The 144179-nt window shown below is 42.0% G+C and overlaps 2 protein-coding genes across 17 annotated transcripts in view; one reads left to right on the top strand and one right to left on the bottom strand.

Moving 5' to 3' along the window:
• The window catches only part of PPHLN1 (periphilin 1), a 95453-nt gene extending 77967 nt beyond the window's left edge, over positions 1–17486 (top strand). For all 8 annotated transcript variants that reach the window (XM_081129404.1, XM_081129400.1, XM_081129399.1 and 5 more), the window contains one exon: positions 15149–17486. In XM_081129404.1, coding sequence (XP_080985530.1) covers positions 15149–15343 — 195 coding nt within the window. In that variant the 3' untranslated portion in view covers positions 15344–17486. The remainder of the gene's footprint in view (positions 1–15148) is intronic.
• Positions 17487–29253: 11767 nt separating this feature from the next.
• On the bottom strand, positions 29254–125163 carry PRICKLE1 (prickle planar cell polarity protein 1). Of its 9 annotated transcripts, XM_081127147.1 has the most exons (9): positions 124930–125156; positions 50891–50961; positions 39550–39733; positions 37791–37904; positions 36977–37114; positions 36166–36369; positions 34663–34849; positions 32997–33860; positions 29254–31160 (listed from the first exon to the last, which is right to left on the bottom strand). In XM_081127147.1, exons 3-9 carry the CDS (start codon positions 39679–39681, stop codon positions 30292–30294), a joined length of 2508 nt encoding a protein of 835 aa, XP_080983273.1. In that variant the 5' UTR covers positions 39682–39733; positions 50891–50961; positions 124930–125156; the 3' UTR covers positions 29254–30291. The 9 variants fall into 9 exon arrangements, with proteins under 9 accessions (XP_080983273.1, XP_080983276.1, XP_080983279.1 ...); XM_081127150.1 differs by lacking the exon at positions 50891–50961 and having other exon boundaries at positions 124930–125163; XM_081127153.1 differs by lacking the exon at positions 50891–50961 and having other exon boundaries at positions 39550–39730; positions 124930–125163.
• Between the last annotated feature and the right edge of the window lie 19016 nt (positions 125164–144179).

Below are 144179 nucleotides of genomic sequence, written 5' to 3'. Positions count from 1 at the left end.
GAACAGGAAAAATGCAAAAAAATACATGATGGATGGCATTTTGGTGGGTGATAAGAATATTTTAGTAGCTCAGATTTTGTTGAAGAATTTAATTGTGTCAGATGTTGGAAGCCAGAGCAGCAGTGTTCTCTGAGAAGGGTTTTTCCATCTTTAGGATGATGGCATCTATGAATAGGAAAGTTTAGAATATAAAGACTAGAAGCTAAACAATTAGGAACAGGGTTGTATTGTTAGTTCCACACTGGTATTGTGACTATAGAAATAGCAATAAGGAGGTGTACAGCAGAGTCAGATTTCAGCCCTGTGATACCTCTGAAAGCATGTAAATAGTCCCTTTAAAAGTAGAATAATTTAGTAATTAATTTTTTACAAATGATTTCATGACTGCCCAGGAAATAAGTCCTAGTCATAAATATTAATTCCTGGACTTTTAAACACTATAACAATGAAGCACACTGAACTCTCAGAGAATGAAGCCACATTTTGATATTTCTGCTTTTTTATGACATAGACACTGAAAATATATATGAGGAGAGGAATGGTTTAATGCATTTTTCCAGGATGTGTTTGTATGAAAAAATTCTGCCTATGTTGTATCTATGTGAGCACATGGTAATTTTGCACGAAGTAAGGTTAAAGGGGAAGCCACAGTCTACTGTTTCTTTTGGCTCTTGTAGTAAGGTGGTCAGCCTTTTGACCCTTACTTTATCTGAACCAATTCAATGTCCAGTGCTGCTAATCCAAACAAAGATTTTTTTCCTGGTTTTCTCTGTTATTCTTACCTAAAATATACCAATCATTCTGGTCTTAGTGATTTTGTCAACAAAAAAGTTAGCAATTTAGAAGTACTTTTAAACCAATAAGCCAAATTTTAAAACACCATTTTAATGAATGTACTACCTATTGAACATACCTATGGTAAGTTTCATTAGACCTTCAGGATTCTCTAGAATTCATAGTTATATAATTTTTTGCCTTCATAATTCAAATAAATAGAAATACTTAGTTGTATTAGTAATACCAGCTTACCCAAAATTATCTGCAAACATTACCAAAAAATTTAATTTGACTGGATTCCTGCCTCAAGTCCTTAGCTGTAGGAAATTCCGTCTTCAAAAAGGCTTTTTGAGGACCAGATTTAGATCTTCACTTACTAAAATTTAATAATACAGTCCTTAGTGATCAACATCCGGTGCTTATCTTGGGAATAAAATGGAAGTAGCAGCATAACTGACGGATGGAATGATGACAGCATGTGATTCTAGCGTGTGTCTGTTCACTTGTGTGCACAGTATTGTTACAAGTATTTCTCTGATTCTTGGAAGGAACTTCAGTATCATTTGAGACGACATTAATATTAATAGTTTTATTTGTAATGTTAAGTGGACAGATCAAGATTCATTTAGATCATATACCAATTACTCTACATATTTTGCTATTAAAAGTATAGACTAGAAAAATATCTGCAAATAGATCTTGAAAATACGTTTTCATTTATAGCTAATGGAATTTATGGACTTTACCCAGTGTATATAATGCCTTCAGAGATAAAAGTAAAATAATGAATTATTTTAAATATTAATTAATTTAACCTACTTTTAATATACCTGATCAGCAATTCCTATTTTTAAAATAAAGCTGTGCTATTTGTGTCAGTTATGAATCATTCCTTTCTTGTGGAAAGAGAAAACACATCTTAGAAGTATTCAGAGTGGTATATGTTATCTAATTGAAAAGCCTCGCTCTGGTAGAAGTATGATTAAGTAGACTGATAATATTCTATTTCTTTCATTTGCATATGATGAGCTGAAAGCAGATACATTGCATTTTTTTCATTAGGAGTAACAAAAGCTGTATTTTCAGTGGAAATTCAAAGGATTGGTAATTGTTTAGCTTTCACCACGTAAAAGTGTAGCCTATCTCTAACTATGTTGGATAAAGCCTGTGAAGCACCCTTGATGGGTTTGCAATTGCATTGAAGAGAAAATAGATGTATACCATCACCTTGGCATCCCTGCCAGTGTGAAAGCACTGTGACAGGCAGATATGCTGCAGTGCAGGTGTAATCTCACAGGCCTCTGCTGCTTCCAGAAGGCCAGGTCAGATTCATGTATCAGGCTATCAACCAAAAGTTCCTTTTGGTTACAAGTTATAAAATGCACTCAAACTACCTTTAGCAAGTAAAAGGAAAATATTGAAGGCTTCTGGGAATTTCTTATGAAACACAGGCAGAAACTAGGTTTAGAGCCAGGAACTGGAAGACCATCAGGCAGTTTCTCATTTTAACTTCCCTTCTTTCTCCCCATGCCTCTCTACGCAACCACTATCCCATTTTCCTGTATTCCTTGGCAGTGTCAGTGTCATAAACCCAATTCATAATCTTGTTAACCCTGGGATTCATATTCCTCACCAAAATCCCTTAAACTCTATCTTCTATAACTACATAGTTTTCAATTGGAATATAATATAAATATACCTGGCAGAGAGGCCTCTCTCAGATGTGGGGTGGAGGTGGGAAGGGACCTGCAGAAACTGCAGAAGCTGCCTCTGTACTGGAGTTACAATTAATCCTAACCACAATTAGTGTGTCCTACCCCTTCACTGGCACCTTTGGGTGCAGTGACCTCTTAACCCCCACTGCCATCACCTTTACTAAAAAAGAGACTATAGCAAACATTTTAAGTCTCCCATAACTATTGTATTGGCAAGGACTTCTTTATTTTGAGCTGAAAATTCACAATACCTTGAATACTGTAACAAAATGAAAGTTTTTCTAAACTATAGTACATATAAAATATTTAAACTGATATCATGGAAAACAGAAAAAGAAAAGGTAGCACAACAGCACGTGTGTGCTGAAACTGTAACTTAATTTGTCAGAGTTAGACATGGAGAAATTTCATAGTAGGAAAGTGATTTCCCCTAACATCTACTTTATATTATAAATATAATTTTAATGGTGAAAGGAATGGGGTGATAGAGTAAATGTACCTGGTTCACTGAATCACCTGGCAAAAAAAGCTAAAGAACTACCCTCCCCTGCAGAATACACTGAAAATGTCCTATTTCAACCATAAAATACTCTTTAACCCAGCATACGTAGTTTATAGAACAGTAGTACTTTCCCCAGCATGGTGAAGATGGCAGATCCGACCTATTTGTTTTTCATAAATTTATCTCAGTGGCATCCCTGAAGCTGTACGGAAAAATAATCCAAGTTTCAGATTTTACTAGGGACATGACAAAGTATTAGACATAAAGCACACACACAAATAATGTCTCATTGTCTCACGGTAGGAATCATGGTCAGCCGACCTGCCTTCCAGGCCCCTCCAAGCTACTTGCTTTACACCATTCTTCAAAACCAAGCAGATTAATTTATTCCAAGGATTTAGTCTCAGGGCTTTATTTCTGTTTATATAATTCTCATGAGTTAAAGCAGCAGTATGGTAAGGGGTAAATTAGAAACCTAGGCTGTGAATGTTAATTGTACTTCTTGAAACTAACTCCCTTTACTCTCTCTGCTTGTTTTTATAAAATGAGGATAGCAATTTCAGGGTACTTGTGAGGATTTCTGGTACATAAAAGAATGTAAAAGCCTGTATGAAAATATTGTTTGTGACTTAATGTTTCTAATATGTCAATAATTTCTAAATGTTATTTGGTTTAAACAAACAAAAGCTCTTTAAAATTGTAACCCATAACCATTTCTAGTTATAAAGACCTTTGCCTAGGTAGGGTTCCTCTCCATTCTCCTCGAATCCTTCCATACTTTCTTTAGCTTTAGTCAAATCTAAAACATGACTTTTTTGTACAGTCAGGGGCTTTGTACTTCCCTGATTATTAATGTTAAATCATTTGAGGACTGGGCTAGACCAGGAGCAATTTAAAATGTATTAATTTCTAAAAAGATTTATTTGGACATAATCTTAAATAAAATAAATTTTTTTGGACAACTGTAACTTAAACTGTGTATTATGTTCTTCTTTTACTTGTATACTCCTCAGCTTCATTTAATTTCTCAACCCAACATAATAATTTCTTTTATAGCAATTAGCTGTTTGTAAAAAAAATCAATTCAAATATACATATACGTTCTAAGTAACAAATATCTTGCCATTTTAACCTGTGATCTCTTTCATTGTGATGAATGTTTTAGACATTAACTTGGGAAAATGTCTAAATTAAGTCTTCCCCTCCCTGCCTTTATTAAAGAATTTTTATTGTTCTCAGGAAATTAAAAGTCACATGGCCCTGGCTGGTATAGCTCAGTGGTTGGAGGGTCAAGGGCACGTGCCTGGGTTGCAGGTTTGATCCCTGGGGCACATGCAGGAGGCAATTGATCGATGTCTCTCTCTCACATTGATATTTCTCTCTCTTTCTCTCCTTCTCTTTCTCCCTCCTTCCCTCTCTCTTTCCCTTCCCTCTTCCTTCTACTCTCTCTGAAAACCAATGGAAAAAATATTAGGTGAGGATTAACCAAAAATATATATATATTTTAAAAAGCATATGAAAAATTTTGTCATTTTACAAAATATTTGTTAACCATTTTCTCAGCAATTAGAATTTTTAAACCTATTTTACTATGCATTTAATTGTCTTTTCATATGTTTTGAATCTTTGAAGTTTTTTTTTCAAACCAGTTAACTGACTTGAAACACAAAATTACTTTTCCTGGACTACTGAATCAGATTTGAAGGAAATATTGAGTAATGAATACATTAATTTTCTTCTAATCAACAGGTTTTTAAAAATATATCTTTATTGATTTCAGAGAGAGGAAGGGAGAGGGAGAGCAATAGAAACATCAATGATGAGAGATAGGCTGCCTCCTGCACACCCCCTGCTAAGGATCGAGCCCCCAACCCAGGCATCAAACCGTGATCTCCTGGATCCTAGGTCGATGCTCACCTGCTGAGCCATGCCTGCCCGGGCTAATCAACAACTTTCAGTGGCTTCTTGTCTAAAGAATAAGAAAAAAAATGTCTACAGTGTAACATAAGTTATTTTAAGTCCAAGGAAGAGTTAAACCATAAGTCCAACCATAAGTTATTTAAAATCTAATCTAGTTATGTATCTATCTCCAATTTTACTTAGGTCTATCCATTAGCCATCTTTTCCAAAACTTTCTTCTATTCCAAGGCTCATTCTTCTTTAAACATACTATGCTTTTTTGTTTACAAGCTTCCAAGTTGCCCAGAATACCCAACATTCTCAGTGCTTTTAATCCTCTCCCATTCCACCCATTATTTTTTCTTTGGAATTATTAGTAATAATTAATTATTATGAGTCACTACTAATACTTTGTATTTCTCTCATGACATTTACTGTATTCTGCCTTGTCTTATGGTTATCTTAAATGTATTACTCTTTTTACTAGAATCTAAGCACACTGAGCAAGGTGTGCTATATTGCTGACCAAATCCAGTGCCTTGCACATGCAAATTCTAGCTGTGAGGCAGGCACAGCTGCTTTTCATTCAAATATATATCTGCATTTAGAGTCATTAATATCAATAATAATATTTGTAATTCTCAACCCACATTGAGAAGACACAAAGTTCATCGTCCAGGGTCTAAGCACAACAGAGAGCCATTTTCATTGTAAGCTGAGATGATCAAGATACATATACCCACCATTGTACTTTATTTTGCTTTCCATCTCTTCCCTTAGCATTTTATTATGAAAATTTTCAAACATTAGGAATTATACACACCCATTAATGCACACCCATATATTCACCTAGATTCTATAATTAACATTTTGTTTTATATGCTTTGTCATGTATCTATTCCTTAACTCATCCATTCATTCATCTTATTTTTGATGCATGTCAAAGTATATTGCAACTCTCATTATACTTCACTCCTAATTCAGCATGTATGCCATTAACTAGAGATCAATATTTGTAGCTTCTTAAAGAAATAAAATATTACAGATATAGATAAAACCCCTCTCAGATACCTGCTGGCTCCCTCCCTTCTCAGAGCTGTTATTCTTATGTATATTTTTGTATTTTTATATGTGTGTATTCCTAAACTAATAAAATAAAAAAACATACATACATAAATGGTATCTCTATTTCCTTTGCAACTTTTTTTACTCGGTATCAATTTGAGATTTGTTTAGTTCCTGTATTTAATTTCTGTGGGACCTGCTATTGGCATCAGTGAAAGATTCTGTAGACTCTTTGAAATTACTTCATTTATTTTGGTTTATTTAGTGTATTATGATTGAAAGAACTAGTAAGCTGGAAAGGGTAAAAAGAATTATTTATGTATTAATTTTTGAATCATGTTTATAAATTGATCTGCATTTATAGATGAGAATTCTGTAAACATTTGTTGCTACTTTTTTTTTTTTTTTTTTTTTTTTTTAGCATTTATCCACTTTATCATTAACTTTGGGCTTTTTTATGTGGCTGTACTAATTGTACCCATCTATTGAATGTAGGCAGTTGAGATTGAATCCACGTGTTTATAATGCATTTCTTAGCAACTACCAGTGTTCTTTTTAGCATCTGTGCTCTAAGAGCCAATGGGGCTGCAGCTTTGAGGAGGACATTTCAAAGATTTTTTTTCTATTAATATAGCACAAGGAGCAACATAATTATAATAGCTTTGACGCCTTCTGCATTACTCTACACCCAAAATTAAAGGGCCTAAATTTGTCTCCAGTATTTAACTTCAGTATGCTGTCACGTTTTACCCAACCTCTTCAACACATGAGACATTTTGAATGTTTCCTTGTATATTAAGTCTCAATTGGAGTTACTTATTTTAACTTACATTTTTTATATGCATTTCATCAAAAGATTGTAGAACATTTCACAGATACTAATTGTATTTCACAATGCTCCTTTAAAAGTGGTAAGCTTTTATTTCCACTCCGATGGTAAAATAGTTGCAGATATATACATTATTTAATTCGCCAGGTCAACACCTCTCACTACACCTTCCCCTTTTACTCCCTAGTCCTCCTTAACTGCAGTGCTTGATAGAATTCTCTGTGATGACGCAAGTGTTTTATATTTGCAGTCCAGTATGGAAGCCTCTAGTGTTTGAATAGGGCTAGTGTGGCTGAGGGAGTTAATTTTTAATTTATTTTATTAAAATTAAAATTTATTTAGTTACATAGGGCTAGTGGCTATATTAGACAGCACAGCTCTTTCATCTCCATCATCCCAGTAAATTCTTGCAGTTAACAAGTTTCCCTCTGATACTCAAAATAAATTAATATATTTTCATCAGCTTCTTTGATCTTTCTCTGGCATTTGACTGTACCCTTATTCTACAAACGTTCCTTGGCACCTGGGCTTTCACTGTCTCCTTGGTTTAGTCTCCTGTTGTCTCGTGGTTGATAGTGATGTTTTTAGATGTCTGCTCCTGGCTGCCTGTTGATCTTACATTATTACCATTCTCTTAGAGCTGACTTTAGCTGTTCATTCAGCATCTACTGATTACCTAGTGTGTACCAAATACTGGGGCTAGAAAGAACTTACCCGTTTCTTTAAGGAATTCCCATGGCTTCCACTGGCATCAGTATAAAAATGATATCTCTTTCTCCCCAACCCCTCCCTCCCTCCCTTCCTCCTTTCCTCTCTCCTCTGTTTCCTTCTTCTGAAGTCTAGACTTAATACTCAACTTCCTATTGACGGGTACCTCAGGTACTGAACTTACCTCCCATTCCCAGTACCCTTCCCCTTGAAATAAATTAAAAACCTTCCAGCCATCATTCTTTACATTAACATATCCATATTGCTTCTTAATTACTTGCATAGCCTCTGATCTCATCCTTTAACACATCATGTCACATTCATTGTCCCCACTCTCAGGAGCCCATAGCATTGAGTTGTAAGCATTCTCTCTCCCTGATACATTGAAAGGATCCACGTCTTCCTTGTAGCTCTTTGCCCATTTGCTAATTGCTAATTTACAGATTGAGGTTTAAACTCTTTGAAAGAAAGCTCTTCGTGATCCACTTTGCTGGGGAACACACCCTGTGCTTTAGCTATGCCAAACCAATTGAATTCCCCATAATGCCATTTCCTTTTCCTCCTCCATGTTTCTCTAGAGTGAACTTCTCATGTTTAAATAATTAGTTCTTGAGATGGCAAATATGGCCATCATGTTAATTTTTAAATACGTATATGATTAATATCGGCAGAAAGTGAAGGACAACTTGAGGTAAAACTAAAAACTAAAACCAAAATAAAAGCACTAAGGATAAAACAAACAATAGTCTTCAATGTCAAAATTAGATGTTAAACATTTTAAAAAGAATTAGTCCTAACACCATTTTCTAATGCTCCCTTCTCTAGACAAAGTCAGAAGGGAAGGGGAAGGAAGGAGGAACAGAGAGAGAGAGAGACAGACAGACATTGATGTGAGAGAGACACATTGACTGGTTGCCTTCCAAATGTGCCTTACCAGGGCCAGAGATTGAACCTGCCACCGAGGTACATGCCCTTGACCAGGAATCGAACCTGTGACCCTTCTGCTCAGTCTGACTCTGTAACCACTAAGCAACACCAGCCAGGGCCTCCATATCATTTTTTATAGGTTGATAGTTTACTCCTTTTTATCACCAAAAGCTATTCTGTTGTATGGATATACAACAGTATCTATTCACTTACTAAAGTACATCTTGGATGCTCCCAGTTTGGGGCAATTATGAATAAAGCTGCTATAAAGACTTGTGTGCAAGTTTCCATGTGCATAGAGTTTTCCAGTCATGAGAGCATGACTGGGAGAATATGCTAGGACTCTGCTTAGCTTTTTAGAAAATTTAAGTTGTCTACCAAAGTGGCTCAGTATCATTTTGCATTCCCAGCTTCACGTTCTCACCAGAAGTAGGAGTTGCCATTGTTTTGGATTTTAACATCTTTAATAGGTGCGTAGTGGTATCTCATCATTGTTTTAGTAGTACCCTGATGACATATGATGTTGAACATCTTTTTCATGTGCTTATTTGCCGTCTAGATGGCTTTGGTGAGGTGTCTGTTCAGATCTTTTGCCCATTTTTAAAATCAAATTGTTTTCTTATTTGTAAGAGTTCTTTGTATATTTTGGATACCAGTACTTTGTCAGATATATGTTTTGCAAAGATTTCCCTCAGTCTGTAACTTGTCTTCTCTTAAGAGTGACTTTTGCAGAGCTGAAGTTTTAATGAAATCCAGCTTAGTGATTTTTTTTTTTTTTTGGAATGTGCTTTTGGTGGTGTCACCTAGATATTTCCTGTTATTTTCTAGACATATTATAGTTTTATATTTTACCTTTGGGTCTGTAATGCAATTTGATTTAATTTTTGTGAAAGGTGTAAGATCAATGTCTAGATTATATTGAACATGGATATCCAGTTCTTCTAGCACCACTTGTTGAAGACTCTCCTTTCTTCATTGAGCTGCCTTTGCTCTTTTGTTTTTTGGTTTTTTAAAAATATATCTTTATTGACTTCAGAGAGAGGAAAGGAGAGGGGGGAGAGAGAGAGAGAGAGAGAAACATCAATGATGAGAGAGTCGTTGACTGGCTACCCCCTACACGCCCCCTCCTGGGGATCGAGCCCACAACCTGGGCATGTGCCCTGACCGGGAATTGAACCCTGATTGCCTGGATCCTAGGTCGATGCTCAACCGCTGAGCCACACCTGGCCAGGCTGCTCCTTTGTTAAAGAGCATTTGATTATATTTGTCTGTGTCTATTTCTGGGCTCTTTATTCTGCACCACTGATCTCTCTGTCTGTTCTTTTGACATTACCATACAGTCTTGATTACTGTGGCTTTATGGCACACTGAGTAGTATCAGCCCTCTGACTTTGTTCTTATTCTTTAATGTTGTGTTGACTATCTTGGATCTTTTGCCTTTCCTTATAAAATATAGAATCAGTTTGTCAGTGTCCACAAAATGACTTGCTGAGATTTTCTAGTCTATTGATGTGATGGATTCTAGTAATTCATTTTCAAATGTTGAACAAGCCTTGTATACCTGGAATAAATCCTACTTGGGTGTGTTGTATAATTCTATTACATTGTTGGATTCACTAATATTTTTTGAGAATTTTTTGACATCTATGTTTATGAGAGATACTGGTCTTGTAAATTTCTTTCCTTATAATGTCTTTGTCTGATTTTGGTAATACGGTAATGTTGGCCTCATAGAATGTTAGGAAATGTTCCCTTTGCTTCTCTTTACTGGAAGTGATTGTAGAGAATTGGTATAATTTCTTCCTTAAATGTTTGGCAGAATTCACCAGTGAAATAATTTGAACGTAGTGATTTTTATTTTGGAAGTTTATTAATTATTGATTCAATTTCTTTCATAGATATAGGCCTGTTCAGACGATCTATTTCTCCTTGAGTTTTGGACACTGTGTCCTTCAAGGAATTGGTGCATTTCATCTAAGCTATCAAATTATCAGGCAGAGAGTTATTAATAATATTCCTCTCTAATCCTTTTAATGTCCATGAGGTCAGTAGCAATGGCCCCTGTTTCAATTTTGATATTAATAATTTGTATCTTCTCTCTTTTTTTTTTTGGTTAGCCTAGCCAAAGTTTTATCACTTTTTTTTTAAATCTTTTCAAAGATCCAGCTTTTGGTTTAGTGATTTTCTAATTTCGTGTTTTCAATTTCATTGCTTACTTTGCATTTAATTTGCTCTTTTTCTAGTTTAGAGTATTAACTTTATATCTTTATTTTTTCTAACATGTGCATTTAATGCTATAAATTGCTAAGCACTGCTTTTGCTACATCTCACAGATCTTGATAAGTTGTATTTTCATTTAGTTAAAAATATTTTAGCCCAGCCGGTGTTGCTCAGTGGTTTGAGCGTCGACCCATGAATCAGGTCTAGGTCAGGCCACATGTCTGGGTTGCGGGCTTAGTCCCCAGTAAGGGGTGTGCAGGAGGCAGCCAATCAATGTTTCTCTCTCATATCAGTGTTTCTGTCTCTCTATCCCTCTCCCTTCCTTCTTCTCTCTAAAATCAATAAAAACATATTTTTAAAAAAGAAAGAACTCTTGTGTTTAAAAATATATATATATTTAAATATCTCTTGAGATGTCTTTTTAAGCTGTGTCTTATTTGGAAGTGTGTTGTTTAATCGCAAATATTTTGAGATTTTTCTAGCTATCTTTCTGTTGATTTCTAATTTAATTCCACTGTGGTTTGAGAGCATGTTTTTTATGATTTCTGTTTTTTCAATTTGTTAAGGTGTGTTTTTATGGTGCAGGATGTTGTCTATTCTGGTGAATATTCCATGTGAGCTTGAAAAAAACGGGTGAAGTTCAAAATGGGTTTCACCAGGCTCAAACCAGGGTGTCTGCAGGGCTGCACTTCTCTTCGGAGGTGCTAGGGGAGAATCGTTTCCTTGCCTTGTTCATTCTCTAGAGGCCACCTTATTCCTTGGCTGGTAGCTCCTTCCTCCATCTTTAAAGCTCATCACTCCACCTCTATTTCTGTGGTCACATTTCCTTTTTTTTTTCTTTTTTCTTTTTCTCTGACCCTCCTGCATTCCTATTTATCAGGATTCTTGGGATTACATTTTTCCCACCTGGATATTCCAAGATAATCTCCCCATCTCAAAATCCTTAATGTAAGCATATCTGCAAAGTCCCTTATACCATGTAAGGTAACATAGTCATGGGTTGCAGAGTTTAGGATACGGACGTCTTGGGTATGGGGGTAGAGGGCATTATTCAGCCTACCGAAGTAGTGGAGTCAGGATTTGAACTCAATAAGCCTGCTCATGGAACCACTTCTCTGCTCTTTCCAGCTTCCACACCACCTTCTACATCTAAATGTCTCCTTTAAGCTTTGTTTTGATTGTCTGTATTTACCTTTCCAACTACGATGGTCATAGGATCAAGGAAATTATATGGAATGATGAGGTATCAACAATAGACAAAATAACTGTTCTTACTTGTTTCCCCAGCTTTTGAAGACTGTGTGCATGTCTCGCTTTTGTAGTTAAGCACTTACCTCCTAATACTAATATAAATATAAAATAAATATTGATAAGTATATGCATATATGTTTAAAGATCATAGCCTCCTGTGGCTAGTTGGCTACTGTATTAGATAGCACAGCTCTGTGACCTCTTACGTTCCACCAGACTGCTCTTTACAGCTCTGTAATGCTAATGCTAAAGAAAGTTAATCTGAAATGAAAATTCTAACAAATCATGTGGCCTTAATTTTTGGTTTCTCTATTTGTGATACCAGAGTTAAGGCCTAAAATAATATACATTTTAGAGGCGTTTTATGTCATTACAGGTATTTTAGATAGAACAAACTTGCCATTGAGTTTGTTTGGCCAGATACTCTTCTTCCAGTCACCAGCAGCATAATTAATAGTAAAAAGCCTTGGTAGTTTATTTTATCATATTCCTTTATTGCTAGAAGTACTTTGTGAGAATTTAACTATTAATGCAGGCTGCTATAATAAAGGACCGTGTGAAACCACGTTTGGGTAGTGTTTTTATTATAATGGCAAATTTAACTACATTTTTTTGCAGTTTATGTGAACCCCACCCAAACTTTAACCTGTTTCCCATTTTGATGAGGTTCAATCAGGGGGAAAAGCAACAGAAAAATAATCTTCCTGTGTGGCCTGTAGATATAAAATCTGAAGATTAGAATGCATTTCCAGCTAGGAATCATAAGCAAACAAACTCTTCTACAGATAACTACACCCTTCCTGTTTGGGACTGAGTTTACTGTGGAACAGATTTCGGAAATAGGTTTCTGACAGTGGTGAATTTATTTATAAAATGTTGGAGGGTGTGGTTCTTCCTTTAACAAAAAACTAATTATTTCCTGTCTAATGCCCTACTAGTGCATTTTAAGCAGTCTTTTTAGAGAAATTACCCTTTAGTAGAGAAATACATTGCTTCAGGCAGTTCTGATTGTTCTTGTCAACTAATGTACAAAATTTGTCTATTTCAGTGATTAATTTAAAAAGGACTTAAAATTAAAAAATAAAACACTATCTTTAAATACCTGTATTACCTTGTCTCCAGAGTGATAGTAGTTTACAATTTAAATAAGTGTATGAAAACATTTTAATATGATTTTACTTTTGATATGCAAATCTATAGCACATTTATGTTCTGGAAATATGCTAAACAAAGAGTTATAGTTTAGGTAAAACAGCAGATTTACATTAAAGAATTTGCAGGTTAACTCACAGTGTAACATTATCCTCATCTAGTACATCTGTTATAAAGAAGCCTATAAAATTTAGGCCACCCACAAAGTGGTCTGCTGAGGCCTGTGGTTGGCGTTAGAATGCTGTTATTATGTGGGCTGACTGGTCTGGTAAGGAATTTACCTCCACTAAAACTGAAACATCATGGTTCTGACTTTCCCCCATGGGGGCTGCATTGGCTTGACTTGGGTACTATGTGTTTGTTAGACCAGTTAATGTGCTCTGTTGCCTTGACATCACATATAATATGTTTTCTTTCCTTTTTTTTTTAAAAAATCCTCACCTGAGGATATTTTTTCCATTGCTTTTCAGAGAGAATGGAAGGGAGAGAGAGACACAGAGACATCAATGTGAGAGAGACGCATCGATTGGTTGCCTCCTGCACGTGCCCCAACTGGGTCGGGGATCAAGCCTGCAACTGAGATATGTGCCCTTGGCTGGAATCGAACCCGAGACCCTTCAGTCCATGGGCTGATGCTCTAACCGCTGAGCCAAACTGGCCAGGGGCGAATGGTATACTGTTTTCTGTGTTGGTTTATTAGGGTAATATTATCAACTCTGGGTCATGTAAATCTTAGGATAAACTGGAATAAATGGTTGATTTAAACAGCTGAATTAAAATTATTTGCTATTATAAGTAAATTTGGTCATCATTTAGCAAACGTGTGTGTGCGAGTACATACGCTAAGGTAAAGAAGGTAGCTAAGGGCTTTATATATTTTAATTTCTCTATCATTTGAAGAACTTATCCTTTTAATTTCCTTGAGGCTTATCAATGGTTTTTAAGAGCAAGGACAGGAATTTAGTATAATTTAGCAACCTATTAGAATCAAAATTAAATATTATTCTTTTATAGCAAATATTGCAGACATTTAAAAAATACAGCAGCAACCACCACATCTAGCAGTGATCATGTGAGGAGTAAACACTATCACAAGCCAAGCAATATCTCAGTTTACATTTTCCTAAAGTTTTCTAAACAAAATCCTTTTTCAGAGAATAAACATGTTATGGTAATTGTTTTTGTTAAATTTTTAAAAGTCAAAATTAATAGTTCTTTCAAATAAGATAATTTGTATTTCACTTAATTTTCATGGAGATTTATCAGTAATTTTTCTTCAAATACATGCATTACAAAGTATGAAAAATAGCATAGAAATCTAAAATTCATTTTGTGACTACAAATTAAAGAAATGTCATTTCCTTAGTAGTAGAGGAGACAGCAATTTTTAGATAGAAAATAACATCTAATTGCCACTAATAAAAATTATATATACATATTATAGTAAAATATAAACTGAGGTAGAAAATATATACACGTGTATATATGTAATGTGTGTGGATTTATATATACATGTGTGCGCACACATGCACAACCATGTGCTTGTGTAACATTGTCTTGATCTTAACTCTGCCTTGGTGACTTTATAGTTAAATCTTTATAACTTGAAAAGTATTTTCAAATAGACACTTTTGGCATTCTTATAGTTGTTTGTTGTATACTAAACAGAATTTTGAATTTGTCATCTGATCATGGTTCAAACAAATAGTTTCAAGTAAGGGGCTCAGAAGCTTTTTTCCTCCGAACAAGTAAATGAGTAAAGCCATTAATGTGCCTCACTCCGCTAGTCTTCGTTTCTAGTTCTTCTCACCTCTAGTCTTATGTCCTTTTTGTAGATGCGGTATGCTGACGAATGTCATGCCTAACTTCTATGGTCAGTGATGGGGTGTAGCAGTATTTTTCTACTCATTGAAGTTGTCAGCAAACCCCAGAGATAGAGGTTTAAGTGGCCTTTGGCAATAGTGACTACTCAGGGCCCACAGGGTTCAGCTGTATTACTGTGTCTCTCTTTTAAACTTCAGCATCATAGTTCTGCCAACTGAAGCATCTCAATCTTTAATTGTTTTCACTTTTAGCTAATCGCATTGTATTTCATCTTTCTAGGTTTACCGACAAGACTGTGAAACTTTCGGAATGGTTGTGAAAATGCTGATTGAAAAAGATCCTTCATTAGAAAAGTCCATCCAGTTTGCACTGAGGCAGAATTTACATGAAATAGGAGAGCGGTGTGTGGAAGAGCTCAAGCGTTTCATTGCAGAGTATGACCGCTCTGCTCAAGACTTCGGAGAGCCTTTTTAGAAATTTCTTGCTCAAGCAGAAAAAACGGTACTAGATTTCCCCCCCAGGATTGTGTAAATCCTTAGTATATGGATTTTTGTGATGCAGAGAAGTACTTTATGATAGTTGACCACTGTTCCAATATCAAATAAACATCTAAAATAGTCTTGATATTTTAATTAGAATTTATCTACATGTAGAGCCTTCTAATCCATTACTTATCTTTTTCCCCCTCTAAAATGATGGGTCAAGTAATGTTTCAAGTCCTGGAGAAAAGCTTTCTGTTCGTATTCATATTCTGTAGTCTTCCATAGTATGTGATCATTTGTTCGGTCACACTAGTGTTATTTTTAGAGATCATTCCACTTAAAGATTTATAATCTTTTTGCATTTCATAGTCAATGATACCATGTGAAAGTGTTAGAATTCTAAGTTGTTGTCTTATTGACTTGTTGCTTGCTTATCTTAGGCTTTATAAGTTTTAATATGTTTAAGTATAGATCCAAATAAACTGAATACCTTGGTATCTTAGAGAAAGTTTGCTTTGGGTATAAATTCTCATTGTGGTAACTAGAGCACTTAAATCTCCTAAAAGACACCTCACAATAAAATCCTGTTTTCCCAGTAAATGAACCTAAATTAATATCTTCTATTAAAATAATCCTGTAATTCTTGTGTGTGTTAAACAATACCACATATAGGTAATTTGAGGTGAAAGATGAGGGCTATTTTAAAGCTGCGATTTCTTTTAAAATTTCTAATTGAAAGAAAAATTTAGAATCTGAGGGAGTAGTAGAGTTTCATTTTTTCCATTGGCCTATATTCCCCCTCTCAAGAAAGATGACTGATAACACATCCATGATTAAACCATTTACTGATTGTGCCTTTGTTAATCTCTTTCTGGTCTAACAAGTTCTTTGTTCTACTGCCCTTCTAGGGTTCTTAGCCCATCAAAAGTGTTCTTGGAAGAAACAAAAGCACAGTAGGTAGTAAGCTTAGCACGGCTACCTTTCACCAAGCAGTCTGTGTAAACCATCCTTCATGAGCTAGCCATCCAAATAATAGGTTAGTTAAAAATCTAACGGGTGATTAGGATATTCCACTCATTTCCTGGTCACTTCCAGCTGCCCAGTGGCATTTAGCCAAAATATATAATTTTGTGGCATTAGTTAGGAAACCTTAAAAAATTATGTTTGTTATTACTGTCCAGTGTCCTTATCCCCCATCCTCTTGCCGTTTCCACTCTCTTCTCACTTGAGCTCTGGCCTCATTTTTGGTGGCCTTTATTGATATTATCTTAATAGCTACCCCAGAGTAGATAAAAATTTTATTAAATGTGGAAATAGCAGTATAAATAATTTTAGCAGATCCTATAATAGGTACCAAAATATGTATTATGCCATTCCACAAATTTAAAATTGAATTGAAAGCAACAATTATTTTCTTAAGTTTTCTATATAAGACCACCTTGAATTTCTTTGTCATTTAGATGTTGTACATAAGTCGAAACTCAACCCTATGTATCATCTCTGGTATTCTTCCTCAACATGAACAATGATTTTGTTTGTTACAACCACCTTGGAAAAGACTGCTTTTGTTTCTCCCCTGTTCCCATGTTTTTCTCCTTATATGTTCTAGTTCCAGGATCCATTTTCTTTAGTCAAGATGTCACAGATTAAAAGAAAACAAAAAACTTGAGAAACTACTACAAAAGAGTTGTTCACTATTTTGAAGTTCACGAAATCATAGAACTTTTACTCACAGATGCATTTAAATGTAGATTCAACAGATAATATTTTCTTCTCCTCTTCCCCCAAATTACACTCAACATTTAAAGCTGTTTATAATAAGGTTGCCACCAGCATTATTCTGGTAGGCTTGTCAGTGTTAAATCTGTCTGTGTGTGGTTTTTTTTTTAAAGCTTTAAAGTCTAATTTTAGGATAGATTGATTCAGATGTGTACCAGAGTGTGTATTTAGCAAAATGTTCTTTGTTTAAAAAAATTTGTTTGTAAATTATCCATTGTTTTTGAGTATGCCCAATTGATGTGATAAAGTTTTCATTGTCTCATAAAGCCTTGATGATCAAAAGGGGAAAGCAGATATTGTGAAGCTTTTTGTGAATTTTAAAAGTGCAAAATAAAGCAACCAGGTTTAAATAATTAGATCGTCTTTTTTCTCTTTAACAGGCTTAAAGTGTTTTGCTGAAATGTAGATTTTTATTCCTTTCCACTGCAAGATTATTCCTTAGTGTTCAGTTCACCTACTCAGCAGGATGGAGGAAGTTTGAGAATTGAGAAACTATTACCTTTGTGTCATAGGGAGTCTTGATATCTGAGAAAGCAGTTAAACATAAGATCGAGCACACAGTAGTGCTCAGTAAGTGTGTAATTATGAGCCTACATTTCAGAGAATTGCAGGATTAAAATCCTACATCTCTGTAGTAACCTTTGGAGGGCTCAGGAACCATGTTGCCTTTGTGACCCCAGTTCGTAGCATAGTTTAGAATGTTTTAGGGACTCTGATATGTTGAAGCTTCACAAAGGAAGTGAAATTTGACCCCTGGGTCTTGGAGGAATAGGATTTATTCAAGCAGAGAAAGGGAAGTAGAAGTCTAGGAGGAAGAAGCAGTATAGGGACAAGCTGGTTGGGGATTTGGTAGGGGACGAATGTAGAAAAGGGTAGATTGACAGCAGAATGTGAAGGATTTAGAATACTTACAACTTTATCCTTTCTCTCCTCTTTTTAAATTTATCTTTATTGTTGAAAGTATTACAGGTGTCCCAATTTTTCCCCCCCAATTGACCCCCTCCACCTCGTCCCACCCCCTCCCCAGGCCTTCACCCCGTTATTGACTGTGTCCATGGGTTATGCATATATACATATAACTTCTTTGGTTAATCTCTTCCCACCCTCCACCCCCCCTTCCCTTTTCCCTCTGAAATATGATCATCTGTTGCATGCATCAATGTCTCTGGATCTATTTAGTTCATCAGATTCTTTTGTTCATTAGCTTCTTGTTCAAGAAGACCCTTCAACATTTCCTATAGTGCTGGTTTGGTGGTGATGAACTCCTTTAGCTTTTCTTTACCTGTGAAGCTCTTTAACTGACCTTCAATTCTGAATGATAGCTTTGCTGGGTAGAGTAATCTTGGTTGTAGTTCCATGTTTTTCATCACTTTGAATATTTCTTGCCACTCCCTTCTAGCCTGAAAAGTTTCTGTTGAGAAATCAGCTGACAGTCCTATGGGTGCTTCCTTATAGGTAACTAATTGTTTTTCTCATGCTGCTTTTAAGATTCTCTCTTTGTCTTTAACCTTTGGCATTTTAATTATGATGTGTCTTGCTGTGATCCTCTTTGGGTTCCTCTTGTTTGGGACCCTCTGTGCTTCCTGGACTTGTAAGTCTATTTCTTTCCCCAGGTGGGGGAAGTTTTCTGTAATAATTTTTTCAAATAGGTTTTCAATTTCTTACTCTTTCCTCCCCTGGTACCCCAATAATATGAATGTTGGCCCTCTTGAAGTTGTCTCAGAGGCTCCTTATGCTATCTTCATATTTCTGGATTCTTTTTTCTTTTTGTTATTCTGGTTGGGTGTTTTTTGTTTCTTCATGTTCTAAATTGCTGATTTGATTCTCAGCGTCCTCTGCTGTTGATTCCCTGTAAATTATTCTTCATTTCACTTCGTGTAGCCTTCATTTCAAATTGGTACTTTATTATGTCATTGATTTTCTCAATTATTTTCATCATACTCTTAGTAATATCCTCGAGCATCCTTATAACCATTATTCTGAACTCTGTATCTGTTAGCTTGCTTGGATCTATTTCATTTAGTTCCTTGTCTAGAGATTTCTTCTGTTCTTTCCTTTGTGACATGTTTCTTTGCCTCCGCATTTTGGCTGCTTCCAGGTGTTTGTTTCTATGTATTAGGTAGAGCTGCTATGTCTCCTGGCATTTGTAGAGTGGCTTTGTGTAGTAGGTGTCCTGTAGGGTCCAGTGGCTTAGCCTCCCCAGTCACCTGAGCTGGGCCTTCTAGGTGCTCCCCTGTGTGGGCTGTGTGCACTGTCCTGTTGTAGTTGAGCCTTGGTTGCTGTTGGCGTCCCTGGGAGGAACTGACCCCCAGACCAATCGGCTGTGAGGACCAGCTGCAACTATAGCCAGAGAGCTGCTGTGCTGGAGACACCCCTATGGAGCAGGATTTACTTCAGTGGTGCTTTGGTGTTCACCAAGTGTGCCCCTTGAGTGTGTCACTCATGGATGTGGTAGGGTTGTAATCCAGTGTGGTCGAGTCTGACCACCAGGTGCACTGTCTCTGGGGCCTCCCGGGAGGTGCAAAGTCAGCCTGTGCCAGTGCCTTGCCCAGGGCAGCCCAGCATGAGCTACACAGCAAACCGTAGATGGCTGCTACTTGTGCTGGGCTTGGAGGTGTCCAAGAGAGGCCAAGCTATGAGCCAATGCAGCTGCCGCTAGTGCCAGGCCAGGGGCCCCTTATCAAGCCGTATGGGCCCGCTGCTGCTTGTTTGAGAGATTTCAGGAAAGTCCTAAGCCTGAGGCTCGAGAGGCCACTTGCACAGAAAAGCCCCTGGAAATGTTCCGGATGAGCTGCAGGTGGGGAGGGGAGGGGCCTCTGGGAATCACGGGGCGGGGCCAAAGGCGTGAGTCAGGTGCTGGCGATTCAAACATGGTGCCTGCCTGCCGGCTGTGTGCGGGGAGGACTCGCCAAAGGAGCCATGGCCTCCGCCAGCCCTTCTGCCTGGGAGGAAGCCGCCCCTCCACCTCTCGCCCGGATTTCAGGCAGGTTAGTTCCTCCCCGAGTGTCCCGGGTCCTTTCAGGCTGCTGCCCGGCGCTGGGCTCAGAGGGAGCGTCCGAGTGAGTCCGTGGCGGGTCCTTTAAGAGGAGCTGCTGGGGCTCCCGCACCCTCTGTGTCCCTCAGCGACGGTCCCCACTGGTTTTACAGCCTGGAGTTGTGGGGACGTCTCTTCCAGCCCTGGAGCCCTGGGCTGGGGGCCTGCTGTGGGACTGGGACGCCTCACTCCTCCGGGAAACCCCCACCGCTGAGATTCCCTCCCGGGTTTCAACCTCGGCACTGGGTGTGGGCCCGCGGCCGCGTCTCTGTGATTCAGCCCCGATCCACCCGCATCTCCGCCCCTCCTCCCGGTCTCAGTGCTTCTTCAGTTCCCTGGCTGTAGGGCTTCTGTTCAGCTGGATTTCAGGAGGCTCTGAGTGATGGTGGTTCCGTATTTTAGTTGTAATTGTGATGTGGTTGCGGGAGGCGACGGTTACAGCTGTTACCTATGCCGCCATCTTGTTTCCTCCCTCTTTTCTCTCCAACTTTTGAAAATATTACTTTTGTATTTTTTTTATGATTCAGAATTATTGTTAAATTTTTTAAAAGTAGGTTTAAACTTTATTGTTGGAAGTATTACAGATGTCCCCTTTTTTGCCCCCTTGGCTCCCTCCACCCTGCTCCGGCCCCTTCCCCAGGCCTTCACCACACTATTGTTTGCCCATGGGCTATGCATATGTGCATCTAAGTTCTTTGATTAATCTCTTCCCTCCCTTCCTTCTGAAATACATCAGTCTGTTGCATGTTTCCATTTCTCTGGATCTGTTTTGTTCATCAGTTTATTTTTTTCATTAGACTTTTGAATTTATGCTCGCCAAAAATGTTGACTTCTCACACACCCTCAGCCACTTCCTAGCCCTGAGCCAGTTTGTAGACCCAGATCCTCTTGAAGGAAAGGGAGGCCAGATCCCCTTAAGAAAGGACTCTGCTACACAGCCAAAATATGTAATGGTTTCAGCTTCATTTCAGTTACCTGCCAGAGATCCTAAACTCCAAGACTCTGACAGTTCTTTGGCAAAGACTTTGGAGACAGTGGTCTGGTCATCCCTAAAGTATTCCCTGTGGACAGTCTTCAGTGTTGCGGGCCACCAGCCACTCAGGTGGCTGTGCGGCTGTGACACCGCTGAGGCTGGCACCTGGAGCCACTCTCTGCTTGCCACACCAAGGTTTGTGGGTTATGCACAGTACATTTATCATCTCCTTCCTGTCAGTTCTCTTGAGATCACTACTGATGTTACCCAAATCAATGATACAAAAAAAGGGGGACTAGTAACTAAGGTATTAGAATATATTCTCTCCTTTTTCCATGGTAATGGAGTCAAAATTGAGTCACGTAACTGCCTCATTAGGAACATTTACTATGTTCCCTTTACAGTTAGACTGAGGTGTGACCAAGTTAGACTTAAGTTCTTTCGTATGGAATTTGAGTGGAAGTACTGCTACTTCTGGTCTGGGACCCTTAGGACAATGGATATGCCTCCTCTATGCTCTCTTTTATCCCTTCCCAAAATGGTAGCAGTAGCAACCAAGCCTTGATTGGAGAGTATAAGATGGGAGGATCCTATGTGTGACCGCATGGTGTATTGAACTGTTGCATGAAAGATCAATGTCTTTATTGTTTAGGCTACATGATTGGTTTCTTGTTGGCAGCTCACTTTTACTCAAATTCATATAAATGATAGGGTTAGCTTCACTGGGGTTGCCCTTGGATGGCTGTGCCAGTCCCACATTTCCATTGTAATACCTGATCTTGCAGTAATGGGGATTGAGTATATAAAAGGCTTTGCCAGTCCACTGAGTGGCTTTCAAGTTGTATTTGAAATGTCACTTGATGAGAGATATCATTAAAGCCTCATGAACATCTGCATAGCAGTAGCGACAGCTTGATTCTATAGCATGCTGTTTTTGAGCTCCGCTCCCACAGATTAATGGTTTTCTAATGATAGAACATTATCACTAAAATTGTATAAGGTTTTAAACTGTCTTTCTGATTTATGTGTGTGTGTATATGTGAAACGGTAGAGGTTTTTTGAAATATAAACACTCAAGAACATGCAAAATAAGCGCAGCATATAGAGATACTTGCTGCAGGAGAATGTCTGAGGTATCCCTCCACTGCCTAGGTTACCCATGTGCTATCATGTGTTTCCTGGTTATGACACATACAAGGTGGGGAGGAGGGGGCAGAGCTGCCCTGGCCAACTGGCCATGTGACTGTCAGGACTGCATCCTAAGGGAAAGCTCCCCTTGGCCCAGGGCCCCGTTTCTGGGGTCACCTGCTGGCATTCCCACTCACGAGCGCTCTGGCTGAGACCCTGCCACTGTCTTTGAGGACTGAGGGTTCCCTGAGAGGATGAGGCTGGGCAAGCTACCTGGAGAAACGAAGAGGACCCAATGACTGTCCCTGCATCCTCCAAGTGCAGGGTCCATCCTTCGTGATCAGACTCCTGAGAAAGACACTGGCTGGTGTCTGCCACACCTTCAAGTCAGCCAAGCTCCAGCCCACTGCGCTCCTCCCTGGCACCAGATCCCAGATGCCCTTCACTGCCCACAGCCTGAGCTTGTCTGGTGGGGAAGGTGGGGAAGGCTTCTGAAGCCAGGAGAGGGGATGGGGCTGTAGGGATGAGGGGCCAGGCCAGGGAAGGAGCGGAAGATGACGCAGTCCCTCAGCACAGCCAAGTCGTCTCCCACCACTACAGGCCAAGGATGTCACGGTGGGTGGTAGGATCACTGCAGGGCTTACTCAATTGAGAGGTGGTCTTGTGTAAGAATCACCTTTTCTTTACAACAGGAGCAACCTGATCCACCCCAGGGTCGAAGAGGAGAGACGGAGCTCTCTCAGCATCTCATGCCCTGGGGCAGCTTGATGGCTGTGGCCTCCATGCCCTGCCTCTGTCCTGAGGTGGGAATGCTGGTGAAGGGAAGACATCCTTAACTGCTAAGGTGGGGGTAGGGGTGTGGGACTAGTCCCACTTTGGCAGAAATTTCCCATTTTTAAAACTTTGTATTCTACTTCTAGAGTAGAATCTAGTGTACTCTATTGGATGTAGCTTAACATGTATTTCAAGTTTAAGACACTAAATATAGGATTCTGAGAAGCACCATGTTTTTCAGTTATTTCACTATCTGAACAAGGTTAGGACCACATTCTAGTGTTTTCTGATTCACAAACATTTTCCCATGTAATAAGCTGATGGGGATTTTATTCTCATTTTACATTCAAGGGCAAGAGAAGTTATAACTTGCCTAAGGTCAGACAGCTGGAAGTGGCAGAGCCAGAAATGGACTCAAATCTTTCAGCTCTAAACTCAGTGTTCTTGGAAAAGGCGGAAAAACTTGGTCACTTTATCTTCAGTTGCTACTACCTTCCGTATTGGTTCCTATGACTTCTTTGGCGCTGTTTTAGAAAACACCTTTGAGGTTCATAAGGGGTAGTTGTTAAGGGGCAAGTAGCATGTGGGGTCACAGCCCCATGGCCAGTGCAGCTCAGGACTCAGCCCTTTGGGTGCTGCACCTGGACCCCTGGTGGTGTTTGAGAAGAGCCATTTAAGTGGAATGAACCTGGTAATTCAACTCTCCTATTCTAGGAACCAACATTAATTAAATATAGTTAACACCTTTTCAGCTTTGCTTACATGTTCAGAGATTCCAAACTAAGGTTGCTGCCACTAGCAGTCCTCTGAGATGTAGAAAAAAAAATCTTTTCATCCCGGTAACTAGGGAGAAATAACATGAGGGAGGACAGTATGTTACCTTTCACACAATTCTGCAATCTTCAGACCGTCTAATTAAGCAAAGCCAGCCTGAGCATATACATCCTGCGGGAGATAATCTCCAAACTTGCTCACGATGTCATGTAACCTCTTGCTCACTCAGAATCCCAAGCATTAATATCAGAAAGCACTCTCTTTAGAGTTTCCAGCTCCCATTAGCCATGGTCTTTGGAGGGATCATGTTGTCTGGAATCCTGGCCAGACAGATATGTTGGTAAATGAGAGTCAAAAAAGGGAAGCGACACCATGCTGAGTGGGAAGGCTTTTCTGACCTGAAAATTTCAGTCCAGTCTCCACAGAATACTGAAGCTGGAAGGAAGCCTTGGAGATGGTCTGGCACTCTCACTTTACAGAAGTGGAAACTGGGTCAGAGCACTTAACCTGCTCGTTAATGAGAGGTGAGTCTCCTAACCCAGATCTCCTGACTCCTGGAGTCCAGTATGCTTCACAGCACTCCAAGATCAACTTTGTGGTGGGTTTATATTAGCCTGATAACCATTTTTTCCAATGTCATTTGCTTGGTTTATTTATATGAAAATGCTGGAACAAGTTATTAGCATTTAAGAGAACTGGTTTCATATTCTTAATGGTACTAAGTTGTCTGGAATCAAACGCTCCCAGAAAATGTGCTGCAAGTGACTTCCAACGTCGGCATAACAGCACCAACTCTCCTGTGAAATTTCCTTTGCAAAAAGAAAAGTTGAGGCTAAAATTGATCCCTAAAATGGGAATTCTAACAGGTCTGTTCCAAAAGAATAAATTGGCTCTAAGCCTGTCACCAAGTCTGTATTTACCGAGTATCTTTTCCTCCACACTTTTGTGAAAACCACCCTTAAACTTTAGTCCTCCAGAAAAGTTCAGGATTTTATGACCTTGGCAACATGTGAGCTCAGAGGTGCACAACTGTTTGCTCCTGCTTATTTCTCCTTGGCCCAGTTTACCTGGAAGCCTTCCTAATGCGTGTGAGAGACTGCAGGCTGCCCTGTGGACTGGACAGGAGCATGCCTTCTGCTTTTAAACAGGTCCAAAGAATAGCTGGAAAATCCAACCAGGCAATTGGCAATTTCCTCATTTGACGAATTAAAATAGATTTTTATAACTGTTACATTAAATTGATCAGATTAAGTGTAATTTTTTTTATCCCATTAATTTTTCTTGTGTCCAAAAAGGTCCTATGTATTTCTATAAATAATAATTAGGCCCTGGCTGGTGTGGCTCAACTGGTTAAGCATCACCCGTGCACTGAAAGGTCACCAGTTCAATTCCCAGTCAAGGCATATACCTAGGTTGCAGGTTCAATCCTCGGTCTAGGTGCATATGAGAGGCAACTGACCGATGTTTCTCTCTCTCCCTTTCCCTTCCTCTCTAAAAATCAATAAAAACATATTTTTAAAAATAAGAGTAATTAGTTGTGCCTCCCCTAGACAGCTCTAAGGTTTAGGGGAATCAGCTTCAGGCCACTGAATTTATAACCCATGCGTTGGAGTCTTGCTGATGGCAGGCTCATTTTGTTCGGTGTTTCAAAAATGTTTGAATTAGTTGCAAGTATTTTAAAGCTGGGATATTTCACGAAAATTCAAATCCCCAATTTCTCTTAAACAATCTGAAGGTCTAGCCACCTGGTCCTCCTTTCCATGGCAGTAGTCAAGTGTCTATTAGAAAAGAAGCTCAGTTAACCGAAGTGTGCCCACAGTATGTCAGTAATGCCTGTACTGAAGTTTTCTGGGCACTCCTGAAATAGGTCCACACCAACACTTCCACGTCCCATCACCCAAAGACCAAGGTGGGCAGGGATGTGTGCCACACGTGTAAACCTAGCAGTCATGGGTGCCCATTCCACCACTACTACCCTTTTAAGAAGGCCCAAGATTCATGTGTAAAGTGAAAGTGTTAGACAGCAAATAATATCACCTTTCACTTCTGGAACTTATTACTTAACTCGGGAATGAGAACAGCAAATGCAAACACAAAATGAATCATTACCTTTTAATGAGAGCTAAAAGGAGTGCTCCAAAGAATGTGAAGTTAGTCTGTATTTCATAGACTACGGTAAAGCCTTTGACTGTCGATCATGCAAAGCTGTGGATGGCACTGAGGAGCCGGTGTACCTCAGCAGGACTGTCCTGGTGTGTGCTCTCTACTGTGGACAGGAAGCCACTGTCAGGACAGAATATGGAAAGACAGATGGTTTCCTAGAAGCAAAAGTGTCAGATAAGGGAGCATTTTACTTCCCTACTTGTTTAACCTCCACACAGAACGTATCAAACGAAAAACTGGGCTAGATTCGGAGGAGAAAGTGAAAATTGGTGGAAGAAATATAAACAATATATGCAGATGACAGCACTTACTGGCAGAAAGTAGCAATAATTTGAAACTTTTGATAAAAATGAAAAAAAGTACCAAAGCAGGACTGCATTTGAACAGCAAGAAGATAAAAATCATGACTACAGAAGAAACACACAACTTTAACACGGACGATGAGGACACTGGAATTGTTAAAGATGTTGCTTATCTTGGCTCAGTCATTACTTCACATGGAGGCTGCAGCTGAGAAATCACGAGAAGGCTGAGTCTCCAAAGGGCAGTGGAAGGATTAGGAAAGACCACTAAGAACAAAGATGCGCTATTAGAGACCAAGCCTATGGTCATCCACACCCTCACAGTTTCAATGACCACGTACGGATGCGAGAGTTGGACAGTGAAGGAAAAAAGATGGATGCATTTGGAATTTAGTGTTAGATGTCTGTGCATACCCTAAACTGCCACAAAGACAAACAAGTGGGTCCTACAGCAAATTAAGCGTGAAACATCGCTGGAGGCAAAAATGGCAAAACTGAAGCTGTCCTACTTCGGGCACATCATGAGAAGGCAGGGTTCTTTGTAAGAGACAATAATGCTGAGAAAAATAGAAAGCAGCAGGAAAAGACCAATATGAGATGGACTGACTCCATAAAAGAAGCCAGAGGCACGAGTCTACAGAGCTGGGCAGGCTGTTGCGGACAGGACCTTGTAGACATCACCCATTCGTAGGGTCCCCAGGAGTCAGAGCCAACTCACTGGCAGGAAGCACACACCAGTTTTCCTGTTGTCATTTTATTGGCATCTCCCGTGGGTCTTAAGCAAAATGTTCTCCAGTTTGGTCTGGAGTGAGGAGAATGCAACCATTAGGATTCTGCTTCACCCACAGAGTTTGGAGGTGGTGTTTTAACACCTGGTATTTATCTTGGGACCAAATTTTAGCGTTTACTGACTGACCACATTTTTTGCACTCTTGTTAACTAAATCTATGTACATCTTTTAGCAACTATGCTTTATTTTCTTGCCAATTCTTTAAAGAACTGCAAGGCAGTGGCTTCCCTTTCTTCCTTGGTAGATAAGCTTTAAAGGTTAAATTATTGTGAGTCAACATTTCTGCATTTCCTTGAGCCTTTGGCAATCTCACCCTTAAAAAAGCAAAGGAAAAGATGAGTAGGGTGAGAAGCAGCAAAAGCAACTAATCTTTTGAGACTGATTTGAAAACCACTGAGGGCAGTGACCTCAGTTTATACCTGCATTTCCCCGGGCTAAGAATCACCTGTTTATGATGTTATCTATCCTTTATAAGCAACAGATAGCAATATTCTTTTCTAAAAGGATGCCTACGCCCTAGCCGGTTTGGCTCAGTGGTTAGAGCGCCAGCCTGTGGATGGAAGGGTCCTGAGTTCGAGTCCAGCCAAGGGCAAGTACCTGGGCTGCAGGCTCGGCCCCCATGAAGGGGCATTCGAAAGACAACCAATTGGGGTTTCTCTCTCTCCCCCTCCCACTCTTTCTAAAAAAAAACAATGGGAAAAAATATCCTCAGGTGAGGATTATTTAAAAAAAAGATGCTCACTCTTTGCATCATTAGGTTCCAAATAGGTTTTCAAAATCAAGGAAGTTATTACTATGCCATGTGAGATTGTGATGGAATAAGGACTCTCATACACTGAGAGTATAAATGTAAACCAGGATAATTTCTTTTGGAGGAAAATTGTTGCTATCCATCAAAAATTTTAAATGTATAACCTCTGTCCCAGTAACTATGCTGTTCAGAATTGATGAGCACATGAGTCAGTGCAGGGCAAGGTGTCGAAGAAATTCAATTCATCACCAAGGTTAAGTGAGTTACAGTATATCTAAAAGTGGAATATTATGCAGTCATTGAAAGAATGAGGTAGACCTACATGCACCAATTTGAAATGTCCACATATAAAGTGAAAAAAGCAAATATCAGTGTGTATAGTTTGCTAGTGTTTTAAAAGAGGTATAGTTGTGTAAATACGCTTAAACAGCTGAAGGATACACTGGAAATAATAACTGGTTACTTTTGGGGACAGGAACTGAGAAACTACTCTTTTCAAAGATTAGGGGAAACTTTGCTTGATGTTTGAATTTCTTTTGCCAAGTACATGCATTTCCTTTTCATTGCTGATGTTTTTAAATTAGTCAGACCAGGGAGCTGACAGAGTTACTGAGTAAAGAGCTCTCACTGTGGTGTGTTTCTGAAGGGGCTCTGTCTAGCCCAGATACAAGACCCTGCTGAAACCAGGGGATGTGTCCAGGGGATGCTATCGACCACCGGTATGCCTACTGGATTCATGTCACTTCTTCCCAAGGCCTAGCAGCTTTTTCCCATTCCAGTAAATATGAACAGCTGTGCCTCTGCGCCACAAGTCCTATTTCCCACCTACTAACGGGCCGCGGACGTGCAAGACTCAGATGCTGATCTGCTAATGGGAGAGGAACAGCAGCATGACCCATGCCTGAACACAGGAGCAAAGTGGAAGTTGCCTGGATATGTCTGCAAACATTTGTGTTCAGAAAGGTAGGTAGTTTATTATTTATTGTTTGTTAAATACCTTCCGAAAGGTCGAAAATACCACTAGGACCTTAGTTAGGACGGAAACGTATGTGCAAGAATGGCACATACCAGAAGATCAGCTCATTAGTTCAAACCCAAGATAATTTTCCCTGGAAATAGAACCTCATATTAAGCTGAAGTAGTCAGTGGTACAACATCCTCTAATTTAAAGATTTTAAAAGAAAAACATAATCAGAAGGCCCGGTTTTCAAAATTGCTGCTAAAAGCCAACAAATTAGCTGGAAGGGAGGGATGAAAAGGAATAACCTCTCTCCAAATAATAAATCTACAAAGTCCTCTGCCACAAAAAAGCAGATCCTTGTAGTTACGGTCTCTTCCCATGAGATAATCACCACCCTGCTAAAAATGGGAAAGTCCCCCACCTCCCCCCGCACACACCATCCCCAAGTGGGGAAAAAAAAACATCCACCCAAACAGTTCCTACTTGTTTTTACCATATATTCCAGGGGTCTATATGGGTTTTTTGTTTGTTTTTACATTTATACAGTTTACATTGCTTGACCCATAAATAACACTTGTAAGATTAATAGGGCCATAGTTTCAGAGAGTATTTACATAGCCCCACCATGCATACAGAGCCTTTTGAATATTGGGAAGAAAAAAAAAATGGAACTTTTCATCACTAGGCAATATAAATTTGACCATCTAAACTTATAAACCCTGACTAAAATACAAGCAATCATTTCATCCATAAATGCTGTTTCTGGTTCCCTAACAAATCTAGCACTGCAGTGTAACAAACATCTTGCAATTCAGGGATATAAAAATATCAGCTTTAAAATCTGAACTGTACATTATGTACATTAATATTTGCACCGTTAAATTAGGGATACACTTAAAGTCTATGAAATACTACATTATAAATAGCAAAGTTGTTTTTTTGTTTTGTTTTTTTTGTTTTCAATCTGTAGCTGGAGCTAATACAATAGTACAATGTTTACCTGGCTAAAGAGGGGCTGCAAGGGGGAGGGGGCCTGGTGGGATGGGGGGCACAGTGCTGGCTGGGTCAGTGTGACTCCGAGCCCTCCGCGCGCCAAGACGCACCGCTCGGGGCGGGGCCCACCTGGCGCAGACGACCAACCACCAACGCTATTGCTTTACAGAGGCGGCCACAGTCCTCCGCTGTCTAAAATCAACACCCACCCCAGCCCCCATCCAATCTCCTCGCGACAGTTTCTCACGGCTTCTCCTGCGGCCTGGAGACCCGAGCAGCTATGGAGAACCGCAATGCACCCGACCGGCACCATCCGAGGAGGGTGCACGGGAGCAATCCCACCTTCTGAATGTTAATCGGACACTGTAAACAGCAGTGTGTGGGGTGGCGGGGAGGGGGAGAGGCTCATTTACATGGGCAAAGCACTTTTAAACTATTTTAAGCAACTTCCCTATGAAAGAAAAAAAGGATTCCAGGTGGTTCATGGCGGAAACCGAAACATGATCACAGCTACCGCGTTAAGAAATAATACAGTTTTTGCCCTTGTGTCCCTTTTTCTTCTTGGATTTGGCTGTCCCCGGACCGAACGGAGGCGTGGGGAGCGCAGAGGCCGGGCTGGAGACCAGGTCGTCCGCGTAGTAGGCGTACCTCTGCGGCCGCGGCTGAGGAATGGGCTGTCCGAGAAAATAGCCCTCTTCTTCCGAGTCGGAGGAGGAGGAGGAGGAGGACGAGGAGCACCAGGAGTCGCCGTCGTCGGCGAAGAGGCCGAGGAAGCGCGGCAGGCCCGGGCTCGGCTGGCGCGCGTAGCCGGCGGCGCGCGCGCAGCGCCCGGGGAGCTCGGCGCCCTGCACGTACGCCCGGATCTCGCGCGCGCTCTGGCTCTGGATGAACTTCTCGTAGGTCTCGGGCGCGTAGAGCCGCAGCCGGTCGTGCGGCGCGTGCTTCCTCTCGGCCACGAGGTTCAGGGCGTTGTCGGAGCGGGACTTCCTGCTGCGGCGGCGCCGGTGGTGGTGCGGCCGCGACCCCCGCTCGTCCGCGGGGTACGCCCGTCTGCGCGTCCTCTCGCTCAGGGGCGGCTGCCGGACCTCCAGCGGGTCGTGGCTGCCGCGGTCGATGACGTCATCCGAAAACTTGACCTGCTGGGGTCTGGACTGGGACTTGGACCTCCGGAGCGCGGGCAGGTGCGCCGGCTTCTCCTCGGCCATGGTCTTCTCCGGGCACAGCTCGGAGCTGAGGCTCTTGAGGGACTCCGCGCTCCGGTGCAGCATGGACGAGTTCAGGGTCCCCATGTTGCTCATTTTCTCACAGTCCTCCGCCTCCATCTCCTCGAAGTTTTGCAGACAATACAAGGACGGCCTCGGCTTGCTTTCTCCATCCACCGAAGCCCCTGCAAGAAAACCCAAGGCGAGGTGTGATTCTCAATAACCTCGGTGTTCTGACAATCACCGCAAACAAGCTACTGAAAGGAAGCATTCCAAAGGAGAGCCTCCTAAATTTCGGTATCTGATTAACACCCACGAAGGAAAAGCCACAGGCCGAGAGAGAGAGGGAGAGGGGAGGTATGAATGTCATTACCGACCCAAGGGGCCTAACCTCTCCTAGGAGTCCGGTGGTTCCGGAGCCAAACACGACAGCACATGGCATGAACATGGGCAACTGAACAGCGCTTCATGAAAGTCTCACCATTAATTCATTCACGTTAGAATCCTGCCTCTCTATCCGTTTAAGCCAGACGGCCTCGCTGGGGCATCTCTCCCAGCAGTCCCTTCCTTTGCATCCTCATGGCCACGGTTACTGTCCTCTTGCCCCGAGACCGTGGTCAGCAGAGCACCGCCCCAGGGCCACAGCCGCCCGCAGCCTACTGGGCACAGGCTTTCACTGCAGCAGGGCCACACCTACTCGCTGACCCATTACCTACGGTGCTTTCTACAGTGGCAGAGCTGAGGAGCTGCAGCAGAGATGGTGTGGCCCCCGAAGCCCCATCTAGCCCCTTAAAGAAGTCTGCCAACCCCTAACCAGTCTTCTTACCCTTCAACCCATAAAATAGCACGCTGCTTCCAGATCAATCTTACTCTGAAACTTTTCCCCAGACTGATACTGTCCTCCCGTTCTTAACAGGGCCCAGGCAAGTGAGGCTAAATGCCTACAGCCCGGCGACAGGAAGCACTGGTGTGGACTGTTGTCCAGCGGGTTCCCCCCTTCTTCCTACTTGCTAAAGGGAGCCTGCTTTCCAGCCTGCACTGTCAAGGAACGTCCAGCCCTGACACTGTGTACCCAATGATGCCTATTTTTTTGATAAATGTTCAACGCCTAACATAGGACCTAGAAAACAGGAGGGGATCAATAATTTAGTCTCACCTACCATTCCTCAACTCCCCTTTGAAAAGTCCCACAGAGACCAGGAGGGACACTGTCCTACATCCCCCCCCCCTTGCCGCAGCAGCAGGTGAGGGTCGGCCCTGCAGCAGGCAACCGCTAAAGGCTTTCCTGTCTATGTGACAGAAACATCACCTCTATGAAAGGACTGGATGTCATGAGTTTGACGATTAAAACCAGCCGTGTAACAGCAATATTTTTGCATGCAAAGACAATTATTGCAAATATTTGCCTTTAAAAACCCCTAAAGTTAGGCATTTAGCCTCTGGTAATTCAAGTTTCCTCATTTAGAAAATGCAGTAATATCCACTCTATACAGCTCAGGGTCATTTTAAGGATAAAAATGTGAATAACTGATATGAATGTGCTTTGAAAATATTACATATTACTTTATAACCTGGGTAAAAAGTATTCAGCTATTTTTGAGCTATCTGTTGCCACAGGGCAATGCAGGTAAATACAAAAATATGTCATGAGCTTAACAAGTATGCAGGCTGATTTTAATAACTTGAAATTCATACACCACAATCAAGTACAGTATCTTTCAGACACAGATGCAGACTCCATTATCGAAATACACCAACTTCTTCCTCTTTAAGGGCAATAATACCTATTCAAAAAGATCATATTAAGAATATGTTATATATGTATACATACACACACACACATGCACACACATTTGCACAGTTGTTTTGCTATACAGTGTTTGGCACTGGACAAAAACTCCTTCCTTCCCTGGTCTATGGTTTTAATTAGCACAGCCCCTACCAGTGTTGAACTGTAATTTTCAGAGCAGACTTTTTAGTGGCTCTTTTTTCAAATACCACATAATCCCTAGATTACATACCTGTGATGTTAGACAAAGCCAGAGAATCCATAGAATCCCGAACGCTCTGCTCTGGTTTCAAGTCTGACAAACACTCTAGGGAATCTTCATACCACTGTGTTTGATCATGATTGTATCCCGAAGCCCCATGGTCCAGGTCCAGCTCCTGGAGCCTCCTGCTGCTTGCCGGGCCTGGGTGGCTGCCATACGCAGAATCTCCCAGTCCATCTTGTGACTGTGCCCAATACATATCAGATTGGTATTTTTTACTTGCGAGGCTCTGGTTATTTTGCTTTAATTCGGTCTTATTTTTAACCATGTTATCAGATATCCAATGCTCACTGGCTCGAATATCTATCTCATTGGGCTGCTGCTGAAAGAGGCTTTTATCACCAAACTTGAGGAGGAGCTGTGTCATATAATCTTCATGCTCGGCCCACTCTTCAGGGTCTTCTGGGGTTTCGTGCTCTACTCGGCCCTTCCAAAAGTCTTCATTGACAAAACCTGCTCCCTGCCTGGAGAGACTCAGATCATCCAATTTCCGAGAAAGGGTATCGTCGGCATTGCCTGAAAGGCCCGGAAACTTGTAGTTTAGAGCAGGGGACAAGAGGAGAGACTGTCTACACTGATCTGCTGACCGGCTGCTTTTGCCCATCCGGACACTTCTTCTGGAGTCTCTGGAGCGAGCAGACTGAAACGCGGAGTCTGAGGAATCAGAGGCATGGACGTCTTCACCAAGGCTGCATGTTTTCGAGCAGTAAATCTGACCTTGTTTGGGAAGGAAGGGACACCCTAGCAGAGAGGCTTTGCACTGGGCACAAGAGAAGCAGGCTTCTGTCGCGTGCCAGTGCTGCCCATCATAGGTCATCTGGGCATGGTCGACACCTGTTTTAAAAAGGGATAGAACAGGCTATAGTTCAACCTCGAAACAAAGGGAAAGGAAATGGAAAAAGGGGTGATGGAAATGGTTCTTGATAGGGTTGTATATCACACAAAATCTATATTTACAAATTTGCCTACCTGCTAAAATTTATTTGAAACCCCCAAATCAATACTTGGCAGGGTTTTCAAGGTCACTTGCAGACATGTGCAGAGTGGTAAAAAATGTGAGTTGACAGACACACATGTTCCCAGGTGAAGTCAAACAAGGTGACACTGCCTTTTGTTCCAGCTCTCGTGCTTTCAACAAGTGGCAGAATTGTGGTCTATTTAGTACCCTGTTTTCCTTAGATTTTTGTGCTTTTTGCTGCTTTTGCTATTTAAATGACCCCCAAACATAGTGCTGTCTAGTGATCCTAAGTGCAAGGGGGCTGTGATGTGCCTTACAGAAAAAATACATGTATCAGATAACCTTTACTCAGGCCAAGTTACAGCTCATTAACTGTGAGTTCAATGTTAATGAACCAACAATATATGTGCCCGGGGGCTGGTAGGAACCTATCCCTGTATATCCCCTAGGAGCAACAGCTTGGTCTTCGATAAGTCAGAGACTTTGGAGAATACAAATCCCTCATATAATGAGAATTAACTACATACTGATTTGTCAAAACTCATCAAATTGAAATACTTAAGATCTGTACATTTCCCTGTATGTAAAACTATACCTCAATTTAAAAGATGACTGTGGGCAAACATAAACAGACTTATGGGAACATGGCCGAGCAGCCAGGCCAGGCTATGGACTCACCGATATGCTCCCCACAGGTCTCGCAGTACTCCGCATACAGAGACTCGAAGCAGCCACAGCAGAAGGGGCGGCCATCCTTCATGATGTACCTCTGCCCTCCCAGGACCGTCTCACACTCCAGGCAGCAGAAGTGCTTCATGTGCCAGTGGCGGCCCTCGGCTTCCGTGCACTCATCAGCAAAAATTATCTTTAAAAGCAATATGAAACCAGAGGATGACAGAAAATCATTGTGAGCTATTTCAAAGGCCAAGTCGCTTAGATAGCTAACCTTGTTTCTTACAGCCTCAAGCTTTCATCTAACGTTCTTTAGTCATAAAACAAGAACGGTAATTGGAAACGTGAAAAAAGAGAGACTAAGTGCTTGTTTAAACGTTATAAATGTTGAACCACTATGCTGTACACCTGAAACTAATATAATACTGAATGTCAACTGTAATTGGAAAAAAAAAAAATCGAAACAGATTTCTTCATTGGAGATAATTAATTTGGTCATTATTTTGCTCCCGATCGAATTTTATTGGCATAATCTGGCAAAGAAGACATTAACATAGAAATAATTTAGTGGTCTGTGTTTTAATAGAAAACTCGTAAAAATGTCTGTGGAGTCAACAGGTAGAGCAATCTAGACGCTGGACTGTGCGAGCAACACTTGTACAGCCACTGCTTCGTCTGACCTGCTGGCTATCTCCAGCTTAAAGACTTAAGTTTAAAAAATTTTTGGATTCAAAAAAATTTTTGAATACCACACATCACTGAAAAAAACTTTAAAAAAATAAACAAATGTATAAAAGTAAAAACTGAACAGTCACTGTCACGGAGTAAAGGAGACTCAGGAGGAAAAAATAATAAATGCAATGAAGTACCCTGGACTGGATCTTAGAATAGAAAAGACACATTAGTAGAAAAACCGGAAAACTAAATGAAGTGTAGAGTTTAGTTAATGGTATAACAGCAATGTTAACTTCTCTTAGTTATCTTAGTTTCGATGCATATACTGACTTGTAAGATGTTAACAACAGGGAAATCTGGGAGAAGGGTGTATAGGAACTCTAACACCTCCTACTCTTCTGTCAATCTAACATTACTTTTTTAAGACAAAAAGCTTAAGAAAAAATATTCCGTTCACACCACCATCCCTTCCCACTTGCCCAAAGGTAACCGCTGTTCACTTAGTGTATGTCTTTCCATCTGTTTCTGGATGTCAACAAATATGCATACAACCCTGGTTTGTTCCCTTAACAAAAATACGATCACCTGCTGTGTACCCTTCTTGCAATTTGTTTTTTTCCCTTACCATGCATCGAGAACCTCCCACTTAGACACCTGTGGTCCACCCTCTATTAGCTACAACTTCTTCCATTGCATGAATGTACAGCGTTATCTTAAAAATACACAAAACAAAGCAAGAGCAGGAGATATTTCTATTTTGCTTAGATGTGAACAGTGGAATATTGGCTTACGGGAAGCTCATTTTTTCCAGTGTGAAGGGACGAACTTTTTTACCTCATCACATGCTGAACACCGTGGTTTGAGCAGTTCAGCATGGTGCCTGCCACAGTGAATTTTTCCATCCTGATAAAAATAGATGAGGTCGACCAGCAGCTCGTTACACGTGAAGCAGACAAAACAGGATGGGTGCCAGCACACGCCAGGGCCCGCCCGTGAGGCAAACACCGCGATCTCACCTCCGTTTATCTTCAACCCACACTGAAAACAGAAAGAACGATCCTTCTCCAACAACTGGATTCTCGGCCTCTGCCACTTGCCGCTAAGCCCCAAATTTGTCAGGAAAGCTTTCCTTTTGCCCCCTCCCGTGAATAAGTAGCTTCTTAATGCTGGATTACGTGTGAGTCTCAGCTGAAATGAACGTGCCTCAGATAGACTTCCACACTAGACTGTTTCTAAGAATGGGTTCGTCTGACCCACATTAGGAGTGGTTTTCCTGAGCCAGCCTCCTGCTGGATGCGTTTCCTACACCACAAGCGGCCAGTAAGGACCCGAATGTCTTCAATATGTCTGCCTTTTTCTAACACTAGGCTTACCCTAGCACCTCCCAACATGCCAGGATCCTAAGAAGAGCAGGATTTCACCCGATGCCCACCTAAGGGCAGACGGGCTCCCCCATCATACCTGGCAATGTAGCCAGTTATAAACCTGAATCCCCATTTAATAAAAAGCTAGGCTGCCTTTCTTTCGCTTATGTTTTTGGAGGCCTTCAGGGCCCACACATGTGCTAGCCCTGCCACCCCCTCCCCCCACCCCCCGTCACTCCTCCCACATCACCACCACGGCCGCTCAATCTAGAAAGGGCTACCTGCTCGCACACGGCGTGCATGACCGCTCTGGACAGCAGCTTAATCGTTCCTCGCCCCAGGGCTTCCTTCTTCCGCTGGGCGCTGAACACCTGCAGTTCCTTCTTCTCCTCTTCGCTCAGAGACTGGCAATACCGCACCTTTGAGGGGAAGGGGACAGGAGCACCACACTGAGCACAGTGCCCGCACCAACGCTTAACTCCCAGGCTCAGAGTTTCAGGAAACAAAGAGCACGCTTAGATGGCCTGCCCCCACGAAGCCCCGGTTGAGAAATAACACCATACTTTTCACTGACACCAAACCTTACAGCCTCTAGCAAAAGGGAAAAGCAATTTAAAAGAACACTTTTTTTTTTTTAATATGAAATGTTTAATTTAAACTATCAGCAGAGACTCTAAAAATATGTGAGACATTAACCTTTCTAACAAAAGGTTTAAACTTGTTAATTGCCACTTCTGCTCTACATTCTACAGGCACTCGACTCAATGACTCAACTGCGGGCCTGAACTACCACAAAGCATTGAGTCGGGATGAAGGGGCGGGGCGATCTCAGCAACCTGCAGGCTCCTGATCATCAGTGGGTGGCTGCAAACACTATAAAAACCAACTTGTGTTAAGTTTATTGCACTGACACCCTTTTCTCTCTCAAAGAATGGAAAGCTGTATTCTCTGGCCAAATTTTAACTGAAGAAAGGCAGAAGACAGCTGCAGCCAGTGAGGAGCTGGGGTTTATGGGGGACATCTCAATGCTTAGTGTTTATTTTCTTAGCTCTCTTCCTGTTGTTGTGTGTGTTGTGGTGTTGTTGTTTTTTTTACCTCATTATCATGTGGTGGCAACTGGTACAAAAGCTGTTTAATTCGATGTTTCTCTCCAGGGCTGTTAACATATGGAACCTTCTCCTCTGGTAAGCAAGCAAAATAGAGCTGGATCTAAGAGATGGAGAGAGAAGAACATGAGCATACAGAAAGTGAACATCTTTAACTTATATCCGTGTTAAAAAGTTACCTTTCCCTATGGGTACAAGGCTTGGCCTCTTGTGTTAATGAGAAGACCAGCTGAGCCAACTCAGCAGAACTGCAAACCTTCAGATAGCTGGCATCCAGCTGCTAGATTGCTCTTCAGGAATGTAATTTGTAGTGACAATTAGGGCCATCATAAATTACACACCATAAAATATGCACATTTAACGCCAGGATCCCTCAGCCAAACTCCCCAGGGTCAGCCAAGAGAGTCGTGGGTGAATGCTGCAAACAGCCACACAGGCTGTGTGACACTGTCCCCAGGCCAGCCAGTACACAAACACACGGAATTTGATCTCTGAATTTTACACGTTACAAAGACAAAAGCTGTTTTGTTACACTCTGTAAACTCTCCCTTATCAGGTTCTCTCCAAGCGTCGGCTTTCTTTGCTTCTCTGGGTGTTCTTTTCTAAATACCTGGAGTCAATTTCCCCAAAGAAACTGGAGGGGAGCCACACTGAGCTATGCCTGGTTCATTCGGGAAAGGAGAACTCTTTTTTTTTTTTTCCTGTTATATTTAAAGGAGCATCCCTTAACGAGTACTGTTGTGCTGAGAAACAATGAAAAAGACTCAAGAAAGAAAGATAGGAGACTGGGAATTGGGGGCCTGTCCAATGCAATATCTTAGTATCTCACAAAACCTACCCACTCTAAGCTGCTAGAAGGGGTTCTTTATTAATAAGCAGTTTGTCAAAACATTGTTTTTCTAACTGGCGCTCCAGCACTCCACCCTCTCCCCACTGTATCAGCTACAGCAGGTTTTACAGTGATAAATACCGGATACACGTGTGCAAGGTACAATGCTAGGCCCCAGAAGGATAAGGAGCCCCGATTCTCAAGAGAGCTCCCATCATACTGGAAACAACCATAACTCAAGCAACTGCACACCCAGGGGGCACCTGTTATTTCAAACTATGCCTCAGCCCTTATAATAATATTTATCTCCCGCAATTTTTAACAAGTTCATCATTATAAGGACATTGGGAAAATAAGGCATATGGAATGTTCTTCTCCTCCTTAAAACAACAATACTAACAAAGCACAACATTAGCTCTTCAGTTTTAATGTTCAATGCACACTGTGCGGTGGCAGGTTTTTACGTGAAATGTCTGCGCAGTGACGCTGCAGATGGTTTCTCACAGCTCTGCACTGCCTCTCTTCCAAAGCAGAACCTGGCTGAGAGCTGGCATGGAAACTTTCCTCTTTTATTACCTTTCTGTTGTTACTGAGTTTTTCAAAAGGTTAAATTCCTCTCATTTTCTGCAAAGGGACTCATCAGAAATACACGTAATGAGTGCATATGCAGTGCTCTGGATTTCATTCATTAGAGCATCCTTTTAGGGCTTCTGGACCCAAGAGTCCAAGAGGGACAGAAAACTTCCATTGAGAAACTAAGTATGACCTTAAAAAGCAAAACCGTAAGACCATCCAAAGGAGAGTGAGGACTGGGGAGCGTGGTATGTCAGTGTGGCAGTGATGTTCTATACATTTCTAAAACTCCTTTAAAAATCTTAAATCTCACTGAAAAACACAACGCGGATGACTAGGTTCCTACCTGCTCTGGTCGAAGTCCAGGGGGAACCCAGGCATACTCCTCCAAGGCACAGCCAGAGTCATCATCCGATGTGGAACTTCTCTGGCACCCAAAGGCGAGCTTGCTCATTTTGGGCTCCATCTCCAAAGGCATAATAAAGTTTCAAGGCTGATTTTCTCAGTCACAGGACATCAAACGATGCCTGCTGTGGACAATATAAGGAAAAACAAATTAAGAACCTGAAGGCATTGCTCTTACCCTCCAAGAGCTTTTATTGGATGCTTGTTTACACACAGCTGGGCCCTCAGAAAGTTCCCAATTTACTAGTTCACCAGCCCCAGCCCCCCGGCCCCCAGAAACTTAAGATCAGGGCCCCATAATTCAGAAATTGCCCCCTTTCCAGCTCAGCATTTCAGAAGATGCCACCAAAATTAGTTTAGTTCCCTTTGCCCTTAAAAGGTGCTTCTCTACACAATTACTCATTGGAAAGGGTCAAGAAAATTGCCTTGCCTGACACATCAGATTAAATTTCCCATAAATGAAATCCCCGTGAAGTCCCATGAGGTGAAGTGTGGGGATTGCACCTCCTCCTGCCTTGCCCACTAAGTGCCACAAAAAATGGCTCCAGAGACCCCACTGGACTCCCCACATTTCCTCATCTATTCTCCCCACAGAGGCACCGTTCGCTGCATGCAGCGTGGGTCCTCTGGGCCAAACTGCTTAGGTTTCAGGTTTCTAATAAAGTTCTGAGAGACCCTAAACTTAGTTTACTCACTGACTAGAAATAGCACAGTTAAATCCTTATATAGCACGTTAAATCCGCAAGCCCTTACTATCCATGAGCTGAAGTCAGCCAGACATTCATTAATGAGTTCCTTCAAAAAAAGTAATTGAATTAGAAAAAGTAATTGAATTGAATCCAAGCATGAGGTTAAAATAAACCCCCCTGGTGACTATAGTGTTGAACTGCATCATTAGCACTATTAGAGCTGAACTGCGTTATTAGCAGGCATCCACGGAAACGTCGCGCGGCACCTACTGTGGGTGGCATGCTATCCGCCTGCTATTGGGCAAAGGAAGAAAGACATCCAGGTCTGAACGAAGTCCCCTCAGATGAAGGCCTATGAAGGTGTCAAGGTAGCAGTCCCTGCCCTACAACCCGGGAACTCTGTCTTCACCATTTAGGTGCCTTATAAGTGTCTTCTGATTTTTAAAAATCATTCCTCATCCCAAGGCCCTGAGAAGAAACAAAGGTGCAAGACTTTCAGAATCAGACGTAGCTTTTTATACTTGCCCCTTTCCCTCTACCAAAAAAAAAAAGAAAGAAAATTATAATTAGCCCAACCCAAATTTTAGAGAAAACAAGGCCCAGGGGAGTTAAGTGACCTGCCCAAGGTCACATGGCTAAAATAAAAACCAGAGTCTAGGCACACTACGTGCCTGCCATATCAGACTTCCAAAAACTACACTGCCTTAAAAAATTCCCGTTTGCTTAAACAAGTAGGAAAAACCTAAACCCTTCCAGCCTGAGGCAGTCATTTTCCAAGACAGTCACTATCTCAATGCAACTCTAAATACTCATCATGTTAGAAAAGGTCACCTACTAAAACCTATGATTATTAAAACTTATGGTTTTTCTTTTACACATCAAAGGACATACAAAAATTAAAGTAGTAACAGTTCACAAGTGGCAGGCCAGACGTCCAATGGCTGTGATCTTTACACAGCAGCAGGAGCGATACCACACAGTAGATATTATTCCAACTAATAAATTTAACTTTCATTCACCCTGAACAAAAAGTAAAGATGACCTCATTTCCTACACGACCACTGGGAGGTTATGACCTTTTAAAAAAGTCATCATTTCACACAGGTGCAACTCATTCACGTCTTGACTTCGGGAAGGCTTTCTAAACACAGGCGCATTGCTCTTACCCCTCAATAAAAAAGAATGTGTTAATGACAGAGCATTTCTTGGATTTAGTCTTTCGCTTTTGTTTTTTTAAAAAAACACACCCACAACTCCCATATGTCGAAGGAAGAGAGCTAGAGGTTAAGAATTTAATTAGTAGCTCAAAATCCTCCACCAGGGAAAGGCGTGTCTTCAGTGCAATTTAACCCGAATCATGAAACACACGTACCTGCCCCTTGACAAATCTGGCTGAGGAGGGAGACATTAAGGTACCTACCTACTCCGCACAAACCTACTAAGAACCCAAGTACTAAGAAGAACTTAAAAATTAAATGGCACGATCTTATAAAACAAGAGTAAACGCCACAAATTAAGGCAAACCATGGATTTTCCTAGGTGCAGACTGCCGAAGACCTGAGTTCCTTTGGCTGTACTCCTTGATTAGCCTTTTGTGAAAAAGGTTCAGTCAATGACTCACCTAATCAAGGTAAAACAACTTTAGCACCAAAGGCCACAACCGCCCACCTCCCAATCATCTGGATCTGGTGACCACATGACACCTCAAGCCTCCAACTCCCACACATCCCTTCCAGCCTCTCCACAACCCACACTGAGGACTTCATTCCTCGACAGTGTGGAGGGAACTGAAAGACCTGAGTGACAGTCATTTTATCATAGGCATGGCTTTCAGTTTCATCTGGTGGCACTCTGACAGCTAGCATAGTCGTCTGGGCCTCACCTGTGTTATGGCATTTAATCAACATATCAAGCAACCCAATCAGGGTGTATCTTGTTTAACAGAGAGGAGACAGCCTCAGAGTGATTTGCCAGGTCGGCTGTCCAAGGTCAGTCAGGTAACACGCAGTGCCCTTAGAACTGCGCCTGTGATCTTAAGCCCCCAACAGCCCCACACTGCCTCCTGGAGGTGGGACCTGATTGCACCAATTCCCTTTGCTTTGGTCAACGAGCCATGTGACTGACTGCAGGCCATGCAAAAGAACAAAACTGAGTGGGAGACGGTCCACTTTGCCCAGAGAAGGCATTTTTAAGGAGAAGAAAGCTAAGAGGATTATAAAAATTCAATGGCTTCATGAGTTGTTGCTTCAGAGTTGATTCTTTGGAGAAAGCCTCTCTCTCTTTTTCCTTTGCATCAGAGAATAGTTACATACAATGACAAAACATTACATTTATTAGCAAGTTCTCAAAGTTGACCAAAAAATAAACATTAAAAAAATAAGTTATATAGCATGACCTCTACTTTCCTGGTGGTAAGAGATACATTTGACTACTAGCTACTGTTTTTCTTTACCTAATAACAAAAAAACTTGAATTGGGGTTCTTACTTTTTTTCTTTTTTTAAATTACTTGAACCTGTCAGCAGACCCAGAGAGTATATTCTCAATATCACTGTCTGATATTGCATCATACGAAAGCAGCTAACTGCTGAGCATGGTTCTTGCGCTTGCAAAAGGTTAAAATAATACGAGTGATTAGTAAAAATATGATCTCACAAATATCCCTACGTAGGCATTTACATTACTATATGGTACTTGCTTTGAGAGCACAAAAGGGAAAGAGGAGCCTGACCATTCCTTATGCTCTGGGTCACAATGAGGGCTTCCTTCCCTAATGACACGCAAACATGACTGTGTTTGGTCTGCCCAAACACCTTTTAGGCCAAACATGAAACCACGGGTAAATTAAAAATCTGATAGAAAAATTCCATTAATTTCTTTCCCAGGTGTTGTTTCTTAATGTTAGGTTAATCACGTGAAAGGAGGACACAAATCAGGTTTACAAATGGGGTTATGATAAAGGGTAAAACATTTTTTCAAGGTTAGTGTGTGTGTGTGTTGCAGAACCGCTTAGATGGCCCTGTCCTGTACCTATCCTTTGTTTTGTATTTTATATATTTTTGTAAATAATTTTTATTTCAATGTCATTTCAAACTTCAGAAAAGCTACAAGGAGAGTGAGCGACGCCCATCCAGCCTTCACCCAGATGCATCCACTGCGTCCACTCTGCTTCGTTGCCTTACCATTCGCTTCCGCCTGCTCTCTCATGAACACACACACACCATTTGAAAGTGTGTATTTTTTACATTCTCTTACCCAACCACAGCTCAATTAGACATAGCTGGTTAGAAAGTGTTTATTTAAAGAACAAACAAACAACATGCAAGGCATCATGTTGGGTGCTGGAGCTAAATAGAAGAAAAAGCCCCAATGGTTCACACTATCAATGTTCTGCGATTATGGGGAGGCAGGTTTATTGTCCTGGTCTTGACATGCTGTGCTAAGCTAAATGAGCTTAATCACACGTGAGTGACAATTACGAGTTAACCAATTCTGTACCAGGTCTGCCCCTGTTAAGGAAATGAATCGGGAGGAGCCCCACCTCTCCACCACCTCTTTGTAACTGTGGATGTAAACAAGACTTGTAATGCAGGGGAAAGAAGTAAAAAAGTTTTCAGGGTTGGGTTTGTTCACGTTCCAAACAGAGTCTGACCCGAGGACTCCACCATCAAGGACGGCACTCAGGTCAAGCACAAGAGCAGGCAACTGCATTAGATTTGAGCAGGTTATGATGTCTGCAGACACTGTGTTAAAGGGAAGACTGAAAGCCAACTTCAGGAGTCAAGGAGAAACGAATAACAAACAGAATTGCAGGGTGAGGACACACCAGGGAGGGAAGGAAGCCCAAGGCTGGGTAGAGAGAGACCAGATGTTTATTCTGAGAAAGACAAGGATGATCCTAGGAGTAACCTCATGCCAGTCTCACAGCAGAGTGGAACCATTGCCCTCCTTTGCCCTTTTTCTCCCTTCTCCCTTCAAAATAGAGCCACTTCTTTCCACTTAAAAAGACTCAAAGACAAACAGCCCTCAGATGGATGACTTCTCCATCGTCATAATTGTCAAGAGAGCATGTGACCCAAGGGCTAGAGCCATGCTTAGGGACGGAATCCAGTGCTCTCAGCATTCAGTCGATGCAGCCCTGAAGTCTCTGTGCCTTTGACAGGCCACCCAACATCTTGGGGCCTGGCTCTTCCAAAGTGGAAACTATTTTCTTTCCAAAGGTGGTCTAAGGACATGAAAGAGTTTTAAAGAAGAAAAAACTATATGAATATAAAGAATTAAAGTTACTATTGATATGTACCAACTGGCATTGTTACTCCCACTGTGACTACACAGATTTCCTTGAAGCTGACCAGTGACATCTGGAATAAGAACAACATGTTAATAAAAGACTGAATGTTGACATGTGAACATGTGAGTTTCATCATTTTTTTTTTTTTTTGAGTTCAGGAGGACTCTAGCTTCCTGTGGAGCAATTTTGCCCAAGTATTGGCCACCATTCCCAGCTCCCTTGAAGTCAGCTTCTAACCAATCTCTACATAAAATCTCTAACACAGTACACACAGCACATGTGTGAGCACGCACACGCGTATACACACACACACAAAGTATAATGGTCTACAGAGCATGCCAGAGGTCTTTCCAGTTGTCTTAGGAAGAGCAACAACTCTAAGCACCCAGTATATGCTTGGCTGTGAAGCAGCGCTTGTTACCCAAATTAAGAGTATGGCTTTGTTCATCCAACAGGGTGATGTAATGAGAGGTTTCTCATGAAATTTACTGCCTAGATGCATTCGCTCCATTCATTCATTCATCAGTTTTTAAAGGCCCTTATTGAATGGTTCTGGGAACTGTAAGAAGGCAACTGACATCTATTCCATTAAAAGCCAGAACTTAAAAAACAAAAATGTACCCATTGTGATGAGAATGTTTCCAAATTCCATTATACCTTCTCCTGCTTTCTTTAATGATGGTAAGTGTGTAAATTATATGTGATTTAGCCTTTGGCTGATTTTTTTTTTTTTCACTTTGAGTAGAAAATGAACAAGAGAAAGAATACTGGCTTCAGGATTCAAGACACAGGAGTTCCAACCAGCCACCAGCTGGGTGTGACCTGAGAACCTAGTTCGTTCCTCCACTAGAATACATGGCAGGTCCAAGGGCTATCTCACAATGTAGAGCTGACGTCCAGAAGTGCACAGCCCACTAAGATGGTTGACAAATTTTTATAGGTTGTTCTCCTCTCCCTGCTCTCATGATGTTGGATCTCTGCTACTTGAGTCTCTTCTTAAGTAAGTAACCTTTTCCATTTGCCCACAACCAACAACCTCCAAATCTTTTAAAATTTATTGTTTTCAATATTCTGTAAATTAGGCAATTATTCTGTGAAAAAGTATGTCTAAAGGTATACAGAATAATTACACTGTGGACAAGGGCTTAGGCATTCCTCCCATAAGCCCAGTAATCACTGGTTAAATGAGATTACATACAGTAGTGAAGGTGCTATTCGAATTAAAAAGTAGCCTTATTATTTTATGATGCTATTTTGGTCATTTGGAGACCATTTATTTTCTAATGAGCTATATGCTGCATCCGGACTAGCTAAGGATTATTATTTTGATTGACCTTGACATAAATATATATAATTGAGCCTTTACTATTTTTCCCTAAAAAGCGTAATAAGTCAGCACAGTCTAAGAAGGTCCAGAGGCAGTCAAGAGTTGACAGATTCTCTGGAAGACAGATTCTTCCAAAGTAACAATAGGTGGCGATGGCAGCACTGAATAACATTTTCACAAGTAGTACCTACTGGGCGGAAGACTTGGCACTTAACCCTCCAGGCAATGGGAAGGGACAAAAGGCATGTGAGCAGGAGGGTGCCACTCCCGGTCTTAAGGAAAGTTAACTGGATCGTGATGGTCGGGAAAGAGAAAGGGAAGCTGGAGGGGCCTGTTAGCCCATTACCACCAAGAGAGCCTACACATGGCTTGGGGAGAGAGTAAAAGGAACCAATAGGAAAGGGAGACACAGGGTCAAGGACAGTTTTGAGTCTTAGGTGACTGACGTACCAATATGGAAACAGTACACAGGCAAGTCAGACAGCGAGTGCGGGTTTGCGGGGGTTGCGGAGAATGAATTCAAGCAGGCACAGATTGAGGTGGTAACTGTACATCAGTTCTGGTCTGGTTGCTGTATCATTCATCATTTTCTTGCACCAAGTCACCAAATCAAAATCACGTGACCAGAACACAAAATAATTTTCAGTGTCTGCCACGATGAAGTCTAAGGTCATACCCCTAATTGCAAATACTTTTCCCAATGTAATCCCCCTCTAGTTCCTATGTGAAGACTGCCCTGGCACGGTAAGATCCCTATGAATAAGTATTTCTCAAGTGAACAAGCCCAGGGGAGTGAGAAATCCTTTGATCACCACAAACCAGAACAGATACTGATTTGTGAAGTCAGTAGGGCTAACATTCCCTAGGTGTCCCCTGCTGCGAAGTGCCATCCAGTGGACCACAAACTACTTAACAACTTCTTTGTTAAACTGCTTGTTAACAAGAAGGTGCAGATCACACATACCCAATCAAGCTCTACGTCTAGGCTAAATATGCAGGTGAATTAAATTTAACTACAGACTAATTTGGTAGAGCAGAACCTGTAACACTTCCACTCTTCTCAATACACAAAATGTAACCCTTATGGAGACACATATTTCCTTGTTTATGATGTCCTTAACTTAAAAACAAACAAACCAGAGACCTATAAAAGCCATAGGTTAGCAAAATGATTACAACCAGGATTTAGATTTCATAGTAAAGAGACACTAAACAAGTTTCACACACCCTGCAGCCTACTAAAGACAAAAGTGATTGCCAGCAGAGCCTCATCCAATTTTACTTATATTGCAATGAACTGTACAGATAATCAAAATAAGAAGTAAATATATTTCCATATAAAAATTAAAAATAAAAACATAACGAAGGTATCTGAAGATACTGCTTACGGAACATTCCTTTACCAAAACCACTTTGTACTAGCAATTAGTGGCATGAGGCCATGTGCCCTTTGGCATTTTCTGTATTTTCCAGGTAAACTTCCATCCAACCTGCACATTTTTCCAACAACTGAGTGGCCTGTCATGCACTATCCAATTGCCAAGAAGCTATCCATTTTTCCAAGAGGAAACGTGGGCCCTGCAGGGTTTCCAAGCATTCTAATTTCATGCACAAATACATTCCACGACAGTAAGACAGGCTGCTTAACAAAAGGAGGAAACATGATGACAAAGCGCGGTCCTTTGCCAGGGCGACGCTTTTGGGGTCAGGTTATTTGGCTGGAGAAGCCTGTGCATAAAGACAAAAGACAAAAAGCGCGCTGTGGTGCGAGCGCACCACGCAAGGCACTGTTCCAACCAACTCGTTCTTTTTCCATAATGGGGGACGCAGGTCTTTTCTCAAAACCGTGCTCCAGTCTCCTATTGATTTTCTGAATTTCTATTTTCAACCGCGGCCCAAGGAAACGGCAGCCAGACTTGACTCCAATGTACACAGAGACTCAGGTTTCACCCTGTCACCTGTTGGCTTCTGAACAACACTCTCCTTTGTGAAACTTACAGCGCTCATTTGAAACAAGGTTCCAGAGAAAACACTTCAAGAAAGTGTTTGAGAAGTCACAAGACTCGAGTTGTAAAAACAAATTCCACACATAGCCTGGTTTATACTGACATAGATTAATGTGAACACCCGAGCTTCTGAAAGAGGGGGTCGGGAGTGGAGCCGGAGGGAAAGGATGTCACCCTTCTTCGGGAAAATTCAGCCGCGGCTGCGGCGGATCCGCGGGGCCAACCCCACGCCCGCAGCAGCGGGCACTTTAGAGCGGGCGTCAGCGCCCCCTGCGCCCCGCAACCCCTACGGTCCGCGCGGCGGTGGCGGCTCCAACCGCCAGGGGGCGCGCGGGGCCGCGGGTCGCATCCATCCCCCGGCCCGCTCGCGGTTCCTCGGGTCTCCGCACCCAGAGGCCGCCCGCAAGACCCAGCGCATGAGAGCCGACCCCTCCCTGGCGCCGACGCGAGACCCACCAAGAAGTCCCCCGGTCTCCGGGGATAGAGTCACCCCCGAACCCGTCTTACCCATCTCCAGAAGAAAGCCTTGCGCAGCCTCTCGGCGCAGCGTCACCTCCAACAGAGGAAGGGGCTCTGCTGGAACGGGCCCCGCCGTCCGCGGCTGGACGGCGACACCGAGTGCCCGAGGGGCCCCACGTCTGTCCGCCAACTTCCGACGAGAAGCCCCCTCCCCGTGGGCGCGCACTGACGCGCGCACCCCTGCAGCCCTGGGCGCTCAGTCCCCGCCGCCCGACTGCCATCAAGTCCGGGACTCAAGGCAGCGGCTCCCACCTGCGGGCGCGGGCAGCGGGGTCGAGCGCGGCCCGCAGCCCCTCGGGGCTCCCCCCTCGGCCCGCGGGTCCCCGAGCCCCCCGGCGCGCACTCGCCGCCCACCCGCTCTGCGACTGGCCGAGGCCGGCGGCCGGAGCGCGGCTCCTCGCGAAGGAAAACGGGGCTGGGCGCCCTCCAGGTCACCCTCGCCCACCCATTTCCGGAGGAGACCCCGGCAGGGCGGGGACCGCGGAGAGGGCGCGGCGAGCGCAGGGCCCCCCTTAAGCCGCGGCGGGCCGCGCCCCCTGTCTGGGCGCTGCGCGGGCCCCGCCCGGCGGGCGAGGGGGTCGCCCCCGCCCCCAGTGACGCACTCTCCCCCGCTCGTCCTCGCCGAGCCAGGCTCCGTGCAACGCGGCGATTCTCACCCCTGCAGCCGCCAACCAACCGTGGGGGGTCAGCAAAAGGTCCTCCTGCTCCCCGGAGACCCTGTCCCCGCTGGTGTCGCTGACTGTGCTCCCCGTGTTAGAGTCGCCTCGTCCGGGCCACCGCATCCCCCACGCCCCAGCTCTCCGTCTCCCCAGGACCCTCCACCGCGGAGAGAAAAACCCCGGTCTCTGCTCGACTCTGGGAGACCGCCTGGGACCGATCTTCAAAAGTAATCAGAGCCCGCATTAAAAAAAAAAAAAAAAAAAAAGTAACCATTTCGCTTCCTGCCGGTCCCACCCTCGGCCGAGCGCAGGGCGCGCCGCCCAGAGCGCGATGCCAGCCGGGCGGGTCCCGCGCTCCGCTCCGCTCCGGTCCGCAGGAGGCGCCTGCCCAGCCCGAGCTCACCGCCGCGCTCTTTCCAGGAACTGTCACTGCTGACCGTGCCCCTGGCAGGTCTCCACGAGGTCCCGGGAGCACGTTATTCCTCGAAAAGCTCCCCACCCGCTCGGGCAGCCGCGCGGCTCCAGCACCTACCCCGTCCGCGCGCTCCATGGCCGCGAGCCCGGGCGAGTGGAGCGGCCGAGCGGCAGACACCCCGAGACGCTTATGTAAACTCCCCCCTCCCGCAGGTGCACGCGCGGGCCACAGGGCGCCGGGGGAATATGCAAAACCACCTCTTAAAGACGTCGCCTCCTCTCCGCCCATAACAATGATGTCAGCAAATGGCACGTCGAGCCGAGCTCTGCCTCAGAAGGGCTCATTAACATATGAATTCTCCCCGCAGGACTTTTCTTGCATTTCGAAGTGATTCCTACAGCTCAGCGCAGGAGATTTATTTTTATCAGTAAACAACAACAAAAGAAAAGGAGCGGGGTCGGGGGGAATGCACTTAATCCAGTACTGAATAAGAGCTTTTATAAGTAGGTTAAGTGAATATCCTTATTAGAACCCGAGAACGCGCCCCGTACTTCAGGCTAATCTTGCTGCTGAGCTATTTCTAGGTACACTAAGAGAAAGTGAAGCTTGGCATTAGGTGTCCACGGAAGGGGCCAAGAAAAGCAAAAACAGAACCTCAAAGCAAGCTCAGAAAGAAATGACAGATTAGTATCTGCAGCAGAGGTCTGAATCTCTTCTTAACTACAAATTTTAACTTCTGCAACAGCCTCCTTATCACATGGTGATAAAATGCCAAGGGAATGGAGAAACAAGGAGGCAATATTTAAGAGCTTTGCCATTTTATAAAGGCTAGCAAAAAAAAAAAAAAGCACCTTAAAATGGTCAAATTCCTTCCGTATCCTACTTTTTTTTGGTTAGGTAAAATAAATCCTTGTACTACCAGGATTCCTTGGGAGTGGTTTGCAACATATATGTTTCTACAGTATACAAGTGAACAATAGCCCATTGTAACTGTGATTTAAAAATACACAAACAAGTTGCCATAAACAGAGCAGTCAAGTAAATAACTCTGGCCAATTTCTGTTATCTCTGCTGCCAAGCAAGGCAGCCCAGAAGTTGTTTTGTTGTTTTGTTACTTTTTTAAAGTGGCAGAGACCAAAAAAAAAAAAAAAGTTGTGGCTCTGCTGGTAGGCTAGTTTGGAGACACTGAATGAGACAACAGGATTTGAAATTCAGATTGACTCTCTGTTGGCCAGTCTAGATTCTAGTTTTGAAGACAGCTCCCGAACAGCTCTAAGATAGAGCTCCTCGAGCCTTCCGGTTGTGTGCCGATTTGTGGGAGGGCAGGGAGCGGACTTCAAAGGCCCTTTGTGGAGCTGTGAAATTAACCATGAATACCTGGGTTTGATTTCCTTTTTCCTATTTCATTCTGTTTGGGCTTCCTCGGGGAAGTCATCAACTGGCAGTATCTGCTGGACAAACGGGCAATCAGTTGCTGATTTAAATCAAACCCTAAACTGTCATGTCATTATGATAAAGGAAGGATCAGCCAGGCAATGCTTTAAGCCAGGTGGATCCTGTTTGAAACAGCTTTTAAAGGAGAACTACGCACAGGAGCCAAGGCCAAGGAGTCTTCCCAACTACAAACCATAGCAACACTTAGCACTATTAAATGCCAGCCATTGCAAGTGTGCTTCCTCTAACTCACTTACAAACACTGTTTGTTACATTTTCAACAACCACTGTCAGCTTTATTGCTTTTGTAACTATTTTTAGTGATGAAGCAGCTGGGAGACAGTTAAAAGCTTCCAACTAATGTTCAATCTGAATGCAACAGCCTATATAGTCTGGTCGGAGAGGCATTGTTTTTTCAAGGGTGAATTTACAGGATGGACAGCAAGGACCCCCACCAGTGCCTTTTTGTTTCAGCCAGGTGGGAATATTCATTGCTTGCAGATCACACTTGAAGGGAGGCTGGGAAAGGAAGCCCAGAAATTCACAGGACTTGGTTCCCTCACCCCATCCTGGACTCTGCTCTACTGTCCCCTCCTCAGAGAGGCTTTCTCCAATCCCCTCAATCCCAAATATCACCCCTCCCTCTTGTCCTTATTTATCTTCATAGAATTTAGCTTTGCTTGCTGTCTCTCTCCTCTGCTGGAAGGTGGGGACTTTGAAGACTCACTCCTGTACTCTCAGCACCTAAAATCATGCCGGGCACGTAGCAGACAAGTTCAATTAACATGAGTTAAATGAATGATTTTTGGACATACTGCTCAGGCCCTCACTGCTATCCCACACCTGTACAAGTAACTCAGTTTCTAATCTAAACCCAGACTGAACTGCAACGTCCTATGGAAGGAGACTGTGATAGAAAAACAGAAAAATGCCAAGGGCGTTTGTTTGTCAAATGCCAGCCAGCTCTATTGGGTCTGGAAGAAAGAGATAAAGTACAAAATATAGAGCAAACCTCGGTGCTATTCATTCCTTGGTTCTCCTGTGATTCTGTATGTAGTGACCTTGAGGTCCTTTCTACTCCATGCCTGTTTTTTCATGTGCAAAACAGACCTGCTTTTTAGTTTTAAGAGTCAGAGTTGCTCTTGGTCTTGGACATTTGGAAAGATTTGTAACTAACTACCAGAAATCTAGAGTCTATTTAAATGATTGGATGTCATTAAGTTTCTTAATAGCAAAGAGAGATCAAGGGCTCTAATGTTCATCGAATGGCATCTCACTCCCTATGTCTGAGAGGGAATCAGCATATATAAATGGCAAGAAGGGTGACAGCTTTAGTGTTCTGTGAGGCCATAGTCTAGGACAGCAGTCTGGTTGTCCTGACCTTGGGCCGTTCTCACTATGTAGAGACAAGTGACTAAGAAGTGCAAATCACACCTGTATGTAGGATGTAATTTCTAATTAAAATGGCTTTAAAAAAAATGTTTTTAAATCACAAAATCATACAACTTTAGAGTTACCAACAACCTACATCTTGTCCAGATAAAAAAATGAGATCCAGAGGACTAATCGTAATAATTTTCATGCTTGTTACCGAATTTGTTACCACTGACAGTTTATGTAAATACTTTTCTTTTTTTGTTAAGTTTAAACATTTCTGTTGTACCTCAGATTGGGCCCTACACCCTGCGGGTTGCTGAACATTTGCAATTTCTAGTTACCATTATCCGAGAGTCTGTATGCACCCCCAGGGATGGGCCCTCAGGCAGGTATCTGCTCTTCCAGGAGTTAACAGGCATTATGGTGTTTTATAATAGGTTGCTGTTGCTCTAGGTCTCCAATTACTTTCTTTCCCCTTTGATTATATTTAAAGCAATGTGATTAGAGAGTACTGGTTCTTGAGCATTTTCTACACCCAATCCCTCTTTAGATTTACTGCTCCAATCCTCCCAGCCAATGTCCCCTCCCCCCACTCCCACCTCCTCCGAGTGAGGCAAATCTTCCCTTTAGAGTCCCCTGATGCACTGGATTTAGAGTTAGGAGACTTAAATGTCTATTTTCTGTCAATTACTAGCTCTGTGACACTGGGAGAAATAACTCCTCTAAGGTATTAGTGGTTTGGGGTGGGTTTGTTTTTTGTGTGTTTTTTTTTCATTTCTAAAACTGAAATGGGCTAGGTCAATGGTTAGAACTTCTGAGGAGGAAACACAATCCGTATCTCAACTGAAATAGTAGTAATCTTAATACAGAAACAGATGAAAGTGAGACTGCTCTGTTGAAGCTCTGGGTTGGTTTCTGGAAGGCCCTTCCCACAGCTACCTTCTCCTCCCATCCCCCATTCTTCCAAGTGGCCTTCAGGCTCTTCCACCGGAAACTGGATGCTGCCAGAGGCTGCACCAGTTCTAATATTTTCTGAGTCTTAAAACTCAATAGCTGGTTATGACACTGATGTCACGTAGGTGTTTGTGGCCGTGCTGTGTTTAGTCTACAGCCCAAGCCGGGTGGGAGAATATGGGATCAGGTCCTTTCACCTGACACTTGTTCAGGGTTATAACTTCTACTATCAGTCAACAGCCATCTCCGCTCACCTCACACCCCTGTCCCAACTATTTCGATATACCCTGTCCCCATCCATGAACTGTTTTTACTTCTCATGGGCAGATAATTAAATGTTCCAGCATCCTGACCTTGAGTTCTTTAACTTTCTCAACTCCTGTAGAGGTCAGTGGCTTAACACAAACATTCTTAAGACTACACTACTGAAAAACTGCCAGAACGTTAAGAAATGAAGAATAAAGTCTTCCAATAAACATTGGGAAATCTATACATGAAAAGATATCCAAGCTATATTAAGATGCAAAATATATAGTATGATCACATTGTTATAACTAATAACATACAGGCTAGTATACATATAGGAAAACTATTTAGGGGAATATAAATTGTAAACTATTAATATGGTTTCTAGGGGAAGGCAGATTATAGGAAACTATTACTTTTGAATTTATATTTACAAAATAAATGCATTTTCATATTTTCACATCATTTATAACCTTTTTTAAAATAAATATATCTTTACTAATTTCAGAGAGTGGAAGGGAGAGGGAGAGAGAGACAAACATCAATGAGGAGAGAGTCATTGATCGGCTGCCTCCTGCACGCCCCCTGTGTGTGCCCTGACTGGGAATTGAACCTCGATCTCCTGGATCACAGGTTGATGCTCAACCCCTGAGCCACGCAAGCCAGCCTAACCTTTTTATTTTATAATGATCATATAAGACTTTTATAAATAGTTTTCAAAACAGTAAACTATAACATTAATATAGGGAAGAAAAGTTAGGAAGAATGACATTCCTGATTTAAGTATTAGTTGATATGGGAAAATACGTAAGTACACAATTCCTCTCCCTGCTACCTTCATCCCCGTTTCAAACTTGAAGAGCGACATCTCTGCCGCATTTATTTACAATACTTGAGAAGGGGGTGGTGTCACCAGTCCCACATCTCATGGAGCCAGAGAGACTGGAACAGAAGCTGCTCCAACTGATGCTTCATGTACCCATCCATTGGTTCATTACTAGATTCTTCAGTTGAGTCAAAAGATATCTGTTGGAGGACAGCACTGTTACACCGACACCCTCCCCTTAACTAAGGACTTCCTATTCTAAATTTCATGTTCTACTTATATCTTGATTTATTCCAAAAAGAAAGCTTAGAAAAATATACAAGATGAGTGCTCGCTTGGGCAGCACATATACTAAAATTAGAACAATACAGAGAAGATTAGCATGGCCCCTGTGCATGGATGACAGGCAAATTCGTGAAGCGTTCCATACTTTTGAGCTTCACAGATAAGGAAAAGCTAAAGGAGTTCACCACCACCAGACCAGCGCTACAGGAAATGTTAAAGGGTCTTCTTTAAGAAGCTAATGAACAAAAGAACCTGATGAACTAAATAGGTCCAGAGACACTGACGCAGGCAACAGTCGACCATATTTCAGAGGGAAAGGGAAGGGGGGGAGGGTGGGAAGAGATTAACCGAAGAAGTTATATGCATATATGCATAACCCATGGACACAGTCAATAACGGGGTGAAGGCCTGGGGAGGGGGTGGGAGCCAGGTGGAGGGGGTCAATGGGGGGAAAATGGGACACCTGTGATACTTTCAACAATAAAAATAAATTAAAAAAAAAAAAAATATATATATATATATATGCAAAATGAGTGGAGAAGTAAGTGATTTTATTTTCCAAAATGCATAACAATGATACCCTGAGATTATACAGCAGTTGAGGTGCGGCTAAAGTTCTAATACAGGAATAATGGGAAGTGTCGATCAATCAGTTCTGGTTAGAAGGTGAAGGTCAAGGAAGTGTGAAGGAGGGGTGACATTTAAGCTGGAACCTCTCTAGATTAGAAATAGGTGATATGGGAAATTAAGGGAGTTGGGATAGAAAACAGGGCTTCGTCCAGGTGGAGCCAATCGAAGCCTGATGGCGAAGAGAGTGACAGCTGTCAGCAAACCCACGGCCGTGTGATGAGGGGACTGGGAGACAGGACGGAGCAACCAGAGACAGTGCCCAGAGGAGGGCAGTGCCAGGCTGTGGATGGCTGCACATGCCAGGACCTCTAAACTCTCCTACGGGCTGTGGGGAGCCACAGAAGTTTAAGCAAAGAGTGACATGACTGTATCTATGCCCTAATTAGAGGGAGGTGAACAGTGCAGGGCAACCAGATGGAAGAGCCGAGATGACAAGGGCAGAAAAGACAAGTCAGTGTGTCTGAGGGCAAATAAACCTGACTCGTGGAGCCCAGTGTGTACGGTGGGGGGTGGGGAGTGGCAGATGGGGTGCTGACGTTCCTCAATGAGTCATCATCATTCCCATAGTTTCCTTGAAAGACAACCAACAGCTCGGCCCCGATGTGAGCTCTCGCTTGAAACCGCAAATATTTTTCACTGTCCACAGGAGACAAACTCAAGGTAATCTGAAGGGTTTTCATTTCTAAGCTCAAGTCCACTTCCCTGTTGATATTTAAAATCAGTATTTAAAACAAAGTTTTTACGTTCTCTAGTGTAAAAGAGCTCAGGGTCCATCATTATACAAGAAACAGGCGCATGACTTTCAGGTTGGAAGGTGACCTACGTGGAAGAACCCGAGAGAGATCAAAATGGCATTGGAAAGCTACCATGTCAGGTAAGAGTCTACAATCTAGCAGTTAGTGTTTTATACAAAACATTAAATAATAAATATTGCTCTGTCTTAAGTTTTAAAATCATACAGTATTCGCTACTTCATGATCTACATGTTCAGAGCTATTTTGCTCACCTCTACTTTGTTATGCTCCTTCGACTCTCCACCACCTACGATGGTTGATTCCCCACTCGGGAAAATCTGTGCCCACGAAGGCACGCCAGCTTTTAACGCTGTTACTGTGTGCTGTAACTAATCAAGGTGCTCTTAGAGAGGTGTCAGCCAAGAATTATGTCAGGCAGCCAAAAGCCTCCTGCCAGAAAGAAAAAGGCCAGCAAAGCTTTCCATAACATTTCTTTATCTTATCTAAGATCCCAAGTCCCTTTCTGCGACCGTGGGAACTTCAAGGAGGTGATTTTTGTAGTGGAGACTGGTTTACAAGCTTTAATTAGATTGTGTCAGGGCCAAGATTTGGAATTCAAATTGTTCTGTCGGCCTTGAGTCACATAATTCTAGATGAGTAACAGTCTTTTGATATGTCAGTCTTCCTATCTCCTCTCCCCTTCATGCTTGCAGCTCTCATCTCTTCAACACTGAGTGTCACTGAATTATAGAGGGGCTAAGGGCAGGGATCATGTCTGCTTTGTTTTGTGATCTACCCCAAGTGCAGAGACACACAGGCCAGGTGCATTAGGCACTCTGCCTGGTACATAGTGCATTCTCAGTAAATACTTGTTGAGTGGTGAAGATGGTTTTTGGTCCCATTTGATCTTCCCCAGAACCTGTCTCAGACCTCACACAAACTAAGCACTCCTATTTATATCTTCATTATAAGTCCATTGATTGTTTTTTTCCTTTATTTTTATTTGGATTTTTTTAAAAAGTGAGTCAACTAACTTGAGGGTCAATTTCCCAGTTTTCATATTTAAAGGAATCTCATCAAATTTATCACTTAGGTGACCTGTTCTTTTTGGCTGATAAGATCTGCTGTGAACTCACACTAATTGGCTAACTGGAACCCTCTTTAGAAGGCTCACATTTCTAAATCATGCTCTCCACCCACCTCCAAACCAATATTCTCCTTCCTCCTCTATTCCCAGTCTGTTCGTGGTACCACCCAGTATGCCAGACAATTATCATCACAGATGTTTCCTTCACTCAAGGTGCCCTCCTTGTCTACCCTCATTCAGTTACTTATCAGATCTTTGCACCCTATGACTTTTCTCTGTTGACTCTGTATCTCCCCTCCCTACCCCAATGACTGCAGCCACCTGTCTTCCCCACCCTGGGGTGCTACAGCAGCCTAACTCGTCTCCTTGGGTCTTCTCATCTCTACATTCTTTCTCCTTCACTTGACCACCACACATCTGACTATGCCGTCCTCCCAATTTAAAATCCCTTTTTCACAGTCTTCCCAACACCTCCATGGGATAAAATTAAGGCTCTGCAGTGAAGGCCCTCCATTTCAGGCCCCTACTGGTCTCTCCAGCTCCAGCTCCATCCCTTGTCATGCGTCACTTTTGGCTCTGGAACTGGTGGTTTCCAACCATATCACACTGTTTCATCACCACTTTGCCTTATTGTGCTGTTTCATCTACGTGGAGCTGTCAAACCACTCACTTTATTTTGCCGGGCTAACTCTTACTTCAAGACTTAATTCAGGATGGGTCCAGGAAATGTCTCCTGAAGCCCTATTATAGACTGAGGGCTTCTATGCTGCACCATCCACTTCGCCAGGACCCTCCACTAGTCCCAAGACTCCAGTTTAACTCAGGCTAGTCCCTCCACCAAAACGATTGCTTATTTTCTTTTCCAACCAGAAATCCTATTAACTGGAGTCAATGGGATTCTCTTCCTCTGTGCACACAGCTTTGGGACAACCCCAGGGCTCAACTTTTACATTCAGCAGCTACACCAAGAAGGATGGGCTAAAGTCCTCTATTTTGGTTACTAAGAGTGTAGAGAAGAGATACACTCTTAAGAAATAGGCTCCTTGTGTTTCTAGCTCCCTCAAAGAGCTTTCCCAGATGCTTCCATGCTCCTTCTGCCAAGCCCATCCCAAATAGTTCAGAATCTAGCTATTCTGGGTGAAAACAGTGATGCTGAACTGCTGGGTTGACAGAGCCCACAACAAATATGATACCCTCTCTTGAGGGGTCAGCTCATAATTTCAAGTATGTTATCCTTGTCTCTAGATTGGATGCTTCTTGAGAGCAACAACTGTCCCCTTCTGTTAATCACAGCACTGAGCATAATAAAGATGACTTGATGGAGAAGACTGTTTAAATCTGGTTAATTTTGGTAAGTAAGGTGCAGAGGCCAGGATTATAGGAGTGGACTCTCCTCCAGTCGGCCACATAAGTACCACACCCTGAAGTGGCATGAGCTGTAACAGTTCCATATGCAGAACTGTTCGATCCAGCACCCACTTATACTGCTATAACCCAGACCTGTAAGACACAGCCAAGTCTTTAATGGCCTGTTGTAGACCACCCTGAAGAATACTTTTCAAGATGAACATAAATGAAAGTAATAGGAGATGTATAACATCAGCCTTAGAGTGGGTGCAATAGTGAAACTGGAAGTTCGGTTAGTCAGAGACAAAATAGAATCTCTGGGCAAAGGAGGAAGGGGCTGGTATAGAAAGAGAAGGAAACAAGGGTTTTCAAAGCAAAACCTGGGTGTGCTTCCTCTGAAAAGGGCCCTGGGGATGTAGCTCTCAGAGATAAAAGGAGTCTGAGTGGGTCTGGAGAACATCCTTAGCACCCTTTAGGGAAAGAAAGCACTCCCTTAGGGCATTCCTTGAGTACCTGGTAAAGGGTCTTCCTTTCAAGGCATCTGCACTGACAGAAGGACAGTGGGGGAATCAGTACAGAAGGGGGAGTCAAGTGAGTATTAGAATTGTGTGTCTTTTTGGATATGTAGTGTGATGTTTCTTCATTTTCTTTGGTGCTATATACTAAGAACACAATAACACCAAATGAACCTCTTTTATTATTATTATAGCAGATATAACTTATGAATCACTTGTATGCTAGGCATTATGCTAAATCCTGTACATATTTTAAAAATTCTTATATAACAACATAAGGTAGATCTTATATGAGAAAAGTAAGGTAAGTTGTTCAACCATGTAATCATGAGCTAATTAGTGTAAGAGCCTGGATTCAAAACCTGGGCTGACATCAAAGCCTAAAGTTCTAAACCACTGTCATCTGCTTTTAAAGCAGAGCTTCTTACAAGTGGCAAAACAAAATGCTTTGCTTTCCCCAGCTTGTCCCTCAGCAACATCAACAGGAAATAGCATAATCCTAGAAGTTCTAAATACCATATTATTTTAGGTGGAAGTGAAGTCTCCCTTAGGGGATTAACGACAATATTTTGTTCTCTAGGACTAAAGAGCAGGGCAGCTCCAAGGAGCTGGACACCCCCCACCCCCAACCCTGGGGACCCTCAGACGAATGAGACACTGAGCTAAAAAGCAGTTCACTGAAACATTTTAAATTCTATAGCTGCAAAATCATTTTATTGTCCAAATACAACAAAAACCAGCCTGTATCTGGGGATCATTTATATATAATAGTTGCTCTGTGGCCTGTTAAGTCATTAACAGTATCAGGGCGTACTAAGCTCTTACTCAAATATGGTGTCACTCTCGGATGGGTTCAGCAGCCCAACCATCACCTCCTCAACTTAAAGGCTGAATGTGCTGAATGAAGGACAAATCATGAGAATGGTTCCGCTTATAGTCTGTGGGCAACCTATTCTACCAAACACATCTCACATGACATCCTGAAGGCAAAGGCACTGAAGTAATGCAGCCATTAATAAACTTGTCAGACAAAATTGATTACAGCTAAACTCCCAGAGCCATAATATGTTATTATTATATATTTTTTATATATTATATATATTTATATATTATATATATGATATGTATTATTACTATAATATATACATTATATAATATATAATAAATATATATATTATTATATATATTTTTAACTAAGGTCCTTCAGTTGAATTGCAGCAGATGAAAAAAGAAGACAATAGAACTAATAATCTGTCTGGCAGCATTTCTGAGCCATTCTAATGGCCAGTATGTCCCCTAACAAAAATTTCTGGCAGATGAGCTCAAATGATTAGGGCAGTCATATTATGTCACATCAGCTTGTGAAGACAATCTGCTTCCTACTGAAGGACAAACGTTTTTACTCAACACCAACCCTAGTTCCAATTTAAGACCACCGACTGCATTGTTGCTGACACCACAAACCACACATTTCCATGAGCAACCAGTTCTGAAGGTTTTAGCTTCTCTTTCAATAGGTTCTAACAAGATTCCAGGAATCTCTGAAACGCTTCAGCTACCTTTTGGGAAAGTATGTTTCGGTTGGGGGAGAAATTTAGTGAAGGCTGAAAGTATCATTAGGAAACAGTTTTATGACACATCATGCTTTCAGGATCTGAAGAGTTAAAGTTTTTTTGTGTTTTTTTTTACAGAATCCAATGATATGGTTAGACATAGTCTTCCAATGGAGCCACCACTCAGAAGATAAAAGAGGAAGACAAACTGACACAGGCAACACGCATGACCATTACCTTGTCCTTCCAAGAACCTTTAAAATGACTTTCTCAAGCATGCAGGTGTCTACTCCCTGAGAATACCTTTCATGAAGTGCAGCTTTTATTTTTTTCCAGAATTAAAATCTACAAAAATAAAAAAAATTTTTAAATGCTGGTCACTGTTTCTTACGCCTAATTAAAAGAGTTCTTAGCGAGAATAAATGTGATGATCACACATAAGTATTTGGGATCCTTGAAAGCCTATGATAGGAACATCTAGGCATTATTACGCTGATGCTACGTAGCAACAAATTTAATTTGTATTAGGATAAGGGGGAAGAGAATTGAAGATGACCACTAGAGTGCTGTCTAGACTGCAGATCTTCTGTGCACTGTGAGGAAAATCATCACTGCCCCATCACCGGTGACGTTTCCAGGAGAAATTAGGAGAAAACGGGCTGGGGTCTCTGCCACGTTACTCCTAGAAGCCTGCCAACAGGTATGGCAGCTTGGCCCTCAGTGGGTAGATGCCTGCGGCAATTTTTATTTGGAGTAGAGGAGGAACCCACAGTAAATTTACAGAATGGCCTGGGAATGAGTGGGCATTTACAGTTTAGTTTTGTTCCAGAAGGTTCTATGTTTTAGATGTTCTTAAAGGGGAAATATAGAGACTACTTAACCAAGATGCTTAATAGATATGATTTTTTAAAAATTATTTGCTTTTCTGCTCCTTTCTCCTTCCAACTATCAAGGACCCACATTTACACTGCAATGTATTTGTAGGGCAGATGGGGAAAAGGGGCCAAGTTTCAGATGTCTCTTTTTTTCTATTTCTTTCCTTTGCCGTAAGGCTTTCTTTATGGAGCTTTCAGTCTTAGGTTTCCATAACCTCCTAATGCAAAACAGGCTAAGAAGAGCAATGAATGTAACAAACCACATGCTGCTTTGCTTTTCTTTTTTTTTGAGGAGGAAAAATCCAGCTTACATGAACAGTATGCAAACTTAGCAGGTCAGTGGAATTAAAGATATTTTAAAGGTCTCTTAACTCCAGTCCTAGCTCTCTTGTAATATTTTTAAATATGAACGGAAACATACGATTATGATAAACTCTGACTTTACTTAAAAGCAAAGTGAAGTTGTTAAGACCACGGACAACAGTTTACAAAATTTACTTGGAAATCTGAATATTTTTCACCGAGGCCAAAGATAAGAGACACAATAAAAAAAAATTAAGGATTTCATTGTGAAATCAATACTAGTACATTCTGAACCTTGGATTAACAATCTATATCTGGGCTTCCACAGACTTGCATAAATTACTCAGAAATTTTATGGCTCAATTCAGCTGTCAAACAGAAGAGCCCTTAGACAACACTTCACACCTGTTACTTATCTAGTAAAGTCCTGGGCTTAGTGACTCCCACCTGGGATGAGCATGTCCAGACTTCCCTCACACTCATTTGACACAAGGGGATGGATTCTTTGGAGTGCTGGGTAGTAAAGAAATTAAGACACACTAAAATCCTTGGAATTTTCCCAAAATAGATTATCACAATACAGATCTTACAAAACCATCGCAAGAGATGCCCCATTTCTAGCTCTTTAACGCAACACGTACACACAAAACAGTTAAGAGCCGATGACTTCAGTATCTGTTCTAAGGAAAGCACTACACCAGCCAAAATAAGTAAAAAGTAACAGAAATTATGCAAGCTAATCTTTCTTCTGGGTCTCATGGTCGTAGGAAATGGAAATGGGGGCTATAGTGACTCCATTTTCTTTCTTTATGCCTCACCCCAAATCAATACACATGAGAATATTCCCAGCTGCTGGGGTAATTCTTAGCTGTGGGAATCTGATTTATCCCCACACCCTCTTCCTCCCCTAAGGCTGGGTCAAGTGTGAGATTTCTGCAACCTCCACAAATCACCTCCCTTGGGTCCTCCCATCATCAATCTGCATTTAATTCAAAAGGGGGTTCTGATTATTTAATTATATGACAAACAGGATTCTTGGTAAAAAGAAGTTTTAGACAAACATCTATTTTAACTTCTGAGTCTGTGACAAAAAAACAACAAAGAAAAAACAGAAACAAAAACCCACTTCCTTACAAAAATTATACGCAGATTTTAGGAATTCTACATAATAATCACCCTGAAGTATCCATTCTGCTGACAGCTTACTGAAAAGGGAAATGAGATGCGAAGAAAAGTGGGGTCCTAGGAAAAGCCTACATAATAAGATACAAGGGCACTTAAAAAGCAGAGGGTGGTGAAAGTTGAACACAGATTTCTGCAAACACAGCCGAGTCAGCTCAGAGGCGCCTCTCCTGGACAGGAGTCCCGGGAGTGGTGCCAGGAAAGGAAACTCCTTGTTCAGGGAAATTTGGTGGGCAGAGTACAGGAAAATTGCTTAGTTATAATTCAAGTGTCTTTAAGGAGAATATTCTGGCAGGGAACAAAAGGGCACCTGCCTCCAAAAAAAGCACACTTAGTGGGCAGAAAATCTGAATGGAATGAGAGTCACTCACACTGATTCCACAGACGGGCTGCTTCTCTCTTTTGGTGGCATCCAAGCGCGGTAGGGACTTCAGGGAGCTATTTTGATGCAAGCTCGGCTGTGTTGGAAATACTGAATGAGGTCTGTATTAGTTAGGGCTCCATGGCTGTAAGTAACAGAAACCAAACTAATTTAAGGAGAAAAAGAGTGGGAAGTGATCATTTACTGGAAGGATTCAGAGGTGTCTCAGGCAACACAGGGCAGGAATGTAGCTGAGCTTCAGAAAGTGACTTTGACTGAGAAGAGGTAGCCTTCTGAAGTCCAGGCAGCATTCTCCGCTCTTTCTGTTTGTGCTTTGTCCTGGTTAACCCTTGATGTTTCTTTCCTTGTGGCTCCTCAAGTCTGTGAGGTTAAAAAAATGACCACCTCCCAGTTTGGTGGTTAGGACCCAACACGGCCGCCAAGGGCCGGCCCTGCCCATGTCTCCACGAAGACAGATGGATTTATTTGGGTGTGTGTGTTTTGTGGGCTGCAGGCCAGTAGCTCCCAGTGAAGGTGGAATTGTTTGGTCTCGCACGGATACTCCAAAAATGACTACTGAACAGATTTTTAAAATTCTACTTGTAGCACGGGGCAAGAGTATCTGCTATTAGATATGGATGGGAATTAGGTTTTCTATATAAATGGTGATGAAAGGCAATTAACACTGAGCTGACTGGATATCACCTAGAAAGCTTTCAACTATGCGGATGCCTGGATGGTAGCCCTAGAGATTTTGATTTCAGGTAGGACCCAGGAATTTGCATGTCATACTGTCTCCCCAGGTGACTGCAATTTGTAACTGGGTTTAGGATACCATTCTCTTTAGTAACCAGTTTTCCTAAGACAATGGTAAATTTGTGGAATGAGAAAGTGGAGATACTTAAAGTTTTCACTGAGTAGTTGAGTCAATGCAAAGCTCTACCTGCACAGTGCAAATCTTCAGTCTTGCTCAGAAAGCAGTCACCGACGAGGGAATCTCAGGTCTCTTTCATGAAATGTCCTAAGAGACTAAATGTCATTTTAGGGATTTAACCCACCTTAGTAAAGGTGTCTTTCTCAAGTGTTAGGTGAAACTTCTTTTGGTGTGGCTTGTGGTGCTGGTTTTAATCCACAAAACCTTTGAAAACTATGGTTTCTCATAGATATTTGTAGAATGGTTTAAAAAAACATGAAATGAGAAATTTAGAAATGAAAGCCAATTCATATCTAATGTTTAAACCCATTATTTGAGGGTATGCAATGCCTGATTTTAATTATGCACAACTCCTGCAATTTCGACCCCCCCCCCCCCCATGCACACACTGCACATTCGGGAGGCTTTCGAGGCCAGTGCCGCTCCCACTGATGCCCATGAACTGCTGCCCTCCTGTGGAAACTTCAAGGCTGCTGGGCGGCTGCTGTCTCCTGAGTTTTGAATGTTCATTAGTGTCCCAGCACATGGACACAGAGCAGGCAGATCACATGTCCTTTGGGGGGACAGGGGGGTATCTACTGAAAATACATAAGCAGATCACGTTGTGTAGACAAAGCAGGAAAACAATAAATGACACGGTCCTTGCAGCCACAAGATGAGGTGTTTGAACCTTTTTGAACGGAACAAACTCTAATTCACTGGGAGAGTCATGTCTTGGCAGCGGATAGAAAAGATTTCCCCTATCCTACAGCTTGCTATTTGCCCCAAAGGGACAACCAGCAAATTGGTTCCCAACTGTACCCCTGGCTGTTCTGTGCGGCAGTATTTTTCCTTGCTTCTTGCACCCGTCTTCTAGCTCTTCTCTTGCTCAGACCTCTGACTTGCTTCATTGCATGCGGGAACTTTTCTTGAGCTGTTATCATATTAGTGTGAGGAAGAGCTAACCTCCCACCCCCACCACACCATCAGTGAAGGCTGCATCCTAGCAGGCAGCAGAGTCCACGAGACGTTGACGGACGCTTCCGAAGCCGGCACATCTGTGTTGATTTAATGCAGAGAAATAGAAGGCGACTGTGGCAGGTCACGTGAAGGATGATACATGAACTTATCACTGAGCTGAATCACAGTATTGACAGTATTAATTTTTCCTCATTAGCCAGAGAACAAGGTAAATACATATCTGAGGATACATAGTAGGATACAATTACGACTCCTGCTCCCCTGTGATTTTTATCAGGATATGAAATGCAATTATGTTCATCTCATTTGAATGAACCCATCAATTTGTCACCTTTGGGTTTTACAAAAGTGAAAATATATTTTAACGATGATTGGGTACACTACTTTTGCATTTAAAAAAATCATGAAAAACACAACAATCCTTCTTTTGTAATAGTGATAATGGAAATGCAAAGTGTGCAGAATGTGGCTCTGAGGAGGAGGAAGGAGGGAACTGGAAAGGACGGGGTGGGATGTTGGCCCTTGACTAAGTATTTTTATAAAGCATCCCCCATACTCTCCTGCTTAAGGGCACTATGAACTTTATTATATGGCAATAATCTTAGCACAACATACTTTCCTGTTAGAATATACTGTACCATTACCTTGAACTTTTTTGACTTAAAATTGAAGTATGCCTGAACATTATGTGTAATGTAATTCCCACAAATGAGCTTCTGTTTGGAAAAAGAAAAAACAAGGCAAATGGTAATAAATCTGTAAATCCCTACTGCAGTTTTCAGGATAACCTTTATTGGTCTGGGCTCAACAGTTGTAGACACACGTATACAACATATACCAATTTAGATGCGTTAAAATTCATCAACGGAACTCATTGATAAAGAACTGTCGCATAAAGAGCTTTATTCTTGAGCGCTTTATTTATTTATTATTGAGAGAGCTATGCTAAATAGCTTTATTCTTTATTTATGTGTTTGTTGAAAGCGAAAACAACAGGGGGAGAAATCTGCTTTAGTCAAACTCATGGGAAGTTATCTCCAAATTGCCTGGCTTCAAACATAGACGGGCAGAGAGGTACCGAAAGCAGCGCAAAGGGAAAGGGGTGATGCAGAGGTCAAGTGGGGTGTGCTTTCGGGGTCCCCGGTGGCTGTGGTGTTCCACTCGAGCCTCAGACAGAGGGGAGGGCAGGGCTCGTCACTGTGGTTCTGCTTCTGTTTAGTGGCTGGAGGACCTCGACCGTCTAGGCCTCCATTTTTCATCCACAGAATGGTAGGTGATCTCTAAGGCCTCTTGGCTGTGAAATCCTATAACTCTCTGATTTCTTTAGTCTAGAAACTCTAGGAACAGAGGCCAGCTGTATACACAGGGGCCGCTTTAAACAGAAGGCTATTCTAGAACTTGTGGCGACCCCCAGAGTGGTGACAGACCATCGCATTGATTCCCTGTGAGCGCGGCTGCCGGCCGGGGCTGGGCCCTGCTCTTACACAGAAGCCCACGGACCGCGCTGGGCCTGAGACGCTGAGCGGCCACTCCAACCCTTTTTGTCGCTTGCTTTGGGGTTTAAATGGTAGAAAGCTTCAAATGAAAGTTCCCAGGCATGTGCCGGAAACTCTCCACCTCATCTGCAGCTCCTTAGTCTGAAGTGGAAAATTCTATTTTGGGGAAACCATCTAGAGATGCACTTAGGCTAACACGAAGGAAAAGCTGGAAAGGAAACGCAAACGGAAAACATGGAAGCTCTGGAAGAACTGCTGAACAACGAAAACGAAATTCTTCCCTTAAAGCACAGTCCAGAAAAAACCCTCCCAGCACCTGTCACTTCCCTGCCAGGTTCTGTTCACCTTAATTACCCGTTTGACGTCTGCGGGGCCGGAAGCCTCGAGAGGGTGGGGGGCAAGGCAGCCTGCTCAGGGCCGCGCCTGAGAGCCCACCCAGCGCCCGTCGCTGGCAAAGGCCGACGAAGCTTTGCTGAGTGACTGAAGGGCTGACGGATGAACGCAATTAATATTACAAGAATACCCGAGATGTGGAACACTCGGGATATTAAAATGTCAATTATAAAATGACCACCATTTATCCTATTTTTCTACTTCCTGTTCTACCAGTGACCTTTCCCAAGAAATGACTCATGCCATTTGGTCTGAAAGATCAAGATCATTTTTCAGTCGGAAAGCATAACATTTTCTTGAAAAAGTCTTATTTAGCGCTCCATTTGCATTTCGTTCCTGGTATAATTAATCTCTTTTTATAAGTAAATAAAGGATGCCCCCAGATTGATACTATTTCCCCCCCAATCTTTATTGAGATGGGCAAGAGTGGAACGTTTTTATCTTTGTAAAGAAGGAGCCCGTGGCCCACATCTGCGTTAATACTGAACAGCTTTAAAAACAAAACACCAAACACCTTTATTTACATGCCTAGCAACGACACTAACCCAGGACAGTAACCTGCTCTGTTAAGAGCTCTAATAAAAAAGTTGTGTGATAAAAATGCCAAGGCTTGCTTATCTTAAAAGATTCTTCCTAGTTCAAAGGGTCAGTTTCGCACCAGGGCCCCTAGTCTTATCAGCAGGCTCTTCAGAGCCTTGCATTGTAAAACAAAGGATGCTTCCCACTGGCATGACAATGGTACAACCCCCAGACACTTCAAAAGAAGCAGCACGCACAGAGGATGCCCCGGGTTTGCCCCTCGCTGCGATGTTTACACACGCGAGTTCCAACGGCTCAGCCCGCAACAAAGGCCGGGGAGAGTCAAGGGCACTGCGCCCACAGCGCAGACAAGGGCTCCCAGTCTCACCAATACAGCCAGGGGGAGCCTTCAGTTTAAACACCATTTACTCTAAACACCGTGTTCTCAAGACAGCGTCCCATTACGAGGAAGCTGCGGGGGAATGGAAGCCCAGCTTCGGGGCCCATCCTCAGCACATAATTAGAGAGACAGAGACAGAGGGCGCGCGAGAAGTATGTCTGCACACAGCCCAGAATAATCTGCAGGTGGCCACATGAATTTTGCAGATGTGGATAAAAATAAGAATAAAAGACTACACTAGCCTACAGGTAGGAGGGTGAAAGAAAAGAATGTACTGGCTTCCCTCGGAGGGTCTGGCCCCGTGGTGAGGGCTCTGATCTGTTGGCCTTGTTTAACTTCTCCCAAAATCAAAAACAAATACTGGCTTTCCCAAATCAGGTTCCACAGGTGAAGGGGCAGAGAAATACAACATCTGTGAAAATGACTGAAAAGCTTGCCTCTGAGGTGCCCCGGCCCTTTCTTGGAGATACGTATTAGAGACATGTAAAAATGATATCATTTCAAAGAAACCCAGGCACCCGGGTACTGGAAGCAGGGGGTCCAACGAAGAACAGCTTGGTCTCTTCTGGATCAAAGGTTAAGTTGTAAGGTTTTCTTATTTCTCAAAGCCTGGGCTTTGTACATTCCAGGGTATCAAGGGTGTTTTAAAAACAAGCAAACAGCCTCCCATTATTACAGGGAATCCTTTGTACTTTACAAAGAGCTTGGTGGCCTTGCTAAGGACCAACAAGGCTGTGAGGTCTGGGAAGCTAGCATCTGTATCCGACTCTCCTTGATGCCATCCCTCTACCCCCACTGGGACTGTGCTACTTAAGCAACCTTGTTTTGTTTTGTTTTGTTTTTTCCAGGTTCCTGTTTTTGCTTCAACCCCAATCACGTGCTTGAATGCCCAACAGGATGGTCCTACTACTAAACCAAATCAACAGTTCAAAGTTCTCAGAGAGGCAGACAAATTGGTTTCGTCCCAAAACAATTTCAACAAGCATTTCAGTGTGCCTACTGTGTGTCCGCCCTACTTAAAATTGCGTCTCCTGCCCTCTCTCTGCCCCACACGCCTCACCTCCTGTTCTTGAGTTTTCAGAGCACCTACCCCCAGCTGACAGACTACGTATGATTTTACACAATCATTTTATTTGGCCTCTGTCTCTGTCCCCGCCCCTCACATGACTGGAATATAAGCTCCATGAAGGCAAGGATTCCTATCAATTTTGTTCACTGACGTAGCTCTAGAACCTGGTATATAATAGGTGTTGTTAATATCTGCCTCATAAATGGATAGAAGAAACTATACTGAACAATGCGGTGTACAGATGAGTAAGAGCTGCTCTTTGCCTCGAAGTCACTCACTATCCACTCCCTGTATTTAAGTATCTTCAGTGCTTTTCTCACCTTTGTCCCCTCTCTCTCAAAGCATTAGTGTGTCTCTTTTTAAAAATTATTATACAATAAAACATGGGTACAATCTCCTTGTATATTAGGAAGCTATTCAATTTAGTACACACAGCAGACCCAACCAAGACTATAACCATTCCAAAATACATTTGTTGCTTTTTAAAATCCTTCGAGGCATCATCATTGCAATAAAATAGTCCAACAGTTGTACGGTATACAAATATATCCCCAAATCATGAAACATTAATGACCTAATAAAAGCAATTAGTTTCAGGTTGCAGCAACTGAAACTATGTCTTCTATTCTGGGATTTAAGAACCTTTTATTTTCTGCATTTCATATTTCCCTCTGCATGTGCCGGGAAACGATTAAACCCCCCCCCACCACCACCAGATAGCTTTCTTAGCTCAGAAGAAAGATCATCACCTTCTATCGGAATCTTTTGTCAGTGTTCCCATAAGAAACAGTTATACAAATACAGCTTAATTATTGTTACAAAAGAATGATTTCGCTATGGTATGCAGACCACAGAAACACCTTGGGAAACTCAAGAGCCGATGAGTAAAATGAAATCTGAACAATCTATTTTGCATTGTCAAAGGGCTTGTCAAATTGAAAGATCCACATTACCAAACCAAAACAAGAACAAAGTGCCCATCCTGGCCTATTTCATTTTTTCAAATTTCTTTGTAAAATTTAATTTCACTGAAATGACACAAGCACATAATTTAAAAGTCAAATGATTTTGGAAGACTGGTTTTGAAAAATAACAGCCCCTGCTTCACCCCTTTTCTGCTTCCCAAAGGCAACCACATTCACCTCCTTCCTGATCCTTTTACCATTTATCTCCACGTCCCTAAGTAGCACAGAGATGTCATTGCTTGGATTTCTTTTTCTATTTGAACGCATCATCTATTAACGTCTACCCTCACTCTGTCTCGTGTACCCTTTCGTGGTTGGCAAACCTGCTGACACATTACATGGCTGATACTACCTAAGGCAATGCCTTCATCCCATCAGCAAGAAAACTGGTTTTAATGAACAAGTTATCTAAATTAATAGCATTGGGCATATTTGAGGACAGATATCTTGATAACACGATGATCGTTTGCCTGCTAACAAGGATGATTTTTCATACCCTGGAGAATTTCTCATTTTTCCAACTGCAGTGTCTTTCCCTAATAAGTACAAACAATAAACATACAACATGTTGAAATCCATATGTCGTGGATTTATTTTTTAACGAAGCAATGGTTATTTAAGTTCCGACACTAACAACAGCTGCCAACTTTATTTGAAAGTGTTAAAAATAGTTCAGTGGTCCTTAATTTTTTATATTTGTCCTTGCATCTGTCTTCCAATTTTAAAACTACAACACTGTTGAATTCAATTATATTAAAGTTATAAGATACACTTAAATCCCATTTTTATTCAAAACTGAACTGTACTCAATATTAGTGTCCAACTAAACGATCTTGAAATTTATTTGGTGGTATCTATCTACTGATTGAGGCAGGAGTAATACATCTTACATTTCTCAAAAAGTTAGCAATATTATCCCTCTACCCTTCTGAAAAATTGTAAATTGTACTTATTTACAAGATAACCTTGGAGTCTTGGTTCACATGGTGGCTTTGCCACTCACTAGCTGTACCACCTCCCTGTGCCTCTATGTCCTACTCTCTGAAATGGGGGCAACAACAGCGCCTACATCATAGTGTTGAAACGGCAATAAGAGTGATAACTCACACAGAGCACCACGCCTGCCGTGAAACGCACCATGGCTTCATAACTGACAGTCCTCTCTTTCCTTGGGAGAGTCAGACCTGAAATGTTGCAAGAGGGTTGCATTATTTCTCACTCATGGCACATAACCCTCAGTTAGTAATCACTATTATCTTTACTACTGAAAAATTTCTTTTTTCTTTTTTTTTTTAATATATCTTTATTGATTTCAGGGAGAGGAAAGGAGAGGGAGAGAGAGAGAGACAGAAACATCAATGATGAGAGAGTCATTGATCGAGCCCCCAACCCGGGCATGTGCCCCGGCCGGGAATCGAACCCCGATCTCCTGGATCCTAGGTCGACGCTCAACCGCTGAGCCATACCCGGCCGGGCCTGAAAAATATCTTAAAGATGACATGTTCTTTTTTGTTGTTGTTATTGTTAATCCTGAGGACATATTTTCCATTGCTTTTCAGAGAGAGGGTGGAAGGGAAGGAGGGAGGGAGGGAGAGAGAGAAACACTGATGTGAAAGAGACACATCGATTGGTTGCCTCCCGAACCTGCAACCCAGGTATGTGCCCTTGACTGGGAATCGAACCCTTGACCCATCCGTGCACAGGCTGAAGCTCTAACCACTGAGCCACACCGGTTGGGGCAAGATGACACATTCTTAAATAGCATTATTTGGGGAACCAAACTATTGTTTCCACTGCATGATTAAAAGGCATTGACTAAATTTTTAGCATTAGCTTTAGACTTTTACCAAACAGAAGAGCTACTTCAGACCTTTGTGGTTAACGAGCTTGACCCACTCCGCCCCTCTCTGAGTGAACACTGGTCAGTGGCGGTCGTGGTAACGGGACAGCATCCCTACACCTGGTGACACGGCCTGTTCTTGTGATCAGTCGACAGCTGATGAACCTTCACACGACACTGCTCTCCACCAGTCCAGATCAGCGGTGGGGCAGGTGAGGGAGCACCTCTAGGAAGAGGGCCGAAAGGGCCGGGCCCACGCTGGGCAGCTTGAAAATAAAGCAGAACTCTGACTCTTGGCTTTGAGTGTTTTAACCCAATGTTTACTTTATTTAGTGATTTAAACAACTTTAAAGGAAGACCTATGTGTTTAGCAACATAGGCATAAGCTTTAGGGCAATTCAGAAACACTGATCTAAAGCAGTTCTCAGTCTTCCTCTCCCCATCAGCAGCAGCCAGTCTGGGGTGCCTCACCCACACAAGCCCCCCCCAGTTCTCACGGGCCACGCCCTCCTGCAACCACCGCCTGTGTAGGAAACCACATACCCCATTTGCTCTGGAAAACCTTAGTTTGTACCTCCTTTGAGGTAAAAATATTGACAGCACCCTCTTTCACCCTCTCCAGTGTCCAGGTTTAGGTGACAAATGATAAGGGCACCCTGTATCTATGAGTCACCAGACCTATACGGTGGACCTGGAGTCATGGAAGTAAGAGAGGACTATGGGATCTCCAGTCACACTGGCAACCTCTCTCCATGCTTTTCCAACATAACCTAAAATGTGGAAAAGAAAGCAGCAGGACCTTGATGGACAATGTACGTGAGAAAAATGTCAACAGACAGTGGACTCCGCAGCAGGACAGCCCTGAGTCTGAATGCTGACTCTTCTAATTAACTAACTTCCTGAGGTGGGAGTCATTTGCTTCTCTCTCGGCTACACAACAGAAATGTAAAATTTCCTTCAAGTTGTGATGAAGATTGAAAGAGATGATGCATGAAAAGCACTTAGCACAGTGGGGAGAACTGTGAACAGGACAACGCCAGATAGTCTTTCTATTGTTATAATTGATTGAGGCTCCATTTTAATTTATGTGTTTTCTACATTAACCTAACAATACACTTTCAAGTCAAAAGGTTCTTTTTAAAAGAAAGTTCTTTGCACTGGCCAGTGTGGCTCAGTTGGTTGGGCCTACTCCCAGGCACCAGGAGGCTGCTGGTTCAATTCCCGGTCAAGGGCACATGCCAGGGTTGCCGGCTGGGTGCCTGGTAAGGGGCGTGCAGGAGGCAGCTGATGGATGTTTCTATCTCACATTGGTGTTTCTCTCTCTCTCCCTCTCCCCCTTCCTCTTTCTCTAAAAAAAATCAATAAACCATTTTTTAAAAAGTTCTTTAATTTAGGCAGAGGATCACACTGTTGATTGAATTTGGTTGGTTAACAATATAGTGGGGTATTACAAATCTGAATGTAACCTTCAAAGAAATTCCAATATGTGCATAATTTGAATCAGATATAATGTCATCATATGAAAGTGTATGCTTACATCTGCTGATGGAAGGCTTAAATGTGTTAAAAATATACCTTTTATAATCTATCTAGGCAACTTATGTTGTATTAACATAAATATGGATTATATAATTTAAAGTAAAAAGAAAAAGCGATGGCAAAAATCCTTAAACCTCATTTTGAGGAACATTATATTTCTTTACTAATTACATAGCTAATGGATGAAGGGAAATACCATCAAAATTAAAATGTAATTCAATTTCAAAATGGTTATGAACCGGATATAGTTAAAAGTGGTTAACAGTAGAAATTAACTAACCAGCTAAAATTCAAAAGAAATGGTCTTCTGACAATCTGCCCCATTTCTCCTGGCATCCAGAACGTTGCCTATAAAATCCGTATCTCCAACAATGAAGAGTGACAGTTACCCTCCGAACAACCCAATTTGGTTTTAGTTGCCTAACTACTTCAAGTGAAATCAGGGGTTTTTAGAAATGCCATTTTCTACTTTGCTTATACAACTAGAATAACATGGAATTAAATGACTAGAGTCCATTTGCAACAGAACCAGATCGAAGCACGGCAAGTTTTCCTGATTATTGTTTTCTCAGCTAACTAATTCAGGCTGTATCGGGCCTTGATATTTGCGAGACTGGTATATTGTAAATCTGGTTTCTAAATTATATCCCAGCACAGGCCACAGAATTAGCACCTCATGTGCCAAGGGAAAGTGCATTTATCTGAAAATGTGTCATGTTTTAATAAACATAACATGTGGTCAAAAAATGCCCTAAATTTTTGAAAATGAGAGCTGTGTACACGTGGCAGGATTTGGACCTGGTCGTATTAATGCTCCCGTCCTTGGCACTCCAGGTGGCATCTTGCCACGGAAAACCCACACTGCATCAAGTGAGTTTTATTACTTTGGTGGCTGGACAAAGTTTTGTTTTTTCCCATGAGCAAGTAAAATCTTTGTTTAAAAGAAGAAACTGGGAAAATCATTTTCAAGTTAATACGATACTTAAACTTGCTATTAAGGGCTCTAGAAATTTTCAGTGAGCTCTTACGAAGGAAGCGAGTTTTATGCCTCTCCACCCACCTGATCCTTGCCATGTAAATGTAAAGTCTACCCATGTCCCAAGCAGTCCATGTTAGTTGTAATTTCTAAAAGAAGTTTGGGGTTTATTTTTTATTGTTCAAAATATTATGGATGTCCCCCTTTTCCCCACTGACCCATTCCCCTCCCCAGGTGGTTTTTTTAAAGTCCCCTTTAACCCTGGAATTCTGCATTTTAAAGGTTAACAAGATGCGCATTTTCTTTATTTCCCTCTCGCCCAATTTATGCAAGGGACAACTCCTGAATTTTGAACAAGATACAGGAAAGTTGGTCTTTTCATGGCTACTTTACAAGGAGGTCACCTGACAAATATTTCAACCAACTATTTTTCACACTAGTGCATTTGTTCCCAACCTTGTTTGAAACAACAGGTTGATATTAACCAGCTCTCTTGGGTCCTCAAACAAGAAACTGGTAGAAGCAATGAATTTCCACTTGCATGTCATTCACAGAGTGTTACAATGGCTCACGGAATGTCCAGCTACGAACATGAGCCCTTTGGGTGTACTAAAAGGTGAAAATCTGGGGTCACATTATGTAGTACAGGTGGAAATACATTGATAAACACAGTCAAAATAGGTGATCTGGATAAACCTGCAACTCTTATCTGTATGAAAAATTACCCAGTAAGACTCTCCTATCCCATACTTAAATGAAATGAAACTTTGTCAACCACAAAGTTCAGGATAAAGATCTTTGATGTCCAACACAGCATTCTGAAGCATTTTTTTTTTTTTTTATTAACTAGGCATTTTGTAAATAACATTTATCTTTTTTTTTGTTTTTTATATATTTTTATTGATTTCAGAGAGAGAAAGGGAGAGGGAGAGAGAGATAGAAACATCAATGATGAGAGTCACTGATCGGCCGCCTCCTGCATGTCCCCTGCTGGAGATCAAGCACGAAACCTGGGCACGTGCCCTGACCACGAATGGAACCTCGATCTCCTGGATCATAGGTCAATGCTCAAATGCTGAGCCACGCCACTGGGCAATAACATTTATCTTCAAAGTTCCAAACACAGTACTGGTTCCCAGGTAAATAGTAAGAGGAACAACTGTGTTGAATTAATTTATGACCCTAAGCATTTTTTCCTCTGAAATATATTTTAACATTTTAATTGAATTAACCATGGCTTCACTGAGCTAATCAAAGGCACTTCCTATCTTTAAGCTAATTTTATTTTCATTAAAATAGCCTATGCAACATAGGTAATTTGAAACAGCAAGCGCATCTACCATACAGCAGCTCTACGAAATGTTTTGTAGAGTATCTGATTCTGAAAATCAGTGCTATTCTGAAGCACTGCATGTTACAGAAAAACAAAGAACCAGAAAGTGAAAGCGCCTGAATTTTAGCTACATAACCTTGACTATTTTTCATAATTTTTCTACTAATCTAATAGTATTTAAAGCTTTCTTGAAATAATAAATGGACCAAAGTTAAACCACTGAGTAAAAACTGTTGGTAATTATCATTGTTTACATTTGTACATTTATCTTAAAATTCTTCTACTCTATGGTTGTTTTTAAAACAGACATTTGGAAGACAGTGAGGCATTGTGGTCAAGAACATGGGTTCTAGAGTCACAGAAACCTGGCTCACATGGCAGCTTTGCCACTCCCTAGCTGTGCCTCCACTTCCTAGTCTCCAAAACAGGGGCAGTGCTCGCACCTGTACATCACAGTGTTGTCGACGTGGGCAATGAAAATAACACATACAAAGCACCATGCCTGCCACATGTAAGTGCTCAGCAGATGCTTAATGGGATTATTATCAATGGACCAAAGTCCATTACAAAGGACAAGGAGGGGATGACTGCCTCTTCCCAAGAAGGTGATGTAGAGCACTGTTTAAAATAGAATGATCTTGAGTGTTTGGAACCACACATCAGTGCTCTAGGATTTTAAAATACCAATGCAAATAGTGCGAAGCTAAGGTGGCTCTATGTTAATGAAACCTCTGCCCCGGGCTGCGCTCAGTCAGTGGAATAGGTAGGCAAGAGCTCAGGCCAGAGATTCATTCACATGTATTTCTTGGCACTTTTCTAGATCCGAAGTGACAAAAATAGTTTTAAAAATAGCTTCGTATTTGAACAGTTTATAATCTGGTACGAAGAGGCACAATTATAAGCTGATGCAGTATGTCATACAAATGGAGATACGAAGTTTGAAGAATTCAGAGAAGCTTCATAGATGACATCTAAACTGGAACTGAAGAGATGAGTGGTAATACATGGTGCAAGAATGTGGTGGGAATTCCCGCTAGAAATGAGGACAGAGCTGGGCATTCTCCTGCCTAGAGTAGTGGGAGGCGCCGCGCAGCTCAGAAGCACAGAGTGTAAGTGCAAAATCACGCACGCAAATGTTAAAAGTGGCTTTACTCGTAAATGCCAAAACTTGAAGCAACCAAGATGTCCTTCAGTAGATAAATGGATAAATAAACTGTGGTATATCCAGAAAATGGAGTAGTATTCAGCTCTTAAAAAAAAAAGAGCTATGAAGCCATGAAACAACAGAAAGGAACCTTAAGTGCGCATTACTAAGTGAAAGAAGACAGTCTGAAAAGGCTGCATCCTGTATGATTCCAAATATATGACAGTCCAAAAAAGGCAAAACTATGGAGACGGTAAAAGATCAGTGGTTACCTGGGGTGGGGAGGAAGGATGAAAGGCAGAACACAAAAGATTTTTAGGGTAGTGAGACTATTCTGTATGATGCAATAATGATGGATACATGTCATTATACATATGTCTAAACTCATAGAACGTATAACATCAAGAGTGAACCCTAATGTAAACTATGGACTTTGGGTGATTATGATGAGTCACTGGAGATTCATCAACTGTAACAAATGTATCACTTTGGCGGGGCATGTTGATGATGGGGAAGATTATACATGTGTGGGGACACGGAGTCTGTGGGAAATCTCTATACCTTCCTCTCAATTGTGCTGTGAACATAAAACTGCTCTAAAAAAAAGTAAAGTCCTTTTCTAAAAAAACCCATTGAATATGTGATGAAATCAAGAAATAACCAATTACCTAATACATATGTGTAAGCTTTCCAATAAACCTGTGAATGAGCTGTGCTATTTAAAATTTTTAAAGGACTGCACAGCTTCTTCTCCATCTTCATCGTTAGAAAATAGTCCTTGTACATCTCGAATAAATCTTCACGTAGATGACTCTCTGCCTCTAAAGTACACCTACTAAGGAGAGCCTCTCTTAAAAACAGCCTCTCCTCCTCTACTCTTTTTTTAAATGAATAGACGTGTCAGATTTAGACTTTCTGCTTTGTGGTATTACACATGGAAACACTTACAAATTACACTCAAGTAAATGTTGGCAGATTTTTAAAAACTTTTCTTTTTTTTTTTTTTTTTGTAATTTAGGAAAAACACCTAGTTCTTCGAAACTAGATATTTTACTTTGATTTTATATGTAATCAAAATATTTCCCTGGAAGCATTTTCTGCAGTCTTAATTACTCAATTAAACCTGTTTCTATGGAACGTTTATGTCACCACTGCATGATAGTCCTCAGATAGCAAAGGATTAATATGGAATTAAATTATGATATTAATTATATTCAGAAGTTAAAAGAAATAAAAATGAATGGTCTCTAAAATATCTTTTTATATTTCTAATAGGCAAAATGGCAGCTGCTTGTCTACACACCTGGAGATACAGAGTTAAGCTAGAGTAAAAGTAAGACAAAAGTGTTTCTACTTTGCTACTTGTTTATATGAAATAAAATATTGGCCTTTTTTTTTTAAAATGCTACCATAGGATAAAAATGTGATTCTTACCGAAGGCAGGCCATCCCAGATCCACTGCTGCTATAGCTGACCTAGAACTGAAAATTACCGCATGCTAGTAGACAGGTTAGACTCTCACGCGCATGATCTGAAAGATAGGCCATGAAGAATATAAAAGAGAGTGTTCACCGAAGACACACTTTTAAGTCAATGGAGAAACTCTCTTTTGCAATCAGATTGCAAAGATGGGGAAAGTTTACTGCAAATGAAAAATAAAAGAGCTTTGTAAATATTTTTATTTCAAATGATTACCTACTAGGAAGGGAAGATAAAACAAAGCAACTAAATAATAATCCAAAATGTCTAGATGGTAGAGCCTCATATAACATTGTCTTTGGGAAGTAAAGCTTCTTTTCTTTTGTAGTTCTGAATGCTAGTCTATAAAAATCAGTCCACTTTTCTCCCCTCACTCATAAGGCAAAAAATCCAGCTTGGCGTTTTCTGCCTTGTGGCGGGGAGGGCTGATTCTTCGAAATCTTTAGGTCCAAAGTTAGGAAAAAGGAAGAATTTTCCAAGGGGATTAAATGATGGATTTTATTTCTTCTTCCATTGGTAGACAATGTAATTCATTATTTTAAATAAAACACTGACAGAGAAGCAGACTCTTCATTTTATATGTTAGAAATGCCATGAATCATTCCCCCTAAATTATATTCAAGTCACTATTTAGTCCAATAAATCCTCAATAATACTAAATTGCCTAGTCGAACATAAGTTCTATTTCTTGAATCAAATTTCTTTAATACTACCCAGGGTATATGAAAGATAGTTCAGCAACTCCTAAAGGTTCCAGTTATTTCCCCTAAGGATCCCCAAGATACTAAAGTACAAAATACAAAAATCCTATGTAAGAAAGAAAGGTTTTACACTGGGCATGTGATGCAAAAACTCAGTGTATTTGATAAAATTAAGATTACAAGAAAAGTACAGCCTTGTTCAATGAATATATGCCTCATTGCTAAATATCCTAAGGCTTTGTTTTTATCACATAACAATAAATAGTGTTAAAACAGTGTTAGGTTATACCTTTATACAAATAATAGATAAAATACTCTGGAACTCTGATAAATGATCTTTTAAACTCATAACCCCTTCCCCTTGCCCACCATGCAGTATTACAAAGATAAATCAGGAAGATTTAAAAATTTATATATTGTTAATCTTTCCCATTTCATGAATATCTACAATCAATAACCTAAAGTATATGCGTTTTAATTCAGGAGGAAAACTAATGCTAAGTTCTAACCCTTAATACTTTCCAATTCACATAAACCATGAGCTTTCAGAGCAGGCTTTTCATCAACTACAACTCTGTCACAGCTAATTTTAATTTATTTGAATATAGTGACATGGTGTTTTTGATTCAATGTAAAATAAGCAATTGCTAATGAAAGGAAGGGTGTCTTTCTCTATAAGGAGAACGAATGAAGAGAAGAAAACACATTATTTTTCATTTCTTTCTTTTTAGCATTACTCATTGAAAATTTTCCATTCTCCCAGCAATTCCACTTCTGGCAGTAAATCCTAAGGAAACATCAGAGATGTGCAAAAAGATTTATGTACAGAGTGTTCAGAGAGTAATTTTTAATACTGAAAAGTAAGAAGCATCTTGAAGATTTAGCAAGATGGAGTTGGTTAAGAATTGGTTCTCTGTTCATGTAATCAATTATGCAGCTACAAAATGATGCTGTAGACCAGCGCTGTCCAACAGAAATAGAATGTGAGGGACATTTCTAATCTTAAATTTTCCAGTAGGCACATTAAAAAAGAGTGAAATTAATTTTATTAACATTTTATTTAACCCAATATACTTGAAATACTTCAACATGTAGTCAATATAAAAATTAATAATGAGATATTTTACTTTTTTTGCATTGCCTTCTGAATGAGTGTGTTTTTGTATTGATAGCACATCTCAGTTCCAACTGGCCACCATCCTAGTGTTCAGCAGCCCATGTTGCTAGTGGTTACAGTATTGAACAGAGCAGCCACAGACAATGTTTAGATGTAGAAAATCATTAATCTTATATTAAAATTTAAAAAGATTATATGACATGTACAATATGATTCTAATTGTATGCTTTAAATATTCATGAACAGGAGAAAGAAAGCGTAGAAGGGCACATACTAAAATGTCTCCAGTGTTACTCTGGGAAGCAGGATTATAGTTTTTTTTCTTATTTTCTTTTCTGTGCTTTCTAAATGTTTGACAATAAACTTGTATTATTTTGAAGTTAATACATGACTATGTTAATATTCTCCAATCAGCACTGATTAGATTTATGATGACCTTAGACACTCAACTCTAATAATCTGATCCTTGAAAAGTGACTGTAGCTGTCCTTGTTCTGTATTTCATACTAGTGGATACAAATTTCATTGTCCACAGAGGATAATTCACAACTATGAAAAAGGCTTATATTTTCAGCATGAGCCCTAACACTGGTCCCTTAAACGCGGTATGTGTAATTACAGTATAAGAACTGCAAGTAAATTATTTCATTGCCTGTTAAATAACTGTTTTTAAGTCTAGACAACAATTATAAATAGCCATTATTTATAAAGTTTTCATTAAAAGTACTTGGGGATCTGTATAATAAATAGGCAATGTGACCGTAACAGCTCCTTGTACCCCCAAACCACACACACAAAAGAGAAAACACAAAAAATTGGCAAAGATGCTAAATACAGACAAAATCCACTTTGAAAAAGTGAGACTAAGCTGAAATGTTGTACGCATGGCACCCCCTTCACGTGGCAGAGATCTTACTCTGCCGACCCTCTCCCCAAGTTGCACCTACACAGCTGCCCACCCCCCAAAGGCTTGTTAGGACAGAATCAGCCCATGTCTCCTCCTCGGCGTCTCTCGATATCCACCCATCGCCAGCCCTGAACTGTCCAGCTGTTATCACTCCTCACTGTGTCCTCAGCAACGTTCCTGTGACCGACAGCTGAAGCAGGGCCAGAAAACTTCTGACATTATTTTATTGAGAAATATTTACTGAGATTTTGCTAGTTGCATTAAGTAGGAGCTTACAGTTAGTAGAGAACCACACAAAACCACACAAATACAAAGATAAATGGTGTGGCTCACTTGGTCTAGCATCGTCCCACGCACGGAAAAGCTGACGGTTTGATTCCCGGTCAGGGTACATGCCTACGCTGAGGGTTCGAGCCCCATCCATGTTCCTCTCTCGCTTTCTCTCTGTCCCTCTCCCTTCCTCTCTCTCAAGATCAATGAGCACATTTAAAAATTTTTTTAAAATATATCTTTACTGATTTCAGAGAGAGGAAGCAAGAGGGGGAGAGAGAAACATCAGTGATGAGAGAGTCATTCATTGGCTGCCTCCTGCACGCCCCCGACTGGGGACCGAGCCCGCAACCCAGGCATGTGCCCTGACCGGGAATCGAACCTCAATCTCCTGGATCCTAGGTCAATGCTCAACCGCTGAGCCATGCTGGCCGGGCGAGCACATTTTTTAAAAAAGTATACAGATAGTCACAGATGGTGGCACGGATAATAAAGAAAAAGAAAAAGGTGCTATGAAAAAAATAACAGATGAAGACTTGGGGGGGAGGGGTGGTCAGGAAAGGTCCCTTCACTGACAATGGGAAAACCCACTGCTGATGAGACCCCATGGGTGAGAGGTAGCCAGAGGGAAGAGGTGCCTTCCTGCAGAGGTGCATGTACTAACCCAGGGGGATGGGGGCTCAGGGGAATGCATGAGTCCACTGTTGGCTACCATGGAAAGGGAGGGAACTCTACTAGCCTGTGGGAATCTAGCACAGAGGCTGGAAATAGTGTGTGAGCCATGCCTTTTTATTATTATTATTATTAACAACAATAGCAAGAGATAAAATGTAGAAAGCATTTTTGATATGCCAGGCACATGCTAAGAGCTTTATACTTAATAATGCACTAATTCCTTTCAGCAGCTCTTTGAGGTGGGTAATGTAACCACCTGAGAGGTGAGTCACTAGTCTACGGTGACATGACTGGTGAAGGGCAGAGCCAGGAACTGACACTAGAATCAGGATTCTTACCCTCTTTGGTGCACTGCCTCTCCTTCCAAGTTTTGCACCCGCCCTGATGTCCATTGTCCCAGAGTTATGAGGAAAGGAACAGTTTTTTGAAAGAAGATACCAGGAAACAACAACAAAGAAACTGAGATTTATGTTTCTAGAGGATAACCTATCTTATGGACACTAAAGATCAAGTTCACTCGCGTCTAAACCATGGAGGAGGGAGGAAGAAGTGCACACGGCATGCTGCAGTGGAAATCTACGGGGTTTGTCTTCCTCACGTGTATTTTCCTTTTTTCTGGTAAAAACAACTTTTCTTTGGCAACTTTCTCCCTCTGCCTCTCCCCTCCTCTCTTTCTAAAAGTCAATAAAAACATTAAAAAACCCACCTCGGAATAAAACAAAACCTGGTAACACAGACCAAATCAAACGAACCTGAATACCAAGTCTGTCTGGTTAGCTGAGCATTCATCTAACCGTCACACTGATCCATTCATGCAACGAATATCCAGTGAGTGCCCACTCGGTGCCAGACAGCGACCTAGGCCTTGGGATATAGTGAGGAACAGGATCTTTCCTGAATATTTTATACGTGCTGATTATCAAACTATGCTCTTCTTCGTGGAACCACTGCCTAGTAAATCTATCTTTTATTCCTTTCTGCCTTGGTGACTCTGCCCAGTATATACTCTTTATTTTTAATAATTTATTACTATTATTATTTATTGATTAGAGAGAGAGAAACATCAATTTGTTGTTTCACTTATTTATGTATTCATTGGTTGCTTCTTTTATGTGCCTTGACCAGAGATCGAACCCACAACCTTGACCAACTGAGCTACGCGGCCAGGGCTCCAGAATATACTCTTAAAATGGCAAGTCAAGACTGTTGTTCACAGAAGCTTTCTTTCAACACAAGCAGTCTTGGAACAGTAATATTAAAATATAACTATGAGATAATCTAACTCAACCCATCATCTACTGATGACAACAGGGAGGCACAAAGAGGTTAAAAATACTTCCCCGAGATGGTCCACACAGTGAGTGTCTGTGCTGAAACAGTGTTAAATCTCTTGATTCTCAATCCAGTGCTGTTTCTTTTCCTGCTCTGTTCAATATGGTAGCCACTAGCCCCATATGGCTATTTAAATTTAGATTCAGAATTAAAAATTCAGTTCCTCAACTGCACTACCTACATTTCAAGTGTCCAACAGCCACATAAGCTAGTAGCACTCATATGAGACAGCAAATAAAATAGACAATTTCTACCGCTGCAGAAAGTCTATTGGACAGTGCTCTGGGGTCTACAACACATGGCTTGCATTACTCTAGCTCAGCATTTCTCTAACTTTAATATGCACGGTATTCACCGGGGATCATTTGGAAATGCTGATTCTGATAGAGGAGGTCAGAGCTGGGGCCTGAGACTCTACAATCCTAATGAGCTCCAAGCAATAGAACTGCTCCTGATCTGAGATTCTAGCTCAGTACTGTAGTTAATACTGCAAGGTTCAGTGCCCTGATAGTTTAATGTGTATAAATTTTGTCTTCCCAGTTAGATATTAAGCTGCTTAAGACAGAAACACTTCTTATTAATTTTAATCATTACATCCTTCATCATGGACTGCACAGTGTGGGAGCACACGGGTAGTGAGTTTTCCTATGAGTGCATTACATTTGGTGCTAACTGCTGCAATGTTACATATAAACACATTTTTTTTCCTTTTAAAAGACATCAGATCTTTAAGACTACCATTTATTGGTTTTGATTTCCCAAAAGTGAGATAAAAGCAGCTGCACTATCAACGTCAAGAAAACACATGGGAATTAATTTTATTTAATGGCTTTAAAAGGAATTGTAAATTTCATCAAAGCATATATGCTTCAAATAATTTAATAAATAATTGAGAGAAAATATATGTTTATTTAATAGCTGAAGGAATGCTAAATGGTCTCCTGAAAGTACAAACAAATGGAATATCCAAGCTGTGTCTTAAGTTTAGAAAATGATTAAAATATTCATAAAAATAATACAATCAGAAATTTTATCTGTGTCTTTATATTATTAAGACCTTACAATCTACCCTGAAAATACAGAGCAACCTTTTTTAATGGGACAGCTAACAGTTGTGGTATGAGCAGATACCTCTACAATTTTTATCATGGCTTTTTATAAGCATTCTCATTTTTCTAGAAATTTCAGGGATTACTATTTTTAATCAGTTATTAAGAACTTTGCTGTTAAGTTGAAAAGGTCAGTCATTTTTCTCTTTAAGAGTCACATATTTATGCATTAAGTTTTTAAAGAAGTAAGAGCCCTTTGTGCCTTCCTAAATGTATCCCAAGGAAAAAAAAAGTTTTATTAATGCACTAGACTGAAAGAAATGTCAAGCATGCTAGAGTTCTGGTTTTGATTTTGGACTTCAGAGAAAGTTAAAGAGGCAGTGGAACAGCGCCTCTCAATTACAACCCAATGTCCTAGAGAAGAGTATTCGATCTCTCTTCCAGTTGGCATTCCAGCCAGTGTGAGAAGATACTACAACACAGTATCATTCCACCCGGGCAAGTTAATCAGGAATTATACTGTGTGTACATCATTAACCTCCCTGGTTTCAAGATCTTGTTTGACACATTAAAAGACAGAAATATTTCACGAGCTAAAGCAATAGTTTTATTTATGCTACATAACCTAAGCCAATAAAAGTTTGTGCTTAGATTCCTCAAACTCCCACTTCATTTTGGAGAGGGGAGCTAAATCACAGACCCCCCCCCCCCACACACACACACACAGGAGGAGAGAAAACTGCCAGACAGAGAGGTGCAGCAGTGTGATGATGACTGAGAGCCTGAGTCTGGGTCACCGCCTGCATACAAGTTCTCCACCCAGCTTCCTCGTCATGTTGGCCTTAGGAAAATTAGCTGTCTCTTTAAGACTCAGTTTCTGCATCTGGGAAATGGGAATAAGAGTAAGGTTGTTCAGAGCACTGAATGTCCACTCATGTCTGACACCTACCACAATAAACAAGGACTTAGCACACAGTAAGCTTTAAATGAATGTTGAAAGGAATTTATCATAGCTCAGTGGCCATGAAATGTTTTTCTTTACCCAACCAAGACCTTTTACTCTGTATTTAGAAATCTTCCCTTAAGATACACAAAATGTGTATTTAAGAAAGAAATAAAAGAGGTATTTGGGGATTTTTAAAAAACACAACATGCCCAGCCGGGCGTGGCTCAGCGGTTGAGCGTCGACCTAGGATCCAGGAGATCGGGGTTCGATTCCCAGTCAGGGCACATGCCCGGGTTGCGGGCTGCAGCAGACCAATGACTCTCTCATCATTGATGTTTCTCTCTCTGTCTCTTCCTCTCCCTTCCTCTCTCTGAAGTCAATAAAGATATATTAAACAAACAAACCAAAAAAAAACAACCCCACAACACAAGTATGTTATCTGCTCACCTGGATTGCTCTATAAACCCCATTCAGAGATAAAATGATTCAAAGACAATGAAATATAATTTCAAGAACTACATTCATATCCACATATCGTCAACAACATAAGACGCGCTCTTCTGGATGAACTTTAAGTCATGGAGGTGCTGAAGTGGGGTCCAGATAGCCCAGAACAAAGTAGGAGTTGGCAACTAAATGTATAATTTATATTGTATAGAGAAAATTTTTGACTTATTTGGGTCAAAAAGAGGTTATTTTTGTCCTTAATTATCTAGTTGGTTTGGTGCCTACACCAGAATTGTGCCAACTCCTCTCCTCTTAAGGAGCACAAAACTCACTGAGGAGAGCCAGAACCATTTTCCTGGTTGGGGACAAGAGACAGTGGTCCCAGCAGCCATGGCAAAGGCTAGTCATATTCCCAAAGGGTATCAGCACCATCAGGTGAGAAGGGGTTAGATGTGCACATTCCCTACATCAGGCTGATCTTTCTCTGACGGGAGAACGTTCAGGTTTAAGATGCTCGTGACAGTGCTAGTCAACAACAGAAAATCAATACTCCCCTCCACGGGGTATGGGGAGCCTGGAGCAAGGAAGAAAAACATGCTTGAGGCTTCCCATTCGTACAGCACTTTCCCACTTACAAAGTCAGCCTAGAACTCACTTGGACACAATCCTCATGAGAGTGGTGGAGTTATTTTATCTTAGCAAGAAAATGAATCTCTGAGAGGAAGATGGTTTGCCCAGGAAATATCAGCAATCCAGTAAGTGTCAGAGCTGGAAGCTACACCCATGTCATTGGGGGGCGGGGGCGGGGGGGTGGGGCGCAGAGTGTGGTCAGAGGGAAGCCCCAAGAACCTGGTTGTGACAGTGCTCGATTTCACCAAAATATGGCTCTTGCGGCCTTTGGTTCTATTTTTCTATGCTGTCAAAACAAGTAAGATGATAAAGTTGGGTTTTTATAGAATTTTTTCATAATATCAAATATTTAATCTATATTCAAAATTTCAATCTGTTTAAAAGATGTTTTAATGCAGCTTTTCTTCCCCTCCTAACCAGGATCCAATCAAGGTTGCACACTGCATTGAGTCACTAGGTCTCGTCAGTCTTTTTAGTCTAGAATAGTGTTTCCATTTCTTTTTTTTCAAATGGCACTGACTTTTAAAGAGTCAGGACAGTTGCGTTGTAGAAGGGCCCACATTCTGGATTTGGTTGTTTCTTTACATTGTCTTTTTACATATGCTGGTAGCCCTTCCATTTCCTGCAAACTGTGTAAGGCCTGAATGGATTCAGGTTAAACATTCTCGGAAAGATTTCATTGGTAATACGTACTTCATATTGCTTCACATCAAGAAATATCATTGCCCAGCTACTACTGAACTTAGGAGCGATCCCCTGGTTAAGCTGGTGAGCACTAGATTTCTCTTTTATAAGGTATTAATTTATTCTTTACTAATGGGTAGTATATGATATTTTTTGGCACTGTGTTGATACCCTGTTCCTCAACAACCTTGTGAATTTTGTAGCTAATTTTCATGCTATGTAGTCTACCAGATTTCACCAATTAAAATCCTCCTACAACATTCATTGTTTGGGCCGGGACTCTGGTGAGACAAAATCTTCCCTCTGCCATGCCCCAGTTCATGGATATGACTCTAGGTCCGCGGCTCTTCCCGCCACATGCCGAGTGAAGGTGGCGGCCCTTTCCCTTTTCAGGACAGGAGAGTTCCATCCGGATTCAATATCTACCCAGAACTCTAAGAATAACCATCTGGTAAAATCAGTTATGTTTTACAATTTTTTATTTTATTTTATCAAAGTAAGATACATGCAAATGTTTCTAAGAGAAAAAACACTGCTAAAAGGCTTGCCACAGAAACAGCAGTCATTTGGCCACCAGTCAACCACTTTTAACTCTTGTAGTTATTTCTTCTGATACTTATCTCCATATTGCTAAATAGGCACAACTATTACACTAGATTTTAAAAGTGCAGTTATCACCTCTGACTTCCTGTTACAGTAGGTGAGGTTTAGCTGCTCTTCCTATGTCTTGGTGTAGAGCAGAAATGGGTATGAACTCCTAGGGCTATCACACAGAATTCTGAGAGCAGCTAGCACAGAGTGGGCCTTAGAAATACTTGTTGAATGTCATTGGATGAATGACACAAGAAAGCCAGGCCAATTCTGCAGCTTCTCATAGCAAGGGGGCACCGAGCAGAATGTAGGAGAAATACATAATCTCTCAAAGTCGCATACATTAAATCACTCATTTGTAACCTGTTTCACTGGGCTCTTGAAAAACATTAAAACTCAACACATTAAAATCCAACATTATTTTTTAAAAAGACTGTCATGGAACTAATTTGAACGACTCAGTAAAAAAAGTCTCTGCAGCTCAAAGATTTTTTTCAAGTAAATTCTCCATCAGCTGCAGAGAAAATAGTAATTTAGATGTAAGAAAGTAACCTTTTCTAAACAGTGATGAGCAAACATGCCTAAAAAATATATGGGAGACCTTCCTTGGAGTCATGTAGGCTCGGAATTCAGCTCTTTGCCTTGCAGAATTTCAAAGTTTGATGCCAAGCCAAAAAAAAGTATAAATTATGAATACTCTGAGAAGACTCCCACCTCATTAATATGTCTCAAAACACACTGCTTAAGGGTAAAGTTAATTAAATCATAGTACACATAAATTTGAAATGGACTAGTAATCAATCACAGACAAAATTATGTTATATAGAGACAAAATGGGAGTAGTGGACATTAATAAAAGTTAAATGAAAACAGATTCAGATAATGGAAGGAACTTTTCACCTGACTTGCTGCTGACACTATACTACCCAGTGTTCAGGAATGTATGAGGCAAACTGATGAAAGAATTAAATTCCTCCCCACTGGAAACCTCTAAAAGTGGGAATCTTCCATTCAGTACTCAAGAACTTCTCAAGCCGACTTAAATGAGCATCAACTTTTCTAACAAGGCAATAAAATGCTTAAATTTATTGGATGGATTACATAGTTTTGTGACTTTCCCAAGAACTCTATTTCTTTGTGTGGTGGTGGTGGTGGTTGTCTGGTCTCTGGGCCTTCCGCTTTCATTGTATTTCAACTATTTTACAAGAAGGGAAAAGAGAGAAATTCAAACCAGCCATTTTGATTACTTGTTAATAGCTCTGACAAAACACACCCTGAGTTTTGTTTTTGTGTCCTGTAATTAGCTGCAGGTTCCCAGTATTCATGTATTCTCACATGTAGGAGCAATCTAGAACAAACTGGAAGTCACTTTCTGCAGCTGGAATAATTTCTATCCATGCAATGTTATTTCCCATATATATGTATCTTTTATTACACAGAATCTTAGAATGGGAAGGGTCTTAGAAATGAGCTACTTCAAACCTTCACCTGAGGCATCTTCCTAGCAAGTGCTAATAAAAGGAAGTGGTTGGTCTAAAGAGCAAGAGTTGGGAGACAGATTTAATCATCTGTAAACGAGGCTAACAACAGGTATCCAGAAAGTCCTTGGGCAGATGATGTAATGTAACAAATGTACAAGAGCCTGTTGCACATGCAATAGATAAAACTCTAGGACTTGGAGTTGACGCCGAACCCAGCTTTACTGCTTCACAGCTGTGTGTCTCTGGACAGGGTACTTATCTTCTCTAAGGTTCAGTTTTCCCATCTATCAAATGGAGAAAATACAACTAATTCATGATGTTACTTTTAAAGATTGATTGGGATAACACTTATGATGCTCAAATAATATGAGCTATTATTATTAAAAGTTAGGTACTGTATAAGCCCACTTCCAAGGTTCTCAGATTAATAATATTATGTTTATAACTGAAAATTTTAATTTATAAGAGAGGAAAATCAAGCTAAACATTCACAGTATATGTAGTAGAAAAAAGATATCCTATATCTTTAAATTCCCCTATATATTGGCACCAAAATATGTGCTTCCTAAGCATAAGCATAACATAGAAGACAAGGACAGGTCTCCCATGAGGAGAGTTCGATCTAGGCGTATAAGGCATCCATGCACACCAGAACAGCTAACTACACAAGGCAGCGTGAGCTAAGTGGCAAATAAGGGATGCAAAAGGACAAGTTCCCAGGAGCAAGGGCTGGCTCACTTTCAGGAGGTGTGGAGGTGAAATCTGAGCTGGGCCTTAATGGTCAGTCTTCAGAGAGGAGGAGAGGAAGGTAGAGGTGGTTATTGCTGGTGGAAAGAAAGTGCGATTTACACTGATGATAAAGATGCAAACCTGAGTCTCAGAAGGTTCTGTGGTTTGGTGTGAGGAGAGAACTCACATGGCTTCCAGCTTTCTACATAAAGGTCACCTCTCCCCACAGGAAGCTAAAACAAATGATCAATGACTCCCTCATCATTGATGTTTCTCTCTCTCTCTCTCCCTCTCCTTTCCTCTCTCTGAAATCAATAAAGGTATATTAAAAAAAAAAAAAAAAAGTATTAGGAATAACATGAGTTAGCAATCTGCACCCACCCCAGCGTTCCTCACTCCCCAGTGTGCTCAGGCCTGTGGGGCGTCCAGCAATACTGCTGAAGCGTGGTCAGGGGTAAGAGCATACATCCAACGAGCTTCAGCAGAGGCCACACCAAAGGGGTTTGCGTGAATACAGATGAAAAGTTTGAGAGACACAGGGGAAACTAAGGCTAAAACATCTCTTGTTAAGCTTATCTTGACACAGTTTCATGAGTCAGATGCAGAGTTCTCAGGGTAGGGCCATTGTGACTCAAAGCCATGTCTCCTTTGTGCTCTCGGACCTCGGAACGCCTAAATGACTCAACGGCAGCCTTTACTTTCTCCTTCCACGTTCCCTATCTCACAGAATGCTCCTGCCTCCTCCCGACAGTTGCCTAAACCAGAAACCTACAAGTCACCATGGACTTCTCGCTCTTCCCTGGATTTTGCAATGGACTGTTCACTTATTTCCCCAGTATGGTCTCACCTCCTCTAACCTAAATATTCTCCAGACTGCTGCCACAGAGAGTGCCATGTACTGGATAAAATCTTAACTCCTCTTCTGCAAGGCACACAAGGGCATCATTATCTGGCCCCAGCCGGCCAGTCTGACCTGAGCGTCCAACACTCTTCCCTGGAAATTTGCATCATGGCAACATCTAATTACCTGAGAGGTCCCTGAACCTACCCTGCTTTGGGGCCTCCATGCCTTGTACACACTCTTCCCTCCCCACCATGCTGACAGCTTGGGAAACTTCTAGTCATCCTTCCAGCCTCAGCTCAAGCACTGTCTCTGCTCTGACCCTTGACATCTGCTCATATGCTGAGGTGTCCCATCCACGTGGCTCATAGAACTGGGACTGTTTACAATGTCTCTTTGCACCCACTTCGTAAGGTCCCTGAAACCAGGAACAAAATCCCTTTTCCTTCCAGCTCTGGCGTCTCACACGCTGTAGCCCACCCGAAAAAATTTGTTGAGCAAATGACTAAACTTTAAAATGAAGAAGAGATGGATTGATATTATTTGGTTAAAATCAACATGTTTGAAGAAATCCACTTGCAGACATTAGTTTATTTCATTGGAGGGGTGGACTTGCATGGGGATATTCTCCATTAGTCTATCTTTTCTTTGGAAATGCCAATGAAATAGTCTCACAGATGTTGTACAACAGGGCAAAGAGGCAAAGCAGCATTTGTTTAAAAGAAATAACCTGTATGGTACTACCTGAATTTACAGAGTATTTGAACTCTTTCAGCAGGAACTCAAATTTGTATTCCCTCTTTGCATTCCCAAAACAACAAAAACAGAGACAAAATCCACAACTGAGTGCGAGCCAGGCAAAAGGGATTTAGCACTAACTTAGCTTTGAGGACTCTCAAAATTACTTTCAAAGCTCCCTTATAAAGTGGGAAATATGAAATTGTCAAAAGGGTTCCTCTTCTTTGCATCTCTCTAAAAAAGGGTGACACAGTTTCATGTCTGAAGTGGTAGGACTGAACTCTAAAATCCTCAAGTTTTGAGTATTTTAGTTAATTGCAATCATTTACTTTCCTTGGGAATTAATAGAAACCATCTGCTTAATGATAAAGCTGAGCTCTGCAATTATTTGAGGAAAAATGTGCCACAGTCAGCACAAGAGAGTCTTATTGAGGAAACCTGCTAGACATATGTATTTCTTTTATAATTAAAGCCAATCGCATTCATTACTTTTAAAATGCTGTTGTGATCAGCTGCCTCTATTTTTTATTTATCAGCACCACCCCTGTTAATGTGCACCTATGCAACCTTCAATTTTAAACTTACAGGAGGTTAAATAACTATAATTGTACAGATGGTTGTGATCACACATCAGAATGTTGAGGGGATCATGAGAAAGAAAATAAAGATGGAGAAATAAATGTCTACTGGAACCACATATCCGCCTTCTGGGTCTCATACCTGTGTGTAGGAGGGTTATTTTCCTTGCCTAACAAACAGGAAGACAGCTGGGAGTGCTCCAAACAAAATTCCTTTGAACTGGCCATCTCTCAAAGCTCCTGGTAATTCCGATGGCAGGTCTGCTAGCAGACGGGAAGGGCCCCCCAAAACAGGCAGCTTTTGTTACACAGCAGCCTACAAAATGGGAAGAGTTAACGTCTCCTGACTGGCAGTAAATACTGATCAGCCTGTAAAGAGTAAGGGTGCCATCTCTGTCTGGCGGCAAATAAATGAAGGAGGGGAGCGGAGGAAAGAGAAACACGGACGCTGGGCCAGCAGCTCAGAGCGGGCTGCCTCTCTGTGTGTGGCCTAACGGAGGCGGTGATGTTTATTTGGACACCCTCCCTCCGCAAGAGAAGCCAGGGGACTGGGTGTGGATGGGTCCAACGCCACAGCCCAATTCATTTCACAGACAGAGGCTGTGCAGTCCTGAATCAGCATCATGAAGAAGTATGAATTTTTAAAACCAGATAGTAAGAAGCAACTGATCCGCACCTCCCCCAGCCCACCAAAAACCCCTACTCTAATTCTATACTGTTTAGCTGGTGATGACCGTGGTCCCTAACCTACAGAATGGCATGGGGGTCTAAGAAGATGGATTTTATAAAGTACGACAGATACTGACTGAAATCTCTATGAGCCATTCACTACCCATATACATTCAAGAAAGTTATTTAAGCCCAGCCGGTGTGGCTCAGCGGTTTGATTCCCAGTCAGGGGGCGTGCAGGAGGCAGCCGATCAATGACTCTCTCATCACTGATGTTTCTACCTCTCTCCCTCTCCCTTCCTCTCTCTCTCTGAAATCAGTAAAAATATATTTAAAAAAAAGAAAGTTACTTAATATCATTATATCTTATTTTCTACTTCTGTGAAATGGAGGAAATGATAGTGTCTACCACAGAGGGCTGTGAAAATCAAATAAGACAACGTATGATAAGTGCTTAATCCAGGGCCTGGAACAGAGAAGGTGCCCCACAAATGTGAGTTATATTATTATTTTTATTCTTATCATTATGGCCAACTGCATTGTAGGAACTGGCACGAAGGTCTTGGGAACCATCAGTCCCTGAGGGGATCACCACTGCCTGGAAGAAGGCATTCTCTCTCTTCTTTTAAAAGGGAATTGAGGGAGGAAGTAAAGAATTGGGCTTAGGCAGCTGTGGGCAGTAGTAACAAGCAGGAGTTCTATCAGGAATGTATATGAACACCCTGTTTTAACGCAGAGCAAACACAACAAAATTTCTGGCAAACAGAGAAGTGGTGTCTTAGACTAGGAATATTTATATGCTACCCTCAGTTTCTTTCTTTTTTTTTTTTTCAAAAAAAGCTTTTCAAACAAATATGTCCATTGTATTATGTTACTGAAAAGTACACGGGCTCTAGAATCAGGAGGACTTGGGTGTTTCTCCAGCTCCACCGTCTCCCAGCTATGTCGCCTCTGGCAAGTGACTTAACCCCTCTCAGCTCCAGTTTCCTCATCTGCACAATACAGACAGTATCAGGCAACTGGAATGCGATGGAGTGAAAGATGCCAGAGCACAGCCATTAAGAGAGTGGGTTGCACAATTAGACCACCTGGGTTGAAGCCTGGTTCTGCCACTTACCTCCAGTGGCCTGGGGCAAATCACTGAGCCTCTGCCTCAGTTTCCTCCTTTGAAAAACGGGGGTAATAAAAGTATCCATCAAGTTGTGGTAAGCATTAAATAAGCTACCACTACACAGGGCCTTGGAACTGAATTCATTTTGCTTATTATTAGGAATGTTAAGAGAAACATTCATGGAAGCCTTGCACGTAGTAAGCGCTCATGACACAGTACCTATCATTCTTATTGCAAAGAAATTAGAAAATACAAATGAGCAAAAAAAGAAAAAAGTAAAATAACTCATAATTTTTCAATGGAAACTTTTAGAATGAAACAAAACACTCTAAAGATTCTCAAAACTGGAGAAATACATGATTTCCAAGAAAACTATGGAAATTTATGTCCCTAATACTTGTTTTTTTAAAGTCTGGAATAGGACACTGATGTGTTCCAAAGGTAGAGATGACGTCTACCTATGCCTTTTAGACTTCTTAACAGTTCACAAGCTATTCAATGGAGGAACTGGACATACTTAAGCGGGATGGTCCATTTATAAGTATTGCTTTGGGTGTAGTTAAAAAAGTCTTCAAACTTTTAGAATGCATACTTTGTTAGAATACAGAGGACAATAGAATAAACTTAGCCTCCATTTTTTTTAAAAATTAATCCTCACTAGAGGGTATTTTTTCCATTGCTTTTCAGAAAGGGTGGAAGGGAGAGAGAGAGAGGGAGAGAGAAACATCGATGTGAGACACATCGACTGGTTACCTCCCACACACACCTCAACCAGGGCCGGGGACTGAGCCTGCAACCAAGGTCCATGCCCTTGGCCAGAATCACACCCAGGACCCTGAGTCCACGGGCCCACGTTCTAACCTCTGAGCAAACCTGGCTAGGGCTAGCTCCAATGTTTTTTGATTAAACAGTAGTATAGTATTCAAATATGTGGAAAACAATAATCTTCAAGTGGGAGTATAAAATCTGTTCAGCAATGTTTCTTTTCTTTGCTTTTCTTATTCTCACCTCTAAAATTTAAAATATTTCACAATATATACTTACCTGAGGGCTACATACACATAATTAATTTTTTTTAAATAACAAAACCCTGAAAATAATTATTTTTTCAGTGTTTTGTGACATTTCAGATGATACAAAAGCTCAGGGTTGAAAATTTTCTCATTATATGATTTAACACAATTTTCCAATATAACAAATAGATATTTGTAAGTTTTAATACATTCTAAATATTTTAACAATAAAAATAAAGGTTACTTATTAAAGAACAGCTTGTAAAAGCATCCCTCTAGAGGCCTCCTAGAATGACTATTATTTCTATATACATTTTCTTTATATGCTGCTTGGTTGCATAGAATTAGCAATAACCTTACTCCTGTTCCCAGCGAATATAAACCTTCCATTGTACTAAGGGGTCAGAGAGTAAAAAGAATTACACCTTTCAGTATTTAATCACCAAATTTGATTTTCTTTACAAATAGCCTGAAGGCAGGTCTGTAATATTATGTATCTTTTAATTCCACTTTGAAGGTAAGCAAACATTTGCCAGCCCACTCAGTTCCTGAATACAATCCATATTCTTTTCTGTGATTCAGACATAAAGCCCTATTGATTATGTTCAAGTGGCCACTTACAAGCGTGCCTTAAGCAATTGCTTGTTGAATTCACTGAAGGAGGTTCTCTGGCCTTGGCAGAGGCAAAAAGCTACCGACAGTCTCCCTCATCACTGTACCTCAGCCTAACAGGTTCCAATGGCTTCCAAACTGGGAGCCCTGGCAATTCCTCCCTGTCCAGCTTCATTCATCTCACAACATGCTTGTCTTTGCTCCTTAGAATAACTACCAACACCACAGCCACAAGAGTAACAACTAATACCCACAGAGGGCCTAAACACTATATATATAAAGCAATTAATTTAATCCTTACAACAACCCTTTAAGAGAGGAGCTGTGATTACCTCCACTTTACAGAAGAGGGTAAATGACCTGCCTGAGGTCATGCAGCAAGTAAATGCTGGAGCCAGGATCCAAACACATGCAGTCTGGCTCTAGGTCTGCGCTTCTGCACCTTGACCTTTATTCAGAGCCAAAGTCTGTCTGGCACAGAGTCAGGCCTCAATAAGCCTTTATTAAACAACTGAGCAAATGGGCTCTACAATTAGTCAAGAAGTCTGTACCGTCCATCCTGACTTCTTAATTTTCTACAATATACAAAGGCATTATGGGCTTCAAAGAGGGATTCAAATGGATAGTGTAGATAGTTGTTCAACAAATCTTTTGGAGTGCTTGCCATGTGCCAGGACCCAGGCCAGAAGGAGATACTGCCCTGCCTTCAAAGGGCTCAGGGCTCAGGGCTCAGGGCTGGACACAGACTGTAACAGGCCATTGATTCCCACCCGAGTGGTGACGGCCGGGTGCTACTCAGTGACAGGAACCTTGTCCTCGCTGTACCAAGCTAGGCCTGGAAGAGGGTTCAAGACAGCGGTTGAATGCTTTCTAAATAAAGTCCATTTATTCAAGTCATGCATTCTGCTTTAATGTTTTGTGGGCTGGCCTGGGAACAGTGCCTGAGCTGCGGAGCAACTCAGTAAGTGTTTGTTAACTGGATGAAGGAACGCCCTGGCCAGTGCTGCTCCATGGTTAGAACATCGGCCCAAGCACCGAAGGGTCTCGAGTTTGATTCCCGGTCAAGGGCACATACCTGGGTTGTAGTTCAATCCCCAGCCCTGGTGGAGTGTGGAAGGAAACCAATTGATGTGACTCTCTCACATGGATGTTTCTCTCTCTCTCTCCCCCTCCCTCCACTCTCTCTAAAAATCATGGGGAAAAATGTCCTTGTGTGAGGATTAACCAAAACAAATCTAAAAAGATGAAGGAAGAAGTGAACTGTAACTGGTCACATTGTTTGTCTGGGAACATGCATTTCAAATTCTAAATAACTTGCAAACTCAAGTAGCTCAGGTCTCTCTGTCCACCAGAAGAAGAGACGAGGGAGCTCTAGTTTGCACCACACACCTACCCGCATACTTCCTTTAAAAGTGGGAGGCTAATTAGTAATCAAAACAGCAAACAGAACTTCAGATTTTATATCAACAATTCACATGCCATTCTCTCTCCCTTTTTGCAAATGCTCTATTTTAAAGATGTCCGTGTCCGTCTGTTTAAAAGTTGCTTTGGGAGTTGGCAGGGCTGGCTCCATCCTTACGCTATCAGTCATGCACCATTCATGGAACACTTGAGTTATTCCAATTCTGAGGCTTCTGTGGGAGTCATCTTGTTTTTATAAAACTGGCAAATCGAAATCCTAGGTTTCATGACTGCTTTATGTCTCCATGCAAAGGTGTGTTTTTTTAACCTATAAAAAAGGTTCCTCAAACACACGCTAAGATCCTCATCTCAAAATCATCACAATTTTTTCAATCAAAAAGTGAACAGTTTTGACATTTTCAAATAAGAAACTGTCGCTTTCAGAATTTGATTAGACTATTCTAATAGCAGGCTGGAGTCATTAAAATTGGCTCTTAGAGAGATACTTCACTTAGTAATTGGCATATTGTAGTGATGACAGCCTCCAAATCGGGCTTCCCAGGAAGTGTCTCTACAGACTGAATAAAGATGTGTCACACACAAGCTGCCCATCAGAACTGTATTTCAATATTGTTTAATCACACTCTACATCGTCATAATAAAATGATGCTATTATGCATACATAAAATGTAATATTTATGCCTCAGATCAATGCATACGTATTCTTAGGTAAGAAAAGTAAGATAGTCTACGATATATTTATGCCACCTTAATTCAAAAGGAACACACAAAAGAGTGTTTCATAATCCTCCTCTTTGTCCATTATTACCATTAAGGGTAAAAAAGGGAGGGAGGGAACAACCAATAATTTGTTAATGGTTTAGTAGAGAAATGCCAGGTTAATTAAGACCAAAAAAAAAGGCACAATGTTTCCTAAGATTTACTGCCATTTTATTGAAGGGCAAACTTTCTTTAAAATTCCAGATGTGAAACTGCCTTAGGAGAATTCCAATGCTGTTGTGGAAAATGCAGTGAAGGTCTCCAACAGGACGCTGCTTGTCTGGGTCCCCAGCCAGCTCCACCCAGAGCTTCACCCAGCAGATGCCAGCCAGGAGTGGGCGCTGGACCCCAGGCTCCGGGGCAAGCGCGGCTGCTGCTGCCTTTGGGTCCCTAAGCTACAAAGAAACACTCTGTTGTTAAAGTCTTCTTACAGAAAGTAATAAAGTGCTATTGCTCGGCTTTTATGACCTTATTTTCCTTTAAAGAACTTCATTTTCCCAGAGAGGAGCCAGAGCTGATATATATGGTTGATATGGTATGAACCACAGCCAAGGGAGCTGCATCGAGGAGGCAGAAGCCACTGCTGGAAGCACAAGTAAACTGAATTAGTTCATTTTCTTAGCCAGTCAAATACCCAGCTAACAGGCAGGAAATTAAAAACACACACAAAACACCAAAAACTGACAGTGAACCGTGTGTACTGAATTGCATGATTGATTATATATATATTTTTCATTTGTGAGAATCCCTAGCTTTTATAAAATAAATTCTCTTTTTAAAAATATTTTTTTATCTTTCAATTTCAGTTGACATACAATACTATGTTAGTTTTAGGCGTACAACGCCGTGATTAGACATTTGTATGTAAATTAAGAAGTGATCACCCTGGTAAGTCTAGTAGTACCCATCAGACACCACACATAGGTATTATTACCATATTATTGGCTACATCCCCCAGAGACGTTCTAGCTTTTAGGCTGCAGTGCAGAGGGTGCATTTCTGTAGAAAATTAAGCAATTGGGAGCAGCAAGCATTTTGAAAAAACAGCACTTCTACTTCCAGAAAGAAAATCAAGGGACAATGAGTTCAGGCCTCTGCGAAATGCTAAACATGTATCAAAACTCCTACAAAAATATATTTTTCTTCCATGTCACTGCCATCATACCCCATGTCAAACTGTTTCAAAATAACCGTAATTTATATAATCCAGATGAGCTGTCAGAGGTCTTATATTCAGAAGAGTTATTTTGATGTTAAGACACTTAAATGCACCTTCCTAATTAAAATGTACCAAAGTAAAACCTATGTAAGACTTTCTGTATGAAAGGATACATCCTGGTCTCTCTCTCCTTAGATATAAGTAACTGACCTGCCTTTGGCTCTGGTATTGCTTCTAGCTGGTTTGACTGACCATAATTAAAAGTCTTTTTCAAGTTCCCACAGCAGGGAAGCTATATTCCAGGTGTGAAGTTTGGAGCCTGTGCTGAAGGATTTTCTACAATATACAAATAGTAGGCAAATAAAACAATTTTATCCATGTTCCCTAAACACCACTTCGCAAAATGAATGTGCTAACCCACAGTTCCACACACACTGCACAAGAAACAAACAGGAACCAGTTCCTCAAACGTTAAGTGGAGAGTTCAATTTTTAGAGACCAGAGATAAATAGGAAATCTTTCAACATGTAGTCATTCAAACCCAGAGTTCAAACTTATTTATACCATTTATCTTGTCTGGGACTATTTGTTGGATAGTGCAGAAATAATGTCAGAGACAGAGAATGAGGGGGAGAGCATGTGATCAAATTTTCCATTAAACACAAGCACTGATTATTTCTCTTTTTTTTTTAAATTTAAATCCTCACCTGAGGATATTTTTTCTATTGCTTTTCAGACAGAATGGAAGACAGTATGTGTGCGAGAGAGACATACACATACACCAATGTGAGAGAAACATCGAGATTGGTTGCCTCCCAAATGCACCGGGACCAGGGATGGAGCCTGCAACCGAGGTACATGCCCTTGGCTGGAATCGAACCCAGGACCCTTCAATCCACAAGCCAACACTCTAACTACTGAGCCAAACCGGCTAGGTCCAAGCATTGATTATTTCTATATTCTGTGCCGGACTAGACACTTGTTTAGTCCCAGCTGTGCTTTGCCATGGCATAAGCCAGCATCCCCCGCCCTGGACAGTCATCTCACACGTGGCTACCACAGTTCACAGGGAAGGGAAGGCAAGAATGGATGTGCAGCTGATTCTGAGGAAAAAATGCCTAAATCTTGGCAGGTCAAAGGCACCATCTTCATGCAAAAAACACATGCACTATTATTGCTAGCCAGTAATAATACTGCTAACTCATGTTATTAATATAAAAAAATATTAATGCAGCCCTAGCTCCCAAAAGAACAAAAATGTCTTACAGGATTTGTGGTGCCTGAAATGCTATAAATCTCTGAAGACAGGTTATATCCTTCCCACTTCCCCAAGGCATTTGTCACATTGCCAGACAAGATTAGAAAGAGATAAGCCTCAGAACCAGTCTGAAGATATTAGGAAGATCATGTTCGGGAAGTGGCTCTGGGGTTATACTTTATCAAACCAACATCCTTCAAATACCTACCACTAATAATAAACTGTCATCTGTCTAGCAAGATGGTGGATACTGAGCCAACAATGGGACTATATATTTAGTAACAACCTTTATTCTGTTCCACTTTTGTGTGTGTTTGTGAGGAAAAGATCCAGTAAAAAAAAAAATAAGAATAACACAATAGAAAAGTCTCAAGCAGACAAAGGCATTTTTTCCTTAAGAAAGAACTTTCAAACCACTCCCATCATTTCTCTGACCTTTCTTCTACTAAGCTTTCCTGTTACTCCACCCAAATTTTTCTCCTGAATACTATTTTTTTCCCTACACCACTGAACTTACAGATTTTGTAACACTTAGTCATAGAATAGCTTACCGATGGCATCTATCTTCTGTGGATATGTGTTTTCAAATAAGTTACTTACAGTAGAAGGTTAACTCTATTCTGTCCAAGAATTAATGAACTAGTGTGGTTTCAATTTAAAGGTCATATTTTTAGAAGCCCCAAATAGTTTTCAACTGCAGGCTAATACATATGTTACGAATCCTCACTAAAGACTATCAGAGTGTAAAATGAAATTTATCTTATTTTCCACTTTAGATGTCCAATTTTAAAGATAACGATTCAATGCTTACATACAATAACTATGAAAACTCATCTCTAACAATGGCCAAGGTCTATTACTAATTCAAAATCACAGTCTGGGAATCTGTCACAATCACTGATCTACCATCTTATGGCTGCTCCAAGGTAAACAGGTGACAATGTAATGTCTCACCCATTTTCAAATCAATTAAAAGGAAAAGATACCTTATCTCATTTATTGTATTAGAAAATTAAAGTGTATTTGCTAACATGGTAGTATTACAAAGGGAAAGATTAGGAGCAGGAGGTAAGCCTCACAAGTGTGTGTAAAAGGCAGTGAAATTCAATTTGAGGATGTAGAAGATATTAACATTTTTTAAAAAGCAGCCTCAAATTATATTATTTACATATTACAACTAAAGGAAGTTAAGAATAAGTTGCGAATGTACTTGAAATGGCCTTGAAATCAGCTGGTAAAGTATTAACTACAGCAAATTCTGAAATAAAGCACCTCTGGAAGATATCTTAAAAATAAATAAGAAATAAAAAAATTAGAACTAGAAATGAAAGAAATGAGAAATGAATAAATGTAAGAAAAACCAGAAGATATAAGGATGTGATAACAGATAGAACCAAAAAGCAAGACAAAAGACCTGCAGGCAGATGCACAAAGGTGAAATTTCAATATCAAGTTCATAATGTGGAGAAGAGAGGTAAACATTCTCATAGGAAGAATGACTTCAATTCCCTAAATCACAAAAGGAAATGAGAAACAATAAATTATATAAATTATATAAAGGTGGAAGAAACTTTACTGCAAAGACAGTTGATGGGGATTACTGCCCAGAAACATTAGGTCACCAAAAAAGACATAGCCTGCATTCCAATTCCAGCAGACTTGATTAAAATTTTTAAGTTGCTTTTTGGAACAATTTCATGGCTCTGGAAGATAAAGAGCTAAGTTACTGTCACAAAAAGAAACTTGCCTGTGGTAAGCCAAGTTCAAGCAGGATGAGTAAGCATACTGACTAGCTTTTTTCTCAAATTACACAAATACTGGAGTTTTGAAAAGGCCAATATGTATACTTTTTCATTTTTTTGCAAGACTTCATTACAGACAAACAAATATTCTGATCAATTGTTTGAAAAATAAATATAGATTGGGAGAACACATAATTTATCATACAAAACAGGACACTTTTAGAGTGCAATTAATAATTATGTTGGCACTATGGCCATAAACCAGGATGTAGTCACTGCAAACACGGAGCAATTCTAATGTGAAATAACATCAAGAAAATTGGACTCATCACACCACCCTTCCCCCACTATGAAAAATGTCCCTTTCCAAAATGCCAATGAAGTCTTTCTCAAGGTCCTATTTTAAAACCTACAGGTACAAACATTTTCTAAACTGCACTGAAGTATTCAAAGAAATATCCTTGAAAGGGTTAGCTGTAAGAGGATTTAAATTTTTTTCCCCAATTGCAGAATCATTTGGATTCCAAAGACCTAGTGGAATGTAAACAAAGCAAAAGGATCCATTTACTGTAATGTATCCAGCTATAGAGCTCACTGGCACTGGGCAATAAGGAACAATAATTCAATTACTGCTAAAAGGATTAAACTGCATTACATTTGCATTTATTTAAATACATTGTATTTGGGGCAAGAACATTTGCACTGGCAGACAGAAAGTAAACAAAGAATCCTAAAAAGAGTTAACACAGATATTTACATGTTTAAAATTATTATCCATAAATATCTGAGTCAGTATCATTGAGGAAAAATACAAATAGTAATATTTAAATTGGGGTTCCCAGAATCACTGCAATCTGAGTTGCCATTGGGATCAGCAGACATCTGGGATCAGCAGCTGTCTCTGTGTCAAGCAAACATCTGGCCAGCAGCACAGGCCTGTTGGTGATGCCTGAGGATGGCCATCAGCTTTGAAAGGTTCAAAGTGGGGATCCTCCAAACTCTAGTCAGCCAAGGCAAGTTGTAGAGAGGGGACACCTATTGGGTGGAAGGGAGGGTCTGGGGTCACCTTAAGAACCGAGAGACTTCAGGAAGTACTGTCTAGAAGGGGATGTGTTTTGGGGAAAGGGGAGCTGAACAGGGACAGGGGAGCAACTGACCCACCTCAAAACCGCTTCCCATCCCCAAAGTGGTACTTTTTCAAAGGTCATAAAGACTATGATGAACTGGCATTAAAGAAAACAGCACTCAATTGACGATGGGGTCCTTAGAGGGCACAGGGGCAGGGAGGAGGTAAACAAGAAGGAAGTCTTTGTTATGGGCTCACCCCCCCAACAACCACAGCGGCGAATCCCCCTCAGTGGCGGGGGGAGCTTGGCCACTGCTGCAGTTTTACCCATTTGTTGTGTGCGCTTGTTTACGACTGCTCCCCGCCCCCCTTGCTGTTCACCCATAGCCAATTTCCCTAGCTTCTTTTTTTTCTCTCTTTTTAAACCAGCTCTGACCTCAGGATCCCAGAGGCTCGTGAGGAGAGGGTGGTGGAGGACTCAGCTAAAGGAACTGATGGAAAAACGACAACTACCCTCTGGGAAGTTTTTTTTCCAAGTCTCTTGCTTTTTACAGTCTGATTCTGTGGCTTCTATATCCCCTTGCAAGGCCTTGGCCGGAATGGCACAGGGGATGGGGCGGGGGAGAATGTGGCTCTGCCCTGGAAAGAGACCGTTTAAACACGCTATGTGGGATACTCCAATCTGGCCTGTGTTGCCAGATGGCTAAAGGCAAGGGAGAGGCTAGAGGAAGCTGCTTGAAGGGCCATGGAGGGCTCATAGGGGGAGCACAGTCTGCATTTCAGATCGATCACTCTGCGTGTGAAGGGGGCAAGGCTGCGGGCCAGAGGCCCGGCTGGTGGATCAGTGAACTAAGATACAAGACAGAGCCCTGGAGGCAAGAGGATGGCTGGTCCCAGAACTGTCTAGGAGGTAAATCAGATGGGACTTCTGGCTGAATGTGAAAAAGAAGAGTTAAGGATAATGTCCACGTGTCCAGTTTGGATAGCTAGGTGGTTTCTGAAGCTACTAACCCAGAAGGATAGATGTAGAAGTTTGAGGACAGTCAATGGCAAACTGAGGGGCTGGAGGGGGGAGGCGACTGTATGACCTGCGTCTCTAAGAGCCGATCTAAGCAAACTGGGGCAGAGTGCACTGGACTTGCATGAGAAGACCTGGATGCTAATGGTGCTGCCATTTAGCCACTGACCCAGAGCGATTCTCTCAACCATTGGGAACCTGCTTCTTCATTTACAATCGACCCACAGTTTGTTACCGGGATTAAATGAGGATGTGCTTGTACAAGCAATCTGCAGCTCTGGAGCTTTAATTAGGTTTAAGAACCCCGAGCCCCAACCCATCCCTTTCTTTCTACTCATCAAACATTCTGTGCTGTCTTCAGCCAGGCGCCAGAGACACAGGAACGAACAGTGACTGTCACCGGGGTTGACACTAATCAAGATCTGGTGTACCAAACTCTGCTCCTCATTGAGAAACCTTTATTTACTCAAGTAAAAAAGGTTAAAGCCCATATTACTTGGTTTCTATTTGTTTAAAAAATAGAGACATGAGTAGCCCACAGTTACTCTCCTCAAGGACCTCAAAGTTCAGGGTTCGGAGGAGAAAATAAAAAGCGGTGAATTAGATTGTCTTCAGCGTGTGATGGAGGCCCGAGGCTGAAGGAGCCGGGCAACTACACCTGCCATCCCCCTTGCCAAAGGGTGAGCGAATCTCCCTACTGTTCCAATTTCTGTAGGTGAGGGGCAGAGAGATTATTATTACTATTTTAAATAAGTATCTGCAATGGAAGTAACTGTCCTTGTGGGGAATCAACATCATGAAATGTCCAGCAGATTTAGACTAAAACTCTTCTCTAAAGCCTTTAAAATCAAATATATACAGATTGTCTATCCAAGTGATCTGTCGTATACTAAAAATGCTCCTGATGGACACAACTGATGAACAAATAGACTGTATGTTGGGTACACATCCTGTGCCAGGCATTCTATTAAGGGTAGGATGCACTCTTTATGTGCATAATCTTTAATGTCTCCAAAGTCTGCGCTGACCCCTCCTAAGCGGAATGGCCCTTGACTAGCTTTCTTTATAAAAGTTACTGGGATACAGTCTGGTATAGAAATTTTCAGTTTTGCCAGATTGTTTCTGAATATTTCCCAAATGGAATTAATTTTTGGTGTATTGTTGTTGTAAATGAAAAAAAAAAAACTTCAATTATTTTTAATCACACTTTTCTTCATCTTATAAAAAACATTAACTCCACATGACATCAAGGTCCAAGACAGAAGGTAGGTAAGAAGTATAAGGGTTATTTATTATCTTTAGTTGGGTCATGCATTCATCTTTAAACACACACACACACACACACAGATGAGAAACAACACAAAGATAAACTGGTTATAACCCCTACAAAACTTCACCTCTAACCTTAAAACCCAATATTTATAATTTGTGATTTGCTTATATTTGGTGTTTAATAAGTGTTCATTGTGAATGGAATCTGGTCCAAAAAGCACCCACCTGGAGATGAAACTAAAACAAATAAATTAATTAAACATATAAATCATCCTTGAGATCTGTATAGAATTTGCTGACAGGTGTAGTATCTGTTTTCACCATACTTTGGAACATGAGGAACACTTTTTGCATTATTTTAAATGACAAAAATCCCACAGTGTAAATAACAACATATAACAAGGGGAAGCCTACAAAGTCACGTGGCAAATATACCTGATGGAAAAAAGGAAATGACAGTATTTCCAAGAAGCTCATCTTAGATCAGGAAGACAATTTAACTCTATTGTGTGCATTTAAAAAATCTATTGTATTGCAGAAGAAATAAAGTTTTTGGTAGAAAAATAATAAGCAGAAAGTAAAAAAATCCATAATCCCATCTCTGGTGATCAACACAGACACACAAACACTAACACAGGCATATACTGTTCTCTCCAGAGAATGATCACACCCTACTTACTATTTTATAATCTACCTTTCCTACTTAAATATATCCTGAATAGCTTTGCATACGACTTACCTCTGTATCTTTATTTTTAACAGCTGCATAATTTTCCACCATCAGTCTTTCTAGTTTTTAAAATCTAAAAAAAGCTTTCGGACAACATTTTAAATGTAAAGTTAAAATAGGCATGAAAATAACTCATAAATCAGTTCAGCAATGGTCCTTTAAAGCATGTATGGAATTATTTTAGTTAAAATAAAATTCTGTAAGGCAACATAAACTTCATAGTGCCCTTAGATTTGCAATTTTTAGGAAGAGGAGTTCAATTCCAAGTTCATCCGGAACAAAAGTGACTGCTTTTAGAGAATCCATTTGCTTTACGAGAGGAGAGGTCATTTCAAGTTTGTTTAAGACTGCCATCTAGCGCCCGTTGGACTCAGGAGGCTTTCTGTGAGCAGGTTCATTTAAGTGTGTGCTGGATTTAGCTTTCTGGGCTGGTTAGCTCAGATTTTAGATAGCAATAACTTTTTTCTGCTTGTATGTCATTCTTAAGGTACCAGCTGTGCTGATTAAGGAAACTGACTGTATTGTTCAGCAGTCTCAGAGAAAAAGTGAGACACAGACTTGAAGAAAAGTAAAAAGCAGTCATTTGTCATCCTTCGCTGACCTATGCAATTAAACATGACCCTCAAAACAAGACAAATTAACTCTTTGGTGGTGATGTCATTCCTGGGACAGACGGATCAATAACGGGACCACAGCACTCCACCAAGGTTCTCGTTTAAGATGAACAACGTGGCACTGGACATTCTGCTCTGGGTGGTACGGCTGAGAGATGAGGTCATCTGCTGAACCCAGATTCTGAAATCGGAGTCCCGCAGAGGACACCTGCATAGACCAGACAGCCACTGTGTGACCCAAGGCATTCCTCTGTGAATCAAAGAGAAATCAATGTCCCAGCAGGATGTTGGTGGCACTGAGCTAATGGACAAGTAAACCAGCAAAGGAGGGAGGCCTCAGCCTTATGAGCTCATTAGCCAATTTAAACTGGAATAGTTTCAAGACACCTGGGTGGTTATGTCCACCTACCTGAATTACCCTGGAAGTTTCAACTGGATCCTGTTCCCTTCCATGAGTCATAAATTATGAAAGTTTTACTATGCACTGTTAAACAATTGTCATATTCCACGCTTAAGTGGCTGCCTTCCAAATCGGGTATGACGTGATTTCATGATAAAAATCACAGGAGTCCTAAAGTATGAAAGAAGTTGTACTGGTTTGAGATAAAATTCCATCTGGCAGCTCAACTGATCAAGACATTTGTTTGATTTCAACAGCTCCCAGAATTACAATTAGGCAATTCCAAAAGGGACTCATATTTTTTCTTTCTAAAAAACACCTAGTTGATTCATAAGAAAAATAAAAGACTTTAAAAGTTCTTCCCTATTTATTTCTGTGGATTTCCAAATCCAAATGTGCATTTTAAGAGGTGAAAAAGTCCATATTTAGTAAGTTCTCAAAAATTATTATATAAACTTTAATGCATATAGTTAAAGAAGAAAATATTTCGCTTTATTTTAAAGCAACTATTTTGTATACTTGGGAGATTATTTTCACAAACATTTACATATTAATGCCAACAATAACTCAGTTAATTTAATATGCAATAGTCTGTGTGAATTTAACCTTAACCTCAAAAGTTCCCTTACCAAATACAAAACCTTTAATTTCCTAGGCTTTATCATGCAAATCCCCTCAAATTGCCTGTTAAATTCCACCTTCATCAGTCACTGAGAAATGCAGAGTAAAATGTAGCCTATCTGAACTGTGAAAAGGAGGTAAACATAATGAATGGGTAATTTTGTGCACGTGTTAATATTTTTAAAAGAAAAAATACAAATATTTTGGGCTTTTCCATATTACAGATTCATATGAGTTTCAGAGTCATAAAAAGACCAGTAAAAGATTTTTATGAAGAGGTATTCTAAGAATAAAAAATTATGGGCTATTTCTTGCTCCATGAGAATTCAAAAAAGACGCTAATAGAAAAAAGAAAATGTCCCTGTAGCTTATATAGTTCATTAAAAGCAAAATCCCCGAAACCAGCCTAGGGCAGGATGAAACTACCCAGCACAAATCCAGCCTGTATCTGAAGTCAGCAGTGAGAAGCAGATCCTGGGTCCCAGGCCTCCTGTGTAGAAACAACTAGGGATTCTGATGGCTTTGCAGATCCAGCTCCTGGGCTGGGAGATAGCACTTATTTTTATGGTGCAAGAGTATGAACCGGACTTGGGGGGGGGGGGTAATCTTCGGGTACTGACGGTGACACACAACCTCCTGAACATGAGTGAGCTCATTTGCTACTTGAGGCCAATCACCTTTCCTCCCCATTTCAGATGACCTGTAGGAGCACATCCCCAGCCGCCCCACGAGGTCATCAAGTCCTGAAGGATGGATATGACGGGTCCCATCTTTGGGTCTCCCTTTCCTTCTTCCACCTGCCGCCGCCTTTCTTGTGATATATAGGAGTATGTCTACATTATGTTTCTCTAATAAGTATTGTTGAATGAACAGACAAATGCATGAATGAATGAGAGATAAATTTTAAGTGCAAACAATTTGGGTAGGTTTCACATTAGAATTAACCTTCAAAGATATGTAAACCTCTGCAAATTAAAAAATTATTATCTAAATCCTGGATGATCTATGCTTTGGAACACTTAAAAATGGAAACATTGTTTATAAGCTTTTATTCCCTCTAAAAAATGTTTACAATACAGTGTGGGGCAAAAGTAGGTTTACAGCTGTTTGTATGAAAATAATACTATAATTACTAAATTATAATACAAGAATAAACTCTGTTTTACGCACTCACAACTGTAAACCTACTTTTGCCCCACTCTGTATATCACTAATACTTGTTTTTCTGATTTTTAAGTATCACATTAGAGCAAAAATTTTGGAAAAATTGAAAAAGGGACAAAGAATAAAATCATACCCATTCCTAATTTAACTACCATGAAATAAACCACTCCTAACATTTCACAAATATAAAACTATAGGAAAGTACCCAGGGCATCAAACCCAAAGCACCTGGGTTTCCACAGATCCAGAAGAGAGTCCTCAGTTTCTTGTATATTTTTCATCAGTTAATCTGGGAGTCCCTTGAGTACCAGCGCACTGTTTCACCCTAAATAAACGTAACAGCTTCCGACTGCTAATCAGACTATACTCACTGAGAACTTGAATGGCCGAAGAAGTAAGACTCCATGGATGAGCTGGTTTGAGAAATGAGAGTGATAGCCAAGGACTGCTTTAAAATACTGGAGCAAAATAATCCAATTACTTTAATGGGTGTTGCCATCAAGCCAGGGTCACTAAAACATGTCCATGCCAATTAGACCAAAAGACAAGAATAAGCCATGTGAGACATCTTTCCCCTGGGTTGCTTCAGGCTCACACTCATAAGCTCCTACCCATTTTTCTCTTTAGGCATATGGACTCTATTTGGCAGCTCGAAATTCTGATTACACCATCAGTCCTCCTTACTCACAGGAGTTAAATGGTTGACTTTTATGAATAGGTGACTTAACAAACATGGCTCCCAAAGATTGGGAGACTAAAGTATTTCACCTTAAGAAACAAGAAAGGCAAAGAAAGGCAACCGTTCCTTGAAATTTTCATGTGCAGCGATGGATGCATGATCATAGAGATTCTCTAACACAGCCGAGGAAGGGATACTATTCTGTATTATTAGTTCTCTCTCAGCAGCTGTATAGATTTCTCCTATCTGTGGATTTCAAACTGTGTTCAAAGAATCAGGGATCCCCCCGCATGGCTGATGGTGGGGCTACAGGCAGGAGCTTTGAGTTGCCAGGTAGACACGGGATGCCCAGTTAAATCTGAACTTCAGAATTTGTTTAGGGACTTGTAATATTTGAAACACACTTCTACTAAAAAGTATTGTTTATCTGAAATTCAAATTTTGCATCTTGTGGGGTTTTTTTATTTCAATAAATCGGACAGCCCCAGCCTCTTCTGCCTCCCAACAAGAGCAGTCCTACTTTTCATGCTGGGGTTCCAGATAATAATGTGTTTGAGAAAAGTGGTGAGGTACCCCAAAAAAGTTTGCAAACTACTTTGCTGGGAGAATCCGAGCTACAGTCTGCACTGTGCTGTCTGTGGACTTCCCATTAATAGAGCAGAGTGCATCTGGTGGTTGTGAAAATTAATTAAAGCTTGTAAAGCCCTTTGAAATTGGCATGTTCAGCCACATATGCTGCAAAATATTTATCACACGCCAGACTGCCTGAAAACGTACTGATTGCTCAATGAACAATTAGACGGCAGAAACTCCCAAAGATGTTAAATCACGATTTTAATATCACCACATTGAAGAACCACATATTGAACCACAGGGGAGCCTTCCAACGGAAAAACTGAGTATAGCTTTGAAAAACAAACATACATGATTTGCTTTTAAAAGTACAATATTTTAAAATTATATTGCTATAGCTTTTTTTTCCAGCTGAATCATAGTTTTTAAAACAGGAGAGTTCAAGAAATAACAATCAGGGAATGAAGAAAATAGTTCATCTCTATTGTCTGCTATTTATGCTTGGTAAGGTTTTTTTAAGCTTAACAAAAGTTTTCATGAAAACAAAACTGATACACCAACACAATAAAACACATATGGGAGCCACTTGGTGACATTCACGCTTCTTTTTTCCAACCATTAGCTTTCATGGAAAGCTCTTACAGTACTAAAGCAAATGTCATAAAAGTATAACACTCATTATACAATGTTGTCTAAACACTTGAGGCCAAAAGTGAAACCTGGCAGTGAAACTGAAGAGTAAATAAATTTATTTGTGTCACCATAACAATGAGAGGACACAAGTGTAAATACCTGGCAGGCTGGCCAGGTAGAGGCAGCATTTAAGGGGGAGAACAGGGAGTACTTACTCAGAAGTTTAAAGTCAACCACATAAAAACGACAGAATCACAGTTAAAGTTGTCAAAATTCGTATCTACCTTCTGACTGAAACTGAAGCTCTATGAAGGTGGCAGTAAGTCCATGACTAAGAGCATAATTAATCTTAAAGCCAAATAGAAAGTCTTGCAATGCACTGAGCATCATGCTTGTCTCACGTTTCCTGCCTTTGCCCGCACTTTTCTTTCTGCTAACACAGGGTCATTCATTCTCCAAGTTAAGGGCTTGGTCAACTACTTTCAGTAGTTAATACCCAGCTCAATCATCTCCTCCTCTTGGAAGCCTTCCTCAACAATCCACACATATCAAATGACTTCTGCCTTTGTGACACTGTTAGATCTAGTACATTTCTCTATTCCTGCCTCTACCACAATATTTTGCAAGTGAGTGCTTACATGCCTCCTTCCCCACAAAACGGTGAGCTCTTTCCCGACATGGACCTCTTTTCTTTAACATCTGTATTCCCAGAGCCTAACACAGGGCCTGGCAAACCACAGGGGCTCCATAAAGGCGCGTCGAAATGAAAATGACGTCCCCAAACTGAAACAAGACCAGGAACATTTAACATGAAATGGTTAACACGCATTTATTTGTTAAGTGCAATTTCTCCTTACTTTGCAGGAAGAGAAAAGACAGCAGACACTATGCCAAAGAGCTGCCATCACTTTGAAGTGAATAAATGGTCAGGAAAGGAGAGAGAAGATGAAAGGTTCTGAATATCCACTTAAACGGCTACAACAACAGAAGCCACCGTGAATGGTTCCTAAAGCATCTCTGCAGAAGTGTGCCAACTGGAACCTGGCGGGCTCTCCTCCAGACTGAGGGGCATGCATGTGCAGCTTTACCTCGATTCCACCCTCTAACAGTCACCGAGGAGGCCCACAGAGGCGTCATTAAGGAATGGAATGTCTTCCTGCAGTACTTTCACACACTCATTACCATCTGATAGCGTTTGATCTCTGAGTCATGGCTGAAGTGACCCAGATTCAAACTGGTGATTATTAATGTCACATTTATACAGTCCTTCCTATTGGAACAGCACCTCGGTCCCTTAGGAACCTGCAAGGGATGTGCCACGGCCCACTGCTGTGTTCACCTCAACCGCTCACACACTCCATCTTCTTAGATGTGAGACAGATGCTCTAATACTTCAAGGTGGGCCGCTTGTGGCTTCAGGCTCAACTCAATTAGAATGTGAGTAAGATCCAAGGTCCTGAGAATTTGCTAGAAAGTTAGTGATTTAATTAATCACAGTGCTGCAAAAACTGGAACACCAGAGTAGGTATGGAGACATATGCCAATATGTAGCATTTAAGAATAATAGAGAGTTTCACCATTTATTGGGTATGTACACCAGCTTTTATTTGGAGAGTGGGGGAGATAAGAATATTATTACAGTTTTAAAAAAAATATTAGGAATGTAACTAAAATGGGCGTTGAGGTATTTTTCTTTTCCAGCAAACTCTCTCTAAAGCTCCCCAAATTAATTCCAATTTGGTCAATGAACACACACATTTTACACAAAGTTACAATTGCTATTGATTACATGAGTGAGTGAACATACTTGAGTTCTACTTTAAAAATTTTCCATATTTCCTATGCATAAACACGGACCTCACATTTGTAAGTTTTAGACTGAACATAAGTATGCCATTGTTGTAAAGACATCAGATTAATAATTTGCTCTTAATATTACTGTATTTTTTTTTAGGTCCTCATGTTAAACTGTAATGTAACCTATTAAGACAGACTTCTGGTAAGGGAAAGTGTATATTCTCTTAAGTCTTTAAAATACAGCTATTGTTGAATTTTAAATTGGCCACACCAAATCATGAATAAAGAGACCATTTTTTAAAGTTGCACCTGGGTAATATAAATAATTTTGAGTAGATCATTAAATAATTCTAGTCAGATATTGAGGTAGTGATAATTAATAATAAAAAATATCAGCTCCAATTTATTATATATCCCCCTGAAGTTATAGTCTCCAAATCCAGTAGAGTATTTTAGAATTAGGAAATATTGAGCCTAAAAATTCATCAAGTCCCTCACTTTATAACTGAAGAAACTGGGGCCTGCAGTGGGTAAAAAGTCCAGAAAATTTAATGACTTATCTAAGATACATGCAAGTCAGTTAGTAGGAGAGGTTATCTAAAAGCATTTAATTTAGAACAAACGTACACAGTAATATTTGCAAAACAATAAAACATCATTACACAATTTTATATCAGTTACAAGGGCTTGCTTATTTCCCCTCTCTTAAAAAAAAAAAAAAAATGTTTTTATTGACTTGAGAGAGGAAGGGAAAGAGAGAGAGAGAAACAGAGATTGGTTGCCTCCTGCACATCCCCTACTGGGGATGGAGCCTGCAACCTGGGGCATGTGCCCTGACAGGGAATCGAACTGGCAACCTTTCTGTGCAGGAGACAAAGCTCAACCAATTGAGCCACACCAGCCAGGGTCTCCCTCTCTTTCTTTTCTTTTTTCTTTCTAAAAACAGAACAGCAAATGTTAGTTTATTTAGGAACTGCCAAACCAAAACTCCTTAGGAAGCTGCAACTTGAACTGACAGGCAGCTTCTTCATCAGTAAATCGGGGATAACCTTGGTCAGACCTCCACACAAAATGCAGTGTAGGCAAATGAGAGGAATCTGAAAGTGCTTTGTGTACTCCAGAGGTATTAGTCTTATTTTTAGTAAAGAACCTCTGAGTAAAAACATGATAATTTCTGGCTAATAAGTGGGCTTAGCTCCTTAATAGGAAAGCTCGCTGCAATTTTTTAGTTATTGATTTTAAAGAGAGAGGAAGGGGAAGGGAGAGGGAGAGAGAGAGGGAGAGAGAGAGGGAGAGAGAGAGGGAGAGAGAGAGGGAGAGAGAGAGAGACATCAATTTGTTGTTCCACTGATTTGTGCCTTCATTGGTTGGTTCTTGTATGTGCCCTGACAGGGGTTGGACCCACAGCCTTGGTGTATCAGGACAACGCTCTAACTGACTGAGCTACCCGGCCAGGCCTTTAACTCAGGATTTCTTGAGTGAAAGACTCGACTCTGTTTTAACATGCAGAGCAACATCACAAGACTGTCTTATGATCTTGCCTCTATTTTTTTAAAGGTTACCAAGTAGTGTGGGGTACGTTAGAAAGTCACACAGCTTCCTGTTGCAAATATTCAATCTTCTATTAATATGGCATCAGTTTGCTATATGATTACATTTCATTGATCACTTTGTGGTGGAGAGTAGGGAGAGGGGTATTTATTTATCAGTCTCTTTCCTCATATTCTAGCATGTTTCTCTGGCTAGAACATGCTAGAAGCTTTACTCTCGTTGCAAAAAAATAAATAAATAAATCCCACAAACTCCCCCCAAAAACAACAACAAAAATCTCTATTCTGGAAATTTTCGCTTAGGTAAAAACAGAATACCGGTTTCTATTTGTCTTTATTTTACATATAACATTAAAATGGTCCACAAATGCTTACTGTTTAAAATGAGGGTGGCCATCTGCTAACTTTATAGTCCTGTTATAAGAATGAGAATATAAGCTTAAAACTCTCTAACTTGCTTAGCACTACATATTATTAGATTGGGGAGGGGGTGCTCCAATTAGAAGCATAGCTAGATTCCTATATAGCTGTAGTAATTTATTTTGCAGACATTTATTAAGCACCTACTATGTGTCAGGCATATTCTAAGACTAGGGATAAAGCAGTAGACAAGAGGGCTTACAGACTTCTTCATGGAACAGACAGTTACATAAGTAAATACCTGTCAGATAACACATGCTATGGAGGAGCAGGTTAAAGGGTTTCAGGAATGCTGCATGGTGTCTGAGGAAAGGCAGGGGTGCTATTTTATATGGGGTGACAGGGAAGGCCTACCTGATATCAGATGACTTCAGCAGAGACCCAAAAGGCTGGAGTGAGCCATGAGCCTACTGGAAAAACCTACAGTGTCCTTTTGCATTAGCTTGAAGTCTAGCACAAACAGGAAGATCAGCTGTAAATTTCAGGGAAGTGAAATGTACAAATAATACGGCTTTATACAATACTTGAACCAGCTCTCGATTTATCTCCAATGACCCTTAAACCTTGAATACATGACTTAATCTTTTTTCCTAACTAAAATTCCTCACGGTATCTCTTCATATATCCAAAAGAGAGAATTTTCCAGTTACCTTGTGCAAACAACATAAGTAGATAAGTCAGGTAGAAATTTCTACTCTGAGGCCCTGATTATTTGATTTGGCAATGGGCATACACGATAAACAATAATGCTTAAAGCTAACAGACTTTGCTACTGGCCATGCCTGCACAGTGAAGAAGCTAAAAGGAAACTGGACAGCTATCCAGGTTTTAGAATGGTGGGTTTTTAAGGTTCTTCTTTTAATTAAAAATAACCCGCCCCCCCTCCAAGAATGGCACATACAACAACAACAAAAAATCAAATAAACTATATAAGTATCAAATTTCTCCTTTACTTTGTTCTATGTAGGACACAACCAGTAGTAATATTGACTGGTTTAAGTTCTTTTTGTTGTTGTTTTTAAAAATTTTTTTTTTTTTTTTTTTTGAGAGAGGAAGGGATAGGGAGAGGCACGGGAAAGGGAGGGGGAGAGAGGGAGAAGGGGAGGGGGAGAGGGAGAGGGAGTTGTGGGGGAGAGAGAAATATCGGTGTGAGACAGAAGCACTGATCAGTTGATCCTGCAACAACCTGGGCAAGTGCCCCGACTGGGAATCAAATCGGTGACCTCTTGGTGCACAGAACGACACCCAACCGAGCCACACAAGCCAGGGACAGTTTAAGTTCTTTTTATTTAGTCTTTTTATGCTCTACAGTAATGGTAATAAGGGATAATGATAGGAAATAACCCAAAATTTCAAAGACTGAAGAAGAAAAATCAGAGAAACACAATGGACAACAAACCCTCTTAATTTCTACAAAACTGCAACAGAATTTTTCAATGCTCTATAAAAACTTTCAGATATATCATAGCTATCATGAGAAAAACTGAGTGTGCTTATATTTTATTGAGACTCTCTGAACTAACTTATCTAGAACAAAAAAACCTACACATGCACTGTGGAAATGATCCTCTGGATGGTATGGATAGGAACTGTTTTAAAGCATTTTATATGGCATGAAAGATATGATGTTGAATCCTGACTGTAGAAGGATCAAAAAAATGCTGGCTATAAAAAATAATTTATAATTAACTAGTGTAAGATTGCCTCACCAACCCAAAAAAACGGAAATTGGCCTTTGTGTTGCTGAAAACGACAAACGGCTTAATCACACTCATGCGTACACACACACAAACACACATACACTTATTAAGAAACTTTCATTAACAGTAAAGAGCTATTGAAAATTCTTTATCATTGCAATTCAAAATATTAAAAAATAAGACTTAAAATTATAATAAAGTTGCAAATTTGTCAGATAAGCTTTGAAAACCTTTATGGTGATGTGGCTGGGTCTATTTCTAAAATGGACACACTTTAAGATGACAACAGAAAACTGGACATTCATTCATTCAACAAATTCAGGAGCCCAAAAGGTAAGGAAACATAGAGCAAACTATGTTTTTCGTAGGATAAGTTGTTTTTCAACAGTATATTAATTATACTTTCATATAATATGTTTGATATGCTTACTATCTTTTTTTTTTTGTAAACCTCTAGCTATTAGCTATCTTTTCAGGTAACGTACCTCCAAATGTAAAGCAACTATTAATCTGAAAAAAAAAATACAATCAATAAACCACAGAGTATCCCAAAAGTCTGGAAACATAAGAAAAATAATGTATTTCTAATGTTGTTTTCCAGATGAACAATTATACCTGTTGTTTTCAATTCAGAGGCACTTTACCTAAAAGGTATCTGGAGGTTGACAAAAAAAATATTGAGCATATTATTAGAAAACATAACTAACTTTACATTTTCAAAAAGTTCCCCGCTTTTGGGGCTCTCTTGTAGATGTTAGTGTCTACTATGTGTCAGGCATTGTGTAAGGCGGTGGGTACCCAAAGGTGAACAAACACAGTTCCTCCCTCACAGTAATTACCATCTGCTCACAGGAGCAGAACAAGGATCTTCCTAGAGCTGGGCTAAAATGGTATCTATAATTTTTAAAAAATAAGTTTTTATTGATTTTAGAGAGAGGAAGGGAGAGGGCGAGAGAGACAGAAACATCAATGATGAGAGAAAATCATCCATCGGGTGCCTCCTGCACGGCCCCTACCGGGGATCGAGCCCGGAACCCAGGCATGTGCCCTGACAGGAATCGAACTGTGACCCCCAGGTTCATGGGTTGACGCTCAACCACTGAGCCACATCAGCCAGTCGTTATCTAAAATATTTTAACAGAAGCATTAGGGATGAACATAGCTGTTAAGAATGAATGAATGAATGAACAAATGAACTAAAGAGAAAGAAAGGAGAGAAGGGGAAGGAAGGAGGGAGGAAGGAAGGCAGGGAGGGAAGGAGGGAGGAGGGCAGGCGAGCATTCAGCCTATAAGATTAGAAGTACATATAACATTTTAGGACTGGAAGGCAATCTTAGAGATTATCTATTTTAGTGGCTCTTCAGTGCATCAAATTACCTGAGGAACTCTTTCAATTTAAATTTGCAAGGCCCCACCCCAAACCTACTGCCTCCGCTTATTTGCATTTTGAAAAAGCTCTATATGTGTCTACAATTCAAACCTTTGGCTAATATGCACTGATCTAGCCTAATTCCCTCACTCTATACGTGAGGAAACCGAGGCCCAGAGAAGCTGAGAGGCCGACGCGGAATCACACAGCTATTATATTCAAGTCCAAGTTTTCGGATTTTCAGAAAAAGACTACAGCAAAACGGCCTTTTTCTGTACTATTTATTATACCACATCACTACTGTCTATTCTTGAATCTCTGCTCAAACAAGAAACAGGATAAATGGACAAGTACTGGGCCAAAAATTACGGAACCAAAGTTAAAAAGCCAGTGTCTACAGGCAACACAAACATATACATAACAAAGAAAGAGCCGTCGTATACCGTAGTAACCAGGCTGCTTCCTGCCTAACCAGCCAAGTCAAACTAGTTTAAAACACTCCCACACAAATATCGGTATTCCTATCAATGTCTCATTTCGGCACGGCAGTGAATAATAATTTTGGTTTCTGTGGGTAAGGAGGGGAAACGAAGAGTGTGATTTTTTTCTGGTTTATTCCTTTAAATTCAAAAGGTTAAAAAAATCCATTCCCAGTACCTCAATATGCAGAGAGCCTGGTCTGCTTTTGACACGTTTGGCAGCATTTGAGGATGTGTTTTTGGCCATTAGCCTGCCAAGCTGTTTAAGCTTATAGAAGGCCCACAAAGGGAACATATATGATTAAGTTAGTTAAACACAAACATCTTCTCTGTATATTTCATTCCCTTCCTCCACAGTCACAAAAACATAAAAGGCTAAAGCATTACAGAGCTAGGTGAGGGGGGGCAGCTTATTTATCACTCGGGCTCCTTTCTCAAGGCTTGTGTAAATAAGAACTACGGCAACTCAATGAAATTATTCATGTGACCCTCGCAATGAACAAAGCTAAGCATCGGAAAGCAGTTCAAAATTCCTCTGGAGCATATGTATTTCCTTACAAGAAACATCTGTGACTCTCTAATGCACTTCAGACCTCACTTTATCTCTTGCTAGAAATTATGTAATATGCATATTACTTCAAGCACTGAACATACTTATTAATTACACAGTCACAGAAGAATTTAAAATGCCGTCTCTTTTGACACACATTATAACAAGTATTTCAACACTAGAGCACTAAGCGGTCTTCTTGCATAAAATCCAGCCATGCCCTACATTGTTTGGAAGGCACGTTGTAAAGCAAGACGAATGCCACTCTCTCTAGCCCCTTTTCAGATCCTAACTAAGGAACTTCGATTATTCAAGTATGTAAGAGTTGGAAATTTGAATTACAGTTAACGAGTTATGAGTTTCTTCAGAAGATTACCATATTATTTGCTTATCAGTGAGATAAGCGAAAAAAGAAGTATACATACCTTTGGTGAAATTATAACATGGTTTAAGTCAGTTTACTATTATTAGACAGAAAGAGTGGTGTGTGTGTGTGCCCGAGAGAGAGAGAGAGAGAGAGAGAGAGAGAGAGAGAGAACTTGAGAGCGTATGTGTGTATTCAGAAGACAGCATTTTAATGAGGGCAGAGGAGCTGGCCAATATAGAAAAGGGTTTTAATAGACATTCTATTTCAACCATAGTTACTGTGGGTTTTGTCACTATAGCAATGGGCCTGTGTGGGGCGGGTGTCTGGCAGGCTGGGGTGCTCAGCTGGTAAAGCAACATAAACCTCATTTTACCTTGAGCTGAGCAAATTTCCTCTAAGAAGGTTTGCTTAATTCAAAGACAGTTTCCAAGGATAAAGGAAATGTCTAAGCAGTGGTTGGTGGGCACTGCTTCACAGTACACTGCTATACTAAGGCCAGCCTCACACCTCCTCCTAGATTTGATCAAAGGCCTCCACTACGGTTCATTAGTGGTAGTTCTTTGGATCTAGGCAGTAACCTAACCTCCAGGATCTCAATGATCCCTGCAGCCTGGGTTAATTTCAGCTGTCTCTACAGGGGCTACATGAAACATGGCATTTACAAATTTGGATTATACAGCACTATTTATTACACGATGGAGGAGTTCCAAAAATGCCAGAAGAGATGTTGGCATTTATGCAAGTCAACTACTGTTCAACCCAAAGAAGCACTATATTCTATTGAATGTTTTTGCCAGGATTGAAAGAGCCTATGTGAAAACACCTTAATTAGGACCATCTTAGCACCTTGCTATTGGATAGCCTCTAGCTCTAGGTGTTATGTTTCAAATGGGCCAACAAACCATCCTGGAAACAGAAAACCCCCAGTCCTGTAACCAATTCCTTCACTCCAAGTCTTGAGAGTGTATATTTTCTTATTTTCAGATTTAATAAGTCAAGTATATCTGGTAGCTATTAAAAGATTTAAACCACGACCATTTTAAAAGGTTTCAGTGTTCAGGGATTTCAAGCCTACAAAGGGGGCAAATCTTGGGGGTTTGGTTCCCCCTATCTCCCATTTTAAGAATATTCTTATTGACCTCTCTCTACCCTTTCATGAGTTTTAAACACATGTTCATAGGCTCACAAAAAGAAAACCAGAGGAATTTGAAGGAAAGACAGTGTACCAGATAATCTGCAGTGATCTACAAAGATAAAGATAATTATAATGACAGATCTCTAAAAAAGGAGGGAGAAAAACTTGAAAACATTGGCTACTTATAATATGCTATCAGATAACCTTTCCTCCTTTGGGGAAATCCAAACTGCTGTACAATGTTTTTTTCAAGTTTCCTTTATTGAACAGTTCAGTTTTGTCTGCTCAAAGCAAAGAGCCATTCTAGAAACTGGGGGCCAATACCGTATCACATGGTGGCTACTTTCTATCAGACTTTTTTTTTTTTTTAAAGGTAACAAAAATGGAGGGTGTGGTGTGAAGGTGGTTATAAAAAACTTCACAGGAAACCAAATAGCCTTTATTTAAATTAAAAGCAATCACAGCCTGATTCTTGGAACATACTTCGAAATGCTTTTTGGCATGCAGCTGCTACATGCCGCCAATATTGTGTGTAATTGGAAACATTTCAAACAGAATTGTTACCGAAGTCAAAGACCATAATTGCCAAGCTGTGGGATCTGAGCCTCAGATAAAAGAAGGGCAGCTGAGTGAGAGCACACTGCACGGAGGAGTCTACTTACAGGTCTGCATCTGACTGCAATATTTTCATTGTATTATTGACAAATCTTTCTTTCCAGGGACCCAAAGACAAAAGAAGGAAACAGAGAGAAGCACACACAAAGTAAAAGCTGGTGGGTGCTATAAATCAGCAATTGGGACAAAACTCTTAGAAAGGAGCACATGACTTCAGCGCTAGAACAACTGAAATAACACAACTCGGGTTTTTTTCCTCTTGGAGTGTAATCCACCAGAAACGAAAGGCATCTCTCCCAAGAGTTTACCCCAGATCTACCAGTGCGAAAAATGCAACTTCAGTTTAATTGGTCGGTTGTATTTTAGGATCACTTAGGACCAACCTTAGGGACAGGTGGGAACAAAGTTAAGTAAAGGTAAATGACAGCTGCTGCTCTAAGTTCAAAAATGTTTACATTTGCTTCTGCCTTGCTGATGTTATCATTTTTATTTTAAATTTAAAATCTCTCTTTATAGGGAAATGAACTCGAAAGGGTCTAATCAGTTCAGGCTGGGCAATCATTCTTGTTCCTATTGAGAGAGGTCCCTTCAAAAGTGACTAAAATGCATTTAGAGTTTAGTTTAAACACATGCACAAAACCGAGACTCGGGAAGAATTATTACATTCTCGTGGAGAGGTTTGATCCCCCCTAGGAACTGGAAGGAGTCAGCACTGGTGGACCACTGGCCTGGGAATGGTTCTTGGAAAAATCGTGTCATTCTGGCACGCAGGAAAGTGATCTGATTATTCTGTCGTATCTCCGCGCCAGAAGTGTCATGACATCAGCGTGCTCCAACTTGTAAAGCATGTCTCTTCCCACCGTCTCTCCTTCGGCAAAGAGGGGAGTGGGGGAAACGAAGGTGTAGGTGGATCCCTACGCAAAGCCAGGCCAGGCTTTTTCCACTGCTCCCAAGTGCTGCCTCACCGACACACATGTAGTTAATGTCCTTGACTTCACTGCAGCAGGGCCATAAACAACATGTGGATACTGGTTACTGGGGGAGCTGAGGGGCTACACTTAACATGTGTCTATCGATAAGTCCAGAAGTGGGAGCTGATGCAATTTCCCTGATGTCATCTCAGTCCCTGGCACTTTGGGAGCCCTGGCTCCATGTGCTGCCTGAGGTTTCGAGGAACTGCACCAGTGCACCGCTTGGCACCCGGATTATTGTAGTTTCCTCTCCCAACTCGTTTGCTCACACCAACTTTCTAAAGATATTAGTGTGAAATAGGGTCATGTTTTATTCTGTGACCACAAGACAAAGCAGTAATGGTTCACTGATACACCAACCAACCAACCAACCAAGAAGCGTAGCTCATTCACTTTCCTAGCTCCTCTTTATTGTGGAATAATTACACCTGGATTTAAGCAAGTTGAATATTCTCACACTAATAAGAGCTCAATAATTGATATTATTTTATATACAATGAAGGGGACACAAGAGCGAGCTATTTTTCTAAGAGGAAGGCCTCTATCCTGGACAAGTGACATCGTCAACATTTCTATCCCCAAAGGGAACCACTTTTATTTTTAAAGTTACTTTCCTGTGTAAAAGGAAAAATTTACTCTTTATAAATGACTTTAATGAGGAAATTAAACCCAGTAACTAGAATACTGGCAATGGTAATCTTTCCTGAAGATAGTTTCCCATAATGTTGGACAACCCAAACTATAGGTATAGGTAACTCCACTGAAAGAGTTCCTTAATTACTGGAAAATAATTTTTAAAATTCTTGTTCCATTTCATGAGTATTATGAACAGTTGCTCATAATACTCAACTCTTTGTTATTATTAAGTCATTACAAAAGATTTTAGAGAAATTATCTTACAATGTCACTTTTTAAAACTTAGATTTAAGCTTATATTTTAAAATCCTTAGTTAAAAAACTTCAAATTTTAACTTTTTCTTTCTTCTTCTCAGTTATCAAAAGGAGAGGATAGTATGAACCACCAGACTTTTACCCACATCTGAGTCTTAATTTAATAGTTTAGCTATTAACCCTATAAGAATTTTTCCACCCTGGCTGATATTAGACTTTATTTGGATGACCCAAGCTGACTCATTACAGCCTCCTTTATTATAGAAAAAAACGGTGGTTCCATGGATCTTGATTATAAAAACATGATAAACTTTTAAAGTTTCATTGGTTTTGCTGGCAGAACTAATTAAATCTGTCACTTTAGTAAAATATATCACATTTCTTTTAAAAACCTACGAACCAACAGGCTCACAGAGTGAAAAATCAGTAATTGGTACCAAATTAAGGATGGAAAACCATTAGTTTACATCAATATGACTACCTCTATGTACCAGCCAGTCCCCCCCTCCCCTCCTCCCCCCCTCCCCATGGGCTTATTCACAAAAATGAGTCACTACTGTTAGCCATGATGTATTAAAGCAGAATTTTCAAGTTCATCATCAAGTGTGCTAACTCTTAACTGTGGGTAACGTCCACTTATTTCTAGCACCTTTTAGTTTTAATATGTAGAGCACATGCATTGTTAACCTTTAAATCCTTTGTATAAACATTTCTGGAAGAGCTTGTAAAATATCTCCTTCTGTGTTTCCTGACTCACCAGTTGATGGCATTTAGAAACCCTCTGGTACCAGCAGGTGCTGTATTTTGCTTTCTTCGGGCCCCAGCTGGGCTACAATGACAGATTTCTGTCCCAGGCCAAGCCCAGCCACCTCGGCTAGGACCACATCGGAGGCAAACTGAACCGGGTCCCACCAGACAGCAAGATAAATGGCTGCTGTTTAAGTTTAAAATCCCCTGGTGGGAGTAAATATTGTTCCAGAGAAAAAGGCCTGACAAATATTGCATCATCCTTCCAGAGCTGTCTTGATTAAAGCAGAATCTTTGGATTAAGTTGGTGCTTAATTCAAAATGTATCTATCTTGCTGTCATGGGATTATTTATTTTTTTCCTTCCTAGACTCTGAAAACAGACACATTGTTGGGGATGGTCAAACAAGGCTGCCGTCTCCCAAGGGGCTGGAGTCCACTCTTGATAATAGAAGGCGGCTGAACACTGACACTTCACTGAGGATAATGGAGACAGCAAAGGCTTAGTGGGGAAAAGCCAGTTGTCACCTAAGTGACAGGCAACAGCTGAGCTCACACATCTGGAGCCGGATCAGGGCAAACATGCAGCAACCCTTGCCCATCGACACCTAGGGCCTGTCTGAAGGGACAGATGGAAGTTCCTTTCACTCCCCAAGTCCATTAAAAAAATATCTGATGGCGAGCCCCATCAATTATATAACATCAGCTGCAGGCGCAGCCCTCTGAGGCGCTGATTAAAATGAGAAGGTAGACAGAACTGTCCGGCGTGCACAGAGACCATCTCAGGAAGTATAATTTGGCCTTCCTAAAGTTCACCCTGAAAGACAGACAGACAGACACGCACGCGCGCACACGCATGCTTTTTACAGCGCCAGCGCGTCCCACTCCTGCGCAGAGGCAAGGTGCTCTTCCCGCACGCAGGTTCCCACGCGCGCTCCTCACCTCGGCCATGGCTGCAGCTCTGCGCCTTAAGCTCCGCCAGCCAGCGAGCTCGGCTCGGCTTCCGAATCCTCGGGTGCGGGGGGGGGGGGGGTGAGCTCAGTGCGGGGCCGGCCCGCCGCCCCCCCTCCCCACACCAAGTGCTTCGCCCTCCCGAAGACAATCTGTGGGCAATTTCCCCCAAGTCCCCAAACAACACGGCGCTGCCCACGGTCCCCGGCGACGCCGTTTGTTTTTCTTAGAGGGCAATGAAAACGTACCAGCTTTCTGCTGCATCCCGAGTCCCGGTCCTGCTAATCATTAACATGCCCAGTTTCTTTAACTTTTCCCTGCTCGCGGGAAGGAAGACGCTCCCGTTCTTCCCCAGCTACGTGCCACATTCGGGAAACACCAGCGCCCGGGCGGGAGGGGGCGGGGAGCCGCTGCGCCCCAGCCGGAGAGCAACCGGCCCTCTCCCCGGACCGAGCCCGAGGGGAGCACCGCCACCCTCCCCCCCGAGGCCAGTGGGTGACAGGCGACCCTAAGCGGCGGGCGCCGGCCAACGCGCCCCCGGCCCCCTGCGCCAGCATCGCCCCAACTCTGGGGCCCCTGCGCGGGGCTCCACGCAGCAGAGAAGCGAGGGGAGACTTGGCTGTGATGCAGCAAACGGGGCCGTGCGGGCAGCCTCTCCGCAGCCCTCCCGGCGCTGCAGCCCAGCATCTGCTTTCACCGCCGACACGGCCCCCCGCACCCACCGCGACCTTCTCCCTTACGTCCTGTCACAGCGACCCAGTCCAGGTGTCACAGGCGCCCCGCGGCGACAGCGGAGCGCCCGGCCCTGCCCCTGCGGGCTCGCTCCCCAGCGCCGCGCCCGCAGCCCCTCTCTCCGCAGAGCCCACCCGGAGCCCGGCGGCCACTCACCCCGCGCAGAGGAAGGAGAGCTCGGGGACGGTCCTGGGGGCCGCGGCGTCAGGGGTGGGCGCGGGCGGGCGGCGCGCGGACCATCCAGAGCGCGGCAAGTCGCCGTGCCGGCCGCGGCGCCCTCGGGGAAGTGAGCCAGGCGGCGCGGGGCTGGCACGTCCCGGGCGCGCTGTCGGGCGGCGGCCGCTGGAGGGACGCGGCGCTGGCAGCCGGCTGCGAGCGGACTGCGCCCCGACTCCGCGCCCCGCCGCCGCGCCGCCGCGCACCCCGCCCTCGGCCGCCCGGCCCGGGCGGCAGCGAAAACGCGGAGCGCGGACGCCGCCCCGGGATCCGGGCCGCTCGGCGCGCCCACGCGCACCCGGGCTCGGCCCCGAAGGCGAGGTGGTGGCCGGGCTCCTCCCGCTGCGGCCGCGGGGCAGCGCGGGCTCTGCGCGCAGCTGGCGGGGCTGAGGGGGCGGGTTATCTGCTAGAAGGTCGCCCCCGCGCAGCCCAGGTTCTCAAGTGCGGCTGGGTCGTCTCCTCGGCCCCGCCCCCGATTTTAAGCCTTTTTTTTTTTTTTAAACTAACACACCTGAAGGATTGAAAGACGTGAAGGGGGGGGGGGGGGGAGAGAAAGCCAATTTCCTCAGATCAAACGGTTTAGGGGTTGCCTGCTTGAGTCTCCTTTCCTTCGGCTGGTGTGAGTGTGTTTTGGGGTGGGGGGTAGTTAATTAAACGCTCAGATTCCTTCCCGCGCGCCTGGCCTCGCTGGGGACCCACGTGGACTCGGGCCCATCCGTGGAGCCGCGCAGGCTGGGCCGTCGCCCTGCGGAGCAAGAAGCTGCGGGCTCAGCCTGTGGTCCGCGCCCTTCCCTCCTCGACGGCCCCGTTCACGTCCAGGAACACCTCAGCCCCCCCGGGGGGCCAGAGCCAGGCCAGGTTAGCGTGGCGCCCTTCAAGGGCTGCTCAGAGTATTCCCTCCACCACGACGGCCACTTTCTTCCGTCGGTCAAGCTGCTCCCGGTGTTGCCAGCCTGCCCGACTCCCAGAGCCGGCCTCCGGGCACGTTCGCCCGAAGCCGGGACGCAGCCGGTGCCAAAGTTCTGCCCGGACGCCTGCGTGTCCTCAGAGCCTCAGGCTCGTGCGCGCTGCACGTCAGTGCAGCCCCTCGGGGCGCAGGCACCGTTTCCCGCGAGGCTGCGGAGCCCCCCGCAGCCGCCAACCCCAGCTGGACAGAGGCTCTGCAGAGCTGGGGCTTCTTGGCCCCTCATCCTTCCGCAGCCCTCTCGGGGACTGGTTTTCCTTCCAGCAAGGTGGGGAGGTGTGTATATATATGTGCGGGGGCCCGGGAATGGGGGGGGGTGTTGATTCAGGCCGTTTTTTTCTTTTAAGAAAAATCAAAACTGCCAATTTCAGATTTTATTATTTATTTATTTATTTATTTATTTATTTATTTATTTATTTATTTATTTATTACCACCCCACTCGCCCCCAGGGCGCCGCATCTCCTTGATTTTCACTGAGAGCGAAACAGGGAATTCTCAGCAGAAACTGAGCAGATGAAAAAGAAGATGTACGGAAATAACATCTAAAGGCAAAAGGAGGACAATCGGCTACAGATCTAGGGAAGTGTCTGGCCTCAGGGCTGTGCTCTGACGCAGATCTCCCCGGCTGGGTAGAAACTCTCCCCCTCTGGAAACAGGGTCTGAGTTCCTAATCCACTGAACACAGATTACTGGGGAAACAAAGCTGCTGCCTTTGAAATAACTCCACTTGCTCAGTGGTGGTTGTGACTGTTGGGAATCTGGGCAAAACATCCTAGGCTGTCTTGGTCTTGCGCCTCAGCATTTTACTGGCGTTTGCTTTGTAAGTTGTGTCTGTCTATCTTGCCAGAGTTACAGATGCTTTCATTAAGCTGTGCATTTTTAGCGTCAAAACTCCAGAAATGCCCATGAAGACTGACAACGTGATTTATTCCAGCCCTGGAGGCAGTGAAAAGCGCTATTTTCAGGGGCAAGGGCAAAGAACCCCACTCTCCTTGTTAGCATCTTTGGGTGCCTGCCTATCTGTTGGTCCCAATCAGGACCTTCCGATGAAAGCAGTTTCCCAATAAGCTGTGTGGAGTGGAAGATGGCATCGCTCAGTTCCCGCAGCCCATCTCCATGAGAGAGTCCTCTCCAGGGGACCAGGAAGCATTGGCAGCAGGCAGAGGGAGGTGTGGAGGAGCTCCCGAGGAGAAGATGATACTCCTGCACTTAGGTCTCTGTTAATTGTGGAAAGTGCTACTTTCTTGTGGTAAGACTGATATCCGAAGAAATAGCTCTGTGGTGACTTCACAAAGGTTGTGTTTAATGAGCATCTATTATACGTGGAGCGAACATGTTGGGCACTCTAGGGCATGCGCAGTGTTCCCACAAGAGGCTTATTGCCTCTTTGGACAGGTGCACTGGGGGGCAGCATCTTACAGATTCAATGCAAATGTGACCCTTGGTCTTCAGCCAGGACTCTCATAAAATGACTTTGGCTAGTGACCAAATGACTAGTGACCATCATATTGTGATTCGTGACCAGAACAGTCTGAATGAAATCTCAGCCCCACTACTTACCCAATGTAGCCTAGAATAAGCTAGCCTTGAGGAGATGCTTAATTTCTTCATTTGTAAGGGAAAATAATAATATTCACCCCAGAGAACTGTTGGGAGAATTGAATGCTAGGTGTGCAGAAAAGACCTTGTAGGTGGAAAGTTTATATAGTGACAATTTATAAGACATCATCTCACAGCTACCCTTCTCTACACTAGGCTCCATGTGAAATCCTACAAGTTAGAAAAGAACCACTTTAAAATTTAATCTGAAAAAATAAAAAAATAAAAATCTTCATTGTGGACTTCTGGTTGCTTCTGGGTCTTTTATATTAACAGTATTATTTTCTTAATCTTTACAAACCAACATGGCACCATACCTTTTGTAAATAAATGAATTCGCTTAGGTAGTGTCTACTTTTCCTTTAAGGCCTTTATAACAAATGTATCTTGTTTTAAAAAAAGAATTGTGTCCTCCAAGGGTTCATATCTCGAAATCTCCTCTGGTACCTCAGAATTTAACCTTATTTGGAGATAAGGCCTTTAGAGAGGTAATCAGGTTAAAATGAGGTCACTAGGATAAGCCTTAATCCAATATGACTGGGATCTTTATAAAAAGGGGACTTTTGGAGCCTCAGTGGTTGACTGTCGACTTAACCAGGAGGTCACTGTTGGATTCCCATGCCCAGGTTTTGGGCTTTATTCCCAGTAGGGGGCGTGCAGGAGGCAGCCGATCAGTGACTCTCTCATCATTGATGTTTCTATCTCTCTCTCCCCCTCTCCCTTCCTCTTTCAGAAATCAATAAAAACATATTTTTTAAAAAGGGGGTGGGACATTTGGAAATAGACATGCACACAGGAAGAACAGGTAGAGATCAGGGTGATGTGTCTACCAGCCAAGGAACCACCAGAAGCTAGTCAGAGACATGGAACAGATCCTTCCTCCTTCCTTACAGCCCTCAGAAGGAACCAACCTTGCTGACGCCTGAACCTCAGACTTCTAGCCTCCAGAACTGTGAAACAATGAAGTTCTGTGGTTCAATCTGTGGTTCTTTGTTATTGCAACCCCAGCAAATGAGTGCAACACCCAACCTAGTCATGCTGTAAATGCCTCTTGGCTGTTGAGGAGAACTTTCACATGAAGGTGAAGAGTCCACAACAGTTTAGGCCACAAGATTGGGACTTACAAAAGCAAGAACCTGATGATGTGGCAGGCCCTGTTTGAGTCCCAGGCCTGTTTGATTCCTAGGCTTTGCTTTGTCCCTGTTTCCTTAGTTTGCCCACATCTGGGACTCCGTTCCCAACCTGCAGACTCAGCCCCGCTCAGTGTTTCCAGGGTGAATCAGTCTTGACCTTGTTATGACCTGCTTAGTCTTAGCCTTATGGCATGTTCCCTTACTGGAAATCTCACACGGGCTTCCCAAGGCTTTCTGGATCTAGTGCACGCACCCTCCTTGGATTAGCCTAAAAGGTGCCTCACATTTGCATTCTGCCTATCTAATTTATTTTCCTATGACTCCCCACCCTTGTTTGCTCTAACCATATAAATTATTTACAGTTTTTCAAAAGCATCAACCTAGTCTATCGCTGTGTGCTTTGAACTTACCTAGAATGTTACCCACTGATAACTGCCCTCTTAGCTAGCTCTCTCTTATCCTTTATAATTCAAATCAAGCATCCCCCTCTTGATAGTCTAATTGATGTGCTTATTTGTTGTTTTGTCTGTCCGGCATCTGTTTCTCCTTCTTTGTAATGCCCCAGATTTCCTTTGGGGAACCACCTTCCCCCACTGTCATGGGTTTCCTTGGAGACACATCCCTTATTTTGCATTTAAGGATCATGTGACCCAATCCTGGGAAATTAGAGCTCTGGATCCCCCTGATCAAAAGATTGACTCAGGGATGGGCATGTGACCCAGATGAGGTCCCGAGGATTTTGCAGGAACTTTTAGAAATCTCACAACAGTAAATTCAAGTGATATTTATTGAGCACTTATGTACCTCTCTGCCAGAAATCCAATAGTAAACCAAAGTCTCTACCCTTTTGGATCTTCTTTGAGCCCCTGGATCAAACCCAACCTAAAAACAAACTACCATCGAACTTTTCATATTAAATTAATATTTTGTTCTTGTTGTCTTTTAAGCCTGTTAGAGGTTTCAGTGACTTCCAAATTAAAGAATACTGACTGATACACCCCTTCCCCATTTAGATGCTACTTTTCTCTGTTTGGCTTTCTAGTTCTTTATCACTTCATTTGTTTATTTGATCGATTATACCTGAACTTATTCCAAAAAAAGATTTAAGTTCACTTACAATTATGCAACAAGAACATATAGCAATTAAACCTGAAACTGTAATTTGAAAGTCAGTATGAAATGTGAAGCAGAAATGAGACAAATTCATAAAATTTATCCCATAAAGAGTGGGCCTCAATTTAGCTTTCCTGTTTCTAGCAGCCAATATAGCAAGGCTTACATAATTCTTACACAACTGAGAATGTGTCTAAGATAAAAACAATTCTATTTGAAGAAGTACGACTGTTAGCTAAATGGAAGAGCATAAAGAAGCACCGCTCCCTGGGTCATCATGAAGAAGGCTCTAGAAAAATGATGAGAACATCCTCGACAACATCCTTACCCAGGACACAGCAGTGTGTTTCTTGGGCTGTTTCTCGGAGCATATCTCGATTCGCTTTTCAGAAAATTTGTTTTTCAGAAGGAGCAGTTTAATTCACTTCACTTTGTGAAAGGCACTTCACAGTGTGTACGACAATTACAGTAAAGGAAGCAGTCCAGAGTGCCCTGGTACTGCATAGCAGGGGCAAGCCACATGGTTGGAGGGGACAGAGGTGGAGTCAGGCAGGGAAGCCTTCCCGTGAGAGGAGGCGCGTGAAAGATGAGCTAACCTAGGGAAAGATGTATGCGTGTGTGTGCGTGCACTCGTGTGTGAGGAGGTGAGTGTGCAGTATGGGGAGCAAGGGCAGAGTGGTAGTGGGGGCTTGGATGAGCCTGGAGAGATGGACAGAGGCTGCATCATGAATAAGTTTAAAAGCAGGGTCAGGTTCAGTGTGAGAAGATGGTGTGGTGAGCCCGGCCGGGTGTGGCTCAGCCGTTGAGCGTCCACCTGGGATCCAGGCGATTGGGGTTCGATTCCTGGTCAGGGCACATGCCCGGGTTGCGGGCTCGGTCAATGACTCTCTCATCATTGATGTTTCTCTCTCTCTCCCTCTCCTTTCTTCTCTCTGAAATCAATAAAGATATATTTAAAAAAAAGAAAAAGATGCTGTGGTGAATTCAGTTTGAGATGACAAGAGAAAGTGGCCTTCAAAATGGACAAAGAAGTAGCCAAATTGATAGACAGAAAGGAGCTAGGAAGAAAGTGCTGTGGAAGACTTCAAAGAAAGGAAGTATTTCCGGAAGAGAGTGGTACCTAACCTCTTCTGTGAAGTTTTAGACTGTCCAGAGCAAACTGCGTTCCTTAGAGCCCTAAGAGCGCCATCAAACCCCTAAGGTAAGAGGTTTGATGGAGGCCCTCAGAGGGCCTTGGGGACCTCAGGAGGGCTCAGCAGTTTAGTGTAGCTCTATAAGGCGGACTGGCTGATCTGCATGGCCTTCAGGCAGTCAGTCAGTCCGCCATGAGTAATGTGCATCTGGCTTTTGGGAGTTTGGCCAGCAGTGATTTTGAAATCATAATTTCTGGGTAATACTCAGCTATTCCATGTTGCTCATGAAAAAATGAATTACTGAATATTTTAACAGTCAACTGAGCCAAACTGATCACTTCTTGTGAAAACTGAGCCTGCCTAGGACATATGTGAGAATTGAAGGCCATTACAAAGGTGAGTAGAGGAAGGTCAGTGTCCATCCCTTTGTCACAGCAATTTTTGTAATAACTGATTTGTTGGCTCTTCGGCTAGTCTGCTCCTTGAGGGCAGAGTGCTGCCTAATTCACGGTGGTGACTCCAGTGCCTTGCATGGGGACTGGACCAGAGTAGATGCTGATATATATAGAATGATAAATGACCACTGGGGCTTCAAAGGAGGGCTGCCAGGGAGAAAGGAGTGAGGTGGATGGAGGGAGGACTGGCCAGCCCATGTGAGAATGTGACCCAGCCAAGGCTAGGGCGGTGCACGTCTGGAGAGCTCAGGGGCAGACATTTGGGCAGTAGAGACAGCCATAGGCGGGAGGCAGTGGGCCAGGCGAAGCAGCCATTAGGGTTTAGGGGCAGGGTGTAAGCTCCCGGGAAGAGGGAGTGTCAGGTTGTCAGCATTTAACCAAAGGAGCTGAGGGTCAGGTGGGGACCAGAGTCCCAGTGGCCAAACTGGAAGGCAGGGTGAGATCCAGTGATGTCTGTACGCGATAGGGGCACAGCTGCTGTGTGCAGGAGCCATGGAGACACCCAACATCAGGGAACAAGATTAATTCCAGACCTCCCATTCCAGACTGGTGGGGCTGGGTGCTTTGTTTGTTTTGGTTCTCTGATTCTGGCTTCCTCATTTATACTTCAAACCAGATACTATCTATGGCACATATCTGAGTCCTAGAAAAAAAGAGAAAGAAAAAAAACACAAAAAACAATGTCCTTTCTGCTCACAGCTATTAACCGTATTGACTTTATTTCAGATCTTCTTTGGCAATGTGCACATGCCCAAGACTAATTTATTCCCTTTGACAGCTGAAGAGAGTGACATGATGGTTTCTAATGCCCTTTCTGGAAATATCCTGGGTTAAAGGGTGCTTTATTTTCTCTCTTTTTTTTTTCATCTGAAAGGAACTCAGGGACATGCAGATGAACCGCTGAAGGAAGACTAAAATCAGCCCTCTGCCTCTCAAACTCTAGATCTTAGATTTTACTACATTTTCTCTCCTTTTGATGAAAAGGAGCACTACCTGCTTCAGAAGGCTGCTTATTCCTTTGGCCCCAGGCTCCAAGATCTCCTATAGAAAGCCCACGGTGTCCCATAAATATCCCCAGGTATGACCCGCACCGTCTGCGTTAGCTCTGCCCCTCGCGGGTGCTTTGGCTGGTGCAGAAGTTCCCAGACGTCAGAGCTTAAATAATTCCATAACTCCTAGTCATACTCCCACCCCATGACCCAACTGCCGCCCTGAGCCCAGGATTTGTGGGGCATTAAAATAAAACAAAGCTCAAGCAAGCATACGAAAAAAAATTACACGCTCAATAGTGTGGTTATGGGCTGCAAGTACAAGAAAGGAACAGCTTTCAAGGAGAGACTGCCAGGTTTATAGTCCATTTTCTTCTGGAGCTGAAGACGGGAAGGGAACCTAGTGAAAGGGTGGCTACGTGCCATTTCATGAGCAGGAAAAGAAGAAAAGGAAACTGTTGCTTTTTGCTTAGCAACTGAAAATCCAGACAGGCGGTCACAAGGTAGGAAGGGGTGGGGGCGGCTTGGAGCAGCCTTCCTGATCCCCTGGGAACCGGCCCCCGGGGCTGCACCCTCCCCCAGGATGTGGTTTTCTGGTCAGTGAGAGCCGCGGATGGGCCTAGAAATTAGCCCTTTATGTGAATGTGCTGACCTTGTGGCTAGAGCACACTCTCCCCTTCATTACTGTCCTAAAGCATTAGCAAAGCTATGTGTCACTCGTGATGGGATTGGGTGACACAAAATGTACCAAGGAGATTAGGTTACTAACTCCCATTGGGTTAAAAGGCAAGTGGGAGATTGGCACTATAATCAGATGGTAATATTTTAATTTTTCAGGATTAGTTATCTGACAGGGTTCTCTTTTCACTTAGCTTTCTAATGAAGTGGAAGGAGCCTCATGGACAAACAGAAGAAGTTCGGGTGCCGTGCGCATCTGCACGCTTCATCCTGTTCCTAGAGTTTCAGTTACAACCCACTCTTGTGAAAAAGTGCTATTTCAGCCACCAGAGCAGAATAATTCAATATGAGGAAAAAAAAAAAACCACACCAAAAAACAGAAAAAACCCAACAACCCAACCCAGCTCACAGATAAGGAGCTGAAAATGAACTCGAAGAATCAGGAGTGCATTTCCCCCGAATGTACGGTGAGATCCCAAGGCGCTGAGATCCAGCCGGTGCTCCTGCGAGGCTCGGCCTTGCACGTTGGACGAACACTCGTCGGACCTGAAATTGGAGCAGCCTGTAAGCAGCTCTAGTTCTCATAGTATCTCATTAAACAGGGTAGAGGGGGCGGGCAGTCCCGCGGCGGGGCCTGAGAGAAGGGCGCCTGCGGTGGGATGTTGGTGTCTTTCCCCCTGACTCGCTCTGCGGGCATCAGGGTGTGTGTGATGAAGGGTGTGAGGAGGGCCCGCAGAGGAAGGAGGGTAACTCTCAAGCGCGGCCAGAGGAAACGCACTCGGGTCACAACCGCAGCAGGACGCATCCATACTACCTCCCCCGCCCCTCGAATGAGGCGGTCGGTCGGGCTAAGTCCTTGAAAACAGATCTAAGTCATCCCACTTTTCATAGTCCCAATGCCCATCGATGGACTCGGTGACCAGCCCTTGGCAACTTCTTGTTACTCTTACTGTTATTGGCATTATTTTTATTAGGGTCTTGGTAGTTAATACTGGAGGACTGCGTTTTCTCTCTTTTTAAATTTGAAGCTGAAATGGATTTAAAATGTCTCACAGAAAACCGTAGATTATTCACCGATTTATGAGCATCGTAAAGATGTACTATTGACGGTGTTCCAGTGGTTCATTCTCTCCCTATTTTGTGAGGACTGAGGTTTGCTAACATATCAAAGTTTTACCATCTCTCCCCCTCATCTGGCACTTTGTATACATCTGTCCTGATAATATCTGTCATACTTTGAGTGTTTTAACGCTCTGATTAGATTGCCAGCCCTTTGAGGGCAGGGGTCAACTCTGAGACTTCTTTATGTCCCTCACATATGCCGCTGTACTTGGTACTGTGCCCGCTCATCATCTGAATGCAATAAATATTGATCGACTACTCTTCCACCGACTAAGTGTGTAACCCCGGATCTTCAATGGGCTCGGACGCAAGATCATAGTTTTCAGATCAAGAAGAGCTGTGGGAGGCCATTAGTGCAAACATCTCATTTTATAGAGGCGGAAATGAAAAGAAAGAGGAAAATAATATGCTCACGGTCACATGGCACAGTGGGGATTAGAACTCGGCCGTCAGACTTGACTTTCTTCTTTTGTTCCTTCCCAGTTGGAGAAACTGGTGTCATTAAGTTCAGGAGACTAGGGACCAGCTGGTAAAATGAGTTGGTGGCCTACATCACACAGGGGCTGCAAAGTCACTGCTCCCTCACTCTGTGTATAATAACCATCATGTAAGCACAGCGCCAGGCGTCCTGCATGTCACTCGGAGCTGAAGGCTAACAGGCGAGCTCCTCCGCCTCGGTGCAGGGCAGAGCAAACGCTCCGCTCCGCTGAGCAGCAGCCCAGGCATGTGCCTGGATATAAAGAGACGGAGGCAGCGAAGAGCGGGCCTGCTCCCTTCTTACCCAAGGCCCATGATGCACTGTTTTCTGTAAAGGTTCTTTTTAAGCAGCTATTTCTGGGCCACTAGCCTCGGGGCAAATGTTCTTTACTTAGACTACAATCCAAAGGGCATATGCAGGAGGGCTTTTTTTCTTTTCTTTTTTTAAAAAATATTTTTATTGATTTTTAGAGAGAGGGAGAGAGAGAAAAACATCAACTGGGTTGCCTCCTGCACACCTCCTACCAGGGACTGAGCCCACGAACTGGACACGTGCCCTGACTGGGAATAGAACCGGCAACCTTTCAGTGCACCCAACCAACTGAGCTACACCAGCCAGGACAGCAGGGCTTTTTTCTTTCTGTATCCCAAATGACGGCCTCCCTTCCTCCCTCTGTCCCTTCTTTCCTTTTGAGAATACTGATTGATCACCTATTATATGCTGTGCATAATGCTAGGTAGACAAGGGGGAGAGAATTATGAAAAAGAGCTGGCCTGCTCTAGAGTTCACGGTCTTATTAGGGAAACAAATGTCATAAATATTCACCCAACTGTGAGACAAATGCTGGAAGAGACATCTCCAAAGTGTTAGTGGGAAACTAGAGGAAGGAACAGCTAATGATGTCTGTGAGGCCAGGTGAGTGTTTTCGAGGAGGTGACACTGAGTCTTTACCAAAGAGATATGGGGGGAGGGGTGGCTTTGGTGGAAGAGAGATGTCCCTGGTGGAGGGGGCAGCTGGGCAGACACATGAAAACACGAGAGGAAATGGCATGCTCAGGAACCCAGAAGTAGTTAGGTACGGTGGAGAGGAACGAGCTGAAAGCCGAGGCTGGAAAGTGGAAATCTAAAGGACCCCGCATGCTGTGCTAAGTGGTGTATATTTTAGTTTATGACGATGGGGAGGAAGAAACTAGCAGAACAGAAACTGACTACACTAATGTCCTTTTTCCTCAGAGTAACACAAGTTGCTGAATATAAATAGCACTGCTAATAAATAAAATACATATATTTGGGATCATTTTTCTATAAAGGTGAATATAAGTTCTTGGAGATCCCTTTTGCAATGATTAGTTGATTCCAAATGGTATGCAATACCTTTTAGAAAGTGTTGATTTAAAATGTATTTTCGATGTTAATGGAAAGGGCATTGGGCTGGGAATTATGGAGACCTGGGTCTGGGTCCAGGTCCAGCAGTAACAGGGGACGGTAGGAATCCTCCCTGACCTGCCTCCCTCATTTGTCAGGTCAGGGGATGGGAACAAGAGCTTCCCAGGGACCTTTCAGCACTAGGATTGGGGTGTGTGTGTGACTTTGTGTGTGTTTGTATTTGCATATTTATACCTAGCTTAATTCCATGAAGAATCTGAGGCAACTGATTCAGTAAGTCAAAACCTTAAACCTAGACTAGAAGACAAAAGTCAAGATGTATAGAGTGGAGATGGATGGCATAGGGTTGCTAACTTACAATTTTTCCAAATAAGGGTATTATAAAAATAAACAAATCAAAGCAACCTTGGGATTCTCACCAAAAACAGGGAGGGGAATAATAATAGCAGAACAAAGAACAGTCTTCTAAGTTGCCACTGTGCTGTCTTACTAAAATTTATACATTTTTGGATAGGTAATACATGCATAAGTTTCAAAATCCAAAAGGTAAGAAATACATACCAAAAAAAGTCTCCTTCTCAGCCCTTCTCCTGGCACCCAGTGTTCCTCGCCAGGTACTATATACATTTTAGCTGCCAAAATAAGGTAGGAAATATGACAATTTACAAAGCCTTCAAGGATCAAGTTTTTTGGGGGTGGTGTTGTTTTTTGAAAAGAGGGGAATCATAAGCTCTTAAAAAAATTTGTCAAAAGGATACCTACACAAAGGACAATAAACTCAGTAAAATCTGTGGACAACATAGAGGATTTTCTAATTTCTGAGCTCTTCATTGTTTAAGAATTTAAAGAAATACTCAGTTGAAGGCCTCCATTAAAAAAAAGCAGAGTATTTTGAAGGAAGAGGTTACCTAAAACCTATTTATTTCCTCCCTACAGAAATCTTAATTTCACTTCTGAATCATGTTTCGTTTTGAATGGGGCTGCAACCTGATTGGATTCCAAGACAATTCAACCCCCAAAATGGAGCCTTGTATAACCAAATGGGGATATCTTTAGGATAAAATTGTTCATATGTGGCAGTGCTTCTGAACAAGGAGCTGAGTTTGGTTGGACGTAATTACTACTTAGCTGTTCTCGGCAGTAACTGGTCAACAGGTTCAACTGCTTTGGGAGGCCACTCCTGGAATGTGAACACGGCACCTTGTAATCAGCAGGAAAGGGATCCTTATCTTTTGTTGGCCCAAGCGGGCACCTTGGATTTGAAGCTGGTACTAAACAGTCTAGGTGCAAGTTAAAATCAGAGGAGCGTTACGGTAGACTCCCGTATGGTCTATTAAAAACGATGCTATGGTTGTCAGAGAGCGGATCCTGTGGCTCTGGTTCCTAGACTAGTGGAAAATAAATGCTGTAAAGGAGAATTAAACGCCTTGGATCAATGCACATCATGCAATCTGGCCATAAATCATTGCCCGTAGAATGAAGGACTGACACCAGATCAATGATTGCCAGAAAAATGAAATTTTTCATTAAGTGAAACAGAAAGCAATGCTTGAGCAGTTAAACCTAAAACCAGCCCGCTTTTCGGGGGTGCGGGGGGGCTGAGAGACTGTGAGGTCCAGGACTGTAGTTTGTTGAAGAGAAAGCTGTGGGCATAGAATTCGGAGGGAATCAGATGAGATAAACTGGGTACATCTTATTGTTGCTTTAAATGGTCTTTGGGTCCATCCAGTTAATGGAGGTACAGATTTCTTAAAAACAAAAAACAAAAAACAGGGCTTGTTATTAAAGTAGAGGTTCAACAGCCCGCAGGACAGATCTTCCTTAGGGCCCTTCCAGAGAAGGCATGTTTTAGGGCGTGTTCTTAATCTGCAGAACAAGAGCCCTTGGCCCAAAGCTGCAGGAGCAGAGCCGGCATTGACAGAGATCTGTAATTCACAGTTCCTCCCACCGCATCCTGCCGCGAGCAACAAAGCCCCAGCCACCTCTCCAGGCTGAGGGACAGGCCTCCCACTGAGGCCTGCGGGGAGCCCCCTCCTTCCCCGCTCTTCCTCTCCCTTTCCTCCTCCCCCAGACATGTAAACCCATTGTAGCTTTCTCAGAAGTATACTAAAATTAGTCTTGCTAATCTGCGTGTCTTTTCTTGGCTCCCTAGCAGTTCCTTCCCAGACACAGGGCAGGAAAAAGAGGGTGGGGTCCTGCACCAGAAAGCTCAGTTTCCAAGTTTAATTGACCTCTAGTGCCGAGTGGCACTGGCTCTGGAGCCCACCTTGGCCTCAATTCATCTTTCAGCCAAATAGTTAATGACCTGTAAAGAAACAAACAGCTGTTCACAGGGGTCCATATATTAAAAAAGCTCTGAGGTCAATCTTTTGTAAAGCAAAGCATCTTCTTTTGTGATGGAGAAACGCGTCCCGGAATTTATCTGTTTTATAGGTTAGTGCGCTATGGGGCTCTCTAACCAAAAGGGCAGCATTTGTAGTTGTAGTCGGAAGAATGCTGATGAGATTTCCAGTTAAATTCGGATAAAATGAAGTCTGATTTCGGAACCGTGGCAGGACGGCCTTTAAATTAACGTCATTCCGGCAACCCGTTCTTTAGCTCTGTTCCACACTAAAGACCAATGTTTTCATTGCATCGTTTTAAGTAGTAAGGAACCAGATGCTCCACCTGTCCATTAGAGAAACACACAGTCCAGCGGCCTTCTTGTTTCCTCAGAGAGGAGGGATGGGTAAGACCCTGCTGAGAAAAACAACTAACTTGGTGAGAGGGGCTTCCTGGAGGAGGCACCCTTTTGGAGACAAACTGGGAGACACTGCAAATGCCTGAGTCGAGTCTATATTTGTCCACCTGTGGTCATTAATCTTCCGAGAACGCAATGTATGGTTGGAATGCTTTATCTTTGTTAATAGAAGTATTATTCCACAAGGAAAAATATATGAGTAAACAGAGATGAGTAGGCCATTTAAAAAGGAGTAGTGTTTTGATAACTTCCCTTTCTATTGTTCTTGTACTGAAAGAACATGTTCAAGTGTAAAATTTTTGAAAAATTTAGAAAAGCACAAAAAATGTATTCTCTGGTCCCTCCCCACCCCATGAAAGTTGCTTTTCAGTTAATACATAACGAACGTTTCTCATAATGAACAAAATAATTTAATATTATTTTGCAACCATTATTCTGTGGCTATATGATACATTTGTTGGACATTAGCATTTAAAAAAAAATGTTATAAGCGTCCTTAAGGAGTGATGAGCATCCTTTAGTGAACTCTTTGGGTTCATCCATTGTTTTCTTAGGGTGAATTTGTAAAAGGATTTCTATTTTCTAAAACTGTATTTGTTCAAAGTGAAGGGAAGGCGACTAACTGAGCCCTTTTGGTAGCTACTAATAGCAGAGGCAACAGAACATATACTTATAAGGCGTGGGATCAGCAGTCACACTGCCCTCGTTTAAACCCCAGCTCTGTCTGTTCCTGAAACCAGAAAAGTCAGTGTTCGTGCTGCGCGTCACTACCGGACCCAATGTGTAGAGACAGGTCGAATCTTCATGGCCGGTGGTCTGAGAAGACGGTGGGCTATGTAACCTAGAAAGGGGGGCTTACATCTCATCTCCGGCTGACCCTTTATGTAAGAAGAAAAGTGTAAGTAAATGGTTTGGAGTCAGGAGAAAGTAGGTGAGGGGGTTGGAGTTCAGGGGAAAGTAGGTGAGGGGGTTGGCGTTCAGGGGAAAAGGTCAATCAGATAAAAACTGCAGACCGGTGATTTTCCGAGCATCCCTTCGTCTGCTGACCGGTGATTCTTTATCTGCATCCTGGGCCACAGACGTTCTCTCCCTGGAGCACAATAGCTCAGATACTGTCCTGGTCACTGGCAGTCCTCCTGGGGCACGAGGGGGGAATTGCTTGCAGGCCTCCTGAAGTCAGGGCAGGTCCAGTCATACATTCCAGCTCCTGGAGCAATAGCTTTCTACATGTGTTAATTACTAAGCCTATTAACTATATATCTAAAGCTAAAATATTTTTAACTTCTTGAGTTCCCCATCATTTCCTCATCTGTAAAATGGGATAATAATGGTAATAATGTTCTAGGGTTTGTGGTATCAATGACTTAATATGGAAACCTATCTGCATGTACACGAAAATACTATTATTGTGTTTTCCTCCTTTAGTTCCATCAATGGACTGGTTAGGTGGATATTATTATGGCTAAATTGCAGAGGAGGAAGCAGGTGTCCAGAAGCAAGAATTAACTTGCTCAAAGTGGCCAAATCCAGATTCTGCGTGTCCAGCTCCAAAATGCACCCTTTCCCCATTTATACTACAGTTACGAATTTAATCCATGTAGAAACCCAAACGAAGCATTTAGCTCTGGAAGTAAAATTTTTTAGTCTCACTTTAGATCTCTGCCCAAGCATTGCCACCCCAGACTGGGCAGCTGTCCATCGTTTCACTCTGCATTTCCCTCCTGGCACTGGCCACAACTTTCATTGTCTCTTAAACTTACCTTCCTATTTATCGTCTGTCTTTCCCACTGGAGCGTATGCTCTCTGAGGGAGGGCTGTGTCTTTGCAACGACTTAGCTCCGCGGCTGGCACCTGGAAGACTTTCGAGAATAAATAAATCTTACTCAGTTATAGTCGAAATTATCAGATTATTGCCAAATTATCTCCTTTGCGTATGCAATAAAGATTATTTCTATGTATCAAATTACTTGGATAATTGCTAGCATTTCCTTTTACTTTTTACTAAAAAAGCATGCTTGATTTTTAGATTTTAAAAAAAATCAACCAAACAGTAAATACAGAGATAAATCTTAAGCTGCATAGGTATGTGGACCTTGTGACTGTCTTTGGTGAAGGTCAAGTCTGCTCTCATAGGCTGCCTGCACAGATATAATCACCTGGACGGAGCTGGCTGACTGATCCATCTACAAACCACCTGAATTAATTCCATAGGATAGAATGAGTGAAACCATGCTTCAGTCCCTTTGCTTTGACGAACTGGCCGTGTTGCTTTTTCTTTCTCAGACTCTTGAATTCCCATTTTTCCTTCAAGTCTTCGTTTGAAAATCGATTCTGTCTAAAGCCTTCTCTTATTTCCCTTCGCCCCGGGAAGGAACTTGGCTCTCCGCTCACTGTGCGTCCAGGACACCTTGTACCTAATATGATACGGCTCTGAAGACCTGGCATCTCAGTTGTTCTGTAAGTCCGTGCTCGCATTGGGACAGATTCTCGAGCGCAGTGACCGTGGCCTGGCGAGCCCGCTGCCGAGGACGGTGCCTGGGGCATTGCAGCAGTTCCTCCGCCTCCCGCGCCTTCCTCACGAGCTAAGCTGTGAGCGCGTGAGTACTTAGATTTTAAGTGAGCAACAAGGGGCCAAAAGAGATTTCTTTTTTCCCCTTTTTCCTCCAGTCTTATTGAGTTATAATTGACATATAATAACATTGTGTAATTCTGAGGCTTACAATGTGCTGATTTGATACATTTGTATATTGCAAAATGGTTACCACTCTCCTAGGGAAATGTTTAAGTAAGGGGGTAGCAGGATCCAATTTGTGGTTTAGGAGTACTTGTTGGCTGTACTCAGCCCTACCCTAGTCCTAGCACCGAGACTCTTAGGCATGTGCTTAATTGCTCAAACTTACTCTATGTTATATATCTCATTTGAAGAAATTTTGTTTCATTTTTGGGTGCTTCAGTAGCCTGGCCCTTCTCTCTGAAGACTGTAATCTATCTTTTTTTCTACTCAATTTTCCTATGTTGGGTGATACTTTATCTTGATATTTGGTACTCCCATGATCAGAAAGTGTCACCTTTTCCAACGCTACCACTATTTGACTGTGGAGAGTGGCGGACGATGTGGTGCCACTCACTGCTCAAGCAGGGTCAGGACTACCAGGCAGGATTGTGAATTTCACAGGGATTCCAGGCAGAAATATCGCATATTGTTTCTATCACTGTTTTCCCTTCACCCATTGAAAGCCCCCAAAGACAGTGAATACGTTATTTACTGTCTCACCCCAGCATCTAGTACAGTGCTTGGGACAGAGTAGATACTGGGGAGGAAAAAGTATTTGATAAATTAATGAAAGACTGACTGACAGACTGATGGGAGGCGTGAGGTTTCTCAGATAAAGAGCTCATTTGGATTTCAGTAACACTGATATTCCCCAGAAGGGTGCGGATGACAGAAGCTAAAATCTCATAGATTTTTAATGAGGCTTTGCAGCCAGTATCCCCCTTTGGAGACAAATGGTCCTAGGGTCTTCTGAAAACTCTTTGGCCAGTAGTCAAGTAAGTCCATGAAGTTCATCTTCCTTCGCAGGGAATTTACAAACTCTAAGGCACATATTTCATTACCACGTTGACTAGTAATGTCATCTGGAGACTTTTGCTTTGGAACTGAAAGTCGGCAACGTCATTCTTTTATTTTAAGTGGGCTCGGGCTTGCCCTGCTCTCACCCATTTCACTTTCTTCCTCTCCCGTTCTCTCAGATAACACCCGTGTAATTGCAGCTTCTAGAAGGAGAGAAGAGAAGCCGAGAGGGAAGACGGCTTTGTTGCCACTGCCATCCCTCTCGTGGCAGGTGAGTGCTCTGCTGGGACAGACGGGAAGGTGACCCATCGGTGTTCCCGAGTCCTGGGAATGGGCTGCCGTTTGTGTGGGAGATCTGGTAGACCTGCCCAAAGCTCAGGTCTTAATACTGTTGCTGGTGGCTGACTTCCTGTTCAATTGCTCAAATTTTAAATGCTAGCATTTTTGGGTTGAACTATAGGGTGTCCCTAAAAAGATGTGTACACACACTTTGAATAATTATAAAGGCAGTGTTTATTAAAACACATTTCATTTTCAAAATTGAACTATCAGCTGTTAAAGTGTGTATACATTTTTAAGTATGTATACATTTTTGGGCGGCACCCTGTATGTTTAATAGACATTAACTGTATGTTCTTATATTTTGTGTTTGATCCCAGAGGCATTCTAGGGCCATAAAAAAAATAGTCCTACCCACAAGATCCTACCCTTTTTTTACAACTGGGTTCTGGCCTTTGGGTTTAAGCCTGAGACGGTCCCTTAGTTAATGTTAATACGAGGCGACAGCCTTGTGTTGTACGTTGTGCGTTTTTCAGCTTTGCAAAGACACTTCATTTTCTCAGCATCCCGTTTATATTTAGGAGACACCATCTCTGCGGTGATATATAACAGACACGCAGGAACTTACAACACCCAGGGCGCTGGATTCTGGGTCTGGGAGATGTTAAGTGGTGGGAGCTGTCTTTGCTGAGAGCCTGGTTTCTAACTGCTCTTTGCTTTAGGCTGAAGGGACTACAGCCAAAGGAACAGGCTGAGGTGGAGCTGACTGCTGATGACACAGGCTTTTTGATGCTGAAGGAGAAGTTCCCCCTCCTTTGGTCTCCGGGGCACAGCAGAATGGAGCTGCTTTCCGCACCTCGAGTGTTCGCTTCTCAAGCTGTCCCACACTCCTCCTTGCTGACCTCAACTCTCACACAAAGTTGAAAAAGAAAGTTATCAGAGAGTTTAAGAAGCCTTACTGTATGTAAACTGTAAGTCAGTGGGATCTTTTTCCTGGGGATTTCTGAGAAGAGATGAGAAATGCCCCCTCATAGGTCACCCAGGTTGCATATTTAATCTTTCTATTATACTGGGATTCCATCTGGTTTATTCTTATTTAAGCCCTGTCTGCTACAAATGTATTTTTTTCTGTCGGCTAAAATAATGTCATTTTCTCTTTCCTGTCACCCTGCCCCCATTTCCCGGTTTGTTTTCCTGGTTTAGTCACCGGGTAGTTACTATCTTGTGTGTGTCCAGCAGTCACCACTCCCCCACCCCTTCTGAATGGACCAAGCACCTCTATGGCCCTCCCGGCCTCCACTCTTAGGTCAAGGATGTGCAGCTGGGCCAGTTCCAGCTCTTTCTGTGGGATTCTGAGGAAGATTCTGTCTTTCTGAGAGACTGACACGTTAATATTTGAACTTAGGAGCTACGGGCATCCGTTTTATAGTCACCAGTGTTCAGAAGGATGAGGCAGGAGGGTCTCTGGGAGAGATGAAGAAATTCTTGACCCCTTCCATTCTTTTCTAGTCTTCCTGAAGCCTGGCCACATTCCTTACTGGCTGTGTGA

The sequence above is a fragment of the Miniopterus schreibersii genome (assembly GCF_964146895.1).
Source record: "Miniopterus schreibersii genome assembly, chromosome: 2".
Lineage (NCBI taxonomy): Eukaryota > Metazoa > Chordata > Mammalia > Chiroptera > Miniopteridae > Miniopterus > Miniopterus schreibersii.
Note: the sequence above shows the minus strand (reverse complement) of the source record. Positions and strands in the feature narration are given on the sequence as shown.

Coding starts and splice junctions, on each gene's coding strand:
- PRICKLE1 (XM_081127150.1), bottom strand. CDS start 39,681: ATGCCTTTGGAGATGGAGCCCAAAATGAGCAAGCTCGCCTTTGGGTGC. Junction 33,861..34,662: donor GACCTGTGGGGAGCATATCG/GTGAGTCCATAG, acceptor TTTTTAAAACAG/GTGTCGACCATGCCCAGATG. Junction 31,161..32,996: donor GGCTTTGTCTAACATCACAG/GTATGTAATCTA, acceptor GTTTTCTTGCAG/GGGCTTCGGTGGATGGAGAA.